Consider the following 144,179-nt stretch of genomic DNA (forward strand, 5'->3'; position numbering starts at 1 on the left):
GGGGTCACACAGATTTAGTGAGAGGAGTGCAAGTGATTATGTAGGCTATAGGAGAGGATACAATTTGGAAGGCTGTGAGATAAGGAGATAACTGGTTTCTGCCTACACAGTTTCAGCAGCTTTGCAAAAATGAGATTTATAAATACTTTATAAATTAAAGAAATTAACTGCAGCATCACTAAACTGAAAGTACCACCTACGCCACTTGTACAGTTTTCTATTAATAGTGAGTGAAGCATTAGCTGCCAAGGCCTTGGAATAAATTATTATGGAATTAGAGCTTGCAGAGATGAGCTATTGCCTCTCATATACACATTACTTGTAGCAAGAAAATACCATATTTGGAGTCAATCTCTTGGAGAGTCCAAAAGCTACACACATTTACATTGACATAAGACTTACAGCTTTATTGATGTTTTACAGAAACAGGGTGGAGAAGATAAAATGGATAGTAATTTAAATGAAGATGAGATGGTTCTTCAGTACTTCTTAATCCTTTTGGTCTCTCAGCTACTTCTAAGAGTACAAGAAGGCATTCTTTGTTTTAAAAAGAAGCACATCAGGCTTCCCTTGTGGCCCAGCAGTTGAGAGCCTGCCTGCCGATGCAGGGGACACGGGTTCGTGCCCCGGTCGGGGAAGATCCCACGTGCCGCGGAGCGGCTGGGCTTGTGAGCCATGGCCGCTGGGCCTGCGGCCCGGAGCCTGTGCTCCGCAACGGGAGAGGCCACAACAGTGAGAGGCCCCCGGACCGCAAAAAAAAAAAAAAAGAAGCAGCACATCATTCTATAGCGTTATGTATTAAGGAGGGAATAAATTCAGTATTAATTACATGAAAGATTATAGTTAGAAAATAGTTGAGGTCCACGTTTAATAAATTGTCATATAACTCTGTAATGTGGGTATAAAGAGGTTTCTGATCAGGATCATCTACCTATAGTTAATAGAATAATTATTACTCTTACTGGCAAATAACAAACCTATTTGGACTTGCTTCATCAAAAAGGAAAATTTATTAGCAGAGTAGAATATAAGGGTAATTCACAGGTCACAAGGGCCTCATGTGGACAGACCTCAGGAAAAGAACTGGAGCCACCAATATGATTGCCATTAGAGTTTTCTCATTAATGGTCACTTTGGGCTGTTTCCTTTTTCAGTCTTGCTACTGAACAACCTCCTCTCATACCTGAAAATGGCTACTGTTAGCTTTCAAGTTTAGAATCCCTATTGTGGAGGGATGCCATGATAAAGGTTAAATGTCTGGATGCCTTACTAAGGAACTATTTGGCCTAGTTGGTGTCAGTACCTCTCCTAGTCTAACCACAATGGGTCCTGCTACTGTGTCCAGAGAAAGAGGTCTCACTGTTCCAATCTGACAAGTTATCACTAGTCAAGCCAGAAAATATAGTAATCGGGCCAGATTGACAAGATATCATTTGTCTAAAAAATTCCCTCATCCATAAAAACAATGTTTGATTTTCATTTATTGCCCTCAACCCACCAACCTGGGAAGCTATTGAGAAAATAACGATAAGAAGATGAGCTTAATATGAGTCTATGCTCTTTTAAAATTAGTATCTAGATGCATTTGTCAGAATTCATTGAAAGGATACTAAGGGTTTATGCATTTAAGGTATATAAATTTTACCTCAACAGCAATAACAAAAAAGCACTAGAAATAAATATTGAACTCTGGTTAATAATATGCCTGTTGAGTTATTTGTGGGACCATACTGATGTCTGTAACTTTGTTTGAAATGCATCAAAAAATAATATACATGAATCAATGGCTAGAGGGATGTGTAGATGAATATAGACAAATAGGTCTGTGATAAAGCAAATATAGTGAAATGTTAATTGCAGCACTGACATAGTATATATATGAATTTTTACAGAAAAGTTCTTTCAACTTTTTTGTATGTTTTAAAATTATCCCAATGAAATATTGGGGAAAAAAACCTAAATGAATCAGCACTTCCTCACATAATGCATTCTCAATTAGTATTTCTATACACTTGAGAATCTAGAACAATCTCTATGCCTACTGCTTTAGATAGTATTTTACATTGGTTTAAACTCATTTGCCTTTGGAGGTTCTAAGTTCAACATGTACCTTTCTCACTGATTTCAGTGGGTCATCTTAAACATTCCTTTCAAGTTTTTAATTCCACAATGATGAGTTATGTATTTTTAAATACAAAAGAGCAAAATCTGAAAATATAAATTATCTGTATACTCACTATCCAGAGATATTTGGTGTATGTTCTTCTAGAATTTGTTTTAGTAAATGTCCTTTTAAAAGTTGGAGAGACTAAAGCAAATATATGGGAAGTTTGCCATTTAATAGATCTGGCCAGAAACCCTGCTTTATAAAATCCGAATTTATCATTTCCCACCTGAAACTTGTCATGACAAATATTTGTTTTTAATCCTTCAGTCCTTTCTCATTGACCTAGTCCATGGGTATTTTATGTTCTATTGATTTTCTCAGCTAGTACTGTATTCTACATGTAGTTCATAATACAATATTATTGGATTGTACTATCTCAATAGCTTAAGTACTGAGATGTTTATTAAGTACTGCCTAATAGGCACCACTATGAATTATGCCACAAAAATAATATAAAGGGAGTAAAACTTATTTTAAAAAATAGAATTATGCCACGAAATAATATAAAAGGGGGCTTCCCTGTTGGCGCAGTGGTTGAGAGTCCGCCTGCTGATGTAGGGGACACGGGTTCATGCCCCAGTCTGGGAAGATCCCACATGCCGCGGAGCAGCTAGGCCCGTGAGCCATGGCCGCTGAGCCTGTGCTCCGCAATGGGAGAGGCCACAGCAGTGAGAGGCCTGCGTACCGCAAAAAAAAAAAAATATATATATATATATGTATATTTATATATAAAGGGAGTAAAACTTATTTTTAAAAATATTAAACAGGTCATTTTGTTGAATAGTTAAGACAGGTAATTACCTTGAGCCCCAGTTCTAGAACCTTAACAGCTTCAAAGGAAGTAAACTAAGACACTTGTAGCACTTCCTCCACTGCACGTCACATGCTCAGTAAATCTAAGTGGGAATTGCTATTCGTATAATTTGCATATTATTTAAATTTGCATATTATTAGCATAATCACAGACTAAAATATGCTAAAAATGTCTGTACTTAAAAGAGGTTTCAATACTTTCCCATAAGTATTTTTTACATTATTGATATTTTTATTAAGCCCATTTTCATTGATAATGCAGCCCAACTTCAGCTTAGACAAGTTATGACACAACAAAGTCAGAATTTTTTGATTTTCAGTAATTGAGATTTTGTTATTTAAGAATCTAAGATAATGAACCTCACTTAATGTTTTAGAGTCTTTGGGATGACATCATTCTTTTATCTCTATACTGGACTAGTGACTCTGGTACTTTATTCGTGTGTAATGGCATCACTAAAAACAGTAAAATCTTTGTTCCTCAAATGATACAATATTATTTATGTTTTCTTTTTGAATTAAAGTTTTTCCATTTGTCACGAAACAGCTGTTACTAATCTGTTCAGATCGTTTGTATAATTCTCACTTTCCATCCATGTTTGCTATATTTTTTCAATCAAAAAGAAGAAAAAATTATCGATTAATTTTGCTGTCCTCCTTATCTGATGGAATTTCCCTTCCAATTCCCCTTATGTGAGTCAACTGACATGTGGCAAATACCCTCCTCACAGATGGATGGGTAATAGCAATTGCACAGTTGCTGAATTTTGCAACACAGGTGCTTGGATTGGCTCTGCTTGCTTGCCAGCAATATACAGATCTTGGCAGTCCCCACACAGTTGTAAAAAGAAGCAGAGGAAGAGCACATACTCATTCAGCTGGCACTCATCCTTTTCTGCACTGAGGCCCACAGTTGAGCCAGACTCACTGCTTTCATTACCTCTTAGCCCCTGAATCACTGTCAGATTCTTGACCTAAATCTGAGACTTGCAAGGAAACCATTTTTGTTTAATTACAAATGTGCAAATTTAATATAGAAATAATGTGTTCCTTCATGCAATACTTACTACCAACAAATGAGTGGGAACTGAGAAACTTGAAGATAGTATTTTTTCTTCCTAATAAAAAATTGAATGTTTCTACAGCAGAAATAAAAATACATTTAAAGTGAGGTTTTCTTTAATAAAAAAATCATATATTTGTTATTAGTTTTTAAATTAAACATTTGATTTTCCAAACATTCCTTGGTCCTATGTACTCGAAGATGTACCTAGAGAGAATGATAGCTATTTATATATGTGGGTGGGTCTAAAATACTACTTGTGAGCTGTTTTTCAGCATGAGAATGTAAGAAAATTTGTCTGTGGTGAGAATTTATGCACTGGGCAAGTTTCCAGGAATCTTAGTATAAATTAGAGACAGACTCACCCTTGAGGAACACGTGGTAGAGTTGATGAAAATGTTAGTGTGATACCTTCTCCTAAAAAGAAGGAATAAAATGAAGTGATACTTGTGGGGGAGTGGCAGTTGTGCCTGATAAGGGCCAAGGAAAGCAACAGAAAGAAACTGATATATACTTGGGACTTATAGGATGTGTAATACTTCTTTAGGAAAGTGTGCAGATGTAAATAGTTTGGACAAAGGGAAATGGAAGAGTAGGTTTGTTTTGGAAAATGGGATTTACATATGTTTATTAGGGTTAAGTAGAGATGTGGTTCCAGAGATCCTCTTGGATCAGAAATGAAGAAATAATAATTTTTCCTAAGGATTATGAGGTTTATTTAAACATAGGCAGTGTGAATGTTATGTCAGAAAGAACACTTGATTTACACCCTCAACTAATGAACTGGCTCCACTTCTTGAGTTTCCTGATCTCAGCTGCCCCATCTCACCTCACCATAATACACTGAGTTAATCAAAACAAAAATCTTAGAGTCACTCTTAAGTCTTCCTTTTTCTTCATACCCCGTATTCAATCCATTAAAAACCTCTGATGTGTTCACCTTCAAAGCGTATTCCACCTTCTCATCCAAACTTTCAAGCCATAATCTTTTCTTGTCTGCAGTACTTTAATAGCCTCCTTATTGGTCTCCCTGCTTCTGTTTGGGGCACTTTTCCCAAGAATCTTTGCCACACAGAAGTCAGAATGATCTTTCAAAATCTAAATCAGATCATGTCATTCCTCCACTTATTACTGTTCTAATAGCTCTCCATTGAATTTATAATAAAATGCAAAGTCCTAATGCTCTTATATGACCTTACACGATTCAACTTCATCTCCTGTGGCTCATGCTATTCTTTCTAAATTCTAATCTTTTCCTCAAACACAATAAGCTTATTATGGCCTTGGGGTCTTTGCACTAACCTAGAATGCTCTTCCTCAGACATCTGTGTGATGATCTCATTCTTGTTATTTTCATCTCAGATTTAGATCACTGACTTGGGGGGCCATTTGTGACCATTCAGCCTAAGTCATCCTCCAGGCATATGGTATCACAGTGCTCCTCTAAATAAGACCTTCTGAGTAGTTGGAAACATAGATAAGGAACTTGCAACAGAATGGAAATCAATGCACTGCTTCTTGAGGGAGAAAGTTTTTCTGTGTAGCAAAAAACAGTATCTTATGTATAAGAGTCATACTTGCTTTATTCAGAAACTGCAGAAGCGAGTATGGTGAACATTCTAAGAAAAAGTGGCTTTATCTTGATCAGAAAACAGACCTGATTATCTGACAAAGAGTCTGCCTGGGCATGGTATTATGACTTTTTTGCTTTCTGTTAACATTCTCTTCTATCTTATCAACAGAAAAAGGGAGGAAGGGAATGTATAGGGGTAACAGAAGGTCAAAGAAATTCTCTCTGGGTATGTTTGTCATTCAAATTTTGGTGCTTCTTTTCCTTTATCTTTTAAGGGGGTGAAATGGCCTGGGTTTTGGGCAAGTCTTCACATCCATTTCACGTGTTCCAAAAACCCAGGATATAGGTACATTCTGATACTGATTGAAGCAAACTGTAAGTGCTCATTTTGGAAATTAAAGACTATAAATTGTATTTTCATTTAAGGAGTATTGGCTATATATATTTTTTTCCTGTAAAAGATTCAATGCCTTGGTTGAGATCCCAGAGTTCTGCACTGTGGAGCGTGGAAGAGCCATTTTGGCCTGGAAATGTTAAGGGCAGGTGTTACCAGTTATCCATAGACATTGAAGGACTTTAGTAAATTTCTTTGCCAAACGTATAATTTTGAATAACATTGCCTTCATGGATCCTCCAGAATGAGTTAGCAGCAAAATACTGCTCTAAGTAGTTGAAGGTGAAACCGAGTGAAGCCCTGTGGAGCTTCCAGGCACGGAGGCCCTTTTGTCCCCCATTTCTTATAGGCTAGACTCCAGCCTTCATGAACTTCCCTGAGTTCCAAAAGGTGGATTCAAGCAGTTACTAATCAAAGGGCGGAGCGGCCAAGAAACCACCTGAGGCAAGAATGAAGGGACCAGAGAAGCTCATCAAGATTAGGAGACTAACGAGATTAAAGGAGTGCAGGCCCTACACACACCTTAATCTTGTCAGAGACTTCACCTTTGAATTATTGTTATAAAACCCCTCATCAAATCCTTTGGGGTTGGGACACATAGTTTTTTGAGGCAGAAACCCCTGGTGTGTCTCCCTTTGCCTGGCAAAGTAATAAAGCTATCCTTTCCTACTTCACCTAAAACTCTGTCTCCAAGATTTGATTTGGCACCAGCGTACAGAGAGGTCGAGCTTTTGGTAACAAAGGTATTAACATGTTTGATATTGCAGAAAAATGCCTGTCAAAAGCAACAGTATGGGTATTCAGTTGTTGTTATATATTTTTTTCCCTGCAAATAATTTAACAGGTTTGGCTGCCTTTTTACAATTACATGTTATTATTTGTTTTGAATAGGTAATATATGCCCATGCTACAAAATATAAAAGGCACTCAAAGACAGAACATGACAAATAATTCTCAGTCTGACATTTCTATCACAGTCATCTAGTTCCTTCCCCAGAGGTACTCACTGCTATAGTACTTTTAAAATGTGTTCCCAGAGAGAATCTATGTATATCTAAGCATAGATACCAAACATATTGCTTTCAAATAGAAATAATAATGTAACCGAAAGTGGGGTCTGGCTGCTCGCCGCTCAAAACCTAATAAAGAGGCCAGGTTGGTGGAAAGGAAAGTTTTCTTTATTTTGGCTGCCAGCAACCAGGGGGAGAGTGGACACCTGTCCAGAGGCCATCTCCCCTCCTCCCCCGACAATCAATCAGTGGGCAAGAGATTTTATAGACCAAAGGAGGGGGCTACAGGCAGAAACAATACAGTCAGCTCTGACAGTCATCTTGAAATTGGTCATCAGTGGTCTGACCAGTGTCAATTTGATTGTTTTAAGTACAATTAATCTTCAGTTCCAGGGTTGGTTTGTTCCCATTTCTTTGAGGCCAGTTCTTAGAATTGTGGCAGCTTATGTCATGGCTACAGCCTGGTCATCACATAGTTGACTTCTTCCACCTGCTGGGGGTTTTAGTATCTATAAGATGGCTCACAGGATATGGCTCAGAATATTATCTGTAGCCCATGAGGAGGAACTAAAGGTCCTTGACTATGCTCAATGACTAAACTATTATTTGGTCTCTGACTGTTTTCCTTTGTTTCTGCATTTTCTCACTTGTCTGATTAAACTTATTCTTTGGATAAAGTTTTTCCACAGACAAAAGGCAGGCTGAGGACATGGGGGGAGGCAAGGGCCATAGGGTCCTGCTCTGTTTCAATAACACATCTTTAATATTATTCACATTGACATCTTTCAATTAAAAGAATCTTCGAGATTTTTCCGTATCAACATATAAGGAGTCAATTACCTATTCCAACTGCTGCATGGTATTCCATTTTCTGAATAAACCAAATTAGCTTTAACACCTTCCTATTAGTGGACATTTATGTTGTTTTCTAATCTTTCTCACAAAGAAGTTTTTTAAAGTCTTGGAGAAGTCCTAGGATACTGTACTACTCTAACATTTTTTTCTCCCTGAGAAATAGTGCCCTTACTCAATTTATAGGCAAAAAGTTTGTATTTAACATACTTTTATCCCTGAATTACATCATCAATTCTTTTTTGTCCTCCTGTTTCAGTTTTCACAGTTAGCAAGCTGATTGTGTTGTATCTCCTTCTTCAATCGTTCCTATTCATCTTTGTCTTTTTTTACTCCTGCTTTCCTTTTATCTTATTTTGTTTATTTTTCAATCCTGTCATATTGTCAGTGTGTTTTCAGCCAGGATCGTTCTCTTTTATGATATTCTTAATGTGGGCTTCATACCTGAGATTTTATTTTTTCCTCCTTCCGTCTTGTGCTTTGCTGACTCGTGTTGTATCTCTGTTACTTATGATGTCTTTCCTGAATTCTTTTATCTCTGCTTTGAACTATTTGTTATATAATTACTTATTAAGACTTTTTAGTTTAATGACACTATATTTGGTCACAATTTTTATCTGCTCCAAGAATTTTTTTTTTCATAGTGGGTGTTTTTTGTCCATCCTTTATTTTCCTGATTTTTTTTTCTTTTGATTCTAGCATTTTCCTGTAAATCCTGTGCTGGTTTTGATCTAGGGTGGCCTTGGCCTGTATTGGCTTGAAGCAGGATGTTGGTTCCCAGCCAGAGATTGAAGTCAGGCCATGGCACTAGACTGCTGGCTAGTGACAAGGCCCTGGCCCTGCATCTTTGTAGAAATGAATTCCCACAAAGATGGAAATTAGTGAAACAAGTAAAGTGTTTATTAAGAGGAAAAAGAGTACATGTCAATAAGCACACAGGGGTGAGCTCAGAGAGAGGTCTCGCCCTCATGGTAGTTTGAATCACTTATATGGGGCATTTCTTCTGGGTTTCCTTTGGCCAATCATCTTGCTTTGCCTGGTTCTGAGTCCATATTTGGTATACCTCAGGGTCCTTCCCTGTGTGCATGTGCATCTCTTAGCCAAGACGGATTATAGTGAAGAGGCCTATGAGTAGGTTGACATCACTCTCTTTTGACCTCCAACAAGCCTTTCTGTGAATGTACAGTCGAGAAGGTCTCCTTGACTTCAAGAATGAGATATACGTGGTTTCTGATCTGGGCAGGGCTCAGCTTCTCCTCCCTCCTGCTATTTTGGAGTATCTGTTCACAGGGGACAAACTCCAGCTGCTCAGCCTAGGGCCCATCTATCTCCTGCCTCAGTTTCGTAATTTCAGTGAGTTCAGTTTTGGGACCAAGAAGTTGCAGAAATTTTGCATGAGGCAAGAATTTTTCTTAGAACTTACTGAATTAGGTCATTATTTCCTTAGTTTATTACTGAAAAATGTTATCATATTTAAAATACATCTTGATATTTAATTATGGCATCTACAATCTCTTAGCTTGGTGGTTCCCACTTGTTCATCTTGAGTGCTATTTTTTTAATTAATTTATTTATTTTTGGCTGTGTTGGGTCTTCGTTGCTGCGTGCGGGCTTTCTCTAGTTGCTGCGAGCAGGGGCTACTCTTCATTGTGGTGCGCGGGCCTCTCATTGCTGTGGCTTCTCTTGTTGCGGAGCACAAGAGGCACACAGGCTTCACTAGTTGTGGCACGCAGGCTCAGTAGTTGTGGCTCACAGGCTCTAGAGTGCAGGCTCAGTAGCTGTGGTGCACGGACTTAGTTGCTCCACGGTATGTGGGATCTTCCCAGACCAGGGCTTGAACCCATGTCCCCTGCATTGGCAGGTGGATTCTTAACCACTGCGCCACCAGGGAAGCCCTTGAGTGCTATTTTAAAACCATAAAAAGAAGCAGCATTTGGTGAATTTATTATGCCCGAGCCACGAGTTGATTTATTCCATCTCAGAGTTACCGACACCATGCCTCTTGACTTAATCGAAAAAAAATCTCAGTGAAAAATGAAGGAGTCTTTAAATGCTGCTGAACATATAAGCATTCTATATAAGGTATATCTGACAGTTATTGAGCTTCTATTACAACAAAAATAAAATTACTGATGGAAGTGCTACTCAAAATGAAAACTAGTGCTGTGATCCAGTAAAAATAATTTTACAGTTCTTGTGACTATTATTTGAAACATTTTCAATAGTTTTTTCTACAGGACAATGAATACCAATAGTGTGATCATCAGTTGATATCACCATAGCTGAGTTATTTCTTCTTGAGTGATATATCTCTTTGAGTTTCTGATGTAAGATTTCTGACACAATGATTTACAGGTTTTGAGGTTGTCGTTTTTTTTTTTTTTCTTTTTCCAGCATAGAAATTTCTGCACAGATGTCACACATAATTCCAACCTATACCCCTTTACTTTTTTAGAATTAAAAAAAAATTTTTTTTAATTCAGGTCAGGGCTTCCCTGGTGGCACAGTGGTTGAGAGTCCACCTGCCGATGCAGGGGACATGGGTTCGTGCCCCGATCCGGGAAGATCCCACATGCCGTGGAGCGGCTGGGCCCTTGAGCCATGGCCACTGAGCCTGCATGTCCCAAGTCTGTGCTCCGCAACGCGAGAGGCCACAATAGTGAGAGGCTCGCATACCACAATAAAAAACACACAAACAAACAAACAAAAATTCAGGTCAGCAGCATTTAGACTCTAACATTTTAAATAATCATATTTCTAGTACTGAAGACTGAGACAGACAAAGACCAAACGGACCTCTGAAGGTAAATACTGGTGTATCCCATTACCAAGCAAGGCTGAAAAAATGTAAAATAAAGCCAACAGGAAAAATGAATAATAAACTGAAATAGGGCATTGCTAAGGCAGTTTTCTGTCTATCACACATATATTAGAGTGGAATCCAGATAAATATCCCTTCTGTGGAAGGGTCCTCCCCTAGAATTACCTCTTAGAACCTACCAGATATTGGATTTCCCCACTGATAAATTAAAATTATATTAAATATAATCTTTCTCCTCTTCCTTTGCCTGTATCTGGAGAACTAGACCAGCAATCCCCACCTATTTCTGCCAAAATTTATTTCAACATTTATATCACATAACACTGTGTTAGAACTATGGAAAGATAATTCATCTGAAAGGATGAATTATCTTTCCATAGGTAAAGCTAGCCTGCTTTTGAAATTCTGCTAGTGCAGAAATAAAAGAAAAATTTTAGAGTATTTATAAACATATAAAAATTTATTTTTGAAAGATCAAAGGAATTTTTATACTTATGAAATTGTAACAATGAATTATAAAGAGAGAATAAGTTGAAATAAGAAAAACTATATGAGATGCAAAAAATTATAAAATTTAATAAAAATAATTGTGGTAATAAAAATAATGTATTAGTTACAGAAGACAAATCTGGGAGCAAGAGCAAACACCAGAAGGAAATTTTCCCAAATCAGTGTATTTCTAAGGAAAGGAATAAAGAAAAATTAAAGCGAGGGTTAAGGGGGACAGATTAAGGTAATTTGACTCATGTATAATAGGACTATGGGAGGCAAGAACAGAGCAGACAGAGCAGAAATAACAGAAAGATATACACATGAAAACTTTCACCAAATTAAGGTGTATATTAGCTGGCAGATTGAAAGTAGCTTTGAAATCCTAGGAAAAATTATGTTAGATAAATAATACTTAGATATATCTTGGTGAAATTTTATTTTATATATTAGTTTCTTATGGCTGCTGTAATACAGTAACACAAACTTAAGGTTTAAACAATGGAAATTTATTCTTTCACAGTTCTGGAGATTAGAAATTTGAAATCGGTTTCATTGTGTCAAAACCAAGGTGTCAGCAGGGCCACCTTCCCTCCATAGGCTCCAGGGAAGAATTTGTTCTTTGTCTCTTCAACTTTTGGTGGCCGCTGGCATTCCTTGGCTTGTGGCTGCATCACTTTAAACTCTGCCTCTGTGGTTACATTGCCTTCTCTTCTGTGTGTCAAATCTCCCTCTGCCTCTCTCTTATAAGGATACATATTATTGCATTTACTGCTCACCTAGATGATCCAATATTATCTACTTCTCTTAAGATCTTCAACTTAATCACTTATACAAAATTATTTTATGCAATATAAGGCAACTGTTACAAGTTCCAAGGATTAGAAAATGGCTGTCTTTTGGGCTTCCATTATTTAGTCTGTGAGTTATAAGTATGCTCGCATGTACGTGTAAATCTAGCAAACACCCAAACAAAAGATACAGATTATATGCATAAAAACAAACCTCTAGTTGCTCTTAGACTTTCATTCTGTAGAGAATTCTATGGAGTTGAGAAAAATATATTTAAATGGTGATATTATAAATTCAATGAAATAATCATTTACTTGTGAGGACACCAAAAGATTTTCTCAACTATAAAAAGGCTTGGTTTACTTCTCCTGAGGAAAAAATTGTGTTGAATTACAGATGAATGGGAGATGAATCAAGGTTAGAAACTTAAGGATAGGGAAGTCATTTTATAAAGGTCTGGCAATAAGCACAGACCTTTATAAAATTGACAGACTTAAACGTCAAATTAAGTCTCAGGGCTGGAGTGCTGGCTTGGCTCAGTTCAGATTTACACACAATCTCTAGGTAATTTTCAGTCCTATGACTTTATATACCATCTTTATGCTGGAAACAACTTAATTCATATCTCTAATTTAGACATCTCCCTACTACTCTACTCTCATTTAACAAAGTGTTTTCTTGGTTTCTTTCTTAGAGACCACATAGGCATCTGAAACCTAGCATGCCCTGAACCAAACTCTTGTTTCTCTGTTTAGATCTGTTTCTCTATTTAGACCTACAGCTTTCCCTGTCTCAGAGCATGAAAAATCCATTCAACCAGTTATTTAAGCAGAAAATCTTGTAAAAATCATTGTTTACTCCTCTCTATCTTTTGGCAAATCTTGTTGGCTATGGCTTAGAAATATAATAAATATAATACCTCTTACTTCTCGACAGGTATTAACTAGGCTCCAGCCATTCTTTTCTCTTGCCTGGAATAATTAAACAGCTTTCTTTATGCCCATTCTTGCCTTTGTATAGTCTAGCCTCCAAGGAACTAGAGTGTTCCTGCTAAAATAAAGGATGATCATGATTATGTTACTCATCTGCTCAAAGCCCTGTGATGGCTTCCTATCTGCCCTTCTCCTCACTTCCCGCCCCATTTCCTACCACCTTCCTCTATTTCCTCCAGTAGTTTAGATCTCTTGCCTGTTCCCTAAACACAGTAAGTGAGATGATCTCCCCAGGGCCTTCTCATTTGTTCCCTCTGCCTGAACTTAAGTGGGACAGTGTCTCCAAACATTCCACTACTCACTCAATTTCTTTAGGTAGGATCCAAGCCAGACTCAATTTACTAAAACTGACATCCTTGGAGGGATAATGTAATGTGATAAATCAAATACTTTTCATTAAGACATTAGCATAGGATAGGTGGAATTTTGGTTCTTCCAAGGGATAGTGAGTCAAAAAGAGGTTGAAAAGATGATTGAAAGACACCCTAGAAAAAGAATGTTTTTCAGGCATTGAAAAATATACATGAAAAAGTAGAATTCCATATAGCAGTGCCAACGAATGATCAAGAACCTTAGGTGCTCTGGAATTCGAGGCATTCCTTTGTAGCCTTCAATCTATTCTAAGATAAGAAAATTGCTGCTTCTCTAACTGGCTGTAACACCAGATGACCTGAGAGGAAGGACATGGTATTCACTCTCTGTCTTTGAAAACTTCAAAAATCTTAAAAGAAGGACTAGTGTTCTGTTAGAATTCTCACTTAATATTTTGCACATGACTTCAAAGAGACAACTCTAAAGGAGATTATTAAAATTTTATCTTTCATGGTTATGTGAAAATGTTAATTCACTTACCAAAGAGAATATTATACACATATTTGGTTTAAAATTGAAATGCCACAGCAGATGTTAGCATTTGAGTTTTTCACTCACTTATTACCTTGCACAAAGATAGTAACTTCAAAATTAGCATATTACAATGTTGTAATACAATGATAGCACATTTCAACTAAAGAAAACCAGTAGAATATCTTTAAAGGCTGTGGGGGGAGGAAGAGTCCTCTTAGACTAAAAATGTTGTTTTGTGCCTGGGGCTATAGACTAAAGACTCATTTCCACTGATGTGGTGAAAAATAACAACTAAATCAAGTTTTGTTCCTCCTGTGGAAACTGTCTTTAAGAGAAATAATGTAAAATTACCTAGAGTGCCTTCAAAGGGGTCCTTGCAAGTAGGATTCCTGAAGTTTAAGCTATTCTTCATAATAAATTATTTTCTGAGAAAATGCTATTTTTTTTTCCCAAAGGCCTAACAGCATAATGAAATTTGCATTATAGATGTATGCAATCTTTTATATCACCAGTAACTCCTAGACCACTGTACAAGAATCTGTATCTAATTTATTTTTTCTTTTTCTTTTTTTTGCATTCATGAAAAAGAAAAGGAAAGAGGAGAGGAAAGAAGAGAAAAAAAGAAAAAACGTCCTACACATAAAATGGGGGAATCCATTTGTTTACAGCCATTCTATCAGGAAAAGAGTATGCTCATGAAAATTTAAATTTGATGTGGAAGGGAAGAAAAAAAAATACTATGGAACATTAAGAAATGCTAAAAATGAAAAATTCCAAAATCTTGAGATTAACACGAGAATGAAAATTACCATCTGCTTAAAGTTTAAAAGTGTAAAATAATACTAAAAAATAGATAGTCAACACCTCATAAATTCAAGTTTTACTGCCCTTTTCACCAGGGAATCACTCTTTCAGAGGGATATCTGCTGCAAGAAAACATTTGTATTTTCCTGATATGATATTGATGGTAGAATATTAATATAAATGTGAATGTGCTCTAGGCACTTTAAGAAGTGTTGACTTTTGGTTTAGGCTATGAAAGCAAATATTGCACTGAACAAAGTTCAACAGTCAAGAAAGACTTTATATAAGACTACTGCAATAAGGGAGAGAGACTGAACTCAACTCCCCTGAAATAAAAGATGTGAATGTTTCTAAGTTTTGAGGTGAGCTAGTGAAAAAGTACTGGAGGACTTTGGGGGAGGGTTGACCAGTGGGATGTGTCAAGCTTGTAGAGTTATCCTACAGTTTGAAATGTTTTCTTCTGGGATTAAGCCATCTGTGGCTGGTAACTGGCTCCCAAAGTAGTTAGGCTCCTACCTTCCCATCGAGACTGAGAGATGGAGTCACTATCTCTTATAATGTTTAATTGCAAAGTAATAGTTCCCAGATCCTTGAGAAAGACATTTCCTGGGTAGTAAAACTGGCAAGAGGTCAAGAGGCTGGTAGATTTATATACATTTCAAAGGGACAGAGAAAGAATTTACAATTGCAATATTTCTGAAGCAAATTCTCTAAGAAACTGGAAGTCAGAGGCCCACAGCTGGGAAGAAATCCGTCTAAAAGTTAGTCAAGCTGAGGGGAACAGTAAGGCTATCTTGGTCAAGGCAATGGCTTTGAATTTATATTACAGGTTGTATTAAATATACTAGTAACCCTCCCTTTGGTTAAAATTGGGAGTGGCTATCCTAGATAGATGATAGATAGACAGATGATAGATGATAGATAGATAGATCGATAGATGATAGATAGATAGATGATAGATCATTCTCTTCATATATTCATTTCAAGGATTATAGAATGCTTAACACTGTTACATACGTTTTTATAGTTTATTATCCAGAGACTTCTTTGATAAGTTTCCTTCCCTTTTCTCCCTGAACCATTGAAAGAAATCAAAAACAATTAAAACAGAATGGCAGGTCTCATTTCAGAAAAACAAGGTAATACAGTAATTACCTCAAGCAAAAGACTTCTGCAAATTCTTCTGAGGAGAAAAAAATAAGCTCTTAGTACTCACCTACCTAGTTTAATAATCATTAAGTAATTAATCCCTAACAACATCTCTTTTAGAGCCTGACAAGAATGATTATTTATCCATATTTTTAAGAGTGCACAAGACAGTCGATACTCTTTACATGAAAAGGGCAATGGAAAATGGGAATTAAAGTTCTGATTCCTATCTTGAATCTGAATTACTATTATTAATTATTGTCAAGTGAAAAGATTCTAGTTTCGCTCAAACCAAATGATGATATTCTGTAATAACTGCAGTTACATAAAACACTGTAAAATATTGTATGTATTTTATGTACTCTTTCTAATTTTTCAAACATACCTCTCAAAGCATATATTTATGGTAAAAATGATATCCTGAAAAGATAACTTTCTGGTGTGGAGGTCATAGAAAACAAGTGTGCATGCCAAATTTATTTTACACATTCAGTAATATCTGTTACAGTTCCTTGTTCAGAGAAAAACAATTAGGTCCTCAGATATCAATATCAAGTACATTTCTTTCTCCTGCCAAACTGCAAGGTTTTTTTTGTTTGTTTTTCTTTGTTTGTTTGTTTGTTTTTGCGGTACGCGGGCCTCCCACTGTTACGGCCTCTCCTGTTGCGGAGCACAGGCTCCGGACGTGCAGGCTCAGTGGCCATGGCTCACGGGCCCAGCTGCTCCGCGGCATGTGGGATCTTCCCAGACCAGGGCACAAACCCGTGTCCCCTGCATCGGCAGGCGGACTCTCAACCACTGCGCCACAAGGGAAGCCCTTCTTATACTTTTTTGTTGCTTCTTCCTGGCTCTCTGAGGATTCACAGTGCAATATTCCTGCTACACAAGGGAACTGAACTCGGTTGTATCTCATCCTCCCAACCATTCACTCAACAAACACCTACACAGTGCGATGGCACTTTGCAAGTAGTTCCCAGCTGCGAATCTAGAGATGAATCTCACAATATCAAGGCACTGACAATTAATTGCCTTGGAAATTTGGGTTTTTTCACTTTTCAGAGTAACTATAAAGGATTAAACCAGGCCAAGAAAATGGGCAATGTCTGGAGAAGAAAACAGCCTTTTTTTTTTTTTTTGGTGAGATGAATGAGTTTTTGTGTTGTGTGTGCATGGTTATGTGTGTTAGCATTCACTTCTAAAATCACTGTCACTCCTACTGCTTTATTATCGTCTCATCAATTGATAGCTCTAATGATGAGATTTCAGACCAGGGATAAAGACAGAGTAAAGCAAAATAAACTCATGGATAAAAGCTTCAGAGTAAGTCAAGAGGTGTTCTAGTTAAAATTCAAGAATGAAGCAATTGGTTGTCCAAGGTAGGACAAAGTGGTCCATGGGATCTTTTCATATGACTGGATTTGTCATATGAGGGAGGTTACAGGTATTCTACAAACATTAGTTATGTTTTCCTCATTATTGCTCTCATTAAGAGAACTTTTAAAGGGTCTTTAATGCTGTTGAACAGGCATCATCCAGTTATTTCATATGTAAGAGGGTTCTACATAAAAAGGAGGCTCAAGTGATTCAGAAAACATAATAGATCCTACGAGAATGGTACCTGAAATGAAGACGGTGGTGTAGAATGGAAAGCCAAATAATTTGTCTATCCTGTGTGTTTTTTTTCTTCATCTCAGGATGAAGGAAGAAATATAAAGCGAAATGTCCGTTTACAGCAGCACTGAAATGAACTAACTTGGCTTGTATAACAACTCTCTTTAATCAGCTGAATTTGATAAAATGCCATGATCTTTGAGTGACAATTTGATGAGGATGGCAGACCTATGTTGGATCTAACTATAGACATATTTATGACCAATGAGTAATGAAACTGCGTTAACCAACAGTCTACAGACGAATAGATTCACTTTATCCTATCCTGAGTGCTAATTTTCAATGCTTAATTAGCATAATCAACAGTATTGCACTTTCCTGGGGTTTAAAATCCCCTGACTTCTCCCCTTTAGTGAAAGACAGTGAATTTATTCATGGGATGTGTTTTCTTGCCATTCAAGTTAGTAAATGCAACTTTGTAATTTTTTAAATTATTAAAACAATATAGTTGGTCTGCAGAAAGTGCAATCATTTCTTTTTTGGAATTGAACAATTTCTCTACTAGAATCCTGACATTTCTGGGTCCAGCCAAGGGTTCCCTTATTCCAGATGGTACATGACTTCTGAAATTGTTCATTTAGACTTCTGCTCATCCACATTTTTAAATTTTTGAGTTACCGGAAGAGTAATTTACATGTGGGCATGTTTGAGGAGAGATGGGGAGTGGGGAGGTGAGGAAAAAAAGAGTTGAAAGAATGAGGAATATAATTTGAGGACTCCAAGCATACATATTTTTAAAAATACAAAATATAAATAATTATATTCTTTTACATTTTGTCTCTTGGTAGTAACATTTTGTTTCTATCATAAGGTGTTTCCAAGTGGCCAAGTCTGTTATTTTAAGATTCTCTTAAATATATAAATTCTCTTGCCTTTATATAAAAAAATCAAAGCAGCCAATTATTTTCTGTTTGTTTTAATATATCATATTAACATTAAATGCATAAATTAATTAAAGGAAGAAATATTGTAAATTATAGTATCTAATGTTTCAAGACCTTATCCATTTTTAAAAGATACCTTTTATGAGTGGTAATAAAAATAAAGTTGAGACTGGAAAAAGAACACAGATACTTCTTAGGGAAAAAAAAATATCTTAAAGTTATTCAGGAAAGAGAGTTTGAAGCTGCAAATTGTTTTAATATGCATATAATTAATTGTGAAACTTTATAATGTGAAATTTAGTTAAACTTGTTCTAGCCATTTAGGTTTTGAAATGTTAGGTACAATAATAAGTGAAAGATGTGAGAAATCGATATTATCCTTCTGGCATTTTTGTTTCAGCTATATAGTAGCTTTCTTACCAGGTGTGTAAGAGAGCCACAGATATTTTTGCCTTGATCTACAGGAAGAAGAATGTTCTATAAAGGGTAAATCTATTAATTAGAGACCTGCACAGCTTTCTCTTTTGCTAGTGTAGTCATTAAATTGATTTTTCCAGTCCATCATGTAATTGTTCCACCGATGGAATCCTGCTTTCCATTCTCGTTCTGCTTCATCAATATTTCCTGGAAAACATGGAATGAGTTGTATTAATCTAAATTTTAATCTCTGTTTATGTTCATTGAAAAATAATTTTGATTGCAGATGCCGTTTTCTCCAAGTACAGCAATGTTTATTTTTTGTTTTTTTTGTTTTTTTGCGGTCTGCGGGCCTCTCACTGTTGTGGCCTCTCCCGTTGCGGAGCACAGGCTCCAGATGCGCAGGCTCAGCGGCCATGGCTCACAGGCCTAGCCGCTCCGCGGCATGTGGGATCTTCCCGGACCGGGGCACGAACCCGCCTCCCCTGCATCGGCAGGTGGACTCTCAACCACTGCGCCACCAGGGAAGCCCTACAGCGATGTTTTATTCATTATTTATTATCAACTTCTCTCACTACCTGAAAAGATTTTAATTGAATTTTTATATATTATATGAAAATGCAAATAATATATATGTACAAAATATATATAACATAAATGCAAAAAAATCCGTTCATGTATTATGTCAAATTATGTTACGTTACATATATTTGCTTTAGTTTCTGAGACGATGCATAAATATTATTCTTCTCTTGACTCTCCTAGGCATAGCAAAAACCTCATTTAATGCATCTCATTTACATATATAATTATATAGTGGAGTATTATTTCTGATTTAAATGTTTATATATGAATATTTATTAATGCATAAGGAGAACTTTGTAATTGGCATTCTGTATAGATTCTACACTCATCATATATCAATATATTTTAATTCCAAACAATGCCTGGTCATTGAAAGCAACTTATTGAAACTATTGTACTATATGATAGAAGTTTATTAATTGCTTTGCAAATTAGAAGGATGATTAAGAAAATCTCCAGCAATTTGAAAACTATATGTAGGTGTCAGGGGAGAGGAGTGTTTATACCAGAAATAATGTGAGACAATGAATCAAAAAGGGTTTATGTACTACAAAAACCTTGAAATCTTGATTTATTTGAAAGTGTATTATATTAAAGGATAAAGTCTGTGAACAACAGAAACTCTTAAATTACAAACTTTTAAAACCGTATATTTATGTTCCTAATATAAGTAGATATAATAAAGCTAGAAGATAGTTTATTTAAATCTATAAGTATTTTATACATTTGTAGTTCTTTTACTTTTTAAACTTTTAGGATGCTGAGCTATAGTCATTGAATTAAAAACAAAATTTTAAGTGATTTCAACTATTGTGAAAATAAGAACTGACAATTTTTTTTTTTTTTAAAGAAGATGTTGGGGGTAGGAGTTTATTAATTCATTTATTTATTTTTGCTGTGTTGGGTCTTCGTTTCTGTGTGAGGGCTTTGTCTAGTTGTGGCAAGCAGGGGCCACTCTTCATCGTGGTGCGCGGGTCTCTCACTATTGCGGCCTCTCTTGTTGTGGAGCACAGGCTCCAGATGCGCAGGCTTAGTAGTTGTGGCTCATGGGCCTTGTTGCTCCGTGGCATGTGGAATCCTCCCAGACCAGGGCTCGAACCTGTGTCCCCTGCATTAGCAGGCAGATTCTCAACCACTGCGCCACCAGGGAAGCCCGGGAACTGACAATTTTTTAATGTATACTTTTCAGTTAGGAATTTTCTAAAATTATAACTTTGTAGGATGTTAATTTGGAGAAGAAAGTTCATGTGATCTCATACTACATTACAATGTATATGAAAAAGTGCCTTCACTCATGTTATCACAATGGAGCACATTCAGTGATTTGTTTTTAGTTTATATGAAAATCAAAATATTTAAAACATTTGTACAGCCATTAAGAGATCCCCTGTAATTTAAGATGTATTTAGGCCTCAAATGTTCACAATGCTTGGACATTGGATAAATATTTAAGAATTTATACAAAAATGCCCCATTTTTATGTAAAATGCCTTTTAAAAGTCAATGGCTATAATTTTTTGTGAATAAAAGAATTTTTCTGAAGAGTCAAAACCATTAAATGTGGAAGAAAGATGTTAAATATCATACCAAATGATCCACTTTTATGTTCTTTTTTATGATAATTAAATGCTGTTTTAAATGTTATTTACACAAAATAAGGACTCTAAAATTCTGAAAAAACAAAATTTTTAGTATAACAAATAAATGACTGGTAATTTAGCATTGAGACCATGAATTTTAATATTTAGAGAAAAGGTCTTATATCTGATTTTCATTTCCTCTTCATGGAATGATACCAAATCCACTGATTCATATAAATATAAATTTATTTCCTTATGTGTCATAATCAAATATCTATACAATTTAGTTATTAAAATAGTTTACTTTTTAGTTCACAAATGCTGTGTTGTAAACCTGAGTACATTTTTACTTTAGAAGTACTGGACACTGATTGAGACAATAAAGTTCAAAACGTTTAATTATTTTCTAACAGTATCCAAAGGAACTGAATATACCATAATAAAAAGACAATAAAAAACCTGAGTCCTTTGTCATAAGTCAAAACCAAAATTAGAAGATTTTCTCCTCCCCCTCCTTCTTTTCTTCCTCCAAAACTGGAACACTACTTAAGTGGCTATAGATTTATCATCATTGGTGAGATGTAGATCTATTTGTTTTGTAGTTAACAGGGTGCTGCAGTGTGAAATAAAGAAAAGAATATCAGTATAGGCTTTGGAGTGACATGGGTTGAAATTCCAGCTTGATCAATTATGGTATTAGTGACATAAAAAAAATTCTTAACTTTTCAAATTAGTTTTCCAAATGTAAATGGAGTTGGTAATCCCTATTTTGCAATGTTGCCATGAGGGATAAATGAGATGGTGCTTACATTGTGAAATCAAGTTATATGCATCTACGGGGAACTCTGGAAATGAATTTACTGCCCTTGTTATAAAAATTTATTCCTAACTTTGCTCTTTATTGAATCAGTGTATAGCTAGATCAATACCAGTAGTTCATAAACATATTGACACAACTTTTTCAGGACTTTGGTGACCTTCATTTTGCCCACATTGTGTCTCATTTGGGGGAAAATCAGGCTCTCTTCCCTATAGAAAGAGGGATAGTAATGAAACTGTTTTTTTGTCTTGTCAATTAAAAAAGGGTGAGCAATATTTCACCAGAGCTGAGTCTATTTAGCCAAGTCTGAGGAGCTAGGACAGAACATAAGAGAGGTGAGTCAACCCCAAATAGTTATTGGAGATGAAGTTAGATGACATTACATTGATATTTAATGGTGCTGAACATTTTGATTAAAAAGTAACATATTTCCTGTACTTTGAGAGTTCATTAAAAATATCTTCTGTCCTCTTTACTTGCTTATTTTCCTGTTTGTCAACTAGTTATTAAAATTGCAAAGGATTTCATAATTCTTTATGGAGTAGATCACAAACTTACTAGTTGTCCTTTTATAATTTTTGGTGTATAGTGAGACAGTAGAATGAACTACGATAAACTCAGGCCGGGCTTTCTGAAGACTTCATGTACTTTTACAGTGAAACAAATAGATCATTTAAATTGATTATCAAGTTACCCAAAGCCTTTGTTTATTTGTTCATTTTGTTTTGCTTTTAACAAAGAATGGAAAACTCAAATATGAAATCAGCAAAACTAGCTTGATTTTTTTTCTTCAAACCACCTTTGCACTATCTCATTTTTGTTTGCCATTCTTGCTAAATGATTAGCAAATAGCAGTATATGAGGTTCCAAAGTGACCAATCCAAGTGGTATCTCAGCTCTTAAATTTATATGTGGTCTTCTTTAGTTGTAGCAAGCAACAACTAAAGAACACTTTGGTTCATGACTTATTCAACGCTTTGATTCATGTTGTATTCAAAGGTCAAAGGAGGAACCACTGGATCTGATACTTTTTTTTACTGGGAAGATGTGAAGTTTAAATATTTTTTCCTTTAAATAAATTTACTTTCTCAATTTTAATGAAAAATATTGATATTTCATTGACATTGAATGCCTCATTTCTCTACTTCCTTTTCTTTTTTCAAATGATTATGAGATATTGTGGAGTTATATTCTTAGTGAAAAATCTGAATTTGATAACAGTTGAAACAAATATTGTATTTTATTTCTTGCAGGTGTATGCAATGACAGCCTAGCTGTGTGCTGAAGTATAGTCTGAAAGTTAAGTGCTAGAATTTGTGTGTTTAAACAAGTCTTAAGGATCATTTTATTTGAGAATATTTATTGCTCAGATGTAAACAACTGCTCAAATGGTACTTATAAAGTCTATTGGGCTTCCATCGTGAGTGAGGTAAACATTTCTCCTTTTAAGAAATCTAGTCACTAGTTATTTTTTGAAATTTTCCTTTACTTGTAAAGTTATCTTTTTTTAAAAAAGTAATATTTCCATAAAAACTTCAGCCCAGGTCATCTGAATAACTCCAATTTTCAGAACATTGAAAATTAAAATGTTTGAAGTTTTGTGACTTGAAAACTATAAGGTATGGTAAGAACATATTTTCTTAATCTTTTAGTCCCTTTATATTTCTTAATCTTTTAGTCCCTTTATGTTTATAAAACCTAAAAACATGGCATTTCAAACTGGTTCTGTTTGTTTAAATGTAAACATTTTTATTATTAATGAATACATTGTTGATGTTATAACGATTATATCATACGTTTACTTCAAATTTTATTAAATATATTTCATATAACTCCTTTGGGGGAATTATCTGAAAAAAATACTGCTAAAATATAAAGTTATGTTTTCAAGACACACTGGAAATATCCCAGAGCAAGGTATGATATTTCCACACAGCTCAGTGTTGCTTACACTAGAAAGTTGTTCAGCCTTGTGTAGAATGGAGCAGCATCTAGCTAAAAATTTAGGAGTTTGTTTATTCAACCTGCTTTATAGTAGTTGAGTATTTAGAGATAGAGATTTTGAAGTACATTTTCAAAAATTACTGAGATTGAAATTTTATTTTACCAACAAATACATCACAGTAGACCACATTTGCTTGAACCAGAATGACTCAGTTTTGTTTATAATAAATTAGTCATTTAAAATTTGCCCCTACCCTACCTTATTTCCCTTCAAATTATGACCCTCTCATTTAAAAATATTTTAAGTAACAATTGAGAATATGTAGTCTGTGATTTGTTAAATGGTACCTCTTCTGGTCTCTTGGCAGATTAAATGTGTTACCTCATTGCTATTCACACCCAGAGGACACAAGGGCAGCACTGTAGTTCTGCCAAGGGATGCAGGAGCCCATCCCTGATATATATTGTGCCACCCAGCATTTAGTGATGCACAGAGAACTGGTCTATCAATAATGTTTCCCAAACAGATGAGTCCATAATTATAATTTTGGTGAGTAAAATCTGAGAATCAAAAGGCATATTAAACAATCAAATACAGCTCTGAGATGTCCATATTTGCCTGAAAGTAACTCCTAACTGCTCGAAAGAAGAAACTAAAAACATCTACTGTATTGTGATATCTAGTATGTAGCCTGAAAATTGCAGAATGTTCTGATGAACAGAATGGTAAAGTATAAAGGAACTAGTTAGTGATGTGTCTGGTGATTGAAAGTCAATTACTTTTATTTGAAAAATATGAAAAATAGAGCTGAGGAGCCACATCAGTTATAAATAGCTGACATTAAAAAAAAAAAAAAAAAAACAGGCAGTGAATTGTATATGTATGTCATTTTTCTCACAGAAAATGTGATCATTCATTTTGGTCATTAAAGTTTAGCCAAATATCTTCTTACCAATGAATTCTGAAATAGTAGGATAATCTGAACAATTTTCCTAGTATTTCCTTATACAAATCTAAGTAATGACTTCCTGAAGAGTAGTTAACTAAATTACTACTTTTTTATTGTATTATGTAATGTATGTAGGTGGTCTTAAATATCTCCAAGCTTAGAATATTTAGAAATATTTGGATTGCATTTTTAGATATGTAAATTTTAGATATTTTTTCCCCCTTAGAAATCAAGGGTTCTACTATTTATCACTATTTTTTTTTCTTATGAGTTATCTATTCCATACATATTAGTGTATATATGTCAATCCCAGTCTCCCAATTCATCCCACCACCACCACCACCCCCGTCACTTTCCCCCAAACGTTTGTTCTCTACATCTGTATCACTAAATTTGTTTTGCCTCTTTTTGAGTATAAATATATAAAATAAACAATTATACATTGTTTATTTTATATATTTATTTTTTCATTTTTCCATTAGTTAATTCCACAAAAATTGGCTGAATAGCGAGAGTGCCCTCTTTTAGTTCCACTGCTAGGTTTCCTGTTCCTCTAGGGAAAAATTCCTAGTTTTGCTTTCTTTATTTAACTGCTAAGGTGCTGCTTATATAGTAAGCCCTCAAAACATATCTAAACTTGATGGAAGAAGGTTGTTAAAATAATGTACACATTGGAATCAATTAATTGTAAAGTCACAGATGAACATTATCACTGTGCCATGAATAGTCTACCTTTTCCCCCTTTTACATAATCCATAACCAATTATTTAACCAAATACTAAAACAAAACAAAACAAAAAACAACACACACCTGTCATTTCCAAGACTTTGGGAAAAAATAGTGTCCAGAATCGGCACTGTTGAGCACGTAGTTTAGTGTATACTCTTGGTGACTCTGTATTCAAGGTTAAATATTTTTGTTCATTGCTTTTGAAGACAGGCCATCTTGTACTATTGTTTTGGGTCCCATTTGGATTTCTAAAAAATTAAAGAGAGGCATTATAGTTCTACTGAAATCAATGATAGATTAATATATATATAGAGAGATATATAGTTCTCAAAAAATAATAAGAGCTTTTAAAAAGTCAGGAAAATTGGGGAAAAAGAAAAATTGTGGATTTGTTTGATGATGTCAAGCATAAATGAACAGGGTTGAATATTTTCAGCACCTTGAAGCACTATGTTAGTTAAAATTGTAGGAATTAAAATTTAAAGAAGAACTTATTACACACATTTCTGTTTACATACAGGGAGAAAAATATATTCTATTCTAGAATGCTTATATTTTCTTCACACTTAAGCATGTGTTTAAATTTGGGACTGATTACACATTTCCTTAGTATGTAATAACCTCGTTACCCTAGGGAACTGCCTTCAGTCTCATTTTTAAGTTGATCTTACATTCTTACAGATCTGTTCACTGATTAAAAATCTTTCAATAATTCCCCAGTGAGTTAGTTCAAGAAAGGTTAGTGAACATGCTGCCACCCACATTTCCAAAATTACTTTCAGATATTCTCTTCATGGGCCAACCAACAGGAATTAGGGACAGTTCCTTAGTGATTTCCTCCTCTATTTTACCTCCTGTCTTTGCCTAGCTATTACTTGTGCTTGGAATTCCTTCATTTTCTAACATCAGGGGTCTAGAACCTTCAGATTCTCTTTTTTGTGCCGATGTTTCCCATATCTTTGTGATTTTTAAATCAGTAACACTTGGCTCTATTTTTCAGAAGTTTGTGATTTTTGGTTCTTTTGTACCTTGTAGGACTCAATAATATATTATTGCCTAGGTCACACAAACAGAAACTCAAAGAGTAAACATTCTGGAAGTGACTCTGTCTAGATAGTCACTGGTGATTCTAAAGATTTTTCTTTAATATATTTGTATGCTATTATTATGAGTCAGACCCTGCCTGGGCTCTAGAAACACAAATAAATATGGAAAACATAGTTTCCCTCAGGGAATTTACAATCAAGGACATTCATGAAAACAAAGAACCAACAATATATGGTAGACTAAATCAAGCATAAACAAAGGGACAAAAATTGTCAGAAGAGGGAATTACCTAAAGGAATGCGATTTTAGCTGAAGTAAGGAGAAAAAATAAAGAACTGAACCAGAAAGAGAAGTTTGGAGTGCTAGAGAAAGGGAACAGAATTAACATAGTATAAATAGTAAGTGTTCTCTTAGTTCAAATAGCAATGAAAAAACTAGTTTTCTGGGATTCTAAGATAGAGGAGATCCTTTTAGAATTATAGCTTTAGGATATAAGTGTTATAGCAGTAAGATCTGACAGCCTAGGAAAATGGTTTAGACTTTAGCTTGTGGGCATTTACAATTCTTGAGGGATTCTTTGCTAGATGGTTTATTGTGTACATAACATTTTAGAAATATTGACCCGGAGGTGGTATCTAGAATAATCAAGAAACCTAGAAACTAGTCACAGATACTTGTATCATAAAAGGAAGACTAAAGTGATAGGGATAAGTAATTCATTCCTTTCTCTTAGATTCATCTAACTTAAGCAAAGTCATATAAGAAAAACTCCAGTTGAACTTTTCTAAAAGTTTAGCACACAGAATTCTTCATCATTCAAATACCTTCTGTACATTATTAATGGATAGGAAGTTGGGAGTAGTGATAGCAGATACACTTTTTTTTTTCTTTTTGGCCGAAAGCCTGTGAACCCCTAGAATTTGGAAAGCGAAGCAGGCATTCATCCAGCTTGGTTAACTAGAGGCAGATTTTGCCAACAAGAACTTGTGTTGAATAAGTACCATAAATTCCTAATTTATCACAGATGCACAAATATTCAACCATGATTCAGGGGCTGTAGAGATAAACAGCTTCTTGATGAACTAGTTGATTTTATGTAGGAGTTGGATGATTTAATAAGAGTTATTAATAACCAGAGCTATTCAAGCTAAGCCAATATCATAACAGGATTGAAACCTCTTGCTTTAGGGTATTATTTGAAAGAGGTCAGGAAGAAAATTTCTCCAGATCACAGATGGCACACTTGTCTAGGTGAATTATGTAGTCTTTTTCTTTTCTGTTAAAGCTTTAGAAATGAACAAGTACAGCTGCTGGAGGCTGGATATTATACCAGGAGAACCATTGGTCTGATTCGGTACAGCAATTCTTATGTTCCTAAATTGCCCACTTTCCTTCTAATTCCATTCTAATTAACTTATGGCACCATTTTAACTGCACATTTATTTCTGGCTTCTGCAAATGGTGACTTAAATAGAGCTGACTTGTACTTGAGTTCAAGAGCGAAACACTAATGGCACTGCCAGTGTTCATTTAACAAACTTTGTCCTATGAAATAACTCATGACATTCCAAATTGTAATTCAGAGATAATAAAATTCCTTTGCCTATGGCTGCAGATATAGTTTTCAAAAAGTGATTGAAATAGCTCTTGAAGTGATGAAGCATTTTACTCTATAATTGCAGAAACCTCCAAAGACTCTAAAACTTAACCAGAGACATAATTCTCTTCCTATTTACATCAATTAAACACTTTGCAAAATACAGTATAATTCCCAGATACAGAATTCTGGAACACTATATAATTTTAATTCCAAAATTATAAGATAAATTTAAACATCTTGAGTTTATTATTTTTCAAAAATATTTTCTATTCTGGTTATAAAATAAAGACCTCAAAGTGATAATACTTAACACTTTCCATGAGATAAAGAAATCTCTTCTCTTTTTGTTACCAGGTCCTTTTCCCAATTTGTGGTATACAAAAGTGGTCTAACGGTCATCCATTTCACTTTTCCTCTGATGTAGGATAGAAAAATTTTAAGACATGGCTTATTTAACTAAAAAAGCAGAGTACCTTTCAAACTGTATTACAGGACCTGCTTGTCATTGGTATTTGAGCACAGATTTGATAATTCATTTTATGAAGAAATTCTTTAAAAAGACATTAATTTACTCAGGATGCCAGGTATGAAGAAGTAGGATGCACTCAACTTCATGCATCAAGTTTTCTTTGAATTACAAATTCCAATATTGCCTACCCAATCCTAACACAGGACTTAAGATTCCCTTTAAGAATTCAGGGACAGTTATTTCTCTCTTTTTTTTTTTTTTTTTTCTCATTTGAAGAACTTGTCTTTATTTTTATGTGATTTAAGCAAGTATCAGAATTGTTAAAGGTGTGTTCCATTTGCTTCTTTAGCTTTTTAAAAATTTCCCAGGACCACAGACATCATTTGTTCTTTCTTTCCAGCACAGGCAGCTCAATTTACCTGTCATCTATTCAGTCCCTCTAATGTGGTCAAGCGTAGGCACTGATAATTTTACTTATTTATTTATTTTTGGCTGCATTGGGTCTTTGTTGCTGCACGCGGGCTTTCTCTAGTTACGGCGACTGGGAATTACTCTTTGTTGCGGTGCGTGGGCTTCTCATTGCGGCAGCTTCTTTTGTTGCAGAGCATGGGCTCTAGGCTGGTAGGCTTCAGTAGTTGTGGCACATGGGCTCAGTAGTTGTGGCTCGTGGGCTCTAGAGCACAGGCTCAGTAGTTTTGGCGCATGGGCTTAGTTGCTCTGCGGCATGTGGGATCTTCCCGGACCAGGGCTTGAACCCGTGTCCCCTGCATTGGTAGGCAGATTCTTAACCACAGGGCCCCCAGGGAAGCCCAGCACTGACATTTTTAGAAGGTGAAGCTTTTAACTATATTTTGTGTTTCCAAACAGTTGCCTTTGGGTCTACCTTCTTCTACTTTGAGATGTGTCCTCCAGAGCTAGGGGTTTCCCTGGGGCCAATTGCCGCACCACAGGTCTAAGGCCCAGGTGTCCAGTCGGCTTTATGAATGATTAAAGTGGTTTTGATCTCCTCTGTTAGACACCTGTGTCTGTCTCCCAGCTCCAAATCACATGCCGCCTCTGGGAAGCCTGCCCGGCTCTCGTTTCCCATCCCATGAGGTGACATCTCCTGTCCTGCTGTAATTTCTAGGAAGTCCTGGGGAAGCAAACACTGTGTCCTTACGTTGGTGTATCCTGGTAACATAGCCTGACACTTAGGCAGTGCAGGCAAGCTCTGTTGTGACGTCAGATAAGGAACTTCATTTCGTGTGCCTTGTTCTCCTCATCTGGACCCTGAGATGGGGCCTGGCGCTGTGTGTGTTCCATGGGAGCAGGTGAACCACCTCTTCTAGGTGGGCATTTTCAGCTATTTTGACTATGTATTCACTTGTCCTGTTATTTTGGAGGCTCCTTTAGTCCAGAGCTGTCAGTAAATTCCACTTAATCCTCTTTTCTTCCCTGATTTCCTTTAAACAGGCATCCTGGGCTGTCTGGTAAGGAGCAGGGCCATGAGAACTGTAGCATTTGGTTGCTTGGGCTTCTGCAAACAAAAACCTCAACAAAGAGTAGCTTAAAAATCAAGATTTTTTTTTCCTGACACTAAAAAGAAAAAAGGAGGACAATTCCCAGTTTGGTCGGGTCAGTGACTTAGAAGCATTTGTTACCCAGGATCCAGGCCTTCCCCTCTTCCCACTTGGTCGTTCTCAGTGTGTCCAGGGTCCTCAGGTGGCTTCAGGAATTCTGGGTGTCCTTACTGTATTCCTTTCTGTATTGGTTAAGTTATCAATATCTGCAACTAGTTTTTTTGTTTGTTTTTTGATTTTTGCGGTACGCGAGACTCTCACTGTTGTGGCCTCTCCTGTTGCGGAGCACAGGCTCCGGATGTGCAGGTTCAGTGGCCATGGCTCACGGGCCCAGCCGCTCCGTGACATGTGGGAGCTCCCCAGACTGGGGCATGAACCCGTGTCCCCTGTATTGGCAGGTGGACTCTCAACCAGTGCACCACCAGGGAAGCCCTGCAACTAGTTTTTAGGATGTGTGACTACATCTAACTTTAGTAAGATTCTTGATCCCCAGCTTCAGGGCAGGGTGGCCCAGTGATTCACTGAGTTTATGGATCGTGGGTTTTTCCTTGCAACTGGAGTCACATTTAACCAAAGCAAATCTCTTCTGCTTCAGTGTCATCATCTGTCGGAAACGTAGACCTTAAGTGGGAACCCACGCACAGGACGACCCTGTGTGCTGGGGGGGCTCAGGGGTGACAGGGAGGTGCCTTGTGATTGCAGTAGCCATTAGGGGTCCCCTTCAGAGCCTCTGTTCTGTGATCCTGGCCACTGGAACAGGTTTCAGAGGGGAGCATCAGGCCCATGCCCCTTTCCACACAGCCTGGGGGCCTCTGCCAGACACCTCAGTGTCCACGTATCTGCCTTAGCAGAGTCCTGCTAGTGTTGGAGGGTCTCCTGAAGAGGCGGGGGCTGGCTGTGTCCCACCGTGAGGACAAGAACACTGGCAGCAGAAGCTTTGGGAAGCACTCCCTGGTGTAAGCCCCCCCAGAGTCTGCCATCAGCCCCACCAAAGGGCCTGCGTAGACTCCAGTGCCAGGTTACCCCAGGCCAAACAACCAGCAGGGAGCCAGAGACAGTTATTTCTAACTAAGATATACAGTGATTTTAAAGTGGATATATTTTAGAGTGCTTTACAATCTAGTAAAATGAAACCATGATTAGTAGTTGTAAATTGAAAGGCCACCTGAAATACACCACAATCATAAGACTGCTAAAGAGATACAGTATATATTAATTTCTTAAATATACAAATATTCGTGGATTTATATTCTATGTCATGTCATGCTTAAATAAACCTGTATTTTTTTTGGGGGGGTGGTGAGGTAGAAAAGGATAGTTTTATTACTTTGCCAGGCAAAGGCAGACACGGTGGGCTTTTGCCTTCAAAAACTATGTATCCTCAAACAGTACTTTAAAGAATAGAGGGGTTATAAGAGAATCTGAATTTAGAGATTAAATCCATTCTTTCATTAAACAAATATTAACTGAGAGTATAGTATTGAAACTGTGCAACTCAGATTGGGAATTGAACCCACGTTCTTTTAACTGAGATCACACACCTGGTCGCAGGACTTAATGAAGCTCAGGTTCTTGATGTCTCATCACAGAAAGTATTCAGTGAGAGACAAAGTGATAGGTAAGAAGTGGATTTATTTAGAGAGAAATACACTCCACAGATGGAGTGTGGGCAGTCTCAGAAGGTGAGAGGCACCAGGGTATGGGGTTGTCAGTTTTTATAGGGCTGGGTAATTTCATAGGCTAATGAGTGGGAGGAGTATTCCAGCTATTTTGGGGAAGGTGTAGGAATTTCCAGGAATAGGGCCACCACCCACTATTTGACCTTTATGGTCACCCTTGGAACTGTCATGGCACCTATGGGTGTGTCATTTAGCATGCTGATGTGTTACAATGAGTATACCGAGGCTCAAGGTCTAGTGGAAGTCGACTTGTCCGCCATCTAGGACCTATTTGGTTCTAATCAGTTTATGTTGTATCCTCAGGCTATGTCATTCTTTTAAAGTTGTGCGCTGCCCCCTTCCTGTTTCATTATGTCAGGCTTGTTTGAATCACTGAAGATTCAACAAAAACAAAAAAGACAGAAATTCCTGCCTCTTACAGTTTTCATTCTATGAGAAAGATAGATGATAAAGATGAAAATAAAGGAAAATATATAGTATGTTAAACAGTAATAGCTGCTAGAAATAATAATAAAGTAGAGAGAGGGGATGATAGGAAATGAGGAGTATATATTATTTTGTGTGTGTGTGTGTGTGTGTGTGTGTGTGTGTGTGTGTGTGTGAAGGGGCAGTGGTGAGGGACTGTATAATAATGAATTTGATTGGCCTTTGTCCACATTTCCTTGTGAGATAACCCCTAAGTCTTTGGAATTTTTCAGTGTACCTGATACTTTATGCTAACAAGGTGACTCATGTTGTGCACATGATGGCTTTTGCTAATGCCATGACTCAGGGTGAGGCTGCTCACACTGATAATTTTAGGGAAAGAAGTATCCTCACCAGAAAGGCTAACCATGCGATTAAAGGGTTGGGACTTTGAACCAAGTGATATCATCCTGATCTCCAGGAAGGAGAGGAGCCTGAAGATTGAGTTTCACCACTTGGCCAATAATACGATCAAACATGCCTTAATGATGAAACATCAGTAAAACTGTGAACCTCAAGTTCAGGTGAGTTTCCTGGGTTGGCAATTCTCCATGTGCATATTGCCACAATTTTTTTTTTTTATGATAAAGAAACTGGATTTTATTCTACATGCCATCAGAATAGTTCAAAATGTTTAAGAGCATTAAGTGAAAGGATAAGATCTACATTTTATTGTGTGAATTTTTGAATTTTATTTTATTTTTTATACAGCAGGTTCTTATTAGTCAACAATTTTATACACATCAGTGTATACATGTCAATCCCAATTGCCCAATTCATCACACACACACACACACCCCGCCACTTTCCCCCCTTGGTGTCCATACGTTTGTTCTCTACATCTGTGTCTCAATTTCTGCCCTGCAAACCAGTTCATCTGTACCATTTTTCTAGTTTCCACATATATGCGTTAATATACGCTATTTGTTTATCTCTTTCTGACTTACTTCACTCTGTATGACATTCTCTAGATCCATACACGTCTCTACAAATGACCCAATTTCCTTCCTTTTTATGGCTGAGTAATATTCAATTGTATATATGTACCACATCTTCTTTATCCATTCATCTGTCGATGGGCATTTAGGTTGCTCCCATGACCTGGCTATTGTAAATAGTGATGAAATGAACATTGGGGTGCATGTGTCTTGTTGAATCATGGTTTGCTCTGGGTATATGCCAAGTAGTGGGACTGCTGGGTCATATGGCAATTCTATTTTTAGTCTTTTAAGGAACCTCCATACTGTTCTCCATAGTGGCTAAATCAATTTACATTCCCATGAACAGTGCAAAAGGGTTCCCTTTTCTCCACACCCTCTCCAGCATTTATTGTTTGTAGATTTTCTGATGATACCCATTCTAACTGCTGTGAGGTGATACCTCATTGTAGTTTTGATTTGCATTTCTCTAATAATTAGTGATGTTGAGCAGCTTTTCATGTGCTTCTTGGCCATCTGTATGTCTTCTTTGGAGAAATGTCTATTTAGGTCTTCTGCCCATTTTTTGATTGGGCTCTTTGTTTTTTTTTAATATTGAGCTGCATGTGCTGTTTATATATTTTGGAGATTAATCCTTGGTCCATTGATTCGTTTACAAATATTTTCTCACATTCTGAGGGTTGCCTTTTCATCTTGTTTGTAGTTTATTTTGATTTGCAAAAGGTTTTCAGTTTCACTAGGTCCTATTCATTTATTTTTGTTTTAATTTCCATTATTCTAGGAGGTGGATCAAAAAAGATCTTGCTGTGATTTATGTTAAAGAGTGTTCTTCCTATGTTTTCCTCTAAGAGTTTTATAGTGTCCAGTCTTACATTTAGGTCTTTAATCCATTTTGAGTTTATTTTTGTGTATGGTGTTAGGGAGTGTTCTAATTTCATTCCTTTACATGTAGCTGTCCATTTCTCCCAGCACCACTTGTTGAAGAGGCTGTCTTTTCTCCACTGTATTTCCTTGCCTCCTTTGTCATAGATTAGTTGACCAAAGGTGTGTGGGTTTATCTCTCAGCTTCCTATCCTGTTCCATTGATCTATATTTCTGTTTTTGTGCCAGTGCCATATTGTCTACACTACTGTAGCTTTGTAGTATAGTCTGAAGTCAGGGAATTTGGTTCCAAGCTCTGTTTTTTTTTACCTCAAGACTGCTTTGCCTATTCAGGGTCTTTTCTGTCTCCATATAAATTTTAAGATTTTTTGTTCTAGTTCTGTAAAAATAGACACAGGTATTTTGATAGAGATTGCATTGAATCTGTAGATTGCTTTGGGTAGCATAGTCATTTTCACAATATTGATTCTTCCGATCCAAGAACATGGTATATCTTTCCATCTGTGTCACCTTTCATTTCTTTCATCAGTGTCTTATAGTTTTCTGAGTACAGTTCTTTACCTCATTATGTAGGTTTATTCCTAGGTTTTTATCATTTTTGTTGCAATGGTGAATGGGATATTTTCCATAATTTCTCTTTCTGATATTTCATTTTTAGTGTATAGGAATGAAAGAGATTTCTGTGCATTAATTATGTACCCTGCAACTTTACCAAATTCATTGATTAGCTCTAGTAGTTTTCTGGTGACATCTTTAGGATTCTCTATGTATAGTATCATGTCATCTGCAAACAGTGACAGCTTCACTTCTTCTTTTCCAATTTGTATTCCTTTTATATCTTTTTATTCTCTGCAATGGCAAGGACTTCCAAAACTATGTTAAATAATAGTGGTGAGAGTGGACATCCTTGTCTTGTTCCTGAACTTAGAGGAAATGCTTTCAGTTTTTCACCATTGAGAATGATGTTTGCTGTGGGTTTATCGTACATGGCCTTTATTATGTGGAGGTAGGTTCCCTCTATGCCCACTTTCTGGAGAGTTTTTATCATAAATTGGTGTTGAATTTTGTCCAAAGCCTTTTCTGCATTAATTGAGATGATCATATGCTTTTTATTCTTCAGTTTGTTAATATGGTGTATCATATTGATTGATTTGCATATATTAAAGAATCCTTGCATCCCTGTGAAAATTCCCACTTGATCTTGGTGTATGATTCTTTTAATGTGTTGTTGGATTCTGTTTGCTAGTATTTGGTTGAGGATTTTTGCATCTATATTCATCAGTGACATTGGTCTGAAATTTTCTTTTTTTGTAGTATTTTTGTCTGGTTTTGGTATCAGGGTGATGGTGGCCTCATAGAATGAGTTTGGCAGTGTTCTTTCCTCTGCAAATTTTGGAAAAGTTTGAAAAGGATGGGTGTTAGCTCTTCTCTAAATATTTGATAGAATTCAACTGTGAAGCCATCTGGTCCTGGACTTTGGTTTGTTGGAAGATTTTTAATCACAGGTTCAATTTCAGTGCTTGTGATCATCTGTTCATATTTTATATTTCTTCCTGGTTCAGTCTTGGAAAGTTAAACCATTCTAACAATTTCTCCATTTCTTCCAGGTTGTCCATTTTATTGGCATAGATTTACTACAGTAGTCTCTTATGATGCTCTGTATTTCTGCAGTGTCTGTTGTAACTTCTCCTTTTTCCATTTCTAATTCGATTGATTTGTGTCTTTTCCCTTTTTTTCTTGATGAGTCTGGCTGGTAAATTTAATCCATTCATGTTTAAGGTAATTATCCATATGTTTGTTCCTATTACCGTTTTCTTAATTGTTATGGCTTTGTTTTTGTAAGTCCTTTTCCATTTTATCAATTTTGTTTATCTTCTCAAAATACCAGCTTTTAGTTTTATTGATCTTTGCTATAGCTTTTCCTATTTTGTTTATTTCTGCCATGATCTTTATGATTTCTTTCCTTCTACTAACTTTGGGTTTTGTTTGTTCTTCTTTTTCTAGTTCCCTTAGGTGTAAAGTTAGATAGTTTATTTGAGATTTTTGTTGTCTCTTGAGGTAGGATTGTATTGCTATAAACTTCCCTCTTAGAACTGCTTTTGATTCATCACATAGGTTTTGGATTGTTGTGTTTTCATTGTCATTTGTCTCTAGATATTTTTTGATTTCCACTTTGATTTCTTCAGTGATCTCTTGGTTATGTAGTAACGTATTGTTTACTCTCCATGTGTTTGTGTTTTTTCAGCTTTTTTCCCTGTAAAAGATTTCTCATCTCATAGTATTGTGGTCAGAAATGATGTTGATATGATTTCAATATTCCTAAATTTACCAAGGCTTGATTTGTGATCCAAGATGTGATCTATCCTGGAAAATGTTCTGTGTGCACTTGAGAAGAAAGTGCAATCTGCTGTTTTTGGATGGAATGCCCTATAAATATCAATTAAATCTATCTGGTCTATTGTGTCATTTAAAGCTTTCATTTCCTTATTAATTTTCTGTCTGGATGATCTGTCCATTGGTGTATGTGAGGTGTTAAAATCCCCCACTGTTATTGGGTTACTGTCAAATTCCTATTTTATAGTTGTTAGCAGTTGCCTTATGTTTTGTGGTGCTCCTAGGTTGGGTGTATATATATTTATAATTGTTATATCTTCTTCTTGGATTGATCCCTTGATCATTATGTAGTGTCTTCCTTGTCTCTTGTAACATTATTCATTTTAAAGTCTATTTCATCTGATATGAGTGTCACTACTCCAGCTTTCTTTTGATTTCCATTTACATGGAATACCTTTTTTCATCCCCTCACTTTCAGTCTGTATGTGTCCCTAAGTCTGAAGTGGGTCTCTTGTAGATAGCATATATATTGGTCTTGTTTTTGTATACATTCACTGAGCCTGTGTCTTTTGGTTGGAGCATTTAATCCATTCACGTTTAAGGTAATTATTGATACGTATGTTCCTATTACCATTTTCTTAATTGTTATGGGTTTGTTTTTGTAGGTCCTTTTCTTCTCTTTTGTTTCCCACTTAGAAAAGTTCCCTTAGCATTTGTTGTAGAGCTGGTTTGGTGGTGCTGAATTCCCTTAGCTTTTGCTTGTCTGTAAAGCTTTTGATTTCTCCATCAAATATAAATGAGATTCTTGCTGGGTAGAGTAATCTTGTTTTTAGGTTCTTCCCTTTCATCACTTTAAGTATATCATGCCACTCCCTTCTGGCTTGTAGTGTTTCTGCTGAGAAATCAACTGTTAGCCTTATGGGAGTTCTTTTGTATATTATTTGTCATTTTTCCCTTGTTGCTTTCAAATTTTTTCTTTGTCTTTGTTTCTCCTGCCTGGGACTCTGCCCTTCCCTGACTTGGGTGGCTATTTCCTTTCCCATGTTAGGGAAGTTTTCAACTATAATTTCTTCAAACATTTTCTTGGGTCCTTTCTCTCTCTCTTCTCCTTCTGGGACCCCTATAGGACTAATGTTGTTGTGTTTAATGCTGTCCCAGAGGTCTCTTAGGCTGTCTTCATTTCTTTTCATTCTTTTTTCTTTATTCTGTTCCACAGCAGTGAATTCCACCATTTTGTCTTCCAGGTCATTTATCCGTTTTTCTGCCTCAGTTATTCTGCTATTGACTCCTTCTAGTGTAGTTTTTATTTCAGTTATTGTATTTTTCATTGCTTTTTGTTTGTTCTTTAATTGTTCTAGGTCTTTGTTAATCATTTCTTGCATCTTCTCAATCTTTGCCTCCATTCTTTTTCCAAGTCCTGGATCATCTTCACTATCATTTTTCTGAGTTCTTTTTCTGGAATGTTGTCTATTTCCACTTCATTTAGTTGTTTTTCTTGGGTTTTATCTTGTTCCTTCATCTGGTACAAAGTACTCTGCCTTTTTATTTTGTCTGTCCATCTGTGAATGTGGTTTTCCTTCCACAGGCTGTGGCATTGTAATTCTTCTTGCTTCTGCTGTCTGCCCTCTGTTGGATGTGGCTATCTAAGAGGCTTGTTGCACACTGCCACAACTGATACCATGAAGGTAATGTATCTCTGAAGACATCGAAAGTTTCTGTTTGGAACCTTGTCAGTCATAGATTTTGCTCTATTCCACAGAGCAGAATAAAGAAAAATGATTGAAAAGAATTGAGGACAGTCTCAGAGACCTCTGGGACAACATTAAATGCACCAGTATTCGAATTATCAGGATCCCAGAAGAACAAGAGAAAAAGAAAGGGTCTGAGAAAATATTTGAAGAGATTATAGTTGAAAACTTCCCTAACATGGGAAAGGAAATAGTCAAGCAAGTCTAGGAAGTGCAGGGAGTCCCATACAGGAGAAATGCAAGGAGACACACCCAGACACATATTAATCAAACTATCAAAAATTAAATTCAAAGAAAAAATATTAAAAGCAGCAAGGGAAAATCAACAAATAACATCCAAGGGAAATGCCATAAGGTTAACAGCTGAACTCTGCAGAAAGCAGTGGCAAGACATATTTAAAGTGATGAAAGGGAAGAAACTACAACCAAGATTACTCTACCCAGGAAGGATCTCATTCAGATTCATCAGAGAAATCAAGAGTTTTACAGATGAGTAAAAGTTAAGTGATTTCAGCACCACCAAACCAGCTTTACAACAAATGCTAAAGGAACTTCTCTAGGCAGGAAACATAAGCGGAGGATAAGACGTACAATAACAAACCCAAAACAATTACAAAAATGGTAATAGGAAAATACATATCGATAATTACCTTAAATATAAATGGATTAAATGCTTCAACCAAAAGACATAGACTGGCTGAATGGATACAAAGACAAGACCCGTATATATGGTGTCTTCAAGAGACCCACTTCAGACCTAGGAACACATACAGACTGAAAGTGAGGGGATAAAAAAAGGTATTCCATGCAAATAGAAATCAAAAGAAAACTGGAGTAGCAATTCTCATATAAGACAAACTGGACTTTAAAATAAAGACTATTACAAGAGACAAAGAAGGACACTACATAATGATCAAATGATCGTTCCAAGAAGAAGATATAACAATCGCAAATATTTAGGCACCCAACGTAGGAGCACATCAAAACATAAGCAAAATGCTAACAGCTATAACACGGGAAATCGACAGTAACACAATAATAGTAGGGAATGTTAGCACTCCACTTTCACCAACAGACAGATCATCCAAAATGAAAATAAATAAGGAAACACAAGCTTTAAATGATACATTAGAACAGATAGACTTAATTGATATTTATAGGGCATTCCATCCAAAAACAACAGCATACACTTTCTTCTCAAGTGCTCATGGAACATTCTCAAGAATAGATCATATCTTGGATCACAAATTAAGCCTTGTTACATTTAAGAAAATTGACATCAAGTATCTTTTCCAACCACAATGCTCTGAGACAAGATATCAATTACAGGAAAAAAAACTGAAAAATACAAACACATGGTGGCTAAACAGTACACTACTAAATAACCAAGAGATCACTGAAAAAATCAAAAAGGAAATCAAAAAATACCTAGAAACAAATGACAATGAAAACATGATGACCCAAAACCTATGAAATGCAGCAAAAGCAGCCCTAAGAGAAAAGTTTATAGCAATACAATCTTACCTCAAGAAACAAGAAACATCTCAAATAAACAACCTAACATTACATCTAAAGCAATTAGAGAAAGAAAAACAAAAAACCCCCCCAAAGTTAGCAGAAGGAAAGAAATCATAAAGATCAGATCAGAAAAAAATGAAAAAGAAATGAAGGAAACAATAGCAATGATCAATAAAATTAAAAGCTGGTTCTTTGAGAAGATAAACAAATTTGATAAACCATTAGGCAGATTCATCAAGAAAAAAAGGGAGAAGACTCATATCAATAGAATTAGAAATGAAAAAGGAGAAGTAACAACTGACACTGCAGAAATACAAAGGATCATGAGAGACTATTACAAGAAACGATATGCCAATAAAATGGACAATCTGGAAGAAATGGACAAATTCTTAGAAAAGTACAACCTTCCAAGACAGAACCAGGAAGAAACAAAATATGAACAGACAAACCACAAGCACTGAAGTTGAAACTGTGATAAAATTTTTTCCAACAAACAAAAGTCAAGGACCAGATGGCTTCACAGGTGAATTCAATCAAACATTTAGAGAAGAGCTAACACTTATCCTTCTCAAACTCTTCCAAATATAGCAGATGGAAGAAGACTCCTATACTCATTCTACCAGGCCATCATCACCCTGATACCAAAACCAGACAAAGATGTCACAAAAAAAGAAAACTACAGGGCAATATCACCAATGAACATAGATGCAAAAATCCTCAACAAAATACTAGCAAACAGAACTAATAGCACATTTAAAGGATTATACACCACGATCAAGTGAGGTTTATCCTAGGAATGCAAGGATTCTTCAATATTTGCAAATCAATCAATGTGATACACCATATTAACAAACTCTTCAGAACTATAGATCAATGGAACAGGATAGAAAGCCCAGAGATAAGCCCACACACTCTGGTCACCTTATCTTTGATAAAGGACCAAGCATATACAATGGAGAAAAGACAGCCTCTTCAATAAGTGGTGCTGGGAAAACTGGACAGCCACATGTAAAAGAACGAAATTAGAACACTTCCTAACACCATTCACAAAAATACACTCAAAATGGATTAAAGACCTAAATGTAAGGCTAGACACTAGAAGACTCTTAGAGGAAATATTAGCCAGAACACTCTTTGCCACAAATCACAGCAAGATCCTTTGTGACCCACCTCCTAGAGTAATGTTAATAAAAACAAACATAAATGGGACCTAATGAATCTTAAAAGCTTTTTAAAAGCTACTGTACAGTAAAGGAAACCATAAACAAGATGAAAAGACAATCTTCAGAATGGGAGAAAATATTTGCAAATGAAGCAACTGACAAAGGATTAATATCTGAAATATACAAGCAGCTCATGCAGCTCAATATAAAAAATAAACAAACAACCCAGTCCATAAATGCATGGAAGACCTAAATAGACATTTCTCCAAAGAAGATATACAGATTGCCAATAAACACATGGAAGGATGCTCAACATCACTAATCATTAGAGAAATGCAAATCAAAATGACAATGAGCTATCACCTCACACTGGTTAGAATGGCCATCATCAAAAACTCTATAAGCAATAAATGCTGGAGAGGGTGTGGAGAAAAGGGAACACTCTTACACTGTTGGTTGGAATGTAAATTGATACAGCAACTATGGAGAACAGTATGGAGGTTCCTTATAATACTAAAAATAAAACTACCATATGACCCAGCAATCTCACTAATGGGCATATACCCTGAGAAAACCATAATTCAAAAAGAGACATGTGGAACTTCCCTGGTGGCCAGTGGTTAAGAATCCACCAGTCAATGGAGGGGACATGGGTTCGAGCCCTGGTCCAGGAAGATCCCACATGCCATGGAGCAACTAAGCCCATGTGCCACAACTACTGAGACCGCTTGCCACAACTACTGAACCCGCATGCCATAACTGCTGCAGCCTGCGTGCCTAGAGCCTGTGCTCTGCAACAAAGAGAAGCCACCACAATGAGAAGCCCGCACACCACAACAAATAGCCCCTGCTCGCCGCAACTAGAGAAAGCCTGCGCACAGCAATGAAGAACCAACACAGCCAAATAAATAAATAAATAAATTTATTTATTTAAAAAAAAAGAGAGACATGTACCACAATATTCATTGCATCACTATTTACAATAGCCACAACATAGAAGCAACCTAAGTGTCCATCGACAGATGAATGGATAAAGATGTGACACATATATACAATGGAATATTACTCGGCCATAAAAAGAAATGAAACTGAGTTATTTGTAGGCAGGTGGCTGGACTTTGAGTCTGTCATACAGAGTGAGGTAAGTCAAAAAGACAAAAACAAATACTGTATGCTAATATATATATATGGAATCTAAAAAGAGTGGTTCTGTCGAATCTAAGGTCAGGACAGGAATAAAGACACAGACGTAGAGAATGGATTTGAGGACACATGGATGGGGAAGGGTAAGATGGGATGAAATGAGACAGTAACATTGACATATATGCACTATCAAATGTAAAATAGATAGTTGGAAGCAGCTACATAGCACAGGCAGATCAGCTGTTTGCTTTGTAACCACCTAGAGGTGTGGGATAGGGACGGTGGGAGGGTATGCAAGAGGGAGGGGATATGGGGTATATGTATACATATAGCTTGTTCACTTTATTATACAGCAGAAACTAACACAACATTGTAAAGCAATTATACTCCAATAAAGATGTTAAAAGAACAAAAAGAAAAAGGAGGAAGCAAAGGCTGGTGAGGCAGGTGTGTGCCTGGAGTTTTCCAAGAATAACAAGTAGGAGAGTGTGGCTCGAGTGAAGCCAGCCAGGGAGGGAGGATTGAGAGTTGACATTATTTAGTGGCCTGTAAGACCTTATGATTTTTTACATCTACTCTGAATGAGAAAAGAAGCAATTGGAGGGTTTGCACAAAGAAACGATAAGATCTCACTTGTATTTTTTAAAAGATTATCTCTGAGAATTGACTGCAGAGAATCCAAGAGCAGAAGCAGGGTGATTAGTAAGGAGACCACAGGAATAATTTAGGTGAGAGATGATGATTGCTTGATTCAGGGAAGTAGTAGCAGAAAATGAGAGAAGTGCTCAGAGCTTGCAAATATTTAGAAGGTAGAGCTCTTGCAATTGGCCAATGGACTAGATGTGGAGAGAAGGAGAGCAGTCACAGATGACTCCAAGGATTCCGGCCTGAGGAATTGGGAGGATTAATGGAGTTGCCATTATTCAGATAGGAAATGCTGCAAGAAGAGCATATTTGGAGGAAAATATCACGAGTCAGCTCTTCCAATGTCTTTAGGAGAAACGTCAGCCTTTTTCCTTCCTATTCAGGGAAAACCTCATTTCTTCCCTACTGTGTATTTCTTCCCTGTGTGTCTCCTTTCCTATCACATAGAACACTTCACTTCCGATACTTCTGGTCATCAACTGTGTGAAGGCTTTTCTCACAACAATAAGCAAGTCTTTGACATCAGCTTGGTGTCCTACAATTTAACTAAATTCTGACACTATCTACCTCGACAGAGCATCAGATCTCACAGGAAAGGACTCAGTCCCACAAGACTGCCCCACCCTCTTGACACACTTTAGATGCCAGTAGCAAGTTCAGGTTATCACCTGTGCTTCTGACCAACCAACTATAGACTGGAGGTTCCAAGGACCCCTTTCTCAGGTTTGATTAATTTGCAAGAACAGTTCACAGAACTCAGAGAAACGCTTATTTACAATTACCAGTTTATTAAAGGATATGATAAAGGATACAGATGAACAGCCTGATGAAGACATACATGGAGTGAGCTCTGGGAGGGTCCAGAACACAGGAGCTTCTGTCCCCATGGAGTTGGGGTGTGTCACCCTTCCAGTGCGGATGTGTTCTCCAGCTGAGAAGCTCTCCAACCCCACAATTCTGGGATTTTATGAAGGCTTCCTCAGGTATTTATGATCAATTATTAACTTTCTTTCTAGCCCCTCTCCCCTCTCTGGAGGATGAGGGGTAGAGCTGAAAATTCTAAGCTTCTACTCATGGCTTGTTCTTTCTGGTGACCAGTCCACATCCAGAAGCCCATCCAGAGTCACCTCATCAGAAAAAAAGATGCTCCTGGTGCTCTTACCACTTAAGAACTTACAAGGGTTTTAGGAGCCTTGTGTTAGGGACAGGGCTAAAGACAAAATAATAGAACCAGAGATTCTCCTAATGTTCTTACCACCTAGGAATTTATAAGGTGTTAGGATGTCTGTGCCAGGAAACAGGCACAGCGACCAACATATATATATATTTCTTATCATTTCACAAGTTAAATTTGAGATCCAAAGGGAAATGGTAAGTAAGCAGTTGGAATTTAGTTGTTAGTCTTTATTTTACTGAGGGTAACTCTGCATTTCAAATGGATTCACAAACTCTTTAATGTAGTGTTCCCCCAGGAGCACTAAAAATGTGACTAAATTTACAAATTTCAATACATAAATGATATTTTAAAGTATATATATTACAATAAATTAATTCATAGGAGATACAGCACCTGCCCTCTCCCAGATCCTTGTCCCATGTTTGTTCTACCATCTCCTCAGATAGGCCTTCCTTCAACTATAGAAAATTTTCACATTTAAAAATTACCACTACATAGAAAATTATATTTCACAGATGGTAATTACTCTGATTTCAGAAAAATTAACACTCTGAGCTAAATAATGTGAAACTCTGCATCAAATAAATTTTTACTGTGACTATAAGACACCGTGGGGCAGTTTTAACATGTGCCTTACATGTGAACTATTTTTTACCATGATAGTTCAACATTTAAATAAAAATAATTGATAACATAGCATATAGCCTGTTCCTAAAGCATTCACATTTTAGAAATGAGATGTGCAGATTTAGTACCCTTAGAAAAAGTCAGAAACCAACTGAGCAAAACTGAGAAAAAGAAAACACAAAGGAGACATTTAGTTAATATCACAGTTACTAGTGGGAGCAGCAAATGAAACATTTCACACGTTGCTTCTATTACTTTGACATATTTACATGAAGAACAGACAAAGCAATTTTCATAGAGTGAACAAATTTACTCTTCACATTTAAGCATATAAAGATGAACATGAATTCCTAACAGAATCTGTTTTAGAAAAATATGGAGACACAGGTGAAACAGCAAAGGACAATAAACAGCAAAGGATAAATACAATCTTGTTTCTCCCAAGATCATACTCTCTGCTTTGTCTTGCATACAGGAAACTTCTTAGGATAAATATGGGCATTAAATATATCTTGAAGTAGTTTTGGATTCTTTCTAGAAGACTGTAATATGTTTGTATATTTTTTAATTAAAAAATTTATTGGAGTATAGTTGATTTACAATGTTGTGTTAGTTAATATATTTATAAAATTGATCAAGTTCCATTACTAATTGTGTTTGTGTTCTAAAATCTGAACAGTCTTTGAAACTAACTCAAAGATAGCTTTTTTAAATTAAATAAGTAAATTATAAAATTTATTCTTAATTATATAGCCAAATAAAATGAGTTTAATACCCACTGAATTCTATTAAAATAACTGAGTATTAATTCATAAATTCATACCAGTAATTCAATGATACTGGTTCCATTTTCATCTATAAGGCTATATCCTAGGCTGATTAGTTTCATAAAACTTCTTATACTGAATCTCATGGTTTTCTACAAGCTTCCAAGATGAATCTTCAACAATGAATGGAATGATTAAACAATTTTTCTTCACAAATATATACACACAAACGCATACATTCCTGTTTACCTGGCTCCTGACTCCTGTATATTATCTATATACATATGTGTGTGTGTGTGCGTGTGCGTGTGTATTACACAACTTAAATATTAGGGATACCAAAAACAATTAAGCAAATATCATTTACATAAACATTTAATCTATATCATAATATCATACTATTGCAATACACTGTAACAGTGCCAAATTATATAAATAACAATGATGTTTTGAGATTTGGAACACAAGACCTTATTTATTTTTGCATGTTCAGTACCTGTCATAAGCCTGAGCAGAAAGTATATGCTCAGTAAATGCTTGTTGAAATGAGAACTAAGTGAATAGCCTTCAGAACTTTGGATATATTTTGAATTAATTCAGTATCAGTTATAAAATATTTTTCACAGTAGTATAAGAAAAGAGTAATTCCCTTTATTCTCATGTGTTAAGGTGAATTAAAATGTCTGGTAGGAGGGGGGAGCTTCGAAGCCGCGGAGGAGTGCACAGCAACAGGGGTGCGGAGGGCAAAGCGGGGAGATTCCCGCACAGAGGATCGGTGCCGACCGGCACTCACCAGCCCAAGAGGCCTGACTGCTCACCCGCCGGGGCGGGCGAGGCTGCGAGCTGAGGCTCGGATTTCGGTCGGAGCGCAGGGAGAGAGGGCTGACGGGATGGTGGCTTGAACATAGCCGGGAGGGAGTCCGGGGAAAAGTCTGCACCTGCCGAAGAGGCAAGAGACTTTTTCTTCCCTCTTTGTTTCCTGGTGCACGAGGAGAGGGGTTTAAGAGCGCTGCTTAAAGGAACCCCAGAGACGGGCGCGAGCCAAGCACGGACCCCAGGGACGGGCGGGAGACGCTAAGGCTGCTGCTGCCGCCACCAAGGGGCCTGTGTGCGAGCACAGGTCACTCATCCACACCCCTCTTCCGCGGAGCCTGTGCAGCCCGCCACTGCCAGGTTCCCGGGATCCAGGGACAACTCCCCCGGGAGAACGCACGGTGGGCCTCAGGCTGGTGCAACGTCACGCCGGCCTCTGCCACCGCAGGCCCGCCCCGCACGCAGTGCCCCTCCCTCCCCCCCAGCCTGAGTGCGCCAGAGCCCCCGAATCAGCGGCTCCTTTAACCCCGTCCTGTCTGAGCAAAAAACAGACGCCCTCCAGCGACCTACACGCAGAGGCAGGGCCAAATCCAAAGCTGAGCCCCTGTGAGCTGTGAGAACAAAGAAGAGAAAGGGAAATCTCTCCCAGCAGCCTCAGAAACAGCGTATTAAAGCTCCATAATCAACTTGATGTACCCTGCATCTGTGGAATACATGAATAGACAACGATTCATCCCAAATTGAGGAGGTGGGCTTCGAGAGCAAGATCTATGATTTTTTTCCCCTTTTCCTCTTTTTGTGAATGTGTATGTGTATGCTTCTGTGTGAGATCTTGTCTGTATAGTTTTGCTTCCACCATTTGTCCTAGGGTTCTATCCGTCCATGTTTTTTTTTTTTTAATTTTTTTCTTAATAATTAATTTTAATAACTTTATTCTTTCTTTCTTTCTTTCTTTCTTTCTTTCCTTCCTTCCTTCCTTCCCTCCTTTAGACAACGAATCATCCCAAATTGAGGAGGTGATCTCTGAGAGCAAGATTTATGATTTTTTCCCCTTTACCTGTTTTTGTGAGTGTGTATGTGTATGCTTCTGTGTAAGATTTTGTCTGTATAGCTTTGCTTCCAACACTTGTCCTAAGGTTCTATCCGTCCCTTTTTTTTTCTTATAAATAATTATTTTTTAATTCAATAACTTTATTATACTTTATTTTATTTTACTGTATCTTCTTTCTTTCTGTCTTTTTTCCTTCCTTCCCTCCTTCCTTCCTTCCTCCCTCCCTCCCTCCCTCCCTCCCTCCTTTCTTTCCTTCTTGCCTTCTTTCCTTCTTTGCTTCTTTCTTCCTTCCTTCCTTCCTTCCCTCCTTTCTTTCTTTCTTCCTTCATACTTCTACTAATTCTCTCTACTTTTTCTCCCTTTTATTCTGAGCCGTGTGGATCAAAGGCTCTTGGTGGCCAGACAGGAGTCAGGGCTCTGCCTCTGAGGTGGGAGAGCCAACTTCAGGATACTGGTCAACAAGAGACCTCCCAGCTCCACATAATATCAAACGGTGAAAATCTCCCAGAGACCTCCATCTTAACACCAGCATCCAGCTTCACTCAACGACCAGCAACCTACAGTGCTGGACAACCTATGCCAAACAACTAGCAAAACAGGAACACAATCCCACCCATTAGCAGAGAGGCTGCCGAAAATCATAATAAGGCCACAGACATCACAAAACACACCACCAGACATGAACCTGCCCACTAGAGAGCCACGATCCAGCCTCATCCACCACAACACAGGCACTAGTCCCCTCCACCAGGAAGCCTACACAACCCACTGAACCAACCTTAACCACTGGAGGCAGACATCAAAAACAGCGGGAACTACGAACCTGCAGCCTTCAAAAAGGATACCCCAAACACAGTAAGATAAGCAAAATGAGAAGACAGAAAAACACACAGCAGATAAAGGAGCAAGATAAAAATGCACCAGACCAAACAAATGAAGAGGAAATAGGCAGTCTACTTGAAAAAGAATTCAGAATAATGATAGTAAGGATGATCCAATATCTTGGAAATAGAATGGACAAAATGCAAGAAACAGTTAACAAGGACCTAGAAGAAATAAAGATGAAACAAGCAATGATGAACAACACAATAAATGAAATTAAAAGTACTCTAGATGGGATCAATAGCAGAATAACTGAGGCAGAAGAATGGATAAGTGACCTGGAAGATAAAATAGTGGAAATAACTAATGCAGAGCAGAATAAAGAAAAAAGAATGAAAAGAACTGAAGACAGTCTCAGAGACCTCTGGGACAACATTAAACACACCAACATTCGAATTATAGGGGTTCCAGAAGAAGAAGAGAAAAAGAAAGGGACTGAGAAAATATTTGAAAAGATTATAGTTGAAAATTTCCCTAATATGGGAAAGGAAATAGTTAATCAAGTCCAGGAAGCACAGAAAGTCCCATACAGGATAAATCCAAGGAGAAATACACCAAGACACATATTAATCAAACTGTCAAAAATTATATACAAAGAAAGCATTAAAAGCAGCAAGGGAAAAACAACAAATAACACACAAGGGAATCCCCATAAGGTTAACAGCTGATCTCTCAGCAGAAACCCTACAAGCCAGAAGGGAGTGGCAAGGCATACTGAAAGTGATGAAGGAGAAAAACCTGCAACCAAGACTACTCTACCCAGCAAGGATCTCATTCAGATTTGATGGAGAAATTAAAACCTTTACAGACAAGCAAAAGCTGAGAGAGTTCAGCACCACCAAACCAGCTTTACAACAAATGCTAAAGGAACTTCTCTAGACAAAAAACACAAGAGAAGGAAAAGACCTATAATAACAAACCCAAAACAATTTAGAAAATGGGAATAGGAACATACATATCGATAATTACCTTAAATGTAAATGGACTAAATGCTCCCATCAAAAGACACAGATTGGCTGAATGGATACAAAAACAAGACCCTTATATATGCTGTCTACAAGAGACCCACTTCAGACCTAGAGACACATACAGACTGAAAGTAAGGGGATGGGAAAAAGATATTCCATGCAAATGGAAACCAAAAGAAAGCTGGAGTAGCAATTCTCACATCAGACAAAATAGACTTTAAAATAAGGACTATTAGAAGAGACAAAGAAGAACACTACATAATGATCAAGGGATCAATCCAAGAAGAAGATATAACAATTGGAAATATTTATGCACCCAACATAGGAGCACCTCAATACATAAGGCAAATACTAACAGCCATAAAAGGAGAAATCAACAGTAACACATTCATAGTAGGGGACTTTAACACCCCACTTTCACCCATGGACAGATCACCCAAAATGAAAATAAATAAGGAAACACGAGCTTTAAATGATACATTAAACAAGATGGACTTAATTGATATTTATAGGACACTCCATCCAAAAACAACAGAATACACATTTTTCTCAAGTGCTCATGGAATATTCTCCAGGATAGATCATATCTTGGGTCACAAATCAAGCCTTGGTAAATTTAAGAAAATTGAAATTGTATCAAGTATCTTTTCTTACCTCAACGCCATGAGACTAGATATCAATTACAGGAAGAGATCTGTAAAAAATACAAACACATGGAGGCTAAACAATACACTACTTAATAATGCAGTGATCACTGAAGAAATCAAAGAGGAAATAAAAAAATACCTAGAAACAAATGACAATGGAGACACAACGACCCAAAACCTATGGGATGCAGCAAAAGCAGTTCTAAGGGGGAAGTTTATAGCAATACAAGCCCACCTTAAGAAGCAGGAAACATCTCGAATAAACAACGTAACTTTGCACCTCAAGCAATTAGAGAAAGAAGAACAAAAAACCCCCAAAGCTAACAGAAGGAAAGAAATCATAAAAATCAGATCAGAAATAAATGAAAAAGAAATGAAGAAAACGATAGCAAAGATCAATAAAACTAAAAGCTGGTTCTTTGAGAAGATAAACAAAATAAACCACTAGCCAGACTCATCAAGAAAAAAAGGGAGAAGACTCAAATCAATAGAATTAGAAATGAAAAAGGAGAAGTAACAACTGACACTGCAGAAATAAAAAAGATCATGAGAGATTACTACAAGCAACTCTATGCCAATAAAATGGACAATCTGGAAGAAATGGACAAATTCTTAGAAATGCACAACCTGCCAAGACTGAATCAGGAAGAAATAGAAAATATGAACAGACCAATTACAAGCACTGAAATTGAAACTGTGATTAAAAATCTTCCAACAAACAAAAGCTCAGGACCAGATGGCTTCACAGGTGAATTCTATCAAACATTTAGAGAAGAGCTAACACCTATCCTTCTCAAACTCTTCCAAAATATAGCAGAGGGAGGAAAACTCCCAAATTCCTTCTATGAGGCCACCATCCCCTTGATACCAAAACCAGACAAGGATATCACAAAGAAAGAAAACTACAGACCAATATCACCAATGAACATAGATGCAAAAATCCTCAAGAAAATACTAGCAAACAGAATCCAACAGCACATTAAAAGGATCATACACTATGATCAAGTGAGGTTTATTCCAGGAATGCAAGGATTCTTCAATATACGCAAATCTATCAATGTGATAAACCAAATTAACAAATTGAAGGAGAAAAACCATATGATCATCTCAATAGATGCAGAGAAAGCTTTTGACAAAATTCAACACCCATTTGTGATAAAAACACTGCAGAAAGTAGGCGTAGAGGGAACTTTCCTCAACATAATAAAGGCCATATATGACAAGCTCACAGCCAACATCATCCTCAATGGTGAAAAACTGAAAGCATTTCCACTAAGATCAGGAACGAGACAAGGTTGCTCACTCTCACCACTCTTATTCAACATAGTTTTGTAAGTTTTAACCACAGCAATCAGAGAAGAAAAGGAAATAAAAGGAATACAAATTGGAAAAGAAGTAAAGCTGTCACTGTTTGCAGATGACATGATACTATACATAGAGAATCCTAAAGATGCTACCAGAAAACTACTAGAGCTAATCAATGAATTTGGTAAAGTAGCAGGATACAAAATTAATGCACAGAAATCTCTGGCATTCCTATATACTAATGATGAAAAATCTGAAAGTGAAATCAAGGAAACACTCCCATTTACCATTGTAACAAAAAGAATAAAATACCTAGGAATAAACATATCTAAGGAGACAAAAGACCTGTATGCAGAAAATTATAAGACACAGATGAAAGAAATTAAAGATGATACAAATAGATGGAGAGATATACCATGTTCTTGGATTGGAAGAATCAACATTGTGAAAATGACTCTAGTACCCAAAGCAATCTGTAGATTCAATGCAATCCCTATCAAACTACCACTGGCATTTTTCACAGAACTAGAACAAAAAATTTCGCAATTTGTATGGAAACACAAAAGACCCCGAATAGCCAAAGCAATCTTGAGAACAAAGAAAGGAGCTGGAGGAATCAGGTTCCCTGACTTCAGACTATACTACAAAGCTACAGTAATCAAGACAGTATGGTACTGGCACAAAAACAGAAAGATCAATGGAACAGGATAGAAAGCCCAGAGATAAACCCACGCACATATGGACACCTTACCTTTGATAAAGGTGGCAGGAATGTACAGTTGAGAAAGGACAGCCTCTTCAATAAGTGGTGCTGGGAAAACTGGACAGATTCTTGTAAAAGTATGAGATTAGTTCACTCCCTAACACCATACACAAAAATAAACTCAAAATGGATTAAAGACCTAAATGTAAGGCCAGAAACTATCAAACTCTTAGAGGAAAACATAGGCAGAACACTCTATGACATAAATCACAGCAAGATCCTTTCTGACCCACCTCCTAGAGTAACGGAAATCAAAGCAAAAATAAACAAATGGGACCTAATGAAACTTAAAAGCTTTTGCGCAGCAAAGGAAACCATAAGACCAAAAGACAACCCTCAGAATGGGAGAAAATATTTGCAAATGAAGCAACTGACAAAGGATTAATCTCCAAAATTTACAAGCAGCTCATGTAGCTCAATAACAAAAAAACAAACAACCCAATCCAAAAATGAGCAGAAGACCTAAGTAGACATTTCTCCAAAGAAGATATACAGACTGCCAACAAACACATGAAAGAATGCTCAACATCATTAATCATTAGAGAAATGCAAATCAAAACTACATTGAGATATCATCTCACACCAGTCAGAAAGGTCATCAACGAAAAATCTAGAAACAATAAATGCTGGAGAGGGTGTGGAGAAAAGGGAACACTCTTGCACTGCTGGTGGGAATGTGAATTGGTTCAGCCACTATGGAGAACAGTATGTAGGTTCCTTTAAAAACTACAAATAGAACTACCATATGCCCCAGCAATCCCACTACTGGGCATATACCCTGAGAAAACCAAAATTCAAAAAGAGTCATGTACCAAAATGTTCATCGCAGCTCTATTTACAATAGCCCAGAGATGGAAACAACCTAAGTGCCCATCATCGGGTGAATGGATAAAGAAGATGTGGCACATATATACAATGGAATATTACTCAGCCATAAAAAGAAACGAAATTGATCTATTTGTAATGAGGTGGATAGACCTAGAGTCTGTCATACAGAGTGAAGTAAGTCAGAAAGAAAAAGACAAATACCATATGCTAACACATATATATGGAATTTAAGAAAAAAAAGTCATGAAGAACCTAGGGGTAAGACAGGAATAAAGACACAGATCTACTGGAGAATGGACTTGAGGATATGGGGAGGGGGAAGGGTGAGCTGTGACAGGGCGAGAGAGAGTCATGGACATATACACACTAATAAACGTAAGGTAGATAGCTAGTGGGAAGCAGCCGCATAGCACAGGGAGATCAGCTCGGTGCTTTGTGACCACCTGGAGGTGTGGGATAGGGAGGGTGGGAGGGAGGGAGATGCCAGAGGGAAGAGATATGGGAACATATGTATATGTATAACTGATTCACTTTGTTATAAAGCAGAAACTAACACACCATTGTAAAGCAATTATACCCCAATAAAGATGTTAAAAAAAAGAAAAAGTCTGGTAAATATTACTCTTCTAAGATTAAAAACTTGAAAACGCACATTGATTCTTCAAGTGCCTAAAGCAATAATATATTCGACTTCAAAGTCCTACATGAGCTGATGGAGGGTCACAATGTGCATGAGTTTCTCTTAAACGTGTTCACAAATTGAATCTCAACTCTTTTCCAAGTCTTGTGTCCTCCATCTAGATGCACTGTATATTTTTAGGAAGGTTTTTATGACTGTACTATTTTCCCGCTGGATGTAATAAGGGCAAAAACATTAGTTACTAAAGCAATAATAATGTAGTTGTGCATAGAAAAATTTTTATAGGTGGATTATTTGCAATTTAGCTTATATGTAATGCAAACGTCTAAATCTAGGTCACTTTTTTTTTTTTTTTTTTTTTGCGGTACACGGGCCTCTCACCATTGTGGCCTCTCCCGTTGTGGAGCACAGGCTCCGGACGCGCAGGCTCAGCGACCATGGCTCACGGGCCCAGCCGCTCCGCAGCATGTGGGATCTTCCCAGACCAGGGCACGAACCCGTGTCCCCTATATTGGCAGGCGGACTCTAAACCACTGCGCCACCAGGGAAGCCCTAGGTCACTTTTGTTATTTGTTTCCTCCCATCTCCTGACATTTCCATTGCAAACTGTGGAAATGAGAGAAGTAATTATTGAAGAACAATTCCCTAGCTTCGTGAGCTTAAGTTTCCTCCTTACTTCAACAGGTTTTGTTTTGTTTTTTTTACATCTTTATTGGAGTATAATTGCTTTACACTGGTGTGTTAGTTTCTGCTTTATAACAAAGTGAATCAGTTATACATATACATATGTTCCCATATCTCTTCCCTCTTGTGTCTCCCTCCCTCCCACCCTCCCTATCCCACCCCTCTAGGTGGTCACAAAGCACAGAGCTGATCTCCCTGTGCTATGCGGCTGCTTCCCACTAGCTATCTACCTTACGTTTGGTAGTGTATATATGTCCATGCCTCTCTCTCACTTTGTCACAGCCTACCCTTCCCCCTCCCCATATCCTCAAGTCCATTCTCTAGTAGGTCTGTATCTTTTTTCCTGTCTTGCCCCTAGGTTCTTCATGACATGTTTTTTTTGTCTTAAATTCCATATATATATATATGTGTGTGAGCATACGGTATTTGTCTTTCTCTTTCTGACTTACTTCACTCTGTATGACAGACTCTAGGTCTATCCACCTCATTACAAATAGCTCCATTTCATTTCTTTTTATGGCTGAGTAATATTCCATTGTATATGTGTGCCACAATAGCCCAGAGATGGAAACAACCTAAGTGTCCATCATCAGATGAATGGATAAAGAAGATGTGGAACAGGTTTGTTTTTCTAGGCAGGAATCTAGGTACCCAGGGGGGCAGGATTTTACTAGTACATTGTAGAAGTTTGCAATAATTCAGAAATTCTTTAGCAATGATTTCTTCCATCTAAATATACTGTATAAGTAGGATCTATGGTCAAGTTGGTTATTAAATTTTTATTATCTCATCATTCCTAACTAGTGGATTGGGATACATTCTCAACTTCACAGAGAAATAGGAATACAGACTTTTATGAGAGAAAGAAGAGAAAAGAGAAGGCAAGGAAAGGGAGAGAATTAAAGAAAAGACTCCCAAAGAAATACATAAATTGTATAATCCTGTTACCAAATTTGCTCAAAAGGCAAAACACATCAAGGATCAAACTTTCTGGGGGGAAGGAAAAAAGGGAGGAAGATTTATTTTCACTCAGCACAAATAAAAAGGAACAAATTACATTTCCGTTATATAAATACCATTAGGAAGATGAGATATATTTAGCTGCACATCATCCTCTAACTTTAAAAATAATTAGCAACTGTAGTAACTGGAGGCATGTAGAATATGGGATGAGGTTTCAGTGCTAACAATAAGCAAAGGCCAATTATGGTATAGTACAGATAGATATGTGCTGTGAAAATGGTTTCCTGGGAAATAAGAAAAAACATCCGACCTAAAGGATGATTAATAAAAGTAAAGCTGAACATTTCATATAAGGTGAGACTTCCTGAGTGTTCCCTGGTGTCAGTACCTTGTCTAATCTTTTTTATTTTTTACTAACACTTAGCGAAGAAACTGGCACAGATTTTCAGTGTTGTTGAACTTGATAATATTTAAGGGAAAAGAAAAAGGAGTTAAAAATGTCTTAAGCACACACAAAGATGCTTCTCCTTTTAATCAAAATCTAAATGTTCCAACACATTACCACCTTTGCTGAGATGTAGTTTCTTTTTTTCTCTAAATATATAACTAAAAATCAGGTACCCACTTTAAAGCACATTTTCTATTATTTTGTAGGAACATTTAAATTGTAATTAGTATTTAAAAGAGGATTTTGTACTTAACTCAGTCTCCTAAATACTTCACTAAAGTGGTTGGATAGAATCATGCAAATAAATTGATTCCCAGGGCACAGTTTGCATTTAGCAATTAGGTTGCACTGCACATCTTCAGTTGTTCATCAGCTGAAAGGGCAAAAGGTTGCCAGACAAAAGATCTCTAAGATCTGCACTAGGTGGTTGGTACGATGGATGAACAAAGCTTTCATAGTTTGGAAGATTATTCTTTCTTCTTTCCTGTGCATTGTTTGGACAGAAGGTTTGGCTTAATTAGCTGGAGCATTAAAGAGGAATACCAGGAAATGTTTAGCCTCCTCCAGTTCTCAAGAAAAATGAACTGGGCTGAATACTTGATTGATTTAAAGAGAAGCAGAAATGTTTCCTCTCTTCCTTCCTTCTTTCTTCCTTCTTACTTTACCTTATTAGCTTGGAACGTGCATCCAGATATCCTGCCCAATTTCTAAATGTGAAAATGCATTATATTTGTACCTGTTTCTGTCTTCTAGTGACACTAGAGCAGTTGCTATCATTTGGATGCAAACATAACAATCCCAGAAGGGCTACAGCCCAACAGTCTGTAGAAAGTTCAAATGCACTTTTACATAATGGCACCAGAGCACTTATTTTAATAAGTGTGCAGACTTAGTATTAATTACGGATAAGAAAATAATCCCAAACTTGAAACAAGTTGGCTTGTCTTTTGAGTCTTCCAAATTCTACCAGTTTTGTTCTTCTTCATGTCGGTTTGCTCTAGTCTGTGCCATAAAGTTGATGACGGCAAGCCCACAGTTTCAAGAATAAGCCTAGGAAATGCCAAGAAAAAGTCCTGGAAACTTAGTTTTGTAGTAGCATATGCAAGTCTTAAAATAGCTTGATTTTAAGAGAACACTTGAACATTAGAAGGGACTTGGGACAGCAAATGCTCTGAGAAAATTACAAAAAACCTTAATTATTGCAGTTTTTTTCTTTACTGGAGAGTTTGAGTATATCAAATAATTCTTCCTGAATTCAAACTCATTGTTCTTTATATCACTGTTCACTGGGGGTTGCTTTATTTGAATAATCAACTCCATTAGGCTGGAAAGCTCCATGAGAGTAGATAACACGCCTGTTTGTTTCATTCCTGTAGCCTAGCACAGTCCGTGCGCAATAAAATCTGCTTGCTAAAGGTTTTTCCTATCAGAGGGCTTGCTTAAGTAAGTAAATGATTAGACTGATGGTACTGAAACTGATTGTAATTTTATGAAAAAAGTATATATATCTCCAATGTGCAAAGAAAAGATTTAGGTAATATGATGAATATATTGCAAACTAAAATTATAAAAATTGATTCTAGGGAAAGTAAGGTGAAGAATCAAGGACATTGATTCTAGGGAAAGTAAGGTGAAGGAAACAAATATATCATATTAAGGTGCAGAGACAGCAGTGACATTATTTTTGGAGAAACAAATATTTTAAGTAAGTTTTATTGCAATACACATATGTACAGAATAGAGCGCCAAATCATGCTTAATGAATTTTCCAAAGTGAGCACACAAGCATATTGAATTTTTATCATTAAAATGGTTATACACATAAAATAATCTTATTTCATTTAAGATCAATTTTGTATAATTTAACTAATCAGTGAAATTCTTTGGCCTCAGTGATATTAGATCTATATTAACATTGGAGAGATAACAACAAATACGTGTTTTTTATCTGCCATATAAGATACCATGCCTTTTTCAATAATTCTTCTATCATATTAATTATTTGACCAAAACCTAGTAAATTAAAAATAATATTTTACATTATTTAAAACTTTTATGATGTGCCATATAAGCCTTCAATTATTTCTCATGAAAGCATTGTATTTTATTAACAGGTAGTTGGATATATTTTATAGTCAAAGATTTTCTATTCTTAAATTGTTTCAGTTAACTTTTTTCTGGATACTTTTCCTAGCTTTTCTATTAAATAATTTTTGTTTTTTTATTCAGAGATAAATATTATGACCTTTAAATAAAGTTGAAGTTGAGATAATGTTGCTTAATGTCCTATTCAGTCTCTCATTGTCTCTAGAATATCTGCTTCAAGCTCTTCTAGCTTGTTTGTTCACTTTCCATAATGGGATATGTGCCACATTCTGGACAAAGTCATTCTAATTCCTGACAACCTTATTCATCATTCACTCTAGTTTATCAAACAGATCTGTATTAAGACTCTACTAGAATTCCAGGCACTAGAGCTATTGTTTATTTTTTCTCAAAGAGAAATAGTTTTGAGTTTTTTTTATACTAAGCTAAAATGATCTCTCTATGAATTTTACCTAAATGTTCTCTGCTTTGTGCCCACATAAAATATATTAAAACTCTCTTTATGACAAAATTTTTGTTTTACTTGAAGCCAGATACCTCACCGCCTCACTCAAGCACCTCTTTTTGTCTACCAGACTAAAGATAACCTCTTGGTTCATGAGAAAATGAGGTTATTTTTATTTGGAGATGTATCATATGATAGAAAGGATTCTGTTGAATTTTTTTTAATCCACAATAAAATATCAAACTTATGTTTTTTTCAGGAAGTTGTTTGTTACTCACTTATTGAATTCTATTGCCTAGTGTGTGCCAGGAACTCCATGGGCAATGGACATAGCAGTGACAGAGCTGATAAGGGCCCTGATCACAGATTTCCATCAATTTAATGAGTGGAGATAGACAACAAATAAAGTAATATCGTTAAAAATTCAGGTAGTTATTTTATCTATGAAGACAAGACAAGCAGTATAACCAAATATCTTTCAAGAACATGTGATAATTCAGAGCTGGCTATTGAGTCATAGAAAGGAATTGTGAGAGGAACTAAGGAAGGATAATGAAAGTGAACCTTACTTCCTGCACTGGTTCTTGGTTACAGCCTTCTGGCTTTTATCTAGAAAGAGAAATGCGAGAAGGAGTGGACTTTGCAGTTCTCATAGATGCTAAATACAGCCCAGACAATTCCTTCTGGACTCTTATTTAGTGACAATGATGAATGTGGCTTCTAAATGACCTGCGAATTGCAGCTAAGTCAGTCACAGGACTCTACTTCTTATGTCCAAGGCAGATGGACCATAATAAAAACTAAAAAGATAGTTATTTTACACTGGGAAGTGTGATTTAATAACTTGTGAATTTAAAAGAAGTGTTCCTTGGACACTATTGAATTTTATGCAAAAATATTGAGGTAATGAAAAATTAATATCTTTTCTATTAAATTGTATTCTGTCTTATGATTAGGGTTATAAATATATTTATCTTGTTATGATCAGATACATTTTCAACATTTTATGACTATAGAATTATGAAATGAAATATAAATTATGAAATATAATATAAATATGATTTTTGGAATTAGAAATATTAAAATGTCCTTAATCTGAGAGGTGGGATAAATGTTTATTTTCTACATAGAGAATGGTAGATTTTTAAAGAAGATAAGGAGTATTTCTGCCAACAACATATTCCTCTTATGTTTCAAAGTTTGTTTTATTTTTGTTTTTTTTGATATGAGGGGTTCTAAAGTGTTATTGCAGGTGTCATAATTTAAAAATAGTTTTAATATCATAAAATGAAGCAGAAGAAATTTGTTATAAATGTTATTGGTTGTGTGATCTTGGGCAATGTGCCTAAATTCTCCAATCATTAGTTGATTTGTAATATAGGGATATTAATGCATTTTACATAGAGTGGTTGTAAACTAAATATGAAATATCTATACAGAATATTTAGAGCCATACCTGGATATGAATAAAATATTTAACAAATGGAAGCTATGATGATGAAGAGGAGGATAGCGATAGTGGTGACAGCACTGTCCTGTAATCACTGGAGCTATTCTAGCAGCTGTTTGCTGACTTCCCACAGTAGGATCCACATTACTCACTGGACAAAGTTTGCCAATAAAGATGTGAGATAGATTTTATTTGGGAAATAGAGACACAGAAGAATTAATTATCTTGATAACTCTGTGGTAAACATGGGCTTCAAAAATCAAGTATGTGTTTGTCTAAAGGCCATGCTATTTCTGATGCATCATTGTTTGTTAGAAGTTTAATAAAAAAGCAAGGCTTTGTGTGTGTGTGTGTGGAGGTGAAAGAAAAACCAAGAAATCCATACTAAAGTGTGTGTTTAGATTTTTAACTTTTAACATCATTTATTTCAATATTTTCAGGATTAAAAAGTAATTAAAATAGAAGTATTGCGTCTTTTAAATGTGTTCATACTTCTAAACATTATCATCCCAACTCTTTTTTGGAAAGTACATTCTTTTGGACATTCATGTACCAGTAATTTATATTATCCATACAATGGTGACAGTATTATACATGAGATAGCTTTTTTATCTTTTTGCGGTACGCAGACCTCTCACTGTTGTGGCCTCTCCTGTTGCGGAGCACAGGCTCTGGACGCGCAGGCTCAGCGGCCATGTTTCACGGGCCTAGCCGCTCCGTGGCATGTGGGATCCTCCCGGACCGGGGCACGAACCCGTGTCCCCTGCATCAGCAGGTGGACTCTCAACCACTGCGCCACCAGGGAAGCCCATGAGATAGCTTTTAATTTAAATGTATATTTATTTTATGCTGTGTCTCTTTTGCTACTACCATCATTTCCTCTTACATTTTTAACGTTTTTTGTTGGTATAGTTTGAAAAGAAGTATTTTAGGTGTTTCTGCTTCCTATGCTGTAAATCAGTGATTCTCAATAGGAAGGGAAATAAGAGTAAAAGAAAATGGTGATGATTAGGAGACACATCCATTTAGGGGTCTACCAGACTTATTTGCAGGACTTTTTAAAATTGCACATACCTACCTGGAAACTTTGATGAAGATGTATGTCTTATTCTCTACCTTTAAAATCACTGTCATTGTGACTCAATATTCCAAAGGCAAGTAAGACCTTGTTATTCAAAGGTTTGTAATTAGTAAAAACAGAAAACAAATTGCCATTCAGATTCTGGGTTCCCCGGGTGTAACTTTTTGTAAGGTTCATTCCCCAGGCTCAAATTTTCTTTGTGACTCTCTCCACTCCTTTAATGAACTTATCCACTCTCGTTTTAATTATTCTTGTCTATGGTGAACTTGCCTGCCTCTCTCCACATTCTTATCCACAGCACCTTGCTGGACCCTAGAGATAAAATCCCAGCCACTTGTATATATACCTATGTTTAGCATTCTGCTTCCCTGTTCAACTCAGTGAGACCACACTATATTTAACCTCCACAAAAGTGCACACTTCTGTGTTCCCCCATTCAATGGATACCCTCAACCTGCTCCCAGTATCACATTACATCCTGAAGGGATGCATGATATTTGATTTATAATCACAGGGCTTGTGCTCAGACTCTAATATTAAAAATAGGGTAAACTTGAATGAAGTTATTCAACTTCTCAGGGACTATTTATCCATACATTTTTACTCGATTGTATCAAGGAGACCAAAGTGACTGCAGTATAGTGAGCAGGGAGAGAATTTTAACAGAAGTAGGTAAAGAACATGCCATATAAGTTCTTTTAGATAATGATAAAATTTGGATTTTATTATAGATAAACTAAGAAATCACTGGAGAGTTATTATCTCGGCAGTGATAAGATCTGGCTTACATCTTGAAAAATTAATTGCAACCATAGTACAGAGAATAAACTACAGAGAGACAATCGTGGAACCAGGGAGAATGGCTATTGTAGTAAACTAGAAGATACCTTCCTGGCATAGATTAGGTTTGTAACTGAGGATAGTAAGATCTGTTATTTTTTCAAATATTTTGAAGTTTGAGCTACTAGAATTTGCTGATATTATATGGAGGGAGTAAGGATTCAAAGATAGCAAAGATTTGGGTTTTGAGAAACTTGTAAATATAGGGGACATTTACAGAGGTATAAAAAAATTCATGAGTATATATATGGTGTTTAACATTATAGAAATAAGATGAGATTACTTAGGGAAGCATATAGGAAAACAGAAGGGAAGAGATCTAAAACCTAAGCTCTGGAAAGCTTTAGATGTAGGGAAGATAAGAATAATTCACTTAATTATTTATCTATTCACTTTACTGAGTAATTATTCATTGACTATTATGTGCCTAACAATGTTGTAGGTACTGGATAATAAAGTTCTGAACAAAATAAACAAAACCCCTTTTTCTTCTGGAGCTTATATTTTGGTGAGAGAAAGAGAGAGACAATGTATATCAACCAGTTAAATAATACATGCTTAGGGGACAAAAGAAGCAGAGAAGGAAAATGTTTAGCATGTAGAAAGCTGAAAATGTAATAAGGTGACCAGGAAAGTCTTTACCAAGAAAGTGATTTTGGATAGACCTGAAGAAAATGAAAGATATATTCATGTACTAATCTAGAGAAGGAGGCAAAGAAACCAGTGAAAGAGACTCAGTGCAAAAGTTCTGACTATACTTAGTGTAGGAGTGTGTCAGTAAGTTCAAGAAACAGCAGGGAAACCAGTGTGGCTGGTGTGGAATGGAGGCGGTTAAGGCAGAGGAGATGAAGTCAGAGAAGAGATTGTTTAAGGGGCCTATAAATCATTGTAAAAGATTTCATTTTACTCCGAGTGAGATGAAAGCAAATGAAGGCTTTGTAACAAAGAAATGACATGACCTGACAAACTTAATAGCTCCTTTTGGCTGCTGTGTTGAGAACAGATGGAAGTTGAACAAACACAGAAAATAGACACCAGACAGGAGGCTAGTGCAAAAATACATGTGGGAGATGATGTTGTTTGGAACCTAAGAAGTCTCAGTGGAAGTGGCCAAAACTGGTTAAATTCTGGGTATTTTCCAATTTATTTTATTTATTTGTTTGTTTTATGCTATAGTGTAGGCATCACATTCTTCACCTAAGGAATTCAGTATGCATCTTCCTCCCTTCAAATAAGGCATATTCCTAATTATCCAAAATAACATCATCCTTAACAAATCAAACAATGATTTCTTAATATCACCTAATGCCCAGACTATATTTATGAGTATTTTAGATTAAAAGACACATAATGAATATTAACAATTGTAAGCAAAGTGTACTCTTGAAGAGATTTCTTTTTTAATTTAATTTTTTTATACAGCAGGTTCTTATTAGTTATCCATTTTATACATATCAGTGTATACATGTCAATCCCAATCTCCCAATTCATCACACCACCACCCCCCATGCCGTTTTCTTCCTCAGTGTCCATACATTTGTTCTCTACATCTGTGTCTCAATTTCTCTCCTACAAACCAGTTCATCTGTACCATTTTTCTAGGTTCCACATATATGCGTTAATATATGATATTGGTTTTTCTCTTTCTGACTTACTTCACTCTGTATGACAGTCTCTGGATCCATCCACGTCTCTACAAATAACCCAATTTCCTTCCTTTTTATGGCTGAGTAATATTCTATTGTACATATGTACCACATCTTCTTTATCTATTCATCAGTCGATGGGCATTTAGGTTGCTTCCATGACCTGGATATTGTAAATAGTGCCACAATGAACATTGGGGTGCATACGTCTTTTTGAATTATGGTTTTCTCTGGGTATATGCCAAGTAGTGGAATTGCTGGGTCATATGGCAATTCTATTTTTAGTTTTTTAAGGAACCTCCATACTGTTCTCCATAGTGGCTAAATCAATTTACATTCTCATGAACAGTGCAAGAGGGTTCCATTTTCTCCACACCCTCTCCAGCATTTGTTGTTTGTAGATTTTCTGATGATGCTCATTCTAACTGGTGTGAGGTGATACCTCATGGTAGTTTTGATTTGCATTTCTCTAATAATTAGTGATGTTGAGCAGCTTTGCATGTGCTTTTTGGCCATTTGTATGTCTTCTTTGGAGAAATGGCTATTCAGGTCTTCTACCCATTTTAGATTGGGTTGTTTGTTTTTTGATATTGAGCTGCATGAGCTGCTTGTATATTTTAGAGATTAATCCTTTGTCCGTTGATTCATTTGCAAATATTTTCTCCCATTCTGAGAGTTGTCTTTTGGTCTTGTTTGTAGATTCCTTTCCTTTGCAAAAGCTTTTAAGTTTCATTAGGTCCCATTTGTTTATTTTAGTTTTTATTTCCATTACTCTAGGAGGTGGATCAAAAAGGATCTTGCTGTGATTTATGTCATAGAGTGTTCTGCCTATGTTTTCCTCTAAGAGTTTTACGGTGTCCTGTCTTACATTTAAGATCTCTAATCCATTTTGAGCTTATTTTTGTGTATGGTGCTAGGGAGTGTTCTAATTTCATTCTTTTACATGTAGCTGTCCAGTTTTCCCAGCACCACTTATTGAAGAGGCTGTCTTTTCTCCATTGTATATCCTTGCTTTCTTTGTCATAGATTAGTTGATCAAAGGTGCGTGGGGTTACCTCTGAGCTTTCTATCCTGTTCTATTGATCTATATCTCTGTTTTTGTTCCAGTACCATATTGCCTTGATTACTGTAGCTTTGTAATATAGTATGAAGTCAGGGAGTCTGATTCCTCCAACTCCGTTTTTTTCCCTCAAGTCTGCTTTGGCTATTCGGGGTCTTTTGTGTCTCCACACAAATTTTAAGATTTTTTGTTGTAGTTCTGTAAAAAGTGCCATTGGTAATTTGATAGGGATTGCATTGAATATGTAGATTGCTTTGGGTAATATAGTCATTTTCACAATGTTGATCCTTCCAATCCAAGAACATGGTATATCTCTCCATCAGTTTGTATCATCTTTAATTTCTTTTGTCAGTGTCTTATAGTTTTTGCATACAGGTCTTTTGTCTTCCTAGGTAGATTTATTCTTAAGTATTTTATTCTTTTTGTTGCAGTGATAAATGGGAGTGTTTCCTTAATTTCTCTTTCAGATTTTTCATCATTAGTATATAGGAATGCCAGAGATTTCTGTGCATTTATTTTGTATCCTGCAACTTTACTAAATTCATTGATCAGCTCTAGTAGTTTTCTGGTGACATCTTTAGGATTCTCTATGTATAGGCATCATGTCATCTGCAAACAGTGACAGTTTTGCTTATTCTTTTACAATTTGTATTCCTTTTATTACTTTTACTTCTCTGATTGCCGTGGCTAGGACTTCTAAAACTATGTTGCATAATAGTGGTGAGAGTGGCCAACCTTGTCTTATTCCTGATCTTAGAGGAAATGCTTTCAGTTTTTCAACATTAAGAATGATTTTTGCTGTGAGTTTGTCATATATGGCCTTTATTATGTTGAGGTAAGTTCCCTCTATGCTCACTTTCTGGAGAGTTTTTATCATAAAAGGGTGTTGGATTTTTTCAAAAGATTTTTCTACATCTATTGAGATGATCATATGGTTTTTCTTCTACAATTTGTTAATATGCTCTATCACATTGATTGATTTGCATATATTGAAGAATCCTTGCATCCCTGTGATAAGTCCCACTTGATCATGGTGTATGATCCTTTTAATGTGTTGTTGGATTCTGTTTGCTAGTATTTGGTTGAAGATTTTTGCATCTATATTCATCAGTGATATTGGTCTGTAATTTTCTTTTTTCATAGTATCTTTGTCTGGATTTGGTATCAGGGTGCTGGTGGTCTCATAGAATGAGTTGGGGAGTGTTCCTTCCTCTGCAATTTTTTGGAAGAGTTTGAGCAGGATGGGTGCTAGCTCTTTTCTAAATGTTTGATAGAAATTACCTGTGAAGCCATCTGGTCCTAGACTTTTGTTTGTTGGAAGATTTTTAATCACAGTTTCAATTTCATTACTTGTGATTGGTCTGTTCATATTTTCTATTTCTTCCTGGTTCAGTCTTGGAAGTTTATACCTTTCTAAGAATTTGTCCATTTCTTCCAGGTTGTCCATTTTATAGGTATAGAGTTGCTTGTAGTAGTCTCTTAGGATGCATGGTATTTCTGCGGTGTCTGTTGTAACTTCCCCTTTTTCATTTGTAGTTTTATTGTTTTGAGTCCTCTCCCTCTTTTTCTTGATGAGTCTGGCTAATGGTTTATCAATTTTATCATCTCAAAGAACCAGCTTTTAGATTTACTGATCTTTGCTATTGTTTTCTTGATTTCTATTTCATTTATTTCTGCTCTGATCTTTATGATTTCTTCCCTTCTACTAACTTTGGGTTTTGTTTGTTCTTTCTCTAGTTCCTTTAGGTGTAAGGTTAAATTGTTTATTTGAGGGTTTTCATGTTTCTTGAGGTAGGCTTGTATTGTTATAAACTTCCCTCTTAGAACTGCTTTTGCTGCATCACATAGGTTTTGGATCATTGTGTTTTCATTGTCATTTGTCTCTAGATATTTTTTTATTTCCTCTTTGATTTCTTCAGTGATATCTTGGTTATTTAGTAATGTATTGGTTAGTCTCCATGTGTTTGTGTTTTTTACATTTTTTTCCCTTTAATTTATTTCTAATCTCATATCATTGTGGTTAGAAAAGATGCTTGATATGATTTCAATTTTCCTAAATTTACTGACGCTTGATTTGTGACCCAAGATGTGATCTATCCTGGAGAATGTTCTGAGTGCACTTGAGAAGAAAGTTTAATCTGCTGGTTTTGCATGGAATGTCCTATAAATATCAATTAAATCTACCTGGTCTATTGCATCATTTAAAGCTTGTGTTTCCTTAATAATTTTCTGTTTGGATGATCTGTCCATTGGTGTAAGTGAGGTGTTAAAGTCTCTCACTAGTATTGTGTTACTGTTGATTTCCTCTTTTATAGCTGTTAGCAGTTGCCTTATTTATTGAGGTGCTCCTATTTTGGGTGCATATATATTTATAATTGTTATATCTTCTTCTTGGATTGATCCCTTGATCATTATATAGTGTCCTTCCTCTCTTGTAACATCCTTCATCTTAAAGTCTATTTAATCTGACATGAGTATTGCTACTCCAGCTTTCTTTTGATTTCCATTTGCATGGAATATCTTTTTCCATCCCCTCCCTTTCAGTATGGATGTGTCCCTAGGTCTGAAGTGGGTCTCTTGTAGACAGCATATATATGGGTCTTGTTTTTGCATCCATTCAACGAGCCTGTTTCTTTTGGTTGGAGCATTTAATGCATTCACGTTTAAGGTACTTATCGCCATGTATGTTCCTATTACCATTTTCTTAATTGTTTTGGGTTTGTTTTTGTAGGTCCTTTTCTTCTCTTTTGTTTACCACTTAGAGAAGTTCTTTTAGTATTTGTTGTAGAGCTGGTTTGGTGGTGCTGAATTCTCTTAGCTTTTGCTTGTCTGTAAAGCTTTTGATTTCTCCATCGAATCTGAATGAGATTCTTGCTGGGTAGAGTAATGTTGGTTGTAGGTTCTTCCCTTTCATCACTTTAAATATGTCATGCCACTCCCTTCTGGCTTGTAGAGTTTCTGCTGAGAAATGAGCTGTTAACCTTATGGGAGTTCCCTTGTATGTTATCTGTCACTTTTCCCTGGCTGCTTTCAGTAATTTTTCTTTGTCTTTAATTTTTGCCAATCTGATTACTATGTGTCTCAGTGTGTTTCTCCTTGGGTTTATCCTCCTAGGGACTCTCTGCACTTTCTGGACTTGGGTGGCTATTCCTTTCCCATGTTAAGGAAGTTTTCAACTATAATCTCTTCAAATATTTTCTTGGGTCCTTTCTCTCTCTCTTCTCCTTCTGAGACCCCTAAAATGCGAATATTGTTATGTTTAATGTTTTCCCAGAGGTCTCTTAGGCTGTCTTCATTTCTTTTCATTATTTTTTCTTTATTTTGTTCCACAGCAGTGAATTCCACCATTCTGTCTTCCAGGTCACCTATATGTTCTTCTGCCTCAGTTATTCTGCTATTGATTCCTTCTAATGTATTTTTCTTTTCAGTTATTGTATTGTTCATCTTTGTTTATTTCTTCTTTAATTCTTCTTGGTCTTTGTTGAACATTTCTTGCCTCTTCTCGATCATGCCTCCATTCTTTTTCCAAGGTCCTGGATCATCTTCACTATCATTATTCTGAATTCTTTTTCTGGAAGGTTGCCTATCTCCACTTTTTCTGGTTGTTTTTCTGGGGTTTTATCTTGTTCCTTCATCTTGTATATAGCCTTCTGCCTTTTTGTCTTTCTCTCTCTGTGAATATGGTTTTTGTTTCGTAGGCTGCAGGATTGTAGTTATTCTTGCTTTTGCTGTCCGTCCTCTGGTCTCTGGTGGATGAGGCTATCTAAGAGGCTTGAGCAAGTTTCCTGATGGGAGGGACTGGTGGTGGGTAGAGCCAGCTGTTGCTCTGGTGGGCAGAGCTCAGTAAAACTTTTTTGCACTTGTCTGCTGATGGGTGGGGCTGGTTCCCCTCCCTGTTAGTTTCTTGGCCTGAGGTGATCCAACACTGGACCCTACCCAGGCTCTTTAGTGGGGCTAATAGCAGACTCTGGGAGGGCTCATGCCAAAGAGTACTTCCCAAAATTTCTGCTGTCAGTGTCCTTGTCCTCACGGTGAGATACAGCCACCTCCCATCTCTGCAGGAGACCTTCCAACACTGGCAGGTAGGTCTGGTTCAGTCTCCTATGGGGTCACTGCTCCTTCCCCTGGGTCTTGATGTGCATACTACTTTGTGTGTGCCCTCCAAGAGTGGAGTCTTTGTTTCCCTCAGTCCTGCAATCACATCCCACAGCTTCAAAGTCTGATTCTCTAGGAATTCCTCCTCCTGTTGCCAGACCCCAGGTTGGGAAGCCTGATGTGGGGCTCAGAACCTTCACCCCAGTGGGTGGACTTCTGTGGCATAAGTGTTCTCCAGTTTGTGAGTCACCCACCCAGCAGTTATGTGATTTGATTTTATTGTGATTGCACCCCTCCTATCATCTCATTATGGCTTCTCCTTTGTCTTTGGATGTGGGGTATCTTTTTTGGTGTGTTCCAGTGTCTCCCTGTCGATGATTTTTCAGCAGTTAGTTTTGATTCTGGTGTTCTTGCAAAAGGGAGTGAGAGCACATCCTTCTACTCTGACATCTTGAACCAATCTCCTTGAAGAGAATTCTGATTTGTTACTTTTTTGAAGGTCAAGTTGACAGAATTTACTGATGAACTGGATGTGAGGAATGATAAAAAGGGAGACAGCAACACTGATGTTGAAGTTTGGAGCATAAGCAAGTGGAAGAATGGAGTTGTTTTTAACTGAAATGGGAAAGAAAGCCTGTGAGGAAATTATAAATACCAATTATGGCTATAAATGTTTGTGATAGTCAATATCTAAGTGGATGTGTACATTAAGTCCAGGGTTTCAGGGAGAGATCTGGGCTGCAGATATAACTTTGGAAGTCATCAGCATGTTGATGGTAGTTAAAAATGTGGAACTAGGTTGGAACCCCTATGGAATAAATATGTAGAGAGAATAGAACATGTCCAAGAACTGAGTTTTGGAACACTGAAACATTTAGAGATGAGAAGAGGAAATACCAAAGGAGGCTAAAATAGCAGTTTTGGAAAAGTTAGACAAAACCTGGTGATTTCTTGGTTCCCAAGACCTAACTGAAGATGTTTCAAGGAAGAGAGGATGCAAAAATATGTTGAACATTGATGACAGGTGAAATAAGAAGATTGAGAAATGATTATATGACTTAGCAATGTGGAAGTAACTGCCAACCGTTATGAGAGTGATCAACATGAGGTGACTGGGATAGTGAAATAGTGTAAATATAGAATGAGAGGATAGAAGTAAGTAATTGGTGGCATAACTCATTTAGAGGGTTTTGTTGTCCAAGAGAATAGGAACGCAAGGAAGTAGCTATTGAACAATGCATGGTCTTTTTTAAAGATTAGAGGTACTACTATATATTAGTAAACTAATGGGAATGATTCAGTAGAGAGGAAAAGATGATGATGAAAGAGAAAAGAAAAATAAATTTAAAAGCTGAGTTCTTGCATAGTCATGCATGGGCTCTGCATAATCCCGCCCATGGTTAGAGATGAGAGACAAAATATACACTGTAAAAGGAGGGAGATAAAGTAGTTAGGTGTGGATTTTGATAGGTTGATTGGTGAGCTGATTGAGTCTGAGATTTTTTTTTTCAATGTAATATGAAAGTTTATAACAGAAAGTGTGTCTGGAGGAGGAATTTTTAAGCTTTGAAGAGAGAGAAGATATAAATGTTATTTAGAAAAGTTGGGGAAATGAATTGGTGAGGGACACAACACTGGGCAACATTAAAGACCTTGAGGATAAGGTCTTGAATTCATTAGTAAGGTGTGTGTGTGTGTGTGTGTGTGTGTGTGTGTGAGGGAGAGAGAGAGATAAAGATTGAGAGAAAGAAGTCAAAGCATTGGATAGATTATTAGTATGAACACTAAAATAATTAAAAGTGCTTATATGATTTATGGTAGAGAGAAGAAAAGTAAGCTAGATGCTAAAAATTTCTATAAAATTTCAATAAAATTCATTTCATTGAATGAATAGGATTCACCAGGATTTAAGCAGATGACTATAGCAAAAATGGAGAGTGGATAGCATATTCTGATGTAGTCTGACACAATCTGCTTCACGTGAACTGAAATATTCTGAGGGAGAAGGGAGGAACAATGTTTTCAAAATGGTAACCACTACTCAAATAAATAAATATATATATATATATACAAATCTATGGTACAAGAATAGTGAAATAAAAACAGCCATCAGTTTAATGGACTGAAGGTGAAATAGAATCTTTAGGATCAGCCATACATCACTTAAAGTCAGAGTTAAGGAAATATTCAGAAATTAAAACTGTTGTGGTCAGATTTGAATCTCAGAAGGAACAGTTGATGGTGTTTGGAGGTTTGAAAAAGGTAGTAATGTGATTAGTATTTTTTTCAGTATAGATATTATCAAAACTTTAGACAAACTATGATCTATCATATTTTTCTAAAGAAGTTATTACTTTTTTTTTTTTTGGTTGGTGGAGTGGAGATAGTAAGTCAACTAGTACATAATTTTCATTTCTTCATATTTTTTTGAGGTAAATATTACTGAAAAACAAAAAAAAAGTTATATTAGGTTCCTCACATTAATTTATTAAAATTTTCCAGCATCTGTTTCTTTGAAAAAATAAGTTAGAACAAAAATCCTACAGATTAAGGTAAATTATAGTTGAATTACAATGTTTGTCTACCTTTCTGACATCATACAAGATTCTTTTTTTTTAAGAATTTTGTTCCAATTTCTCATGATAAAAGCCATTTTTAAAGTAAAGTAACTTTTTTTTTTTTTTTTTTTTTGCAGAACGCGGGCCTCTCACTGTTGTGGCCTCTCCCGTTGCGGAGCACAGGCTCCGGACGCGCAGGCTCAGCGGCCATGGCTCACAGGCCTAGCCACTCCGCGGCATGTGGGATCTTCCCGGACCGGGACACGAACCCATTTCCCCTGCATAGGCAGGCGGACGCTCAACCACTGCGCCACCAGGGAAGCCCCAAAGTAAAGTAATATTTTTTAGAAGCTTATTTGTCCAATAACTTTCCTTATTGGAAAGAAAATAGAGTTGAAATTCTCCCTACATGGAGCACAATATTATTTTAATACACTTAAAATAGTTACAGTTGTTTTTAATAACAAGTTAACACTGTAGTGGACACTGAGATACTCATTTAAAAAATGATTGAGGTCAAAATAGAGAAATTTGATTAGAATCTTAAAAATAAAAAGTGTTTTCCTCACACTGAAATTTTTATGATTAAGGTTTTGTTGAGTTGGATTTCATTAAGAAAAACTGACCACCGAGTAGTATAGTCTTGCTTATTTTAAATATTAAGTATTCTGACACCAGCTATTGGGAAAGGAATGATAGATATGTCAGATACCATTTATGAATTCATAAACACCGAGGAAAAATAGATTTTTAGGAAATTTTTTGAACTTGTCAAATACATATCTAATCTTTGTATACTAGTTACATACATTATAAGGAAACAATGAACAAAGTTTGCTATTTTTTAAAGTAATTTTTGGTATGTTTAATTTCTAATACTCCAGTGATATTTTATGAAAAAATGCTGCATAATCAATCCACTGTGATAAGATTGTCTTTAGGAAATATCTTTGAATTAAATACCAATTTTGTCTTCTATAAACATAATAAATAAATATTTAATTTTAAAGGCTATGACTATATTGTGGTTACTTTATTTCTGCTACAACTTAAGAAGGCCGGTTTTGAAAGCATTTAGCCTGTTATGAATATTCTTCCAAAATGCTACTTATATCTACAAAACAGAGGTATATACTACAGAAAAATGCTGAATATATTCTTATCCGTGGGTAAGTTAAGAAAGTGAAATGTAGGAGAAAAAAAATCATCAATTAAGGAGTGGCATATTACAGTTATTTATTCCTTTATATATATTTCATCACTAAGAAAGTCAAAGACTATTTTTACCTTTTATACTTAAAGAATAGACAATCCATAAGTATTTCTCAAGATATTATGAAATTATTTCCTTTTATGATAAATGGGTGTCCATAATATTACATAGTACTTAGCTTATAGAAGACAAAACTCTTATGAACTTTCATTTTTCTATATTTTCCGTAAAAATGTTTATCCTTTATTTTCTGTGGAATATTTTGAAGGTTGGATGGATAACATTAAGTGAATATAAATTAAAATATTGAAGTTCAGGTACAAAAAAGCTAAACCCAATTTACATGTGGTTTCTATTTAAAAATTTTATGAGAGTTTTTCAACTTTTATGATAAGACATCAAACTTTTGCCAAATTTGAATGTTTGTAGGTCTCCTGTGTGACATAACAGCTTAAATACAGGATACTTTTATTTTATTGTTATATAACAACAATTTAGAATGAATGAGTAGATTTAAAGCATTTTTGACATTCAAGATGTATTAAAATATGTTACTTGCCATTATATATGTGTCTATATAATTGTACATGCGTAACTGTTTAGATCCATTGCTCATATTTAGCATAAGTTTATTAGTGATACCTTAAAACAAGTATGCGTTGGGTATATTTCCCTCTAACTAATCTCACTCATTGCTATGCATTTTTATAATCTGAGGATAGCATATTTTCATATTTACAGTACCTTCCAAAGTAGAGTACATAATATAATAATGTACACAAGTTACCTAAGAGAAGTGACATGGTTTTTATGATTAACTTGTAATATTTAGTAAAAGTTGACTTTAGCATGTTTAGTAAAGCATGGCCCTTAATTAAATTTCCTTCACTGCCAAAATTTCAGAAACATGGTGTTGTCTAGATAAGAATTATGTTATTATCATAATTTATTGGAAAACGCCCCTATTTCTTCAGTATTTTATAGAGGTCAGTAGAGTTTTACTCATGCTTAGGGGGATTTTTAATGTTTATTATTAGTAATAATATTAAAAATTGCCATTCTTTATCATGCCTACTATGTGATAAACATTGTATTAGGTAATTTAAATTCATTCTCTATTTTCACACTAATATAGAATTTGAGATTTATTTTGGCGACAAAAGTAACAAGGTTTAGGTAGGCTGTATTCTTGCTAACTGAATTTTTTTTTTTTTTTTTTTTTTGGTACGCGGGCCTCTCACTGTTGTGGCCTCTCCCGCTGCAGAGCACAGGCTCCGGACACGCAGGTGCAGCGGCCATGGCTCACGGGCCCAGCCGCTCCACGGCATGTGGAATGTTCCCGGACCAGGGCACGAACCCGTGTCCCCTGCATTGGCAGGCGGACTCTCAACCATTGCGCCACCAGGGAAGCCCGCTAACTGAATTTTTAAAAATATATATTCATTAATGGATGGATGGATAAAGAAGTTGTGGTATATATATACAATGGGATATTATTCAACCATAAAATAAGAGAAAATACTACCATTTGCAATGATATGGACAGACCCTTAAGGCATTATGCTCAGTGAAATAAGTTAGAGAAAGAAAAATACTGTATATAATCTCACTTATACGTGGAATCCAAAAACAAAAACATACCAAACTCATAGAAAAAGAGAACAGATTTGTGGTTACCAGAGGTGGAGGGTGGGGAGGGGGAATTGGAGGAAGGTGGTCAAAAGGAGCAAACTATATTAGTACAAAGGATGTAATGTACAACATGATGGCTGCTGTATGATATGTAGGAAAGTTGTTAAGAGAATAGGTACTAAGAGTTCTAATTACAAGGAGAAATTTTCCTTTTCTTTTTATTATATCTATATGAGATAATGGATGTTAACTAAACCTATTGTGGTAATAATTTCACAATATATATAAATCAAACCATAATGCTGTATACCTTAAACTTACACGGTGATGGATGTCAATTATTTCTCAATAAAACTGGGAAAAGTAATTAGGTTTCTTATCTATAGTTATACTCAGTATGAGCTAGGGATAATATTTTTCTGTTTAATTTGTGATTTTCTAGCAGCAGGTTCAAATTCATAGGCAAGATGTTTATAACAGTTTTCCATATTGTCTCTACTAGGAAGATTATGTCCACACAAAATATCTTGATATACACTATACATAGTGTCCTGGAAGAGTGCAGATTCTGGGACATACACTCCCTTCATTTGTGTACTAATGTATTTTAAGGGATTCACTGAATACTTTACATAGCTTTATCACTTTATAACATTTGTTCTTATTTTGTCCTTGGGTGTTTTATTTTGTTACCAGCTTTCCACTCAGAGGCTAGGCTGTGATATTGGGACAAACACCACTAGTCACAATGCCACTGGGAAAAAGGATGCTTATTAAGGAATAAGGATGTGCATCAGCTCTGCTTTGATGACCATCTGGAGAATCAAGTTCCTCCATTTGAAATTAATAGCAAGTTCTTTGACATTGGTTTCCTTAGTAGTCCTTGAGGTAAGCTGTTATCTCTTTTAAATATTTTTGTTCTTCAGTATAACATTAAATAAAGAATTGGTGTGGTGTTTTCAACTCAAAGAACAAACTGTAGCAATATCAGAACATAAGACTGAGGGGAAACTTCTGCACAAACAGAAACATCTGATTCAGGATTAATACATTAAAACTCTGATTAAAACATGCAGTTGAATGAATTATCCTTTTTTTTTTTTACATTTCACTTGAGCTATAAATTAAATTGACCCAAGTTTATTTCACAGCGATGATAAAAATGAAGCTGCAGTACACAATTGATAGCTGAAGTAGACACAATAAATCTTTAATTTTTAAAATCAGCCATGAAAACAGCAGCAATGCTAAATTTTAACTAGTAGAATATGACAACCTGAGAAATGAAACAACCTGGCTCAAAAGTGGAAGCCTCAAACTGCAAAAGAATCTAAAGTGGAGGGATTTAGATCTCCATTTAAGAGGCAGTTACAAACCTCACAGAAGAGGTGAAATTAGGAATGATTCTGCACATGCAGGTGGAGGTCTAGTTCTTCTTCTAATTAAATTTCCATTTAATGCCAAAGGACAAGAGTCAAATAAAAGTGAACACACACCTACCTATGTATTCATGAACAGGAGCTCCACCTGTGTGTAAATGTGCTTGACAGAGGGATATAAATGTGGAGAGAAATTCAAGAATGAAGGATAAATTGAAAAGTAATAAAATTATTTTAAACGAGAGGGGTTTTGTATGAATAGACAATGGTAATGTTCTGGGAATAAATGAATTATCTGCATCTACCAAAAAACCACAAAACTCAACTGACAGTAGAAATTAATTTGATTTGCTCTTCAAAAATTCTATTTTTGGATTTCTATTTTAAGCATTAAAATTTTAATTTCTAAATTTGAAATAAAGACAATTTAGTCTGATAATTTAGACTTCTTGTTTCCTCAACAAGACAGTAGGGCACGTGGATAACCATTGTTACCTTCCTAGTGCATAGAGTTTCAGCTTAAGCAGAGAATTTTCTGTGAGTAAGTATTGGATATAGTAGGGATTAAAAAATAATAGTAAACAGTAAAATCTAGAGTGGCAAGGTGGCTACGTGATCTAGTGGGAAAAAAATGGGCTTTGGCGTCAGAAAGACTTGGGTCAGAAGCCCATTACAAACCATGTCTAACCTTTGATTTTCCCCAATTTTATTCACCTTATCTCTTCATCTAACTAGGAGAGATAATACCTTCTAAGCAAATTTGTTGTCAAAATTAAATTAAATGCATTAATATATGTAAACACCCTTAGTCCAAAGCTAGAAACTTGATAAATTTCTTTTCTATTTTTTTCCTTTCTTTTTTCTCCTTCTCATCCATCATTCTCTAGAGATTCTTTCTATTGTAGATCAGTTCAAGAGTTCAAAATATCTGCAGGCTGGATCCTGAAGATTCTGTGAGTACAGACTTTCAAGAACAGATAAGGGACCACCTCATTCTATCAGGAACAAACAGAAAATTATATAAGTAAATACTTTTAGTCTTTATCCATTCTTAACACTTTGGTACTAACTCTGAAATACATAATTTTATCAATAGTTAAACAGTTTGATGAGATAAAAATATACTGTAGTATCCTTGTTCAAAGTTTTCTTAGATATAAATCCATAACTGGATAAAAATTGTACCTCATAAGTCTTTTATATTTTTGTGGATCTACCACAAGACTTAAAAGACAAAAGTATTATATTTATCACTGTTTATACTCTATGTTTAGGTTTAAGGCATTAAATATGCTCTTGGTGGCATGATAACCTAACCATTTGTTTCACATGCTAGACATAAGAAAACTATAAAACTACAGTATTATGGTTTCAAATAAATGGAAAGTTCGATTTTTAAACTGTGCTTAAAATTGGCATTTCTAATTTTGTGAATTTTTAAATTCAACTCTTGCATTCTAGCTATAACTTAACTGTTGTAGAGTGCCAGAGAAGTTAAATGAAAATGAAATATTTTACGTACATTTTTCATATTTTTTGCTAGTTACTAATGATGTCATTAATATTTATTTGAGCCATCTTTAATGTGGTATCTTCCCATGGTGAAAAATGTTTAAATAATATTCTATAGAAAGAGATGTAATACTGTGGCTAGGCATACACCCTGATAGTGTATGGGTGTGAATGGGGGAAACTTACTAAATATACCTTCTTTAATATGGAAGTATGTATATTCTAGTTATTAAGGGATATGCTCCAAAGCATTGTACATTGGCATTAGTTCTTCCCAATTTTTTCTAACTCCTTTCTCTGTTGTTTATCATTTCAAGCTAGTAAAAATGTTTAGTATGCCCTTCATAATATCATGGGGTTTCCACAATTCTCTAATTGCTCAACCATCTTTACTTTCGTTCCATGACGGTCTTCTGCATACATTTTTTTTTTTTTTTTTGGTCAGGATTATGGTTCCAAACTTTTTAACCAGGGAAAAAATGGTATAAAGAGAAGCTACCATGGATTAAACCACACAAACTGCAGAATTATAATAAATCAATGTTCTGTGTCATGTTGTTAAACAAGAAATAAGTTCACTTTGACTATTTACCAATAATTTTTTTAAATACTTCAAAAAATTAAATAAAAATACTTCAATATGTAGCTGGAATCTTTTTGATGTTGAACTAATTTTTATATTATTTTCAATATTAAATTATCAAATATTTTTGTTCATTTTCTTATAATCATCTTTTATTCTCTTGTTTTTCTTCTTTACTGAATAATTTTCAGTTCTTAAATCACTAAAGATTGAAGATCAATTTTGATTTTTCATCACCTTATTATCTTCCACTTGTGGATATCTGATTATGTTTATATCTAGAGCAGGTTTACAATGGGAGAATTTACATATGATGCACCAATATTTTATAAAGTCAAAACTACTTTACAAGATAAAGGTTATTGATCCTTAACTACGTTGAAAAGTTGGTTGAGCATATTCTGTTAAAGCCTTAATTGATCCACCATTTAAATTCACTTATTGACACCAAAATCTTTCCCTAGTCCAAAAACTGGAGACAAAAATGTTAAAAGACAATGTTGAAATAATTTCTAGGCCTATGATGGAACTGCTCCTGCCTGAGGTGCTATATCAGCAAACCCAAACTTTGAAAACATTTGTACTCCTGTAAATGCTCTGTTTTACCAGAAAAGTAGTACAGTTGACCCTTGAACAACATGGGTTTGAACTGCTCAGGTCCACTTATATGCATATTTTTCTCAATAATAAATACTACAGTACTACACGATCCTCCGTTGTTTGAATCTGAGGCTGTGGAATACATATACGGAGGCCAACTATAAATTATACTGGATTTTCAACTTCACAGGAGGGTGGGTGCCCCTAATCCCAGAATTGTTCAAGGGTCAACTGTACATCCAGTCAGCCAACCCCCAAACATCAAGTCAACTCTGGGCTCTATACTTATTTCCTTATCCTTGATCTTTAATAAGGTCACACATGCAACACCAGCCAGTCCTGTCCTGTCTCCTTCTTACTGTTTCTAAAGTCTATGAAACTCGCTCCTGTCCAAACATCCCTCAGGAAGAGCACTACACTGCTTGTGAAACACTGTATTCCCCCAGTCCATAGACTGTTTTCCCTTGAATAGAACACCAAACCCGATACTAAGTTGTTTTATTTTTGTTGTTTGACAGCAATGAATATAAATTTATGTTTTAAGCAAATTTTCTGTAAAAGTTTCCACATAAGAAAGGGCAATTGTAAAGATGAGGTTCAATTTCATATTTAGAAGTTAATAATTTTTCTCACTTTAAAAATTACTTATTCATTACATATAAATGATCTCCATTGTACTCATGGTAGAAAAAGAATGTAATTAATTAAAGATATAAACCATCCAATGTGGCTCTATATTACAATTTAGGTAGAGATCAAAAAACCTATCTTAATTTACACTTAGTTCATTAGAAGCCCAAGTAACTAATAGAATATCTGACCCCCAAGTTGATGGAGGAGACAAGATTAGGACTTGTACATCCTTGAATTTTAATTATTTTTATAGTTGTTATGTTTCTTTAACTTCCACAATGGTTACTTTGTAATAAACCCCCTTCTATTACAAGGTCTGAGTAATTTATTTTCTAATAACTCAAATTGATAGATAGAACATTATAAATAATTTTGGGGGTAATAACTTAAAAATGAAATCTGAGATTGCAGTCTAGTGTTATAAATAGAATTAGTTTGAAGAATCTACAAACAACATATTTTCTGGTTTATGTTATTTTTCCCTCATTCTTTATTTCAGGGTTCACTAATATGATTCAAAAGTCTTTATGAACACATTCTATGAAACATTCATTTCCCCGAGGTTATCTTTTCTTAAGCAGAAAAGAAAACAAAACAAAAATCCAAAAATAAACAATAAAATAAACTCAAATGCATATTCAGAGCTTTAGAGATTTAGGCTGAGGGAGAAGGAAACCTTATTTCTATTATAATGCTAATATTTAGACCAAGTTTTGCCCTTATGATGTTGATCTTTACTTTCCTCAGCTCACTTAACACTTAATGGAAACCCTAGATATGCAGACTGAGTCCTGCCTAAACCCAGAGCCAACTTTGAGAAATGCAGCGAGGACAGTAGAAATGCAGTGAGTCCCTTTGAAACTGGAGGGGATGGGGCAGGGCACAACATTTAAAAGAATGACATAGCTCCAAGGGCACGACATAAACTGGTTAGAATCAACTAGGTCCAAGATGACAGACAACTGACTTCCACTAGACCTTGAGCATGCTAAATGACACACCCACAGGCACCATGACAGCTCCAAGGCTGACCACAAAAGGTCAAAAAGTGGGCAGTGGCCTAACTCCTGGAAATCCCCACCCCTTCCCCAAAATAGCTGGAATACTCCTCCTACTCATTAGCCTATGAAATTAACCACCCCTATAAAAACTGACAACCCCCATACCCTGGTTCCTCTCTTGCCTTTTGAGATGTTCCATACTCCGTCTGTGGAGTGTGTTTCTCTCTAAATAATCCACTTCTTGCCTATCACTTTGCCTCTCGTTGAATACCTTCTGTGCTGAGACACAAAGAACCTGAGCCTCAGTAAGTCCAGACACCAGGTGAGTGAATGTAATTAAAAGACTGTGGGTTCAAGTCCCATCTGGGTTTTGGCTGGGTTCGAGTCCTGGCACGGTGGATTCAAGTCCCAATCTCAGTTGCATGGTTTCACCTTGATAGCCTCATTCTCCAATCCCTGCTGGCCTGATCCAGTTGTGAGAATGAGTTCTCACCTCAGTGTCCGGTTTTTTATTCTGTTCTTCTTCCTACCAACCTGTGGGCCTGATACTGAGCAGGACCCTGTGGGGCTTTTGGGCACAAAAGCCTTTCTGTGTCCCCCATTTCTTGGTTACAGGAAATAGGCTTCATTCAGACTCTATGACCTTCCCTGAGTTCCAATGAGCAGGTTCAAACAGTTGCTAATTAGGGAAGGGAGGGGATGTGGAGACAATGGAGGAACAGTCAAAAGAAACAATGGTGCAGCCTTGGGGCAAAGTCCTGGTTCTCCTTCAAGGGATATACATAACATACATATACTTTGAGCTGTTTTGCAGATACTGAAACTCCCACCAGGTGGGAGAAGATAATGGTATGTTGCCCACAAGCACGTAGACCCCAGACCAGTTGGAACCAAGAGGTTGATGATGCGTACTCCCACTTACTTTACCACCAATCATTCAGAAGAATGTCCACGAGCTGATCACGCCCTTTTAGAACCATTGCTATAAAACTTCTTACTGCCTCTCCAAGTTGGGACACATGGTTTTGAGGGCATTAGCCCACTGTGGCCCCCTTTCCCTGGCAAAGCAATAAAGCTATTCTTTTCTACTTCATCCAAACTCTGTCTCCAAGATTTAATTTGTTGTCGGGGTACAGAGGCTGGATTCGGCTTCAGGCCCTTCACTGAACTTCCCTCCGACACTTTTTCAGCTTTTGCCAAACTTTGTTTTTTGAGGCTACTTCACATTTGCTGTAGGCCGTCTGACTTCCAGTTAGGGTTACCATATTTAGCACAAACAAAACAAAACAAAACAGAACCCCACGTTAATAGTGAATTTTAGCTAAACAAGTAATTTATTGATTTATTTTTTTAGTTTAAGCATGCGCCATGCAGACTTATGAGACATACTTACACTAAAATATATCTGTTTAGCTGACCTAAACAGTATGTAACTAATCAACTAAGTATCCTGTTCTTTATCCATCAACTCTACTTGCAGTATGTGTCTGGAAATATGTCAGATATTTTACATGTGGTTTCTCAAATTTTCATGACAGCCAGGAGATAGGTATTAGCATTCCCATATTAAAGATAAGGAAACTAAGGGCAGAAAAGATTCAATTATTTGCTCTTTCCCTTTCCCATTGGTATACAAAAATTCTAATATAGAGGGGACAAAGTACGGGAAAGAAGTACCTGGGTTCTTCCATCAGAACACAGGGCTCAAGCTGGAGCTCTGGTTTTTACTAATACATGTGGAATTTTGAGCAGCTTAAGTTCTTTAAATACCCTCAGTAACCTTGTCACCACATGTTGATGATGATTATACTTCCTTAGAAAGTTGTCTGTCCTAATGAAAGTGAAGTCCTAAGCAGAGAACGAGCACATGTTAGCAGTTAATACATTCTAACTGATGTTATTATTAATATGAACAATACTATAGGCTTAAAATTGTTAATCCAAATGCTACTTGGTCAGTACTTTCTTAAGAATATTCAGACCACAACAAAAGCCTAAATTATTATATATAGGTCATGTGTGAGGCATATTCCTTAAGGGCTCAGTTATTTTTATTGTAACCGCATTTATTTTATTATAACAAATTAATTTTCCTAACAGATATTGCATAATACTTCCTTGAATCTTAAAGGATACATGGAAGGCACTACATAACATGCTTTGTGGACTCAGGGTCAATATTTTGTCACTACTTAACAGGAGGTTGTGCATCAGAGGTTACTGTCCCTCCCCCACCCACAGCTGCTTGTCTGGCTGTTAGTGTGTGACCTCTCAGTTTTGTTGTAAAGTTGCTTGCTTCCTGCCCTAGCTCTCAGAAATCTGCTGCTTCTGATTGTGTCTCATTTTAAAAAATAGAGAAATAATTCTTTCAGAATTTAGGACACATTATAAGTCCATAGGTTCCAAAGGATGAAATACAACCTTTTCTGTGGAATGAATATCAAAGAAATATTTCATGACAACCTTTTTTGATGTTCAGAATATTTGGGTGGTGGTTTTATTTTCCCTTTGCTTCCCATCTCTTGATTCCCTTAGTTTGTGCTCTTCAAAATCCAAGTTACTGACAGCCTGATTTCTAACCAAAGGGTTTGCATTGTATTTAGATTCATTGTTTTCTAAAAAGAAAATAAATAAATGAATAAAGTTAGGTAGATGATTACGATGCTGACACAAAACTATTATTAGTCACATTAATCACTATACCATTCCCATCAGCACACAAACCTGTTGCAACATCTCCCATGAAAAAGCAAAAACAATCAAAAAAACCTCCTGCTCTCTTGTTCCCATATCCCGTTTCAATTCCCCTGTTCCACTTAAAAGTAAAGCTCTTTGAAAAAGATGATTCAAATTGCAATTTCTAATTATTTTCCTCTCATTCTCCTTTGAATTGCCATTAAGGTTTTAGTCCCTATCACTCCATCAAAATATCAGGTATCTTTGCCACCAATAACCTGCACAGTTCCAAACCCACGAACCTTTATATACAGTTTCATATAGTTTTCCTTATACTTATCCTATAATTGAAACAGATATTCACTCCCTCCTTGAAATGTTTTCTTCATTTGGTCTTGGGAGATATTTTGTTCTCCTAGTTGGCCTTCTAACTCATTGGCTAAACATTCTATTCTCTCTGCTGGTTACTCTTCCTTCTCCAAATCTCTAGCCTTGAAGAACTCAGACATCTGCCTCAGTAAATGATATAGTCCTTTCTCAGGACTTTAAATACCATTTTAATGTTGTTAGATACCAAATTTATATCTCCAGCTTCTACTTCTCCCTTGAATTTCAGACTTCAGTATTAGAATAGCTATCTTATTGCTCCAAGTGTCTACAGAATAGGCAGGTTAAATTTAAAATGTTTAAATCAGCACTTTTGATTACACAATCTCAACCATTATCCTACCATAGTCATCCCTATCTCAGAAATTGGCACCTCTGTTCTTCTGGTGGCTCAGGTCTAAAAGCTTGGTGCATCCTCTTCTCCACTTGCTCTCTCATATCCCACATCCAATCTATCAGCAAATCCTGTCAGATCTTCTTTCAAAGTATATCCTGACCATGCCTTTCCAGTTACACCTAATTCAAGACACCACCTGGATTGCTATAGTAGCCTCCTAGCTCCTTTGTCAGATTCACTCTTATTTACCTACCAGTCAGAGAGATGAGATGCTTATAAAGTTTGAGTCAAATTATGCCACTCGATTGCCCCAAATGTTCCACGGCTTACTCTTTCACTCAGAGTAGACTCCAGAAAATGTATCTAAGCTCCAAATCTTATATAGCTTGACCCTCTGTGCTTCTCTGACTTTGCCTTTTACCACTTACCCCTCACATACACTCGCTGTCTTGCTGTTCCTGCAAAATCCTAAATATTTCAATCTTAGGGCACGTCCTTGCTGCTTTCTCTCCTGAGAAAACTTTTTCCCAAGATATCGACACAATATTTTTCTCTGAATATCCACATGATTAACTCTGTCATTTTGCTCTAATATAACTCTGTGATAGGCTTTTCATGGCAACCCTACAAATAGTGTCACATTCCACTCACTTCAGGCTCTATGTCCCTAAATATGCTTAATATTTTTTCAGAGTTCTGATCACTATAAGACATATTATACATTTGTTTATTGTCTTTTTCCGTCTATAAATTGTAAGGCCCCTGAAGGTAGAAACTTTCTCTGGGATTTTTTTTTTCCCCTCCAACATTTTCCTTTTCATTTTTTTTTCTTTCTTTCCCTTGGTATATTTTGATTACTACTGTATTCACATCACCTAAGTAATACTTGGTGCATACAGGCTTTCAAATATATTTGTTGAGTGACTAAATGGAAGAATGAATAAACAAATCATCATATTCCATGACCCATCTAAAGAAACATTATTAATTTGTGATTAGCAAGTGCTTTATAAAAGATGTGAATTTTAATTACAATAAGCTTCATAAAATGTGTAATTTTTCCTATTTCCAGAAACATTATCAAACCAGCATGAGCCTGATTGGCATTGTGACTTTTAAGAAAAACATAAATTCTAACACTTGGGATATCATTGGGTTATTATTTGGTTCATAATGGTTTATCAGATAAAATATATTTTGTAATTAATAATTCTAGTCATAAAACAAATATTATTTATATATCAATCCTTAGAGAATGATACACCAAAAGTAATTCAATTTAATTTGTAAGATAAAGATTCACTTGCTTTTACATAACAGAGGTCTGTGGACAAGTGAATATTAACATTTCATGTATAATAAATCAATAGATTATCCCATCAGGTTAATAGTACCTATCATGCTAATGTGAAGATGTCCAGGAGAGATATTAACATACAGAAAAAGTTAAAAGAGTGGAATTATGCTTTTTAGCTCTGGTCTTGAGTGTTATTGACTGGGAAGGAAGGTTGGAGCAAAAAACAATTTATTGGAACTTAATATAACCAACCACATTTTAATCATGTCTGATTATGGAACAGTCAGAAAAATATAGTATTTTAAACAGAAAAATATTTAAAGTCACATTTTGGTTACTGCATTTTGTTATTTTGAGGTTATTATTTTGTATCTGACAAGTCTTTTGAAGTATTGCGTTTATGTGTACATTCCTGAAAATTTGACGCTGACTTTTAAAATATAATTGATAATTCTAATTTCAGATTGAACTTAAGATTTACAGGTAGACTGGATGTTATAATTTTTCCAAATACAGAAAAAACTTTGGGCAAACATAGAGAACAAATCACATTAAGCTATTTCCAAGTAAACTGATCCTATAAATATGATTTTCTATGTTTGAATGAGCTCTCTTATATCCCCAAAACATTAGTTTTCCCCTACTTCACTGTGAAGAGTATTTCAAAACACTTAGTCAAATATATTTTAGTATAGCTATCTTTATAGAGGTAGTAGCCTTTTGGGGAATCTGGTTTCTCCTCATTCCACTGTCACTGATGGTAAAATATTGCTGCACTCTAATATGGTTTTGCAAATAATCTTATGTACATTTTAAATTGTCCTGTAACATAATTCTTTTTTTTCATATAAGTTACACTAATGCACATGTATATTTTTTCACTTACATTTATATTCTATTTGTTAAACTAAGGTATTTTACAGGAACACTGCAGCCAACTTTTATTGTTTTATTCCTTACTAAATCCTCACCTAATTCCTAAGGGGGAAAAAAGAAATTGAAGCGATAGAACATTGATGCATTAGTGTGGTCATGATAACAATAAAATAAATCCCAGAGGATTTGAACCCTAACCCTTTTGTGAAGTCATCAAAATGTTCCAGTTAGGTTAATTATGATAATGTACCACAAATAATTATAGAATCGGAGAGTAAGGACTTTTTCCCTCTCTCTGGAAACCACTTGAACTATTATCTGTCAAAAAATCTAATTATAAGCCTGATAATAATTGGACTAGATGGCCAGATGACAGTCTTTCACAAACTTAAATTTGTCTCTGTATGTCACGATGTCTAATTTTAGTCTATGCTCTGCCCTTACCTCTGTAACATTAACCAGGCAGGTATCAGCATGCTAACATGTTAAAATTATAAGTTTGCAACCAAATGCATTTCCTAAGCATATTTAATGACTGCTTTCATAATAATTCATTGTGAAGACAGCCTGGAGAATGGATAATAGAAGGAAATGAAAGTTAATCGCCTTGAGTCATAGCTAATCTTTGTTCTTCCCCTATTAGCTCCAATTCACTTTTCTTCTATGGACCACACTCTTCTCATCAGAAAACGTTAAATAGTGTCATCATTTCAGCAAATTTTCATTCTAATAATAGCATCCATATACTTCATACCTTGTCAGTATAATGGTACCGTTCACTTTAAAACTATCTTTAACTGCTACCCTTTTGGTATATTTGAGACATCTCTTATTAAAAGGTGTGTTGTAATTAAGTCCTAGAATATTTATTTTTAGTTGAAAAATATAATAAAAATAAATTCAAGTGTAATTTGAAAATTAATTTCTTGGTGAAGGGATACAAACTCTATAAAAAGAGAACTGACGCATGCTAAGTTCCTATACAGAGATTTAGAATAAAGGGGTACCTGCTCTCCACTAATATTTTCTTTAACTTTTCTTCAGTTTTTCTATTACCTTTTAAAAACATAAAATGATTCCAGGAGATGAAAAGAAAAGAACACACAAGGAAAATATACTTGTTTGAAAATTAAGTGGGGTTGAAATGTTATTTCAATCACTTTATTTCTTCTGTCATATATAAGTAAACACAATAGAAATATAGCTATTAAACACTAAATACTAAATAAATTTCACATTATAAATATTAGAAAATACATTATTATTAAGTTCACTCCTACTAGTAAAATGAAGTTATAGCAATGCATATGAAACACCCATCCTATATATATCTAGAATATAGCAATAAAGTTCATTATTTTAGAAATCTGGCAAATCTGTAATTTCTAATTATTGCAATTATAATTAATTACACAGAAGCAGGCCTATTTTAAATTCTCCCAATTATTCAAAGTAATCTTGTGCACTAAGGAATAATGACTTAGCATTTCATTTAATGTCACTTACTTTCCAGTACAAATGTCAAGAAATGTTCATATTTATTTTTTACAAATCAGTGAACCAGGGAACTGAAAGTTTAGTAATACATTTTTGTTCCTATTTAATAAGTTGTTCCTCACACTGTAAGGGAATAAATAAATAATAAATAAAACACACAAGGATAGCAGCAGATATACTGATGTGAAGTTACTAAAAATACTTTGTTAAGTAACTTTTTGGTTTCATGACATCAAAATAGGACAAAATAAAAGTGCCTTGTGATATATCATTTATTTCTGGCAAAAAAGTATTAGGAAACAGTAAAAAATTCAGAGCAGTTCTGAATAAATGAATTCTCACCAAAAAGACAGAAGCAAGTTAATTGCCTCAATTTTGCAGTTTACCTTTATTTGTTTGAAACCTTGATTAATGTTGAGTCAGGAAGTTAAACAATTGTACATTCTTGGGAGGAAGCCAAGTTTAATCTTAGATAAGAATAAATTGAAGTAGTTTATGCCTGGTAGGGGCAAAACTGAATTTGTTTAATGGAAAGGAGGAATGCAGTTTCCTGTCAAGGATAAGGTGTATTTCAATATGTCAATAGGGTTGTATATTTATAGTCCCATTTTTCAGATAAGGAAAAGCAGTAAGGAATTTTAAGTAACTTGTCTAAGGTTATATTATATACAAAGGATCTGTAGAAAGATTAACACTGGACACTTTAGGGCTATCACTTATGATGGGGAAGACTGTGTAACTGCACTGTGAATAGCTCTCCTTGAGGTTGTGCCCTGGAGGAGCTCTGAAAATAGCACCCAGAGAGGACATAGCAAACAAAGGATGCTCTGCAACAGCAGGAGGCAACTGGAGTTGTCCTGGAATAATGATCCTCTATCTGTCGTTATGCTACTAATTGTATTTTGGCTTATTTTCCTTCTTTAGCTGTTCTGTTCTATCTGACAAATCAAGTTTTATTTCACCAATTTCCTGTATCACTGAGGTAGTGCTGAAAATACATCATTAAGTGAAGGTTAATTTAATCTATTGGTCATCAAGCTATTGACTGGATGAATAATTGATGGATATATATGTTATATTGATATTTCAACAACTTCTATTATAGGATATTGGATATAATGCACATATGGACCTGTCTGCTATTTGGATATGGGTTTCATTCATTTTTAGAGATGGGATGGAGGGAAAAGCAGAAACAAGCAAAGTACATATGGGTGGAAATTCCAACTAGCAAAGGCATAAATGCATTGTGGCTTCTACTTTATGAGGACTCTCAAAGACTGCAACTAAAGACACTAAATGTGAATACCATTTAGTGCTTTCACAGAGTAATGTTTTCTTTATTTTTGCAAGAAGTCAAATTAAAAAGTTTTTTTTCTAATATATTTTGGAAATTGACAAGATCTTTTAAAGTTACTGAAAAAAATGAATTTCATGGAACTGAATGAGAAATGTAAGGTTAAGATTCTCTTAAAATACAAATGGGAGAGAGGTTGGGCTTTCATCTTCATCCATGATGGAGTGATTGAAACTGGATTAACTCTGCTACCAAAAACAATTATATACTAGACCAAAAACAAACAAACCAAAACAAAAAGACAATGAGTTTCAGGAACTGGATAACAGGCAGCATAAGTCTATGATGTTTGAGAGAAGGGGAAGTTCAAAGTAAGTCCACATTTACTGTGGTTACTCACATAAGGATAAATTATTGTCCAAGATGCAGGGAGCTTGAGACTAAGCAGAGTACAGTAGGTTCACTGAGGTTAAAAGACAGAAATAAGAGTTCTAGGATACAGAAGAAACTAGAATCTGTGGGACTGGTCTCCCTGCAGATCTTTGGCTGAGTCTTGGGCTAAATATGTACAAGATGAGAGTATGAGAGGCTAAACAGAGAGAAGATGGTGCAGGGCTGAGAGCAGAAAAGAGATGGGAAAACTGGAGAGTGAATAACTATTATAATGTTGTCAACACTTTTGTTTTCATCTCATTAATACCTCATTAATACTCAGTCTAGCTGAGTGGAAAGTTATAACTTGGGAGTAAAGAGACTCAGTCTATCCCCATCCTAATAGACACTTAAACCAAGTAACTGTAATACTCTCAGTGACAACAGACATTGGAGTTTAAGTCCTGCCAAGTGTGAGGGTCTATAAAATATCTTGGGCCTTTCATGGATTCACTCTAACAAAATATAAAACCAAGCCTATATACATTTGAGAAAAATTCATGTCTATACACATCCCTTAATTGAACTAGTAAAATTAAAAACAAACATTATTCCATGGAAGCATACATTCTTCAGAGGAGGCTAAAATAATATAGAATTTCTACTCATATCATCCACAAAGTCTAGTACAAATTTGAAAATTTCTAGACATGCAAAGAAATAGGAAAACAGAAAATGAATCCATGAAACAAATATTGGATGAGCAAACAAAACCTTAAGGCAGCTATTGTAAGTATGTTCAAGAACTTAAAGAATAATATCTTTAAATAGAAAACAGGGAGGAACTCAGAAAAATAATGAAACTACTGGGAAAAAATAGATCTGAATACTAATGAGTGAAGTAAAAAAATCATTGGGTAAGTTCAACCACAGATTGAAGAAGATAGAAGAGTCATTGAGCTTGCAGAGAAACCAACTTAAAAATGTACCTAATTTGAAAAACAGAAGCAAAACTGAAGAAAAGGGAAGAAAAGAAATGAAACTGAGTTATCTGTAGTGAGGTCATACAGAGTGAAGTAAGTCAGAAAGAGAAAAGCAAATACCGTATGCTAACGCATATATACAGAATATAAAAAGACGGTACTGATGAACCTAGTGGCAGGGCAGGAATAAAGACCCAGACATAGAGAATGGACTTGAGGACATGTAGGGGGAAGGGGAAGCTGGGACGAAGTGAGAGAGTAGCATTGACATATATACACTACCAAATGCAAAATGGATGGCTAGTGGGAAGCTACTGCATAGCACAGGGAGATTAGTTGGATGTTTTGTGATGACCTAAAGAGATGGGATAGGGAGGATGGGAGGAAGGCTCAAGAAAGAGGGGATATGGGGATATATGTATGTATATGGCTGATTCACTTTGTTGTACAACAGAAACTAACACAGTATTGTGAAACAATTATACTCCAATAAAGATATATTAAAAATAAATAAATAAAATAGGAAAAAAATGTATCTAATTTGAAAAACAGAAGCAAAACTGAAGAAAAGGGAACAGAACCTTAGAGACCTGTGGAACAAAATTCAATAGTCTAGTGCATGTATATTTGGAGTTCTTGAAGGAGATAAGAGTGAGAATGGGGCCGAAAGAATATTTGATGCAATACTGACACAAAATTTCTCAAATGTGACATTGAAAATCATTATGAAGAATTTTAGTAAACACCAGGCCAAAACAAAACAAAACTCTTAACCAAAGAAATCACACTTGGAAACATCATGAACAAACTATTGAAACCAAAGATAAAGAAAATTTTGAAATCAACCAAAGGAAACATTTTTTTTAAATTGTATACGGGGGACAATCATATGAATAAAGGCTCACTTTGGGCTTCCCTGGTGGCGCAGTGGTTGAGAGTCCGCCTGCCGATGCAGGGGACACGGGTTCGTGCCCCGGTCTGGGAAGATCCCACATGCCGCGGAGCGGCTGGGCCCGTGAGCCATGGCCGCTGAGCCTGCGCGTCCGGAGCCTGTCCTCCGCAACGGGAGAGGCCACAACAGTGAGAGGCCCGCGTAACGCATAAAAAAAAAAAAAAAAAAAAAAAAAAAAAAAAAAAGGCTCACTTTACATCAGAACTGAAGAGATAAGAAGAAAATGAAACACATCTTTAAACTGATAAAAGAAATAATGATCAAATCAGAATTCTATCTTCTTAAAAAATGTATCATTCAATTGAAGCAAAATAAAGATATTTTCAGATTAAAAAAAGCTGAGGAAATTTGTAAGTAGCCAACCTGCCGATGAGAAATCCTAAAGGATGTTCTTCAGCACAAAGGGAAATGATGCCAGATGAGAGCTAGAATCCACAAGAAAGAGTAAAGAACACTGGAAAGGTATATACATGAGTAAACATAAAAGAATATTTTTTTCTTTTCTTTTATGAATTTATATTAATATAACTGATCATTTAAGGCAAATAAAATTTTATGAGGGATTTTATATTATACATTGTATAAACATATGACAACAATATAAAAAAACATGGAGGACAATAAATGAAACTATACTGTTAGTTTCTTACATTTGTGAAGTAGTAAGAGCGAAAAGGAAAATAGGAAGCATGAGTTGTTTAGAAAGTGGGAAATGTCAATGGCAAAGTGTTAAGTGGTTCAGTATTAACTCTAAGTAGATAGTTATAAGTTACAGAAACAATTGTTAGCATTAAGACAAATACTGGGGAAAAAATTAAAGGCAAACTAAAACATCTGTTTAAAAATAAACTCAAATAAAACATTAAAATAATGCAGAAAAAAGCTGAAAAGGAGCAATAAGAAGGATGGATTAAAAATAGTAAGGTGGTACCAGAAAACTACTAGAGCTAATCAATGAATTTGGTAAAGTTGCAGGATACAAAATTAATGCACAGAAATCTCTTGCATTCCTATACACTAATGATGAAAAATCTGAAAGAGAAATTTAGGAAACATTCTCATTTACCATTGCAACAAAAAGAATAAAATACCTAGGAATAAGCTTACCTAGGGAGATAAAAGACCTGTATGCAGAAAATTATAAGACACTGATGAAAGAAATTAAAGATGATACCAACAGATGGAGAGATATACCATGTTCTTGGATTGGAAGAATCAATATTGTGAAAATGACTATACTACCCAAAGCAATCTACAGATTCAATGCAATCCCTATCAAATTACCAATGGCAATTTTTATGGAACTAGAACAAAAAATCTTAAAATTTGTATGGAGACTCAAAAGACCTCGAATAGCCACAGCAGTCTTGAGAAAGAAAAATGGAGCTGGAGGAATCAGACTCCCTGACTTCAGACTATACTACAAAGCTATAGTAATCAAGACAATATGGTACTGGCACAAAAACAGAAACATAGATGAATACAACAAGATAGAAAACACAGAGGTAAACCCACACACCTATGGTCAACTAATCTATGACAAAGGAGGCAAGGATATACAATGGAAAAAAGACAGTCTTTTCAATAAGTGGTGCTGGGAAAACTGGACAGCTACATATAAAAGAATGAAATTAGAACACTCCCTAACACCATACACAAAAATAAATTCCAAATGGATTCGAGACGTAAATGTAAGGCCAGACATTATCAAACTCTTAGAGGAAAACATAGGAAGAACACTCTTTGACATAAATCACAGCAAGGTCTTTTTTGATCCACCTCCTAGAGTAATGGAAATAAAAACCAAAATAAACAAATGGGACCTAATGAAACTTCAAAGCTTTTGCACAGCAAAGGAAACCATAAACAAGATGAAAAGACAACCCTCAGAATGGGACAAAATATTTGCAAATGAAGCCATGGACAAAGGATTAATCTCCAAAATACAGAAAGAGCTCATGCAGCTCAATATGAAAAAAAAACAAACAACCCAATCCAAAAATGGGCAGAAGACCTAAACAGACATTTCTCAAAAAAAGACATACAGGTTGCCAAGAAGCACATGAAAAGCTTCTCAGCATCACTAATTATTAGAGAAATGCAAATCACAACTACAATGAGGTATCACCTCACACCAGATAGAATGGACATCAACAGAAAATCTACAAACAACAGATGCTGGAGAGGGTGTGGAGAAAAGGGAACCCTCTTGCACTGCTGGTGGGAATGTAAATTGATACAGCCATTATGAAGAACAGTATGGAGGTTCCTTAAAAATCTAATAGAATTACCATATGATCCAGCAATCCCACTACTGGGCATATACCCAGAGAAAACCATAATTCAAAAAGACAGATGCACCCCAACATTCATTGCAGCACTATTTACAATAGCCAGGTCATGGAAGCAACCTAAATGCCCATGAACAGATGAATGGATAAAGAAGATGTGGTGCATATATACAATGGAATATTACTTGGCCATAAAAAGGAACAAAATTGGGTCATTTGTTGAGACGTGGATGGATCTAGAGACTGTCATATAGAGTGAAGTAAGTCAGAAAGAGAAAAACCAATATCGTGTATTAATGCATATATGTGGAACCTAGAAAAATGGTACAGATGAACCAGTTTGCAGGGCAGAAATTGAGACACAGATGTTGAGAACAAATGTATGGACACCAAGGGGGGAAAGCGGAATGGGGTTTGGAATGGTGGTGTGATGAATTAAGCGATTGGGATTGACATGTATAGACTGATGAGTATAAAATTGATGACTAATAATAACCTGCTGTATAAAAAAATAAATAAAATAAAATTCAAAAAAAAGAGAAAAAAAAAATAGCAAGGTGGTAGATTTAAACAAAAACATATTGACAATTACATTGAATATCAAATAGGTTAATCACACCAACTGTAAGGAAGGGTTTTTTTTTTGTTGTTTTTTGTTTTTAAATAGGTAGGTTCGAGTAAAAGGATGGAACAAAATATATTATGCAAATGTAAGCATGGGAAACTTGATGTATCTATCTTAATATTAGGCAAAGTCAACTTCAGGACAGACACATTTCATAATGATAAAACAGTCAATTAATCAGGACTACATAATCCTAAAAGTACATGGAATTAATAGTATAGACTTAAAATATTATAAGGAAAATTAGCAGAACTAAATGGAGAAATAAATAATACCATAGTTATAGTCCAAGATGTTAATACCCTTCTCTCAGTATTTAAAACAAGTAGGCAAGAAATATTAGTAAGACTATTAGAAGACCTGAGCAAGCATGAACTAATTAATTTACAGACACACCATACCAAATAATTGAAGAACACATATTCTTTTCAAGAGCACATAAAATAATCACCCATAAGGATCATATGCTGGGTCATAAAATAATTCTCAATATATTTCAAAGGGAAAAATCTTAGAGTATAGTCTCTTACTAGAACTGAATTCAATTAGAAATCCACAACAAGATATCTAGAAATTACCCAAATAGCTGGAAGTTAAACAATAGACTACTAAACAACCCATTGGCAAAATAAAATATCACAAAGAAAAATTCAAAATTATTTTGAACTTAATCCTAATGAGAAATACAATATATACTAAACTTACTATTTAAGGAGAAAAATTCATTAAAACATTTTATGAACCACAAACTGGAAAACTCATTTTCCTGGATGATTATTACAATGCTCAGTTCTACTTTTTTACTTTCTTGATGTGTCATTTTGGGGTTATATGGAAGTAAAATCCTGCAGTTTCCCAGTCTTGGCATTACTGACCTTTGGAATGAATAATTTGCTGTTGTGGGGGGCTGTCGTGTGCATTTTAAGATGTTTAGCAGCACCCCTGGCCTCTACCTTGCTAGTAGCATCCCAGCTCCAGACATTGTTAAATGTCCCCGGTATGGGGAGTAGAGGGCAACTAAGGGGGAGAATCTCTCTAGGATGAGAACATCAAACATCATGTTTGTGGTCAAATAAATATGGGTGGATTTCCAAACCTAATGCTTAAACCAACTTTGTTTCCATGTAGTTTATTTAATCATTCTAAATTTCTGTATTTATTCATAGGTATACTTTGAAAACAGATAGTGCACACCAGGAGATTAAAATTATGTTTGCCATCAAGTCAAATCTCAACACAAATGACATGCTATTATCTGTTCAACTGTGCAAACATGGGCTCTAAAGAAACTCACCGACTGAAATGACATCTTGTTATGGCTGAACTTCTTAAAAAAGTTTAATTTTTATGGTTTATAATCTTGTTTATATGAATTTATCATTATAATTAAAATGTGTCAACCTTTATTTATTTCCCATTAAAATATGCTAATCATAGAAGGAGATTAGGATTAAACAATCTATTATTCTATTAATTGTCAAATATTCTCTTCTTTGAACTGTTGCTATCTGTGTACCATAAATATGACCTTTACCACATCTGGTTCTCAGTGTTCCCAATTGTGAAATAAGAAAATATAAATTTCTTGATGATTTAAACATGCAAAGTATGAAGTCCTTTAAAAATTTACAGGCATCAATAATTTGAAGAAATATTGATATTTTCCTTAAATTCCCTTAATATTCCCCTTAAGTTATTTATAATCTCTAGAATTGCCAGAAAGAATTAAAAGTATATTCAGATGATTTAATATGGATAGAACCTTGAGGGAGAGAACAGAATGAAATATACATAATTCTAATGCAGCTCTAGAAATAAGATGATCCTTCTTAAGCAGAAATTTAGACTGATATTGAGAAGGTGTAAGACATTGCACAGCTACAGATAATATAATAACAGATAATATAATAGCCTACATATCTTGAAAAAAAATTTTTTTACCCATACTAGCTTTTACCTGCTTTCATTGAATCATTAACCAAATATTTGTAAAGTGTGACATATACTAATGTCAGTACTTTAATGAGTATCCAATAAAACCACGGGTTCTCTTTCAAGAAGCTAGTTCTTAGTCCAGTTTAGGAGGCTCAGAATACAATGAAAGATAGGATTTAGACATGTGACAGTCAATGGCTTCTGTAAGAGTGAAAAAGAGGTCTGAAGGAATTACAACTCTAGGAATTAAATATACATTGTATGAAACATGTAGTCAGTCAAAACTTTAACAAAATAGTAGGACTTGTGTCATTAAAAAGGAGAGAGGTAAATGTTCTAAGCAGGGCACATAGCAAGAACAAGGCTCTAAGGTGTAGTTAAGCTTGAAATCTTTGGTATTCATGAGATAACTCATCTACCAAGCAACAAGGTGTTGGGGTGTACGGGTTGCAACAAGATTATAGAAGTCTCTTAATGCCACATGGAAGAGTTTTAGTTTTATACACAGTAAATAAGTATCAAAAATTTTGAGATGAATTATATCATACAAGTACTTTGTAGAGAGATACATACAGTAACATGGAGTACAATGAATTCCAAATGGAGGATGGAGAAGAAAACCAGAAAGCAAAATCATTCTCAACATTCTTTTCAATTGTAAAACACAGGATGACAAATTGGATTAATGCATCAATCAGATTATGAGTTTCTGTAAGCACTTTTCAAAAAAAGAGATGCCCAAATTTCTATTCTTTTATTATTCTCATTGATACAAATTATTCCAATGTATAAAATTCAATTTGGGGTTACAAACAGTTAAAAAAAATTTATTTTTTACACACACAAAATATTAAAAAAATAGAATATATATTAAAAGAGATTATTTTCCTCTGATTATTGAAGACATACTATCACAATATAAAATACGAGGGAAAATATGTTCTTTTGTAACATATCTGATTATGTAATGTCATCCATATGACTACTCAAGTGTAAAACAGCTTAGCTGAACAAGGTATAGCTTGTTGTAGCTCTCGCTCAACACAGGTTACCTAAAAGCTCTGAACAAACATTTTAGGGAATAAAAAATGTTGATAAAATGGCAAATTCTGTATTTTGAATAATCTGAGGGCCAACACTACCACCATCTTGCCCTTTGATTTTCCTGAGCAGGGATGTATTTCTTTGTGTATCACGTAACAATGTACTAGTGCTTAAGAGCATGAGAAAAAGAGAGATATTTCTAATCTTTCTTAAACCTGTGAACACTATAAACTTTCAGGCTTAATAACATGTCACAGTAATTTTAGTTCTCAAGGTAAACATCTATTTCCGTACAAACTTTGGTGAACATTGTTAAAGTACTTTGGAAATGAAATCAGAAAATATTTTTCATAAAAGTTCTTTGATTATTTCTCTTAAGCACTCTGATGCAAGGAACTGAAATGCAGTACATAATAAAAAACAAAACCAGCTTAAGGCATGAAGAGAATAAATAATCAAAATGTTTCTGTACCTTTAATGAAGTCTACACTGGAGACCAAGAAAAGTTAAGCAAAACAAAACAAAGCCAAACAAGAACAACTACAAAAATTGGCACTTACCCATATTTTGCAAAATTTGCCCAGCGTTTCATAATGGATCTACTCAAAATTTCCTCAGCTTTTGTGTAATTAACTCTTCTTTCCAGAGGTAAACCGAAGACAAATTCAATCTCATAACCATGCATCACTCCCATCCATTCTGGCCAAGGGAGTTTGGAGGATCGGTGTTCAAAATAGTAGAAAAAGGCATTGTTTCCCATATCTGAGAACTTTTTGGTGAACTCCAAGGCAGGGCATATGATATTATAATCCCCAACAACGTCATCCAAGGCCTCACGGTAGTTTTCAGCTCTCTGATCATCTAACCAGTCCATGTAGTGGAAAAGGATCGATTCCTTTCCAAATTCACTCAATCCCGGAAAAAATATTTTTAAACCTTCTTGAAATTCTTTTCTAGTTATAATACTATTGTTATCTTTGCTGAAACCAGGAGCACCATATACTAAAAATGCTGTCCCTTCATCTTTGTTAACACCCACCAAGATCTGGGTTTTTTTGAACTGTCCAAGTTGGAGTAGTGTGTCTGGCATGTCAGTGAGAAAATCACCATCCACAGTTGGACCAAAGTTTACTGACAAGAGTGTACCATACGGGACAACAAATACTTCATTCAGAAGAATTTCCTGGGGATCTTTATTTCGAAGACATTTGATTATCTCAGTCTCATTTTCTCTAGAACAACCAATAAATTTAGCTAAAGTTAATGTTCTGTTCCTAGCTTCATAAAGAGATGTCACTACCCAAGGGGAATTAGAGGATCCACTTTGCAGAATGGCTCTGGTAAACAATGGGTGGCTTCTAGGAGAAAGTAAATGAAGGCTAACTGAAGCTGCTCCTGCACTTTCTCCAAAGAGAGTTACACTCTTAGGATTTCCACCAAAGGCTGCTATATTTTTTTGGACCCACTGAAGGGCCATCTGTTGATCAAATAAGCCCGTGTTTCCTGGCGCCTCAGGATTTCCCGGTAAAGCTAAGAATCCTAGGGCACCCACCCTATAGTTCATTGAAACCACAATAACTCTTTCAGTCCGTGCCAGAAACTTGCCATCATAAACATGCAAAGATGATGTCCCAGTCTGAAAACCACCACCATAGATCCATATCATTACAGTAGCATTTTTTGGTTTAGGTGCTGGAATCCACACATTCAGATATAAACAGTCTTCACTGAGGTCAGTGTTTGGGTTCCACATCTCTGATCCAAGGAAGCCTGGGAAACTTTGATCTGTGTTCTGATAGCAAGAATTTGCATATTTTGTGGCATTCCAAATACTGGGCCACTTGGTCAAGGACTGTGGCTTTTTGAATCGAAGTCTACCAAGAGGTGGCTGTGCATAGGGGATTCCAAGAAAGGCTGTTACTGTGCCACCAAGAACTGGCAAGTTCATCCCTCTGACTTTTCCATTCTTGGTGGTAATTATGACGTCTCCTTCAGTGTGTGACTTCCCAAAGAGAACCCAGAGCAGAAGAAACCGCAAGAGAAATCTGATGGATATGATTGTACCCTTGCTCTGCATATTGGTTTCTGCAAGAGAGATAAGTGGGAAGTTTTAACAGCCTCATGCATCTAGTATTATATTTTATTGATGATAATTAACTAAAATTTAGTAGTTCTTATCAATCCTATAAATTATGAAAACTAATAAATCTATTACTGCTATAAAGACACATAAAAAACATAGAAAATGGTTGGAGATATTTCAGTTTTCAATTTAGAAATAAATGAGTGAAATAGAAAAGGAGAAATTAGTTCAATTTGGAAAGATTCATTTTCAAACCTCTGTAAGAAAGATGTAGTTTTTTAAGGAGGAAATTTGTCCAAGGCATTAGTATATATATATATATATATATATATATACTTCTTTACCATACACAGCACCACCAAAGGTGGCATTAAGTGGTAGTCTACTTAATGATAGATATAATAGATTAAATTTCTACCATAGTTAGAAGAGGAAATACAAGCTTATATATTCTCTGAAATATGTACAATTCTAATCATGGCTGGCTGGCTCTTGACAGTAGGTTAAGAACCTTTAAGGATCCTCAGACTTCTATTACTGCCTTTTTCTGTTTGCATGGTCCCTTCTGTGGTCCTTTTTGCCTAGTGTTTTCTTCCTCTATATAATTGTACCCTGTGGTCAGAAGAGAATTTGGACAAGCAATTCACAGAATGTGAAGTAACAAAAAAGTACAGTAGTTGCCATTTTTCCTACAAATTGTGAAAACTAACAAATCTGCTACCACTATAAAGGCCTACGGGAAAAACTGGAAAGGGAAGACTGGATATATACCAATTCCACTGAAACAATAACCACGAAGGGCTTTTCTACCTGAATTATATTGTCAATGGAGATAACATTAGATGTGGGAGAAGAAACTGACTTAGAAGAAATTTTACACTCAGGGATTACTCAATGCATGCCTGTTAATTTGTTAATTGATTAAAGCATGTGCAACTAGGGAGGTTAAATGTGTTAGCATGGTCAGATTTACTTGTATTTTGATAGTGGACACGATGAGTGAAATAAGAGGATTAAACTGAGAAATTACTGGGAAAAGTGGGAGAAGAAAAAGTAATCTTTGAGACCTATAAAATCATAACTATTTGGCATATTATTAAATAATACTTATTAATGATATGAACAGAACATTTGGGGAAATCAAATTTTCATTAAAAATTCATAATGCATACTTGAGTTTCTTTTAAATAAAAAAAAATTTAAATCAGATTCTGAAACTCCAAGTGGCAAAGAGGGACAGAAAAATGTAATGCAGATATCATTTGAAAGAACTAACAGCTTTATATAACTGAAAGAAAAAAGAAAATCTGATTGAAACTGTCAAATACAAACACTGATTCTCATCCACATAACAATAGCAAAGGTCCATACATGTACAAAATATTTTTATTATGTTTTGATAGTGTAATAATAAGTCCAACCTATATGTCCAAGAAGCTAATCCTGTGAGCACTGAGAATTTGTAACAGTCTTTTTATTCTACTTTTTAAATTACATTGTCTTGGAAGGCAGAGATTAAGGCACTATCTATGGTAATAAGTGTCTCAGATCTACTATCCTCACTGTAATCAGCCTCATTCACCACTGCTCATAGGACAGCTAGTGATCAACAAGTATTTTTTGATCCCCCAAAATATCTGAGTAAACTAGTCCATTGTGTATACTATTTTGTTCAGTGTCTAGTATTTATAGATATATCTCCATCTATACCTCTATCTCTGTCTCTATTTCTGCCTCTATCTTCTTCTGTTTATGGCTGTGTCTATATCTATATATTTATATCTAATTCTACTGATGTCCATATGTTTATGCACATATATACATACATCTTTATACATAATGATTGTTATAAGGTTTAAAGAAATCAAGCCATGAGATCAATTTTTATGCTTTCAATGTTGATACAACTGAATTTGTGCTAATACCAATAAATATATATTATTGAAGTATACAATATTTTAACACTATGTATATACTATTATAAAATTTAGCTTTATTATAATCATAACAAAATGCAATTTATCTTCTAAAAATAATAAGTAAATAAAATGTCATAATAATGTAAAATTTCCTGTAAAGTTGACACTTACTAATAAAATTTTATATTTCTGAGAATTAGGAGTTTTAGAGACACTGCTACCACATACCACAGTTGTGTGTTTTTTTTTTTTTTCTTCCTTCTGATAATTCCTAAGACATTTCTTCTAAATAAATGGAGGAGAGCATTTGGAAGAAAGCAAAGTGCTGTGATAGATTATTTTTTTTCATTTTTAAAATCTTGCTTTAGAAAGGAAAAGGAATTAAGATACAAAGCTGGTTTATTCTAAGCTGCATTTCAACAGATAAATTGCAGCATCTTTGGTTGGACTCATTCCTGCCTTTGGCCTAGCTCAATCAATGTCTTCTTAGTCTAACAAAGACAATCATTTTTTTTTTTTGGTTTTATATAAATCTTATTTTGTCTTTTAAACCATAAAACAAATCCTAATAATTTTTGCTTTCTGACAATTTTCAAACTTTCATTCTATTGTTTATTAATTTTATTGCATAGCAAATATAAAATTACTACCAAAATTTTGGTTTTGTATGTAATTAATAAATATAATAATTTTCATTGCATGTGTTATGAAAGGCTGCTATAACATCTAAAAGGTTGTACTATCATCCCCATGTCATTTAGTTTGATTTATACTACTACTTTTGTGTGTGTGTGTGTGTGTGTGTGTGTGTGTGTGCGGTACACGGGCCTCTCACTGTTGTGGCCTCTCCCGTTGCGGAGCAACAGGCTCCAGACGCGCAGGCTCAGCAGCCATGGCTCACGGGCCCAGCCGCTCCGAGGCATGTGTGATCCTCCCGGACCGGGGCACGAACCTGTGTCCCCTGCATCGGCAGGAGGACTCTCAACCACTGTGCCACCAGGGAAGCCCTATACTACTACTTCTTGTATGTTTTTATTTATATTTTGTGCTGAGTAGAACTTAATGTTATATAATATGATTTATATGAATAATAATCTTGTTTTTTCAACAATGATATCTGTGAGTCATCACTTTGATATTAGTAATACAAGTACTTACACCTTGTAATTGTAAATAATGTAATTAGTAACATTCACAAAATCATTGTAAGCCTTTGTTTATTGCAAGAATGGCAATATAATTCCAATTCACTTTCATGGTACCTGTTGTAGTGTATTATACACCATATTATTAAATATAGGTTTTAATAGGAAAATACGCTTATGTTCACATACTCATTGTTAGCATAGGCTAGTTTTTTTTTTTTTATATTTAGCTGCAGTACTTTATTTAAGTAAGCATTATTTTGTTCTTTTCATAACCTGTTATTCTCTAGTCTCACATGTTGCACTGTGGTTTTACCATTAAGAGATGTTTATGTTTTTAATATATGCTATCACATGATTAAACAATCAAAAGAGAGACAAATAAAGGAGACTAAGAAATGTTATTACTCTATATCTCTAAGTCTTTACTAATAATTAAAATATTCAATAAAATTTCATTTATTTCCACCTATACTTTCTGGTGCAAATTGACTACTGGCACATTAAATAATTTAAACTCTGAGAACACATAACATGTTTATCATAAAGAACGGGGTAAAGTTTTATACCAAGGACAACTAAATATCTGAATTTAGATCAATTAACTTATTGTAATAATCTTTAATATTTGATTAAAGGAAGGAGGTTTTGTTTGGAATTGCAAAAGAGAATGGATGGGAGTGGGAAGAGAGAAAAACCTGAAAGACAATTGATACTATAGTGTTCCAAGTTTATCAAATGCTCCAGAATATCAAAATCTACTGACAAATTTGGGAAAATATTCTAAACTTAAAAAAAAATTTTTAATTAAAAAAAGGTAAAAAATAATTTCCTTCTTTTTGCATTCTTAATTCAATTTTGAAAGTATCAAAATTCCTTGACTGATTTCTAAAATATATAAGGTTATGCTATATAATATGGGTGCAATCAAATTATTGATATAAAAAGCTATTTATTTGCCATATATTTGCCATAATTGGATAGCAACCAAATTTTCAAAATAATTGGCCAGTCAAGGACTTCTTAAAGGATGGTCATGCAAAAATTGTTAATAGTTTCTCTGAATGTAATTTTCCTGTCTTTTAAAAAGTTTCATTAGAATATATATTTCTATATAAAAATAGACTGTTAAAATGGTGTGGAAAGAGCCATCTAGAAAATATGATCTAGAACAAGTGCCATCAAAATGTATTTAGTTCAATTAAAACAACTGAGCCTTTATACCAAACCTAAAGAGCTTGTTTTGTTGTAGGCTAAGTGAAGTGGGGAACTGAGGAAGTCTGTTTATAAATAGACTATACCACTGTCTTTCAGGGATCCTTCAGATACCCAGTAGGCACTACAAGGATGTGTATACATAGAAGACACTATATTAGGTATGAGAAACAGATCTGTAACTGTCCTCAATCAGGAAGAACATCCACAAACTTTTCATTGTGTGAACAATTTGAACATTTAATATTAGAGAGATATCTTGGGTCTTCTTTGAAAGTTCAATCTGTTCTTAGGTTAACATCTACCCAATTATAATTTTCCAATGTTTGAAACAGTTTAATTTTGATAAGAATGAGCAGATTTTGGCATGAAAGCATTAAAATGAAGACAGCATACAATTTAAGTATATATTATTAATTGTTACCAAGAAATAAATCAAAGCACAAACTAAATTTATAACTAAGATATCATTTGCTAAGACATTATTAACTTATTATTATTAGCTTATATATTATTATTATTATATTATATTATTAGCTTATATTCTAAAAACTGAAATGTGGAGTAGATCCCAAATACCTTCTTACAATTAAAGAAGCAGGACATTAAAAACGAACAACAACAACAGGTCTAGGAGAATAAAACAGAACTTTGCAAATCCAATTAGAAATTTAATTTGCTTCCAAAAGGTCACGTTATTTCAAACACACAGAGAATTCTAAACATGTCATTTAAAGTAAAAGTCACTCTTTAAAAGCTCGCTCATGCTTATCCTTAAACAAAGTAACTATTTATATAAGTGAAATGTAATATTTATCATAGATATGAGATAGCTTATATTATGGAAGCATTACACAGCCTAGTGACAGTAACTCCTAATTGAGTTTATTATCATGCAATATCTTCATAAAAGTTTGGAAGAGATAACTTTAATTTTTAATTACAAATAGAAATCATAAATAATGAAATAATTTTGCTCACATTTCAGTTTACTTTTAATCATTCATATATTTTATACTCAATGCTTAATCCTCTGGTTAAACAAGAACTGATATCAAAATAAAGGTAGAGTTACAAAATCATAGGATGAGCAGAAAGTCTATATTTGCTTATTATTTCCATAATAATAAAATAATAGCAATTGTAAAATATTTTGCTATAAACACACATATTAAAAGAAGGAGAACAAACAGGGAAAATGGGACAAAAGTTTGTAAATCAAATTGGGAAATAGCTTTTTCCTTTTAGAAAAAAGAAACTTAGACTTTTCCTTTGCCAATTGATATTGTTAAAGTTTCAGATGGCAAAATGTTAAGTACCCTGTAGAACCAGACAATAACTATTCATTTCAAACCACTTTAGAAAAAGAAAAAACTAGAGAGTAATACTGGTCAAAAAACACTTCTGTTACTCTTTTAAGGAAAAATTCACCAAACAGTGCATTTAAGGGTAAAACACAGCATAAAGTGTTTTCCCTTTGAGGGTGCATTAGGAACATATATTACAGTGATTCTACAAGTGCTACGGTCCTTTATACAAAGTTGAATAAATTCATTATTTCCTTAGCAGTTAAATGGCCACAGTCTGCGTTCTCTGAATAATCAATCGGAAGATTTGATGCATGTGGCTGCTCCCTTACTTTATCTGTCCCATTTGCAATGACTGTCTCCCACAGAGCACCAAAGGGGCACAGCAAACACGTGAAGGGATCACGTTCCTCCCACAGAACAAGCTTCACAGTAACTTGCATCTCTAACAGGAAGATGTAAATTCAGAGCAACTTACCCGACTCACTGCAACGAAGATGATAAAGTTTGCAAGGAATGGAAATCATATAATACTTCAGGGAAATGCAGTAAGCAGCTTCTGCTCCAGCCTGTAAATTGGACTGCACTGACATTACAATCAACTGTTACTGACAAAGCTCGCGAGAGTTGGCAGCGGCAACTTGATCTAGAGGCAGCCAATCTTTACTTTCTGACATCTGTTCAGAGGCTAATTGTATGAATGCAATAGTGATTCATTTACAGAGGTATTACCGGAGTCATGCTTTACGATTGCAGGCGCTCATCTAACAATGAAGAAAAAAAAGACACAGAGCTTCATTAACAGACGCTGAAATTGAACAGCAAATACACAGGTTGTTTTTGTTTGTTTTCTTAAACACTACCAGAACTTTTAAGATTCTTTTTCTCCTTTAAGGAATATACATTTTTCTTATGCTTGTTTTGATTTAAAGATATACATGTTGCTTTAAAGAAACGCTGTTATTGAAATCTTTGTACCTTCAATCCGTGGCAATCATGGAGCTATAAAGTACTGTAAAAGATTAAATAGGAAACTAATTACTCTGTAGATAAAGCTATGAAAATCAAAAGACTAGTTATATAAATGAATTAATGTCTCTGATATGTACATCCTTCCAGCTCCCACACCCCCAACACTCATTTGAGTCATGCAGATCTCAGCGTTCGTAATTTCCTAATCGGAGACCCTGCAAGCAGTCAAGTGTAATGAGAAGCCCCAGATTTTCTGGTTGAGACAAGGAAAATAAAATGCAATAAACAATCAGCACTAAAGTTTATAGAAAAACACATTTGTCAGCTGAAAGGATGTATTTGTCTTTCAACCTTATCTACTTTGACTTAGATATTTGGGAAAATGAAAAGACAAAATACAAAAAAAACTTATAAACTGCTTAATGCCTGACTTCTCAATGCAGTTATATTCTTTATCTCCCTCAAATGATCATTTTCACTTTTAAATCTCTCATTTTGGGGCTTACTATGGACTAACCAGTAGGCATGTAATTGTTGATAAGCCCAATTTTTATTTTTAAAACATGGTGTTTAAAATTTCAAACATGCAAATGTAAGAACTGTCATTTGTTATTAACACTATTCTGTGCCAGTCATTATAACTGACAGTTTACATAAATTATTTTATTTTACTCCAACAAAATATATGAATTAATATGAATTCCAGTGTATGAATAAATATTATTAATCACATTTTCAGATGAGGACACTAAGGCTTTTAAAGATCAGAAACTTAGCTATATATATCCTACCACTAGTAGGGGTTGGAATCAGAATTTTAACCTAGGTTTGTCTGATGTAGTTCCATGTCAACTGTTTCCAAGATAATAACCACTTTGGTCTTTTAAAATTCTTTTCTGGGAAAATTTCTGCTTAGGAGGTATTTATTAGACAACGAATTTCACAATCACAATGATTTATATTGTATTTAGAATATAGTTTATGTAATGACAACCTAGCAACACAAAAGTTACAGAGTATATGGTCTCTCTAAAAGGAGAAAAAGATTTTTTCGAAGGTGGTACACTGACAATCATGCAATGGATAGTAACATGATGGTGTTTCTGTTTGAAATGTAGTCATTCTGGTGGCCCATGTAGAAGAGAGTTCATTTGTTTAATATGTGATTTTTTTTAATCCAAATGTCAAAATTCTTCTCTCCAACACAGCTCCACTGCACTGTTCTCTGTGCTGGCATATGGTTGGTCTTATTCTCAGATCCTGCAATTATACAATATTTTGTTGCATCGTTTGTTACTTATACGATGATAATAATAATTTGCATACACTACTGTTTGTAAACACTGTTCTAAGCCTTTGAATACATTAACTCTTTTAAAACTCAAAACCCATCTTTTAAGTAAGTATTATTATTATCCCTATTTTTATGGTTGAGGAAATGTATCCACAAAGTGTTTTAGTAACTTACCAAAAATCATACAGGTAATAAAAGTATTTTCTATTTTTTTAAATGTAAATACTTGCAATTGGCATTTTTGCAACTTTTGCTTGTTTTCTTAATTTATTTTCCCAGAAGTGGAATAACTGAACTTAACTAGTAGAATGTGGATTTTTTTGTTTGTTTGTTTTTGCAATTTTATGAGGTTCTCAACAGACTGTGGAATAAGAAGAGGTTTCCAACAGTTCTGGCAAAAGGGAAAATGTTCTTAATAACAATAAATCTGAACAAGTCTCTGGAGCCAAGAGACTAGACATTCATACCTGGATGTGGCAGGTGAGGTATTTAAAGGTAGATTTCTTGACAAATTTTAAAAGTGCCCAGCCCTGCAAGCAAAAAGAATTCTTTAAGAGTATGGCAACACCTAATATTGGAGGTGCCTGCAGGCAGTAGCATCAGTAAATGATAAAACAAAGATCTCTTGGAGTTAAGGGAGAGTGAATGACAGGGAGTCTGAAGTAGCCCTGTATAATTTAGACCAGGATATAGGTATTTTGTGTAAAAAGTTCTAGAAAGAGGTTTATAAGCCCAAATAATTTGGTTACAGTCTAGATCACTAGATTCTAAGAAGATAATTAAAATCAATAACAAGCTACAGCTTCTGAGGAAATATGGTACCAAGCCCAATTTTCAAAGACAAAAGAATCAAAGTAAGGAAATAAACTCTGAAACTAAACTACTCAGGGCTTGAGAAAAGAAAGAAGGAGAAACTCATTTTTTAAACATGAAAAAAGAGACAGAGAAGAAGAGCCCTTCTTTGTTTAAAATCTAATTTATTGAATAAGCTTAAATTTACTCTTAAGCACTTGATTAATCTTGGAGTTCTACTCTCAGAAAAAAATTCTACATTAGCATGCCACCAAATCAATCTTGGTGCTCTTAAAAAATCCTGGAGTGGGATATTTAAACTATCCTCCTATGTGAGACTGATTTGGGAAGATAACAGGCCACACTGAAAGGCAGAGTCCTGGGGACTGGCTCATCAGGAAACTGTTATCGTATCATGTTTATGGTTTATCTTTTTTCTCCTATTTACTCATGTGCAATTATGCCCTCTACTTTAGCTAATTTGGAAATGCATCAAATATAATATTTTGTAGTCTACTTTCATATAACTAATGCTATCAAATACTTTTCTTCAACTTAATTTCATTGCCTGTATATTAATCGTTTTTATGGATGTACTATAATTTATCTAACTCTTCTTTTGTTGTAAAGGTAGATTGCTTTAAACTGATCATGGAAATAGTAATACAAAAATGGGTGTAACAATTGTAGATATTTTTACACATTTCTGATTTTTTTATGGAATAATTAAATCAGAATTGTTCAAAAGTTATGTACACTTTTATAGCTAAGACACATACCACCAACTACTTCCACAAAATATTATCAATTTGTATTCTCACTGGCAATCTAATGTGTCTCCTTTATGCTCAAAAGACAGTTGACTATCATATATTTTCCTATTTTTCCATTTTGCTTGATAAAATATGATTTTATGTTTCATTAATTTTCTATTATTGTGATCAATGTGTTTCATGTGTTTATCAGTTTCCTGAAATATAACATTTTAATTTAGATATAATTTCAAATTATGGAAAACTTTCAAAACACTGTAAAAGAACTCTCATTTACCGAGATTCACCACATGTTAATATTTTGAGCCGTTTTTAATATCATGTTCTCTTTCTTCATGAAAATGTATATGCTAACATATGTATGTACATATATGTGACCATTATTTTTTCTGAGTTATTTCAGTGTTATTTGCAGGCATCATGCTCCTGTATCCCTAACCACTCCTTTAAGATCTGTGGAAATCCACCTGCTGTAGATATAAGTGAATTTAGTCAGCAGTCTACAAAACTTAACAGTCCTGTTACTGAGTCTAATTTAGAGAAGAAGGACAACAAATATATGTAGAAGGAATAATATGTTAGAAATGAAAATTTAACAAACCGTGATGAAAATTGGGTTGGGCAAGAATGAACAACTGGTATTAAAATCATTAAGTGTATGATCGATGGAGAACTAGATATTTGATATTCCTCAGAATTCACACATATTACATTCAGAACTTCATAACTTAAGCCGAGGGTCAAATTTGTATCATGTATGGTGGGGTCTATGGAATATTAGGCATACAACAGGACCTATACCATCTGAAAATTTTAAAATTGAATTACATTTTTTATCAGCAAATTTTAAGATTTGACTTACACTTTATGTGAACTAGAGAAAATAAATGAACAAAATAAATTGTATCACAAAAAAGTAATCAGACAACTCCTGAAAGTGGGACATTCTGGCCTGGTCATTTCAACAAAACAGTGAAGAAAGTTTCTATACAAGACTGGACAAGAGGTAAGGGACATCATCAGATTCAGTGCATGGTGCAGATTAGGAATGGGTTTGTATATCAGAAAGGATATTTGGGGGGTCAGTTTGGAAATCTGAATAATTTCTGGCTATTAGATTAGATGAGAATAACTGTGGTGAAAACTCATGATTAAAAGGAGTACGTAGCAGGACACTATGTGATTCCATTGTGGTGTGTGTGTGCACGCACACACAGAGAAAGATTTGGAAGGGTATGCATTAGAATATTAATGGTGGTTATTACTGCATAGTGAGTGTATAGAATATTTCTAAATGTTTCATCTCTATTTTCCAATTTTCTGTAATGCAAATGTACTGTTCCTATCATTGTAATTTATATATATCAAAATAGAAAGTCAAATTTAAATAAATAACAGTCAAAATTTTCACTCTGCACTTCATTTCCAGGTGATCTAATGAGATTTTTATCTTGTGTTAATTGTTTCAGAGTATTGGGAAGTGTCAAAAACCCCCATTTGATAATATTGAAATGATATACACTTCATGGCAAAACAACTTAAGGACAATTAAAAAAGACAAGTTGCAGTTTGAAGAAGCTGGAGCAAAGAGATTTTAGGTTGAGATGAGGTAAATAAGATGAGAGGCAGACACAAGATAAAGGAAAGGGAGTGAGTTGGGGAGCCACCCTAAAGAGTAGAAATGTGGAGGAGTTACATGCATAGGAAAGACTTTTAGGGAGGTAGATATTTGTGGTGAGGTGTAAATCCCTCCTGAGAATCCTCAAATTTGTTAGTAGAGACTAACATTGTTTTTTAATGGTTCTGGAGCAAATGTGTGTGTGTGTGTGTGTGTGTGTGTGTGTGTGTAGAACTAGACATTATGCTAGCTGGGACTTAGGAAGAAAGACAGATATATATAGAATATGAAAAAAATAGTTATGCTACGATATTTGTTAGGTGGGAAATTGTAACATTTTGCTTTCTTCCTCTATTTCTATAATTTGAAAACCTTCCTAATTTGCATGTAACATATTTAAGTTAAAAATAAGCTTTTTATTAAACAATTTTGATCATTCTAAGAGCACATTTTGGAGTCATCCACGACCTCTGAGACAAGAGTTGAAAAAGAGCAACAGGTGGCACCTTCCCCAGAATGGTCTTGCCTTCATTCCCAAGGTAATCTCATCTCAGTTTTTTTTTTCCTGACAATCTTCTATTCTATGTCTTCTTTTCCTTTATCCCCTTTGCAATATTTCCAGATAACTCTTTCTGCTTTTCCTTTGAAACTTTATTTCTCTAGGATGATGTTGCAAATGACAAAATTCAAATCTTGTTTTTAGGGAGAGTAGGGAGAAATAGTGTCAAAAGCCACAAGGCAGAAACTCTGAACTGCTGACATTCACCTGTTTTGCAACTGGATTACGAATGTAATGCCAAATATTCTGACTAATTAGCTAAGCACTGGATTGCCAGTGCATTACTGCAGTTACTAAATATAATCAGGCAACTAATAATTAATCTTGCTATGTCAGTATAATCTGTATCTTAATATTGTTTTTGAGTCTGTTCATATTTGGTGATCATATTCACAGAATGATTTTATCATACAAAGGAATTTCATTCAGAGTATATTCCTAAGTATGGAGAGGTTTGTTTTGCTGGCCAGGAGAAAACTTATATCAAAATAATTTTCTGCCTCCAAGTAATGAGTCTACCTTTGATTTCCTCCTTAAACCCATCAGATGGCACTTTAGTTCTCTGTATAATCATTCTGATGTCAGATTTCTGGCTCTGTTTAAAAGATCAACATGACATAAGTAGATAAGTGCTACAAATCCCAAGAAACATGACTTGAGAGCACAACCTATTTGTAGACCTTGCAAAGTATTCTTCTACAAATAGATATACAAATCTAAATTATTTTTATCCAGTAATTCTTAAAATTATGGATGCATAAGCTTATGTAAGCCATATAAGTGGACAGAGAAAAGACATTAGGAGCCTTCAAGAGAGAATATGTATTTTTGTCTTGCATATTTTGTTAAATTTGGGGGGAAAATCACATGAAATAATGTCTGGAAAAGCATGTAATAAATTATAATATTATTGTATAGCTCTATTGTATAGTTTATAAATATAAATAACCAGAAAATATTTTGATTTCTATTGCTAATCATTCTCTGTTTCCCAAAGCACAATAAAATTGTATCACCAACAGTGATCAGGCTCCAGCTTTTCTTACTTGGTCTTAGAGAAGTAAGAAATGCCCCTAGGTCTGTTATCATAGCCTATCAGTGGAGGATTTTCAAAAGCATCAACGTCAAAGTATAAAACCAAACATAAGTACATTTAAGGGCAGTCACAACAATCTTAAAGAAGGATGGCCATATCCCAAGAATACATTACTTTTGAAGCAAAAATGTGAAAATAAAAGGATGGATGTTTAGTCCTATTTCTATTTCTCCTAGTTTTGATCTCATCACTCAAATAAATAGTCATTTTTAAGTGAATGTTATACTCTGATTACTTCAGTTAAATTCAACTGAATAGCCAGGGTAAATGGACCGAGAAAAAAGAGAGGGGGTGCTTTTCAAGTAAATACCTTACTGTAGTTCTTTAAGTGCTAATTTTCTCGTGTCACCCTCCTATATTTGTTTATAACATGGACAATCATTTGTATATCTTTGTGTTGACAGCACCTTGCAAATTGCTTGGCACATAATAGATTATAAAAGTTTGGTAGTTGTTTGAATATATAAATAAATGTATAAAACATGTAGATTGTTTTTCTCAAGTACTATTTTATTAATACAGTGTGCCTATTCCTCTAAGAGTTTCATTGTTAGACACAGGAAGTACACTTTTTTTTTTTATGTATTTATATTTGGCTGCATTGGGTCTTTGTTGCTGCGTGCGGGCTTTCTCTAGTTGTGGCGAGCGGGGGCTACTCTTCATTGCAGTGCATGGGCTTCTCATTTCCGTGGCTTCTCTCCTTGCGGAGCACAGGCTCTAGGCGTGCAGGCTTCAGTAGTTGCGGCGCATGGGCTCAGTAGTTGTGGTTCACGGGCTCTAGGGTGCAGGCTCAGTAGCTGCGGCACATGGGCTTAGTTGCTCCGCGGCATGTGGGATCTTCCCGGACCAGGGATCGAACCTGTGCCCCCTGCACTGGTAGGCAGATTCTTAACCACTGCATCACCAGGGAAGTCCCTACACTTTTTTTAAAAAAAGAAAAAATGTTTCTTATCATTGGGGATATTTTTTGAAGCCATTCATCTATTACAGGTGGTTACCTACTACAGAGATTTGCCAGTATCTTTCCCCATGGTATTTTCTGAATCAGTTCTATTCCAGCTGAATACACCCAATGAAGCAATTTATATGAAAGTTAGACATGTCTCTTTTGTCTAAGGAATACAACAGAAGGTCTGAAATATCAAATTCAGGAAGATGTTCTTGAACTAGTCACACACATTCCTAAGGTGGGTTATGCTGTTAGTGGTAGTCATGAAATACAGTGACTTCCTGGGATGTATAGGTACACCATGATTATAGTTCATATGCATTAGTGATTATAATTGAAATCCACACCTTACTATTCTTGCATCAAGGAAGATTTGTGTAAAATTTCACCACACCCATGGTTAACAACAGCCAATTATTTAGGATATTTTGAAAGCAAACCATTAGCAGTATTTTGAGAACATTTTGATAGGAACTTAAGTTTTTACTTGAATTTTACAATATTTAATGGGACTCAGCTTTCTCAAATTGCAGACCTGTAATTCCTTTGTCTGGGACACTCCTGGTATATGCTTGTTTTCTCTGCATGATTATTAATAGTGCTGCCATTATGCTCAGAAATTTAAAGACAAATTATAGAGGCCCCTACTGACAGACGAAAATGGGTCCATGAGAAACGTTGTACATATATCTAAGTAATAAAGGACAAATATTAATTCAGAGTTTTCAGTACATCGTTTTATGTAATGGCATAGCTGGTAATGATATATATATTCCATCCAACTAAAGAATGGTATCCTTTCTTATGAGGTCCCTCTATAAACAAAGCAAGATCTTCGAAGTTTTATTGGAATAATTACTATTCATCTTGTTTCCTTCGGTGCATTGCCAAGGCATTTCTTCACCATTAGGATAAGCCTGGCATACGTAGGATTTATTGACTGTATAGTCTAGACTGTGACATCTTGATGAACACAAACCCTGCTTCTTGCCACTCACACTTTACCTTACAGTGTTGCTGCTGTGTTTAGCAACAGAATGCCAGATGGCACACAGACTTCAATTGATTAGTGCTCAAGAACAATGTCACCTACCAGAACAGACTACCGACAAATTGACAAAGACAATGCTGTGTTTGCAGGCCTAAATGAAGAAGCCCTTTGAATAGATTTATGGCTGCCTTTTAAAAATGTGTGCTGTTTGGAAGCTTTTGTTTGTAGGATAAGGCTACAATCTTAATTATATAATTATGCATGTTTTGCTGGAGTCTGTTCTTTAGTTCTTCATCCTTTTAACTTGTCTAGAAAGATAGTATAACATATAAAAGCTCTTTGTTGTCTGCCATTGAAAATCCAAAATAATCCAAACTCTCTTTTTTTAATGCATCCTTAGTCCCCTTTTTGTGATAATCAGTTAACATTTTAAACTCAGGCCAGAGAGAATGGCCAAAGAAGAATTGCCTGAGGAATTCTGGAATTCACAATCTGTCACCATGAGTTCTCTGGCCTCAAAGAATGTCTTTTATGAGCACTTTTTTTGTTTGTTTTTTTAAATAAATTATTTTTATTTATTTAATTTTATTTTTTAACATCTTTACTGGAATATAATTGCTTTACAATGTTAGTTTCTGCTGTATAACAAAGTGAATCAGCTATATGTATACATATAACCACATATCCCCTCCCTCTTGTGCCTCCTTTGCACCATCCCTATCCCACACCTCTAGGTGGTCACAGAGCACCAAGCTGATCTCTCTGTGCTATGCAGCTGCTTCCCACTATCTATTTTACATTTGGTAGTGTATATAAGTCCATGCCACTCTCTCACTTCATCCCAGCTTACCCTTCCCCCTTCCCACGTTCTCAAGTCCATTCTCTACGTCTGCGTCTTTATTTGTGTCCTGCCCTAGGTTCATCAGAACAATTTTTATTTTTAGATTCCACATATATTTGTTAGCATATGGTATTTATTTTTCTCTTTCTGACTTGCTTCACTTTGTATGAGACTCTAGGTACATCCACCTCACTACAAATAACTCAATTTCTTTTCTCTTTATGGCTGAGTAATAGTCCATTGTATATATGTGCCACATCTTCTTTACCCATTCACCTGTCAATGGACATCTAGGTTGCTTCCATGTCCTGGCTATTAAAATAGTGCTGCAATAAACATTGTGATACATATCTCTTTTTGAATTATGGTTTTCTCAGGATATATGCCCAGTAGTGGGATTGCTGGGTCATATGATATTTCTATTTTTAACTTTTAAAGGAACATCCATACTGTTCTCTATAGTGGCTGTATTAATTTACATTCCCACCAACAGTGCAAGAGGATTCCCTTTTCTCCAAACCCTCTCCAGCATTTATTGTTAGTAGATTTTTTGATGATGGCCATTCTAACTGGTGGGAAGTGATACATTATTGTGGCTTTGATTTGCATTTCTCTAATGATTAGTAATGTTGAGCATCCTTTCATGTGTTTGTTGGCAATCTGTAAATCTTTGGAGAAATGTCTATTTAGGTCTTCTGCCCATTTTTGGATTAGGTTGTTTGTTTATTTGATATTGAGCTGCATGAGCTGCTTGTATATTTTCGAGATTAATCCTTTGTCAGCTGCTTTGTTTGCAAATATTTTCTCCCATTCTGAGGATTGTCTTTTCTACTTGTTGATGGTTTCCTTTGCTGTGCAAAAGCTTTTAAATTTCGTTAGGTCCCACATGTTAATTTTTGTTTTTATTTCCATTTCTCTAGGAGGTGGGTCAAAAAAGGATCTTGCTGTGATTTATCTCATAGAGTGTTCTGCCTATATTTTCCTCTAAGAGTTTTAAAGTGTCTGGCCTTACATTTAGGTCTTCTATCAATTTGGAGTTGATTTTTGTGTATGGTGTTAGGAATTGTTCTAATTTCATTTGTTTACATGTAGCTGTCCAGTTCTCCCAGCATCACTTATTGAAGAGGCTGTCTTTTCTCCATTGTATATTCTTGCTTCCTTTATCAAAGTTAAGGTGTTACCATATGTGTGTGGGTTTATCCTTGGGCTTTCTATCCTGTTCCATTGATCTATGTTTCTGTTTTTGTGCCAGTACCATAGTGTCTTGATTACTATAGCTTTGTAGTATAGTCTGAGGTCAGGGAGCCTCATTCCTCCAGCTCTGTTGTTCTTTCTCAAGATTGACTATTCGGGGTCTTTTGTGTTTCCATACAAATTGTGAAATTTTTGTTCTAGCTCTGTGAAAAATGTCAATGGTAGTTTGATAGGGATTGTATTGAATCTGTAGATTGCTTTGGGTAGTATAATCATTTTCATAATATGTATTCTTCCAGTCCAGAACATGGTAAGTCTCTCCATCTGTTTGTATCATCTTTAATTTCTTCATCAGTGTCTTATAGTTTTCTGCATACAGGTCTTTTGTCTCCTTAGGCAGATTTATTCCTAAGTATTTTATTCTTCTTGTTGCAATGATAAGTGAGAGTGTTTCCTTAATTTCTCTTTAATAATTTTTGTCATTAGTGTATAGAAATGCAAGAGATTTCTGTGCATTAATTTTGTATCCTGCTACTTTACCAAATTCATTGATTAGCTCTAGTAGTTTTCTCATAGCATCTTTAGGATTCTCTATGTATGGTATCATGTCATTGGCAAACAGTGACAGTTTTACTTCTTTTCCAATTTGGATTCCTTTTATTTCTTTTTCTTCTCTGATTGCCATGGCTAAAACTTCCAAAATTATGCTGAATAATAGTGGTGAGGGTGGGCAACCTTGTCTTATTCCTGATCTTAGAGGAAATGGTTTCAGTTTTTCACCATTGAGAATGATGTTGGCTGTGGGTTTGTCATATATGGCCTTTATTATGTTGAGGTAGTTTCCCTCTGTGCCTACTTTCTGGAGAGTTTTTATCATAAGTGGGAGTTGAATTTTGTCAAAAGATTTTTCTGCATCTATTGAGATTATCATATGGGTTTCATCCTTCAGTTTGTCAATATGGTCTATCACATTGATTGATTTTCATATATTGAAGAATCCTTGCATTCCTGGGATAAACCCTACTTGATCATGGTGTATGATCCTTTTAATGTGCTGTTTGGTTCTGTGTGCTAGTATTTTGTTGAGGATTTTTGCATCTATGTTCATCAGTGATATTGGTCTGTAGTTTTCCTTTTTTGTGACATCTTTGTTTGGTTTTAGTATCAGAGTGATGGTGACCTCGTAGAATGGGTTTAAGAGTGTTCCTCCCTCTGCTATATTTTGAAAGAGTTTGAGGACAGGTGTTAGCTCTTCTCTAAATATTTGACAGAATTCACCTGTGAAGCCATCTGGTCCTGGGCTTTTGTTTTTTGGAAGATTTTTAATCACAGTTTAAATTCCAGTGCTTGTGATTTGTCTGTTCATATTTTATTTTTCTTCCTGGTTCAGTCTTGGAAGGTTGTGCTTTTCTAAGAAGTTGTCCATTTCTCCCAGTTGTCCATTTCATTGGCATAGAGCTACTTGTAGTAATCTCTCATGATCCTTTGTATTTCTGCAGTGTCAGTTGTAACTTCTCCTTTTTCATTTCTAATTCTATTGATCTGAGTCTTCTCACTATTTTCTTGATGAGTCTGGCTAATGGTTTATCAATTTTGTTTTTTTTCTCAAAGAACCAGCTTTTAGTTTTATTGATCATTGCTATCATTTCCTTCATTTCTTTTTCATTTATACCTGATCTGTTCTTTATGATTTCTTTCCTTCTGCTAACATTGGGTTTTTTTTTTTGTTGTTGTTGTTCTTTCTCTAATTGCTTTAAGTGTAAGGTTAGGTTGTTATTTGAGACTTTTCTTGTTTCTTGAGGTAAGATTGTATTGCTATAAGCTTCACTGTTTAGACTGCTTTTGCTGCATTTCATAGGTTTTGGGTCATCGTGTTTTCATTGTCATGTGTTTCTAGGTATTTTTTGATTTCCTCTTTGATTTCTTCAGTGATCTCTTGGTAATTTAGTAGTGTATTGCTTAGCCTCCATGTATTTTTACATCGTATTTTTACATTCTTTTCATGTAACTGATGATTGGTCTCATAGAGTGGTGGTCAGAAAAAATACTTGATGCAATTTCAATTTTCTCAAATTTACAAGGCTTGATTTGTGACCCAAGATACGATCTATCCTGGAGAATGTTCCATGAGAACTTGAGAAGAAAGTGTATTGTGTTGTTTTTGGATGGAATGTCGTATAAATATCAATTATGTCCGTCTTGCCTAATGTGTCATTTAAAGCTTGTGTTTCCTTATTTATTTTCATTTTGGATGATGTGTCCATTGGTGAAAGTGGGGTATTAAAAGTCCCCTACTATTATTGTGTTACTGTCGATTTCCCCTTTTATGGCTGTTAGTATTTGCCTTATGTATTGAGGTGCTCCTATGTTGGGTGCATAAATACTTACAATTGTTATATCTTCTTCTTGGATTGATCCCTTGATCGTTATGTAGTGGCCTTCTTTGTCTCTTTAACAGTCTTTATTTTAACGTCTATTTTGTCTGATATGAGAATTGCTACTCCAGCTTTCTTTTGATTTCCGTTTTCATGGAATATCTTTTTCCATTCCATCACTATTAGTCTGTATGTGTCCCTAGGTCTGAAGTGCATCTCCTGTAGACAGCAGATATATGGGTCTTGTTTTTATATCCATTCAGCCAGTCTCTGTCTTTTGGTTGAAGCATTTAATCCATTTACATTTAAGGTAATTATCATTATGTATGTTCTTATTACCATTTTCTTAATAGTTCTGGGCTTGTTTTTGTAGGTTTTTTCCTTTTCTTGTGTTTCTTGCCTAGAGAAGTTCCTTTAGCATTTGTTAGAGGGGTAGTTTGGTGGTGCTGAATTCTCTTAACTTTTGCTTTTCTGTTAAGGTTTTAATTTCTCCATGTAATCTGAATGACATACCTGCTGGGTAGAATAAACTTGGTTGTAGATTTCTCCCTTTCATCACTTTAAATATGTCCTACCACTCCCTCTGGCTTGCAGATCTTCTGTGGAAATATGAGCTGTTAACCTTATGGGGATTCCCTTGTATATAATTTTTTGTTTTTCCCTTCGCTTTTAATATTTTTCTTTGTATTTAATTTTTGATAATTTGATTAATATATGTCTTTGTGTGTTTCTCCTTGGATTTATCCTGTATGGGATTCTCTGCATTTCCTGGGCTTGACTGAGTATATCTTTTCCCATGTAAAGGAAGTTTTCAACTACAATGTCTGCAAATATTTTCTGAGACCCTTTCTTTTTCTCTTTTTATTCTGGGACCCCTATAATTCAAATGTTGGTGCGTTTAATGTTGTCCCAGAGGTCTCTGAGACTGTCCTCAATTCTTTTCATTCTTTTATCTTTATTCTGCTCTGTGGCAGTTATTTCCACTATTTTATCTTCCAGGTCACTTATCCATTCTTCTGCCTCAGTTATTCTGTTATTGATTCCTTTAAAAGAATTTTTAATTTCATTTATTGTGTTGTTCATCATTGTTTTTTGCTCTTTAGTTCTTTTAGGTCCCTGTTAAAACTTTCTTCTATTTTCTCCATTCTATTTCCAGATTTTGGATCATCTTTACTATCATTACCCTGAATTTGTTTTCACTTAGACTGCCTATTTCCTCTTCAGTTGTTTGGTCTGGTGGGTTTTTACATTGCTCCTTCATCTGATGCATTTTTCTCTATCTTCTCATTTTGTTTAAGTTATTGTGTTTGGGGTCTTCTTTTTGAAGGCTGCAGGTTCATAGTTTCCGTTGTTTTTAGTGTCTGCCCCCAGTGGGTGAGGTTGGGTCAGTGGCTTGTGTAGGCTTCCTGGTGGAGGGGACTGGTGCCTGTTTTCTGGTGGATGAGGCTGAATCTTGTCTTTCTGGTGGGCAGGGCCACATCCGGTGGTGTATTTTGGACTGTGTGTGAATTTGGTATGACTTTAGGCAGCCTCTCTGCTAATGAGTTGGTTTGTGTTCCTGTCTTGCTAGCTGTTTGCCATGGCCATCCAGCACTGGAGCTTGCTGGCCATTGAGTGGAGGTGGGTCTTTGTGTTGAGGTGGAGATCTCTGGGAGAGCTCTCACTGTTTGATATTACATGGCGTTGGGAGGTCTCTGGCAGTCCAATGTCCTGGACTCAGCTCTCCCACCTCAGAGGCTCAGGTTCAACACCTGGGTGGAGCACCAATACCCTGTCAGCCACTCGTCTCTGCCCTGCTCCCCCACAAGTAGTGTAACAATGTGGGGACCAACTCAGCCTCCAACTTCCATTTCCTCAGGACGGGGGTTCTTCCAGGAGCTCCAGCATCTCAGCAGTACAACCCTCACACCTGCTGCCACTCATGCCTAGTAATTTTGTTTTTATAGAAGGCATTTATTATCTAATTTGGCATCATTTTATGTAGCATATCTTGAACCGTTTGCACTCAGTCCTTGGCTACAAGCTGTTTTGGCCTTAGAAGTGAATGCCAATATTTGAAACACACACATGCCAGTTTACTCAGCTTATTTTTGGTAAATAAGTCATACTGATTTTTCAAAAATATTCCTGGAAATTTCTTGACTGCAGTAGCTTCCTCTCAAATTTATCTGAAGTGATACTAGTATGATAGTGAAAATCCTACTTCAACAAATGCAGTTTATTGCTGCTTTTATACATGCATGGATTGCCTGTAACTGTTGTTTCAGATAAAGTCTGCATTTACTTAAGTGCCAATATAATATTTCTTTGGACACAAAATTGATCTACTTATCTAAGATGTTACCAAAGTGCCTCACTTGCTGTACTGAGGGCTTTACTTGGATGATCTAAGAATTTTGAAAAAGAGAATCCCATGGATTCTGACTCCTTCTGTGTTTAGTTACATATTTTGACTCTGACAATATAACTTGATTATCTATAGCTGATCTCATTGTCTCTTGGAGCATATATTCCTGCTGATGGTAGTAACATGGCAGTGGACTCTACATTTGTTTATTGAGTTTGATATCTTCTGGTTGAAAATAGCTCCTTTCACTTAATTACCCTGTCAGTATAAAGTTTGAGCATATTATCAGGGCTACATCTGCTTCAAAAGTTCTTACCATGACTTTCCAGTTTGATGCCTTGGTTCAAAGTGAAGTTTTCTAATCTCAGTGGAAGCCATTGTCCATAAACATCTCACTGTTCATTGTCCTCACTGAACTTTTCCCTGACAGTCATTCCTGAACTGTTGTAGGCTCAGGAGCACCTGGTTCGGCCTGGTTTTAGACCATCAGGATGGTACTCTCTCATGATGACTGGCAGCTCCCACTGCCTCAGGTTCCCAGATTCTGTTGCTCCTTTATTCTAACTTTCGGTCCTTTGCAGGTCACAGATCCTCAGCATGGCCACATGCTCTAAGAGTGATGAAGAGCTTCTGTAGCTCATGTCTGCTTCAGGCAAGCTCTCAGGTAGGTCCCTGTGCACCATCTTCAGCTCTCCTTCTGCCTGTGAATGTCCAGTTGCTACTTCTCTTCTTCTGTAGTTATAAAGTGCCTTAGAGACCAGGCCTTTTCTTTCAAGTTGCTCTGTCTCCTGTCTTGCAATTATTTTATTTTTCCCCACCCCAACGTGTCCCTTATCAGATCCCTACTCAATATCTTTTTTTTTTTTTTTTTTTTTTAATAGGAAGACTTTCTTTTTTTTTTTTTTTTTTTTTTTTTTAACATCTTTATTGGGGTATAATTGCTTTACAATGGTGTGTTAGTTTCTGATTTATAACAAAGTGAATCAGCTATACATATACATGTGCTCCCATGTGTCTTCCCTCCTGCATCTCCCTCCCTCCCACTCTCCCCCTCCCACCCCTCCAGGCTGTCCCAAAGCCCCGAGCTAATATCCCTGTGCCTTGCGGCTGCTTCCCCCCCAGCTATCCACCCCACCACGTTTGTTAGTGTGTATATGTCCATGACTCTCTCTCGCCCTGTCAAAACTCACCCTTCCCCCTCCCCATATCCCCAAGTCCGCTCTCCAGTAGGTCTGCGCCTCCATTCCTGTCTTATCCCTAGGTTCTTCATGACATTTTTTCCCCTCAAATTCCATATATATGTGTTAGCATACGGTATCTGTCTTTGTCTTTCTGACTTACTTCACTCTGTATGACAGACTCTAGGTCTATCCATCTCATTACAAATATCTCAATTTCATTTCTTTTTAAGGCTGAGTAATATTCCATTGTGTATATGTGCCACATCTTCTTTATCCATTCGTCCGATGATGGGCGCTTAGGTTCTTTCCATCTCCGGGCTATTGTAAATAGAGCTGCAATGAACATTTTGGTACATGACTCCTTTTGAATTTTGGTTTTCTCAGGGTATATGCCCAGTAGTGGGATTGCTGGGTCATATGGTAATTCTATTTGTAGTTTTTTAAGGAACCTCCATACTGTTCTCCATAGTGGCTGAACCAATTCACATTCCCACCAGCAGTGCAAGAGTGTCCCCTTTTCTCCACACCCTCTCCAGCATTTATTGTTTCTAGATTTTTTGATGATGGCCATTCTGACTGGTGTGAGATGATATCTCATTGTAGTTTTGATTTGCATTTCTCTAATGATTAATGAGGTTGAGCATTCTTTCATGTGTTTGTTGGCATTCTGTATATCTTCTTTGGAGAAATGTCTGTTTAGGTCTTCTGCCCATTTTTGGATGGGGTTGTTTGTTTTTTTGTTATTGAGCTGCATGAGCTGCTTGTAAATTTTGGAGATTAATCCTTTGTCAGTTGCTTCATTTGCAAATGTTTTCTCCCATTCTGAGGGTTGTCTTTTGGTCTTGATTATGGTTTCCTTTGCTGTGCAAAAGCTTTGAAGTTTCATTAGGTCCCATTTGTTTATTTTTGTTTTTATTTCCATTACGCTAGGAGGTGGGTCAGAAAGGATCTTGCTGTGATTTATGTCATAGAGTGTTCTTCCTATGTTTTCCTCTAAGAGTTTGATAGTTTCTGGCCTTACATTTAGGTCTTTAATCCATTTTGAGCTTATTTTTGTGTATGGTGTTAGGGAGTGATCGAATCTCATACTTTTACATGTACCTGTCCAGTTTTCCCAGCACCATTTATTGAAGAGGCTGTCCTTTCTCCACTGTACATTCCTGCCTCCTTTATCAAAGATAAGGTGTCCATATGTGCATGGGTTTATCTCTGGGCTTTCTATCCTGTTCCACTGATCTATCTTTCTGTTTTTGTGCCAGTACCATACTGTCTTGATTACTGTTGCTTTGTAGTATAGTCTGAAGTCAGGGAGCCTGATTCCTCCAGCTCCTTTTTTCGTTCTCAAAATTGCTTTGGCTATTCGGGGTCTTTTGTGTTTCCATACAAATTGCGAAATTTTTTGTTCTAGTTCTGTGAAAAATGCCAGTGGTAGTTTAATAGGGATTGCATTGAATCTGTAGATTGCTTTGGGTAGTAGAGTCATTTTCACAATGTTGATTCTTCCCATCCAAGAACATGGTATATCTCTCCATCTATTTGTATCATCTTTAATTTCTTTCATCAGTGTCTTATAATTTTCTGCATACAGGTCTTTCGTATCCTTAGGTAGGTTTATTCCTAGATATTTTATTCGTTTTGTTGCAATGGTAAATGGGAGTGTTTTCTTGATTTCACTTTCAGATTTTTCATCATTAGTATATAGGAATGCCAGAGATTTCTGTGCATTAATTTTGTATCCTGCTACTTTACCAAATTCATTGATTAGCTCTAGTAGTTTTCTGGTAGCATCTTTAGGATTCTCTATGTATAGTATCATGTCATCTGCAAACAGTGACAGCTTTACTTCTTCTTTTCCGATGTGGATTCCTTTTATTTCCTTTTCTTCTCTGATTGCTGTGGCTAAAACTTCCAAAACTATGTTGAATAAGAGTGGTGAGAGTGGGCAACCTTGTCTTGTTCCTGATCTTAGTGGAAATGCTTTCAGTTTTTCACCATTGAGGATGATGTTTGCTGTGGGCTTGTCATATATGGCCTTTATTATGTTGAGGAAAGTTCCCTCTATGCCCACTTTCTGGAGGGTTTTTATCATAAATGGGTGTTGAATTTTGTCAAAAGCTTTCTCTGCATCTATTGAGATGATCATATGGTTTTTCTCCTTCAATTTGTTAATATGGTTTATCACATTGATAGATTTGCGTATATTGAAGAATCCTTGCATTCCTGGAATAAACCCCACTTGATCATGGTGTATGATCCTTTTAATGTGCTGTTGGATTCTGTTTGCTAGTATTTTGTTGAGGATTTTTGCATCTATGTTCATCAGTGATATTGGCCTGTAGTTTTCTTTCTTTGTGACATCCTTGTCTGGTTTTGGTATCAAGGTGATGGTGGCCTCGTAGAAGGAATTTGGGAGTGTTCCTCCCTCTGCTATATTTTGGAAGAGTTCGAGAAGGATAGGTGTTAGCTCTTCTCTAAACGTTTGATAGAATTCACCTGTGAAGCCATCTGGTCCTGGGCTTTTGTTTGTTGGAAGATTTTTAATCACACTTTCAATTTCAGTGCTTGTGATTTGTCTGTTCATATTTTCTATTTCTTCCTGATTCAGTCTTGGCAGGTTGTGCATTTCTAAGAATTTGTCCATTTCTTCCAGATTGTCCATTTTATTGGCATAGAGTTGCTTGTAGTAATCTCTCATGATTTTTTTTATTTCTGCAGTGTCAGTTGTTATTTCTCCTTTCTCATTTCTAATTCTATTGATTTGAGTCTTCTCCCTTTTTTTCTTGATGAGTCTAGCTAGTGGTTTATCTATTTTGTTTATCTTCTCAAAGAACCAGCTTTTAGTTTTATTGATCTTTGCTATCGTTTCCTTCATTTCTTTTTCATTTATTTCTGATCTGATTTTTATGATTTCTTTCCTTCTGCTAGCTTTGGGGATTTTTTGTTCTTCTTTCTCTAATTGCTTGAGGTGCAAGGTTAGGTTGTTTATTCGAGATGTTTCCTGCTTCTTAAGGTGGGCTTGTATTGCTATAAACTTCCCCCTTAGAACTGCTTTTGCTGCATCCCATAGGTTTTGGGTCGTTGTGTCTCCATTGTCATTTGTTTCTAGGTATTTTTTTATTTCCTCTTTAATTTCTTCAGTGATCACTTCATTATTAAGTAGTGTATTGTTTAGCCTCCATGTGCTTGTATATTTTACAGATCTTTTCCTGTAATTGATATCTAGTCTCATGGCGTTGTGGTCAGAAAAGATACTTGATACAATTTCAATTTTCTTAAATTTACCAAGGCTTGATTTGTGACCCAAGATATGATCTATCCTGGAGAATGTTCCATGAGCACTTGAGAAAAATGTGTAATCTGTTGTTTTTGGATGGAGTGTCCTATAAATATCAATTAAGTCCATCTTGTTTAATGTATCATTTAAAGCTTGTGTTTCCTTATTTATTTTCATTTTGGATGATCTGTCCATGGGTGAAAGTGGGGTGTTAAAGTCCCCTACTATGAATGTGTTACTGTCTATTTCCCCTTTTATGGCTGTTAGTATTTGCCTTACGTATTGAGGTGCTCCTATGTTGGGTGCATAAATATTTACAATTGTTATATCTTCTTCTTGGATCGATCCCTTGATCATTATGTAGTGTCCTTCTTTATCCCTTTTAATAGTCCTTATTTTAAAGTCTATTTTGTCTGATATGAGAATTGCTACTCCAGCTTTCTTTTGGTTTCCATTTGCATGGAATATCTTTTTCCATCCCCTTACTTTCAGTCTGTATGTGTCTCTAGGTCTGAGGTGGGTCTCTTGTAGACAGCATATATAAGGGTCTTGTTTTTGTATCCATTCAGCCAATCTGTGTCTTTTGGTGGGAGCATTTAGTCCATTTACATTTAAGGTAATTATCGATATGTATGTTCCTATTCCCATTTTCTATATTGTTTTGGGTTCGTTATTATAGGTCGTTTCCTTCTTTTGCATTTCTTATCTAGAGGAGTTCCTTTAGCATTTGTTGTAAAGCTGGTTTGGTGGTGCTGAACTCTCTCAGCTTTTGCTTGTCTGTAAAGGTTTTAATTTCTCCATCAAATCTGAATGAGATCCTTGCTGGGTAGAGTAGTCTTGGTTGCAGGTTTTTCTCCTTCATCACTTTCAGTATGTCCTGCCACTCCCTTCTGGCTTGTAGGGTTTCTGCTGAGAGATCAGCTGTTAACCTTATGGGGATTCCCTTGTGTGTTATTTGTTGTTTTTCCCTTGCTGCTTTTAATATGCTTTCTTTGTATTTAATTTTTGATAGTTTGATTAATATGTGTCTTGGCGTATTTCTCCTTGTATTTATCCTGTATGGGACTCTCTGTGCTTCCTGGACTTGATTAACTATTTCCTTTCCCATATTAGGGAAGTTTTCAACTATAATCTCTTCAAATATTTTCTCAGTCCCTTTCTTTTTTTCTTCTTCTTCTGGAACCCCTATAATTCGAATGTTGGTGCGTTTAATGTTGTCCCAGAGCTCTCTGAGACTGTCCTCAGTTCTTTTCATTCTTTTTTCTTTATTCTGCTCTGCAGTAGTTATTTCCACTACTTTATCTTCCAGGTCACTTATCCGTTCTTCTGCCTCAGTTATTCTGCTATTGATCCTATCTAGAGTACTTTTAATTTCATTTATTGCGTTGTTCATCGTTGCTTGTTTCATCTTTATGTCTTCTAGGTCCTTGTTAACTGTTTCTTGCATTTTGTCTATTCTACTTCCAAGATTTCGGATCATCCTTACTATCATTATTCTGAATTCTTTTTCAGGTAGATTGCCTATTTCCTCTTCATTTGTTAGGTCTGGTGGGTTTTTATCTTGCTCCTTCATCTGCTGTGTGTTTTTCTGTCTTCTCATTTTGCTTATCTTACTGTGTTTGGGGTCTCCTTTTTGCAGGCTGCACGCTCGTAGTTCCCGTTGTTTTTGATGTCTGTCTCCAGTGGCTAAGGTTGTTTCAGCGGGTTGTGTAGGCTTCCTGGTGGAGGGGACTAGTGCCTGTGTTGTGCTGGATGAGGCTCGGTCTTGTCTCTCTAGTGGGCAGATTCACGTCTGGTGGTGTGTTTTGGGGTGTCTGTGGCCTTGTTATGATTTTAGGCAGCCTCTCTGCTAATGGGTGGGGTTGTGTTCCTGTTTTGCTAGTTGTTTGGCATAGGTTGTCCAGCACTGTGGCTTGCTGGTCGTTGAGTGAAGCTGGGTGCTGGTGTTAAGATGGAGGTCTCTGGGAGATGTCCACCGTTTAATATTATGTGGAGCTGGGAGGTCTCTTGTTGATCAGTTTCCTGAAGTTGGCTCTCCTACCTCAGAGGCAGAGCCCTGCCTCCTGGGCTGGAGCACCAAGAGCCTTTCATCCACACGGCTCAGAATAAAAGGGAGGAAAAGTAGAGAGAATTATTAGAAGTATGAGGAAAGAAAGAAGGAAAGGAGGAAAGGAAGGAAGGAAGAAAGAAGCAAAGAAGGAAAGAAAGGAGGGAGGGAGGGAGGAAGGAAGGAAGGAAGGAGGGAAAGAAGGGGAAAATGTAGAGAGAATTATTAGAAATTTGAGGAAAGAAAGAGGGAAAGGAGGAAAGGAAGGAAGGAAGAAAGAAGCAAAGAAGGAAAGAAAGGAGGGAGGGAGGGAGGGAGGAAGGAAGGAAAGAAGGAGGGAAAGAAGGAGAAAATGTAGAGAGAATTAGTAGAAGTTTGAGGAAAGAGAGAAGGAAAGGAGGAAAGGAAGGAAGGAAGAAAGAAGCAAGGAAGGAAAGAAAGGAGGGAGGGAGGGAGGAAGGAAGGAAGGTAGGAGGGAAAGAAGGAGAAAATGTAGAGAGAATTAGTAGAAGTTTGAGGAAAGAAAGAAGGAAAGGAGGAAAGGAGGAAAGGAAGGAAGGAAGGAAGAAAGAAGCAAAGAAGGAAAGAAAGGAGGGAGGGAGGGAGGGAGGAAGGGAGGAAGGAAGGAAGGAAAGAAGGAAAAAAGACAGAAAGAAAGAAGATACAGTAAAAATAAAATAAAGTATAATATAGTTATTGTACTAAAAAATATTTAGAACAAAAAAAAAAAAAAAAAAAAAAAAAAAAAAAAAAAAAGAACAGATAGAACCCTAGGACAAATGCTGGAAACAAAGCTATACAGAGAAAATCTTACACAGAAGCATACACATACGTGTTCACAAAGAGAGGCAAAGTGGGAAAAATCATAAATCCTGCTCCCAGAGACCACCTCCTCAACCTGGGGTGATTCGCTGTCTAAAGGAGGGAAGGAAGGAAGGAAAGAAAGAAAGAACGAAGGTAAAGTACAATAAAGTTATTACAATTAAAATTAATTATTAAGAAAAAAAAATTTTTTTTTTTTTAAAAAAAAAAACATGGACGGATAGAGCCCTAGGACAAATGTTGGAAGCAAAGCTATACAGAGAAAATCTTACACAGAAGCATACACATACACGTTCACAAAGAGAGGCAAAGGGGGAAAAATCCTAAATCCTGGTCCCAGAGACCACCTCCTCAACCTGGGGTGATTTGCTGTCTAAAGGAGGGAAGGAAGGAAGGAAAGAAAGAAAGAAAGAACGAAGGTAAAGTACAATAAAGTTATTGCAATTAAAATTAATTATTAAGAAAGAAAAAAAAAATTTTTTTTTTTTTAAAAAAAACCATGGACGGATAGAGCCCTAGGACAAATGTTGGAAGCAAAGCTATACAGAGAAAATCTTACACAGAAGCATACACATACACGTTCACAAAGAGAGGCAAAGGGGGAAAAATCCTAAATCCTGCTCCCAGAGACCACCTCCTCAACCTGGGGTGATTTGCTGTCTAAAGGAGGGAAGGAAGGAAGGAAAGAAAGAAAGAAAGAACGAAGGTAAAGTACAATAAAGTTATTGCAATTAAAATTAATTATTAAGAAAGAAAAAAAATTTTTTTTTTTTTTTTAAAAAACCATGGAAGGATAGAGCCCTAGGACAACTATTGGGAGCAAAGCTATACAGAGAAAATCTTACACAGAAGCATACACCTACACGTTCACAAAGAGAGGCAAAGGGGGAAAAATCATAAATCCTGCTCCCAGAGACCACCTCCTCAATTTGGGGTGATTAGTTGTCTAAAGGAGGGAAGGAAGGAAGGAAAGAAAGAAAGAAAGAACGAAGGTAAAGTTCAATAAAGTTATTACAATTAAAATTAATTATTAAAAAAAAATTTTTTTTTTTTTTTTTTAAAAAAAAAAACCCATGGACGGATAGAGCCCTAGGACAAATGGTGGAAACAAGAGTATACAGACAAGATCTCACACAGAAGCATACATGCCCACATTCACAAAAAGAGGAAAAGGGAAAAAAATCACCGATCTCGCTCCTAAATTCCCCCTCTTCAATTTGGGCTCACTCCCTGTCTATTCAGGTATTCCACAATGCAGGGCACATCAAGTTGATTGTGGAGCTTCAATCCGCCGCCTCCGCGGCTGCCGGGAGAGACCTCCCCCTCTCCTCCCTGCTCTCACAGCTCACAGGAGCTCAGCTTTGTACCCGGCCCTGCCCCTGCGCGCTGATCGCTGGAGGGCGTCTGTTTTTTTTGCTCAGACAGGACGGGGTTAAAGGAGCCGCTGATTCGGGAGCTCCGGCTCACTCAGGCCGGGGGTTGGGGGATGGGGGAAGGCGGGGCACTGCGTGCGGGGCGGGCCTGCGGCGGCAGAGGCGGCGTGACGCTGCGGCAGAGGCCGGCGTGACGCTGCACCAGCCTGAGACCCGCCGTGCGGGAAGCTGTCCCCAGATCCCGGGAACCCGGCAGTGGCGGCCTGCACAGGCTCCGCGGAAGAGGGGCGCGGAGAGTGACCTGTGCTCGCACACAGCCCCCCTGGTGGCGGCAGCAGCAGCCCCAGCGTCTCCCGCCCGTCTCTGGGCTCCGCAGTTTCAGCCGCGGCTCGCGCCCGTCTCTGGGGCTCGCGCTTCCCGCCGCGGCTCGCGCCCGTCTCGGGGGCTCGCGCTTCCCGCCGCGGCTCGCGCCCGTCTCGGGGGTCCGCGGTTTCAGCCGCGGCTCGCGCCCGTCTCTGGGGTTTGCGCTTTCAGCCGCGGCTCGCGCCCGTCTCGGGGGCTCGCGCCCTCAGCCGAGGCTCGCGCCCGTCTCTGGGGTTCGCGCTTTTAGCCGCGGCTCGCGCCCTTCTCTGGAGTTCCTTTAAGCAGCGCTCTTAAACCCCTCTCCTCGCGCGCCAGGAAACAAAGAGGGAAGAAAAAGTCTCTTGCCTCTTCGGCCGGTGCAGGCTTTTCCCCGAACTCCCGGCTAGTCGTGGCGCACCAACCCCTCCAGGCTATGCTCAAGCCGCCAACCCCAGTCCTCTCCCCGCGCTCCGTCCAAAACCGAAACCCGAGCCTCAGCTCGCAGCCCCGCCCGCCCCGGCGGGTAAGCAGACAAGCCTCTCGGGTTGGTGAGTGCCGGTCGGCACCGATCGCCTGTGCAGGAATCCCCCCGCTTTGCCCTCCGCACCCGTCGCTGTGCTCCACTCCGCGGTCCCGAAGCTCCCCCCTCCGCCTCCCGCAGTCTCCGCCCGCGGAGGGGCTTCCTAGTGTGTGGAAACTTTTCCTCCTTTACAGCTCCCTCCCACTGGTGCAGGTGCCGTCCTTATTCTTTTGTCTCTGTTTTTTCTTTTTTCTTTTGCCCTACCCAGGTACGTGGGGAGTTTCTTGCCTTTTGGGAGCTCTGAGGTCTTCTGCCAGCCTTCAGTAGGTGTTCGGTAGGAGTTGTTCCACGTGTATATGTATTTCTGGTGTATCCGTGAGGAGGAAGGCGATCTCCACGTCTTACTCTTCCGCCATCTTCCCGCCGTCCCCTGTACTCAATATCTTTAATTTTCTTTTTTTGTAGTATCTGTGTCTGATTTTGCTATCAGGGTGATGGTGGCCTCATAGAATGAGCTTGGGAGTGTTCCTTCCTCTGCAATTTTTTGGAAGAGTTTGAGAAGGATGGGTGTTAGCTCTTCTCTAAATGTTTGATAGAATTCACCTGTGAAGCCATCTGGTCCTGGGCTTTTGTTTGTTGGAACATTTTTAATCACAGTTTCAATTTCAGTACTTGTGATTGGTCTGTTCATATTTTCTATTTCTTCCTGGTTCAATCTTGGAAGGTTATACCTTTCTAAGAATTTTTCCATTTCTTCCAGGTTGTCCATTTTATTGGCATAGATCTGCTTGTAGTAGTCTCTTATGATGCTTTGTATTTCTGCGATGTCCATTGTAACATCTCCTGTTTCATTTCTAATTTTATTGATTTGAGTCCTCTCCCACTTTTTCTTGATGAGTCTGGCTAAAGGTTTATCAATTTTGTTTATCTTCTCAAAGAACCAGCTTTTAGTTTTATTAATCTTTGCTATTGTTTTCTTTGTTTCTATTTCATTTATTTCTGCTCTGATCTTTATGATTTCTTTCCTTCTACTAACTTTGGGTTTTGTTTGTTCTTCTTTCTCTAGTTCCTTTAGGTATAGGGTTAGATTGTTTATTTGACATTTTTCTTGTTTCTTGAGGTAGGATTGTATTGCTATAAACTTCCCTCTTAGAACTGCTTTTGTTACATCCCATAAGTTTTGGATGGTTGTGTTTTCATTGTCATTTGCCTCTAGGTATTTTTTTATTTCCTCTTTGATTTCTTCAGCGATCTCTTGGTTATTTAGTAATGTATTGTTTGGCCTCCATGTGTTTGTGTTTTTTACATTTCTTTCCATGTAATTTATTTCTAATCTCATAGCTTTGTGGTCAGAAAAGATGATTGATATGATTTCAGTTTTCTTAAATTTACTAACGCTTGATCTGTGATCGAAGATGTGATCTATCCTGGAGAATGTTCCATGTGCATTTGAGAAGAAAGTGTAATCTGCTGTTTTTGGATGGAATTTCATATAAATATCAATTAAATCTATATGGTCTATTGTGTCATTTAAAGCTGTGTTTCCTTATTAATTTTCTGTTTGGATGATCTGTCCATTGGTATAAGTGAGGTGTTGAAGTCCCGCACTATTATTGTGTTACTGTCAATTTCCTCTTTTATAGCTGTTAGCAGTTGCCTTATGTATTGAGGTGCTCCTATGTTGGATGCATATATATTTATAATTGTTATATCTTCTTCTTGGATTGATCCCTTGATCATTATGTAGTGTCCTTCCTCGTCTCTTGTAACATTTTTTTATTTTAAAGTCCATTTTATCTGATATGAGTATTGCCGCTCCAGCTTTCTTTTGATTTCTATTTGCATGGAATATCTTTTTCCATCCTCTCACTTTCAGTCTGTATGTGTCCCTAGGTCTGAAGTGGGTATCTTGTAGACAGCATATATATATGTCTTGTTTTTGTATCCATTCTGTGAGCCTGTATCTTTTGCTTGGAGCATTTATTCCATTCACGTTTAAGGTAATTTTCAATATATATGTTCCTATTACCATTTTCTTAATTGTTTTGTAAGTCCTTTTCTTCTCCTGTGTTTCCCACCTAGATAAGTTCCTTTAGCATTTACTGTAGAGTTGGTTTGGTGGTGCTGAATTCTCTTAGCTTTTGTTTGTCTGTAAAGCTTTTGATTTCTCTGTCGAATCTGCATGAGATCCTTGCCGGGTAGAGTCATCTTGGTTGTAGGTTCTTCCCTTTCATCACTTTAAATATATCCTACCACTCCCTTCTGGCTTGTAAAATTTCTGCTGAGAAATCAGCTGTTAACCTTATGGGAGTTCCTTTGTATGTTCTTTGTAATTTTTCCTTTGTTACTTTTAATAATTTTTCTTTGCCTTTAATTTTTGTCAGTTTGATTACTCTGTGTCTCGGCCTGTTTCCCCTTGGGTTTATCCTCCCTGAGACTCTCTGTGCTTCCTGGACTTGGATGGCTATTTCCTTACCCATGTTAGGGAAGTTTTCGACTATAATCTCTTCAAATATTTTTTCAGGTCCTTTCCCTCTCTTTTCTCCTTCTGAGACCCATATATGGCAAATGTTGTTGTGTTTAGTGTCCTAGAGGTCTCTTAGGCTGTCTTCATTTCTTTTCATTCATTTTTCTTTATTCTGTTCTACAGCAGTGAATTCCACCATTCTGTCCTACAGGGCACTTATCCATTCTTCTGCCTCAGTTATTCCGCTATTACTTTCTTCTAGTGTATTTTTCATTTCAGTTATTGTACTGTTCATCTCTTTTTATGTGTTCTTTAATTCTTCTAGGTGTTTGTTCTTTGATTTTTCAGGTCTTTGTTAAACATTTCTTGCATCTTCTCAAGCTTTGCCTCCGTTCTTTTTCCGTGGTCCTGTATCATCTTCACTATCATCATTCTGAATTCTTTTTCAGACAGTTTGCTTATCTCTGCTTCATTTAACCATTTCTCTGTGGAGTTATCTTCTTCCTTCATCTGGTACAAAGTCCTCCGCCTTTTCGTTTTGTCTATCTTTCTGTGAATACGGTTTTCCTTCCACAGGCTGCAAGATTTTAGTTCTTCTTGCTTCTGTTGTCTGCCCTCCCTCAATATCTTAACAAGTCTTTTATTCTCTATATTTATGTTCATGTCACTGCTCACACATTTGTTTCCTTTCTGAGTCACAATAAACTGTCCTCATATCATTTATATACTATGCCCGATATAGACTTGGCTTTGGCAAAAAACTGCTCAGACTGCTAAATTTTTTCTTGATATTTAAAAAAAAAAAAGATTCTAAAATGTAGAAAAAAATGTTTAAAAGTCTATTACCTTCCATTAGACTAAAAGATTGTCTGATTTGAAACCCAAAATTGATCAATAAATACTTTATTTAAGCTGTATTTGACTTCCTCTGTTACAATGCATACCATTATTTCAATGGGTATGGAAGCCAGGGTATAGCCGAGATTATCAGAACTAGAAGTCCATTGTTTTCATCCACAAAAATATTATCTCAATTTCATCCTACTTAAGTAAAACATTGATTCCTGAAAAAGACACTTATTCTTAGGCAAGGATGCAATTTCTTCCTAGAATTTGAAAGCCAAATAGTCTCAAACTTGATTTTTCTGTCACTTGCCACCTCTCCAACATCTGAGTACTAGAGGACACTATGTCTTACCCTAGAACAGTGGTTCTCAAAATAACTGTGCATCAGAATCACCACAAGGGCTTGCTGAAGAGCTACACCTAGAGTTTTCAATTCAGAAGGTCTGTGGTGGTTCCAAGAATGTTCATGTCCTCCACTAGTAGCTTTGCCACCAGCATAGGCAAATCATTCTTTGAGCAGTCATGCACCACTCTCCAGCTAAGTCACAATTGCATCTAATTCAAAAGAGATGCAGTTGTCCTCACCCCTTAAATAATGGTAGGCACCTTTTCTGGCTGCTCAAGACATCTCCTAAGTGATTTAGTGTTCACATTACCAGCTGTACATTTTCCTTCTGGCCTGGATATAGATACCAGTCTTTTTCTACAAAGTCCAAGCTCTTCAAATATTCTCTCAGCCACAACATTTAGGGATTTTGTTATGGAAATTTGTATTCTGTACCTGAAAATAGTTTCCATATTTTGAAAGTTTAAAACCCAATAAAGAAGCTTAAAGGTTATTTTCTATGTCCTTCCTTCTTTCTTTCTTTCTTTTTTTTTTTTTTGAAAAACCTATTTCTTCCTTGGTATGATATTTTTTCCCTAAAGTGTTGGTCATGACCTTTGGCTCAAATGACTAGACTTCTCTTTATTTTATTTTACTTTATTTTTCTAAAGATTAGTAATGACTTTGTGGTATGGATATAAATCCCCACGAGTAACAGGTCTGGTTTATACCTCTATAGTCTAGTAGCTAAGGTCTATGTCTTATGTATCATTCTAATTTTGTAAATTCTCTGGTGTTATTCAAAAGGCTTACAAGAGGACTTGATGTAAATATTGGAACACCCACATTGGTCATTTTGACTGGAGCTCTGTAAAATCTTGCAACATTGGTGAGAATCCCTTCTTTATGATGATTCATGAGCAACCCATAGGAAATTGTTGAGGAAGGCCCTTACCAGAAATGATGAGAAACATAACCTACATGACTACTCAGACCAGCAATGTGAGGCACATGTTCATGTGGGGACTAATGTGACTCAGACATTGGCCTGGATTCCACTTAGCTCTGTGATGGTATGACCCATGCTAGCCAGGCTTGTGATGCTGTGTTTGCTTCTCCATACACCACCTCCATAAATTTCACCTCTGATTACAGTTTTCAGTATCTTCTTCTAAACCGCATTCCATGCCAGATGAACTGCATCTTCCTTGGGCCAAGTCATATGTTTTCCTCTATCATTTATCTAATTCTTGTTGTGACATAAGCTTATATTCTGCTATAAGAGCCTTCAACTTTTGCTCTTCAAGGAGATTTTATTCTCTTAACAAAGCTCAACTTTAATAAAACAAAAAACTTAACTTTAAAATAGACTCTCAAAACCTATATTGTAAGGATATTTTTCTTTTTTTCTTTTTATATTCCCATCATATAAACTTAAAAAGTTTTGTGGCAGTGTGCATAACCCAGATGTACTTTGGACCTTGTGTAAGAAAGGCACCATGACCTTAGGCATAGAATACAGGCACCTTGATTCATTGCTATAATTGCAGATAAAGAATAGCTAAGGCATAATAATTAGTATAAAAATGCAAAAAGCAGTATTTGGTAAACAGTGCTCCATATCAGATACAATCTCCCAAGCAGATACCACCCTCACAGTTGTAAGAACTTAGTCCAGAACACTGCCTCCTTCTGTGATAGATGCAGGGACTCATTGATCATTCTAGTCACAGTGCTTAGCACAGTGATTTGAATATGAAATACCTTAGTTTATTTTAGCTGAATAGGTTAACAGAAGAGGGAGGTGTATATACTAGGGCATTCTGGTCACTTTAGGTTTTTACATTTATATGGAAACTGGCCATAATCTCAGGTGTTGTGGGTTAATTTATGTCAGATCATCTTAAAGTTTTGAAACTTTGGTTTCTTTATACACTTAAAAGTTGCTGAAGATTCCAAACAGCTTTCTTTTAAATAGATTGTATGTATTTATGTATTTATTTATTGGCTGTGTTGGATCCTCGTTGCTGTGTGCAGGCTTTCTCAGTTTGTGGCGAGTGCAGGCTACTCTTCATTGTGGTGCAAGGGCTTCTCATTGCGGTGGCTTCTCTTGTTGCAGAGCACAGGCTCTAGGCATGCAGGCTCAGTGGTTGTGGCACACAGGCTTAGTTGCTCCACGGCATGTGAGATCTTCCTGGACCAGGGCTCAAACCCATGTCTCCTGCATTGGCAGGTAGATTCTTAACTACTGCGCCACCTGGGAAGCCCCCCAAATAGCTTTTTAATGAGTTATATGTATTAATATTTACAGTGTTAGAAGTTAAAACAGATAATTTTAAAAATATTTATTTATTTATTTATTTTAAATAATAATAAACCCACTACATGTTAACTTAAATATATTTTTAAGCAAAATAACTTGATTTTTGAAATCACAAAACAATTTAGTCAGAAGAGTAGCATTAACAACAAGAAAAAAAACTTAAATGTCTCTCTTAATAGCAGACAATTGGATTCTCATATCTTCTTCCACATTCAATCTGTTGTGATATCACATATCATGTAGGCTCTGGAAAACTCCAGTGTACGCTTGTGAGATAACAAGTGTGAAAAATACAAATGAGGTCTCAGTGTTATGAAAATAGTTTTAACTTTACAGATCTCCCTAAAGGGACTCATAGAAATGAAGGGATCCCTAATCTATAGTTTGAAAACTGTTGGCTTGAGTATTTCTTGATAGTTTCCTTGTTTTGTTGTAGCCATTAAACACAACACCTCAACATAAGAAAAATAAGAAAAATTAAAGAGTAAAGAGAGAAAAATGTTTTAAAATACAGGGAAAAACGGATCTGTCTCTTTATGTCTACTTAATTCATCCCCTCATAAATTTTTATTTATATTTAAAATTTATTTCTTAACCAAAGTGTATATAACTTGATGTATAAACTCAAGGAAGAAAATTAAATAGCTTCCACATTTTCTATTGACTCAGTAAGGGATTATTATATTGCTCTTAATCAGAAAATAACAATTTCTATAGTTCACATAAGAAAAATCAAAATATTGTGGAATTTCTAAGTTCCAGTTTTAATACTATCAGTTTGTTTCAATGAAAGTCCCTGATGATATTTAAATTTTTTATCATAGAAACATAAAATTTATTGTACATCAACCAAATTTAGACCTTGTTTAAGCAACTCTCAAATGTGCCTAGGCAAAAAGTGAAAGACAAGTGTCACATAATCGGGCTTGTAATTTGTCATCATTGGTTTATAGATTTAAAGTTCAATAATGACTGCCAATCTAATAAATATGTGGATAGATGAGAATTTCTTTTGGATAATTTAGAAAAAGCAATCCAAAATGAAGTTAAAATAATTAGTACTATATGTGCATATTCCTTGAATTTTTAGAAAGTGTGTTTATATGTTCATGGTGGTGTGTGTAAGAGAGGCACACACAAAACCAGAAAGACATGGCACAGAAAGTAAAAATAGATGAATTAGGGCCTCGAATATGCTAGGACCTTGTGTTTTTCTCCATGTATAAATCAGCGAAACTCAGAATTTGTGTTTGGAGCTGAGACTCAGACATCTGACTCTTAGAGACTTACATATTTCAGTATTAAAGAACCAAGAAAGAGATTGTTATGACCCATGTTTCTGCCAGTTATTTGTATTAATATTATGTCAAGTGATTTACCTGCCTTCCTTGGGAATCATCGCTCAACATTTCAAGTCACTCGCTCCCTATTAATATCATCTTAAAGTCCTTTACAACTCAAGTTAATTAGCTTTGTGCCTTTGGAATAAAAGATTTTTTTCCTGAATGGTCCATTTTACCTGCTATTCTGTAACCTGCATTTCAGGGAGAAGTGATATAGCATCATAATTCATATATCTTTATATCAGCATTTAATTTTTCACTTGAAACAATATTTTCTCTGTATAACAAAATGAAGTTTTTCTAATGACAGCCTGGAGAGCTCTTTGGTTGAAAATTAAAATGATATTTAGATCTGGAAATCTAGTTTTGTAAATACCTTTAAGCCCAGAGTATTTTCAACTCCTTTTATTAAAATGAATAAACTCTAAATCAATCTTTCCCATCCAAAGTTTTCTTAGAAATATTTTACCTTTAGTAAATATAAATAAATAAATTGATTTCATGGGAAATACATCACCCTTAAAGCAAAGCAGCATCACTAAATTTTACTACAAGCAACCCCACCATGAAAACGTCTTTACAACAGAAGTCTCTCTCATTCTCTGAATGTGCAAGTAATATGTGATCATGAACATCTTATAATAAGCATCTGTGCAAAGTTTCCAGATTCATGCCATGATTCCTACATATTAGATAATTTATCATAGTGCCATCTGTTTAAAAAACATAGTTGCCAATGTGGATGGATGATCAAGAAAATAAATTATTTTGTGTCTTCATGGAAATGCTTTTGATGATATATTTATGTGAATTCTACATAGATCATTAGCTTTTAAAGGCAAAATAACATTGCAAAGATGGACTAACCATTGAAAATAAATATAATTTCAATCAAACAATATCTCTTAACTAAATAATAAAGTATTAGTTGTTCTGGTCAGTTCATGAAAAAAATGACAAAGTGGTAATTTGGGTGGAAAAAATCTGTGTTTTTAGATTTTTTTCTCTCCACCATTTGTGCTGGTATCATATGGACTTAAAACTTATTTCTTTAGAAACAGAGTGTGTATATATAGTTATTAATTTGTATATAATTACAACTATGTCCTCTTAGTACTTACTAAAGATTATATTGTAAGTGATCAACAATGGAAGTAGAATGCAGCTCATTCAAGCTCTTACACCTCTGAGAAAATGACCTTAAATTGTAGCTCATAGAAATCCTGGCTACAAAGGATTTTGAAGTTATGTTATCCAGTTCCTTCATTTTGTGGCTGGGAGAGTTGCTATTCAGTGTGGTTTAAGTATTCATTGTTACAGAGTGTTGTTATTATCAAGGTTTTCCAGAGAAACAGAACCATTAGGAGATATACACATATATGGAGAGAGAGAGAGAGAGAATTTATTTTAAGGACTGGGTTCGTATGATTGTGGAAATGCAAGTCTAAAATCCACAGGAGAGGCGGGCAAGCTGGAGACCCAGGGAAGAATTGAAACCGGACTTCAAAAGCTGTTTGCTAACAGAATTCTTTCTTGCTTAGAGGTCAGTCTTTGTTCCTCTAAGTTCTTCGACTGATTGAATGAGGCTTACTCACATTATAAGGATAATCTGCTTTTCTCAATTCCAATGATTTATATGTTAATCTAATCCAAAAAATGTTTTCACAGAAACCTCTAGAATAATATTTGGCCAAATATCTGGGCACCATGGCCAAACCAAGTTGACACATAACAACTAACCATCACACTATTGTAGATGCTGCACCTTCAATGTGAATGAAACTTGATTTTGGATTTCTACCAAGGATAATTATAATAAAATTGCAAATTTATTTTTCTATGCTCTTAACACCATTTTTAAACACCCATTTGTTACTAACACATTTTTATATTCCACCAAATTCAGAGACTTTATGCTGTCTTTATTTCTTCCCATTAGAAAGAGTTCTGATTTAAATATCTTTCATTAGAGAGTGTTCTATTAACAATGTTTGGAGAACTGTTTGGGTTTTTACATATTTCCTCTCACAAGTATTCGTTACACATCACCCTCTCTTTATGGGATTTGGTATGAAATTGCATTACAAAGTATGTTTGTAAAATATATAATAAGTATATGATGTCACTATCAACTGAACTAAGATGCCTATTTAAGCTAAACAGCCAGTTAAAAAATGTTATGTAAATACTAAATAATACATTTGTCTAGAAATTTTACACTGCTTATAAAACTTATATGTGATCTTAGCTCTAGATCTATTTTGAAAGAAAAAAACTTAGTTTATTAGTAAGAGTATTACTAAAACATTTGCACAACAAATCACAAGGGTTGAAAGGACACTTCTTGAATAGACTTGACAATAAAATATTTTAATTAAAGGTACATGTCAGCCCTTAATATGCTATTCTTTTGTATTCAGGAGTCTTTATTTCTGTCATCTCTTTTCTGCTTTTCGACTAATGCTTATTCTCTAAAACAAAACTTAACCATCTCCTGCTCTTCTTATTTTCTGGTGGCTCCTTCCCCCATTCCCAGAGCACCTTGTGTGTATTTCAATCTTGCCAATCTCCTGCGACATAGTTTGCAAGTTTAAGTGAATCAGTATTTATTTTCTACAACAAATATTCTAACTGGAATTCTAACTGGAAATATGAAAGAAAACCTTTCAACATTTTAGGATGATCCTTGAAAATTTTATTAACTGAAGTAGATATAATTCAATTTTCTGATAAGAATAAGTATAGATTTCACTATGACAATTGTATTTGTTAACGTTTCTTTTCTTTCTTCAATAAAAAAGTAATGTCTATCCAATGTTACATTTTAAGATTTAATATAAAAATTTCTTTTAAGGTTTTCTCATTAACTAATAGTTGAAGCATGTGGCTACTGATTTCAACATTAATTTTTATCAGGAATGACTAAAATTTATTTGGGCTACATAATATTTATTCCTCTAGTTATGAAATATTTGATGAAAGGTAATGTGTCTTATTCACCTTTTTATCAGGGGTACATGTCATATCTTATCACAGGTATTACCCAATACTTGTTATTTTAAAAACACTAAATAAATCATATACACTATGTGACTTGTATTAAGGAAACTTGATTGTGGATTTCTACCAAGGATAATTATAATAAAATTGCAAATTTATTTTTCTATGCTTTTAACACCATTTTTAAACACCCATTTGTTACTAACACATTTTTATGTTCCACCAAATTCAGAGACTTTATGCTGTCTTTATTTCTTCCCATTAGAAAGAGTTCTGATTTAAATATCTTTCATTAGAGAGTGTTATATAACATAAATGGATACATCACCAAAGATATTTTTAAAAAATATACGTAAAATCGAAATATCAACACAACTTGGTAGGAGTAAATGTAGTAAGTTCATATTGATTGTAAACTGCTACATTTGACATTTAGGTACCAGTAATTTTGAAATTATAATGTTAATAAAATATTAATACTGTATATGTTGATAGAGTTGAATATTATAGTAAACACATCCATTTATGCTCTCGAGCTTGATCCTTTTCCCCAAATTTGTGAGGCATTTAGGGCACTACTTAGTGTTAACTGTATGAACAAAATCTAATTGGCTCAATTCAATTTTCAAGCAGGATCACCAAGGTCACAACATCTCTTAGTTTAGGAACTGGCAGTTGCCCAATCCTGGCATAGGAAAATGTGGCTGAGAAAGTAGGGAAAATACCTCCATTTGATAAAAATCATGGGTGGGGCTGTAGGCATGACAGCATCCTTTGTGTTTCTGCATGGGGAAACTACCAAGGGTTGCAAATTCAGTGTATTTATTAGTTATCTATTGTTGTATAGGAAAATACCACAAACTTAGAGGCTTAAAATAACACAAAGTTATTATCTCAAAGTTTCTGTAGGTCAGGAGTCTGGGCCCAGTTTAGCTGCCGTATTTGCTTATAATAGTATAATAATTAAATATTGCAGACTCTAAAAATAGAGCTACCATATGATCCAACAATCCCACTCCTGGGCATATATCCGGAGAAAACCATAATTTGAAAAGATACATGCACCCCAAGGTTCACTGCAGCACTATTTATTTATTTTTTATTTTTTTGGCGGTATGCGGACCTCTCACTGTTGTGGCCTCTCCCATTGCAGAGCACAGGCTCCGGACGCGCAGGCTCAGCGGTCATGGCTCACAGGCCCAGCCGCTCCACGGCATGTGGGATCTTCCCAGACCGGGGCACAAACCCGTGTCCCCTGCATAGGCAGACAGACTCTCAACCACTGCGCCACCAGGGAAGCCCTGCAGCACTACTTAAATAGCCAGGACATGGAAGCAACCTAAATGTCCATTGACAGAGGATTGGATAAAGATGATGTGGTACATATATACAATGGAATATTAAAAAAGAACAAAATAATGCCATTTGCAGCAACTTGGATGGATCTAGAGATTGTCATACTGAGTGAAATAAGTCACACAGAGAAGGACAAATATTGTATGATATCACTTATATGTGGAGTCTAAAAACATGGTACAAATGAACTTATCTACAAAACAGAAATAGAGTTACGGATGTAGAAAACAATTTATAGTTACCAGTGGGGAAAGCGGGGGAGGGATAAACTGGGAGATAGAGATTGACATATACACACTACTATATATAAAGTAGGTAACTATTAAGGACCTACTGTATAGCACAGGGAACTCTACTCAATACTCTGTAATGACCTGTATGGGAAAAGAATCTAAAAAATAGTGGATATATATATATGTGTAACTGATCCACTGTGCCATACAGCAGAAAGTAACACAACATTGGAAATCAACCACACTCCAATAGAACTTAAAAAATTATATATATATATCATATATATATAGCAGTCCCACAAAGCTACAGTAAAGGTCACCTGGGGCTGTGTTCTTATCTGGAGGCTTGACTGGGAAATAATCTGTTTTCAAGTTCACTCAGGCTTTTGGCAGAATTCATTTCTTTGCAGCTGGAAGATTGAGTGCCCCAGATTCTGGCTGGCTAGAAGGTGGAGGTCATTCTCAGCTGCTAGAGGCTGCCGTTGTTCCTAGAGACTGTTAAAGTTCCTAGTCGTGTTAGCTTTCCCAACATGTCACTGTACTTCATAGTGACAAAGCCTGCAAAGGGTCTCTAGAGCAAGTCTTCCAGCGAGATGGAGATTTATTTAATGTAGCATAACCACAGGAGTGACATCCATCACCTACTTTTGCCAAATTCTATTGATTAGAAGCAAGTCACAGGTCCTGTCCACACACTCAGGAAAGTCCTACGCAAAAACATGAACCTCAATTTGCTGAGATCATGACACAAGAGCTGAGGGACCTTAGAGTCTGTCAGCTCTATTCAATATAGACAAGTTTTATCAGCCACAGATGAAAACAGCAGAAGTAAAACCTTCTCTCAAGTCACCACTAGCAAATTATGACACTAAGACTTAAAAAAAAAAACTTTCTTTTTCCCAGAATTAAAACCTCAATATTATGTTTATATCTGGCGCTTTTTTTGTTGTTTTTTGTTTTTTTTGGCTCTGTGACTTTTATTCCACTTCTCGGCATTACCAGCCACTTCAACCCTGGCTCCTGTCCCCATACCAGCTTTATCCCTAGCCTCCACTCAGTATTCACCATGGTACCTTGTTGGCAGATGTTGTGTTTCAGATGCCTGCACCCCACACTCACTTCTGAAATTTAACATGCAAAGAGGCCAGGCATGAGAAATATGTCCCTAGGATGCAGTCTAGAAAGAGACACCCCAAAGCAAGCAGAAAATAAAATAACTCAATAGAGACTAGAGGAAAATTAACTGAAGAACAGAGAAAATAATGTGATTAAAATGAAGAAAAATGAAAAAAAAAATACTCTCCCCCTTATATTCTGCATGTTATATCTGGAATACTTTAAATTGCAGGCATAGCTATATGTACAAACTGTAGGTAGCAAATGACTACCCTGAAGGTTGCATATTTTAATAATGTAAAAGTGAAGCAGGCAGCTCTTTCCTCTCCTTTGGGCAGGTTGACAGAGGTGATCCTAGATGGATGGTGCGCAAGGATGTAATATAGAGACTTGGAGGGAAGGGTAAGAAGTCCAGCCGAAGCCCAAAGCTCTCATCAACATGAAAGGACCAGAAACTGAGGTATAGACTTGAGGTATAAAGCCAGGGACCGTAGAGACAGGATCAGAGAGACAGCTAAGCAGGAAGGCCTTCGGAGTGTTGTCCTGGGAAAACACCTAACAACTAGGCTGTACTTGAGGATGATTCCTTGCTACTCAATTAGTTGGATGCCTGTGTCAGGAGGATATCAGCATCAGGAAATCCTGAACACCCTTTGCTTTAGTCATCCTCTGTGAGGCTACTCATTCATTCATCAGATACAGCGGGGAATAAAACAGACAAAAATATACTCCCTCATAGACTTTATATTCCAGTCAGGGGAATCAAACTCTAACATAATAAACATGCATATTATACAGTGATAGGTGATAAGTCCCATGGAAAACAAGAAACAGGGCAAGGGGTCCAGAAGAGTTAATTATTAGATAGTCTTTACTGAGACAAGGTGACATTTTAAAAACTCTTGAAGGAAGTAAAGGTATAAACAGATAGAGTCTGAAATAGGGTCCTGTGTGTTGTGCCTGAGGAATAGCAAAGAGGAAAGTGCATCTGGAGTGGACTGAACAAAGGAGTAAGTAGTTGTAGATGAGGATGGAAAGGTTATGGGAGTTCTTATCACATAGAACCTTGTAAGCCTTTAACAGGGTCTGGGTTTTACCCTGAGTGAATAGGGAAGCCATTGGCGAGTTTAGACAGGCACCAGGAAGCCCAGAGCTTTCTTTAGTTTGATATTGCACCTACAAGCAGGCTTCTGTGTCCTCCCCTGTGGCTGATGTTTATCTCTACTCTTTTCTACTTCTAAGTAATAACAATCCTATCGGACTTATAGAAGTCTCCTGACCTTGCATTTGCCCCTAATTCCAGCAGTAGTAGTCACTTGTATTCTTTTAACATGATTTGGGAAATAATATACAGGGATTGACAAATACCCTTTTAACGAAGCACTACCTGATGGATGTACTTTATAATTTTATTTATTTTTCATGTTGATGCTTTGGTATTGTAATAACATTAAAAAATCTGTCTACGTCTACAAAGAATTCTTTTGACAAATTTGTGAATCACCACAATCTAATGAGAGTGATCTGCATTACATCAGGTTCCAGGACTGAGGCCAGTAATGCCTACAATTCATATTCTGATTTCTCATATTTTCCGTATGTCTTTAGACTCTGTTAAACAGGAAATGACCCTCCTTCACACTTCTGATTTTAATATTCCCTAAACAATTCTTTCCTCTTCCTTCACCCCTTACTTTTACTCTCACAGGTGTAGCCAGTTATCTGGTTGTTGGGTAAAAGCCATTGTTATGCATTTTTCTGTTTGACTTAGCTAATCTACCAAAAGATATAAACAACAATGGAGATATGTTTCTTCTTTCATCTCCATTTCAAACCAGTGTTAAGACTGAGAAGAAATGAATGTTTGCTGGTTGGGCTTTCCCAGGCTCAGACTGGGGGTCAGTCCGTTTGACTATTATTTAAGCTCTATCCACCAAGGTAGTCTTGGAAGGCTGACATTTTGGCCTTTCTTGTCTTTTTCTCAATTTTTTAGGGATCTTGAGAGTGGTGAGAGATACTTCAAATCCTAGATACCCTTCATAGATTAAAATACATTTGTCTCAAGACTCAACAAATTTGGAGCTATTGTAACTAAAAAGAGGGGTATCATTGAGAAGCCATGATTTTCCGCTGTTTTCAACTATGTGTTACAGTTTTCCTTGTAAATCTCATTCTTGCAATGGTAATATGCTGCTACTAGGTGACAATGTTGCCACACATTCTAGACTTTAAGGCTTAGTTCCTTTTGATTGAGCTAGAAGTAGGCATATAATTTATGTTTCTGTGTTAACTTATGCATAGATTTTAAGTCTATAATTAAGTAAATTTTGTCCAATGCATACACCCACATAAGGAAATACCTCAATTGAAATAGGGAACACTTTCATCACCTTAGGAAATTTCAGATCACTTTCACAGAATAGGATTCTCGAGGGAATGGGGGAGGGACAGAAATGGGGAAAGACCCAATTTAGAAAACATCAGAATATCCAAGGTTAAACACGGTTCAAAAAGCATCCTTTCTCACAAATCACATGGCGGGGGAGGGGGTGTTAGTCTGTGTCCTACCTCTGCCTTTAGAGTGTTACTTATGAGAGCATGTTGTGCAAGTGAATGTTCTCAGAGTGGAAAATATGGGT

General features: G+C 35.9%; 1 protein-coding gene across 1 annotated transcript; it reads right to left on the reverse strand.

Annotated features, from left to right (window-relative positions):
- Positions 1-18,332: 18,332 nt before the first annotated feature.
- Positions 18,333-103,783, reverse strand: BCHE (butyrylcholinesterase). The gene is made up of 4 exons (XM_065876584.1): positions 103,650-103,783; positions 96,063-97,587; positions 25,428-25,594; positions 18,333-18,944 (listed from the first exon to the last, which is right to left on the reverse strand). Exons 1-4 carry the CDS (start codon positions 103,762-103,764, stop codon positions 18,820-18,822), a joined length of 1,932 nt encoding a protein of 643 aa, XP_065732656.1. The 5' UTR covers positions 103,765-103,783; the 3' UTR covers positions 18,333-18,819.
- Positions 103,784-144,179: the final 40,396 nt, after the last annotated feature.

Source organism: Phocoena phocoena, chromosome 4 (genome assembly GCF_963924675.1).
Source record: "Phocoena phocoena chromosome 4, mPhoPho1.1, whole genome shotgun sequence".
Classification (NCBI taxonomy): domain Eukaryota; kingdom Metazoa; phylum Chordata; class Mammalia; order Artiodactyla; family Phocoenidae; genus Phocoena; species Phocoena phocoena.

Excerpts from the sequence above, each read along its gene's own strand:
- BCHE (XM_065876584.1), bottom strand. The coding sequence starts at position 103,764 with ATGTCAGTGCAGTCCAATTTACAGGCTGGAGCAGAAGCTGCTTACTGC. Across the intron at positions 97,588-103,649 it reads TCTTCGTTGCAGTGAGTCGG|AAACCAATATGCAGAGCAAG; the intron begins GTAAGTTGCTCT and ends TCTCTCTTGCAG. Across the intron at positions 25,595-96,062 it reads GCAAATTTTGCAAAATATGG|AAATCCAAATGGGACCCAAA; the intron begins GTAAGTGCCAAT and ends TTAATTTTTTAG.